General features: G+C 40.1%; 10 protein-coding genes and 4 non-coding genes across 15 annotated transcripts; 6 read left to right on the top strand and 8 right to left on the bottom strand.

Moving 5' to 3' along the window:
- The first annotated feature begins 1294 nt into the window (after positions 1 to 1294).
- Positions 1295 to 6120, top strand: b3gnt5b (UDP-GlcNAc:betaGal beta-1,3-N-acetylglucosaminyltransferase 5b). Its single transcript, XM_062429115.1, has 2 exons — positions 1295 to 1561; positions 3830 to 6120. Exon 2 carries the CDS (start codon positions 4147 to 4149, stop codon positions 5305 to 5307), a length of 1161 nt encoding a protein of 386 aa, XP_062285099.1. The 5' UTR covers positions 1295 to 1561; positions 3830 to 4146; the 3' UTR covers positions 5308 to 6120.
- A 15190-nt stretch (positions 6121 to 21310) lies between these two features.
- Positions 21311 to 26441, bottom strand: eif4a2 (eukaryotic translation initiation factor 4A2). Its single transcript, XM_062428759.1, has 11 exons — positions 26376 to 26441; positions 25165 to 25222; positions 24931 to 25063; positions 24558 to 24697; positions 23981 to 24149; positions 23779 to 23888; positions 23315 to 23458; positions 22791 to 22928; positions 22590 to 22679; positions 22197 to 22276; positions 21311 to 22110 (listed from the first exon to the last, which is right to left on the bottom strand). The coding sequence occupies exons 1-11, from the start codon at positions 26402 to 26404 to the stop codon at positions 21966 to 21968; spliced, it is 1236 nt and encodes a 411-aa protein (XP_062284743.1). The 5' UTR covers positions 26405 to 26441; the 3' UTR covers positions 21311 to 21965.
- On the bottom strand, positions 23037 to 23220 carry LOC133991288 (small nucleolar RNA SNORA81). The gene has a single exon (XR_009926992.1). It is a non-coding gene; the product is annotated as a small nucleolar RNA SNORA81 (small nucleolar RNA).
- Positions 23534 to 23711, bottom strand: LOC133991289 (small nucleolar RNA SNORA81). The gene has a single exon (XR_009926993.1). It is a non-coding gene; the product is annotated as a small nucleolar RNA SNORA81 (small nucleolar RNA).
- On the bottom strand, positions 24248 to 24323 carry LOC133991290 (small nucleolar RNA SNORD2). The gene has a single exon (XR_009926994.1). It is a non-coding gene; the product is annotated as a small nucleolar RNA SNORD2 (small nucleolar RNA).
- LOC133991291 (small nucleolar RNA SNORD2) lies at positions 24818 to 24891 on the bottom strand. The gene has a single exon (XR_009926995.1). It is a non-coding gene; the product is annotated as a small nucleolar RNA SNORD2 (small nucleolar RNA).
- Positions 26442 to 28379: 1938 nt separating the features above from the next.
- On the bottom strand, positions 28380 to 29340 carry setd9 (SET domain containing 9). The gene is made up of 2 exons (XM_062428760.1): positions 29161 to 29340; positions 28380 to 29074 (listed from the first exon to the last, which is right to left on the bottom strand). Exons 1-2 carry the CDS (start codon positions 29214 to 29216, stop codon positions 28552 to 28554), a joined length of 579 nt encoding a protein of 192 aa, XP_062284744.1. The 5' UTR covers positions 29217 to 29340; the 3' UTR covers positions 28380 to 28551.
- Positions 29341 to 29752: 412 nt separating this feature from the next.
- On the top strand, positions 29753 to 32902 carry dcun1d1 (DCN1, defective in cullin neddylation 1, domain containing 1 (S. cerevisiae)). Of its 2 annotated transcripts, XM_062428753.1 has the most exons (8): positions 29753 to 29788; positions 30440 to 30653; positions 30844 to 31012; positions 31507 to 31637; positions 31716 to 31798; positions 31913 to 32009; positions 32108 to 32145; positions 32245 to 32902. In XM_062428753.1, exons 1-8 carry the CDS (start codon positions 29786 to 29788, stop codon positions 32347 to 32349), a joined length of 840 nt encoding a protein of 279 aa, XP_062284737.1. In that variant the 5' UTR covers positions 29753 to 29785; the 3' UTR covers positions 32350 to 32902. The 2 variants fall into 2 exon arrangements, with proteins under 2 accessions (XP_062284737.1, XP_062284738.1); XM_062428754.1 differs by lacking the exon at positions 32108 to 32145.
- A 1968-nt stretch (positions 32903 to 34870) lies between these two features.
- Positions 34871 to 44706, top strand: ccdc39 (coiled-coil domain 39 molecular ruler complex subunit). Its single transcript, XM_062429374.1, has 20 exons — positions 34871 to 34957; positions 35712 to 35831; positions 35982 to 36128; positions 36229 to 36387; positions 36500 to 36592; positions 37057 to 37185; positions 37350 to 37541; positions 37711 to 37814; positions 37941 to 38073; positions 39441 to 39635; positions 39751 to 39915; positions 39996 to 40133; positions 40821 to 41029; positions 41191 to 41314; positions 41434 to 41593; positions 41776 to 41882; positions 43367 to 43507; positions 43643 to 43822; positions 43948 to 44036; positions 44303 to 44706. The coding sequence occupies exons 1-20, from the start codon at positions 34871 to 34873 to the stop codon at positions 44478 to 44480; spliced, it is 2850 nt and encodes a 949-aa protein (XP_062285358.1). The 3' UTR covers positions 44481 to 44706.
- A 12285-nt stretch (positions 44707 to 56991) lies between these two features.
- LOC133990365 (Y+L amino acid transporter 2) lies at positions 56992 to 66038 on the bottom strand. Its single transcript, XM_062428650.1, has 10 exons — positions 65973 to 66038; positions 64271 to 64372; positions 63950 to 64046; positions 63657 to 63860; positions 63201 to 63535; positions 59210 to 59642; positions 58382 to 58507; positions 58158 to 58302; positions 57293 to 57416; positions 56992 to 57099 (listed from the first exon to the last, which is right to left on the bottom strand). The coding sequence occupies exons 1-10, from the start codon at positions 66033 to 66035 to the stop codon at positions 56992 to 56994; spliced, it is 1737 nt and encodes a 578-aa protein (XP_062284634.1). The 5' UTR covers positions 66036 to 66038.
- A 1435-nt stretch (positions 66039 to 67473) lies between these two features.
- Positions 67474 to 72606, bottom strand: ripk2 (receptor-interacting serine-threonine kinase 2). Its single transcript, XM_062429182.1, has 6 exons — positions 72323 to 72606; positions 70168 to 70321; positions 69364 to 69519; positions 68596 to 68753; positions 67857 to 67906; positions 67474 to 67718 (listed from the first exon to the last, which is right to left on the bottom strand). Exons 1-6 carry the CDS (start codon positions 72520 to 72522, stop codon positions 67474 to 67476), a joined length of 963 nt encoding a protein of 320 aa, XP_062285166.1. The 5' UTR covers positions 72523 to 72606.
- Positions 72607 to 74363: 1757 nt separating this feature from the next.
- On the top strand, positions 74364 to 76608 carry LOC133990779 (sorting nexin-16-like). The gene is given in 6 exon segments (XM_062429184.1): positions 74364 to 74486; positions 75055 to 75141; positions 75512 to 75838; positions 76002 to 76138; positions 76236 to 76421; positions 76605 to 76608. Coding segments are annotated over 6 exon segments (864 nt in total).
- Positions 76609 to 84004: 7396 nt separating this feature from the next.
- On the top strand, positions 84005 to 91089 carry asip2b (agouti signaling protein, nonagouti homolog (mouse) 2b). The gene is made up of 3 exons (XM_062429410.1): positions 84005 to 84205; positions 90052 to 90125; positions 90922 to 91089. The coding sequence occupies exons 1-3, from the start codon at positions 84073 to 84075 to the stop codon at positions 91087 to 91089; spliced, it is 375 nt and encodes a 124-aa protein (XP_062285394.1). The 5' UTR covers positions 84005 to 84072.
- Positions 91090 to 93076: 1987 nt separating this feature from the next.
- Positions 93077 to 96422, top strand: LOC133990781 (V-type proton ATPase subunit d 1-like). The gene is made up of 8 exons (XM_062429185.1): positions 93077 to 93226; positions 93885 to 94056; positions 94483 to 94661; positions 95291 to 95370; positions 95463 to 95540; positions 95636 to 95812; positions 95907 to 95984; positions 96249 to 96422. Exons 1-8 carry the CDS (start codon positions 93097 to 93099, stop codon positions 96420 to 96422), a joined length of 1068 nt encoding a protein of 355 aa, XP_062285169.1. The 5' UTR covers positions 93077 to 93096.
- Positions 96423 to 130461: the final 34039 nt, after the last annotated feature.

Consider the following 130461-nt stretch of genomic DNA (forward strand, 5'->3'; position numbering starts at 1 on the left):
GGGTCTAATTTGACCCATTTTTGCATTTGAGAGAAGAAAAAACACCTTAAAAAATGCAATTTTAGCCAGAAATTTGATGACTTATCCTAATGTGATCCAGAATATACAAAATAAGAATAATATAAAAAATGTTGAGCAGCTGATACACATTTTTTGTTGAGTGTTTGACTAATATATATTAAAAATTCTAAAATACTGTTTATTCACCATTCATCATCATTTATTGAAGGCGTTATGTTCTCCAGTGTTTTATAGCATTGGACCATTATATAGAATAACTGTAAATATTTTTTAAGCTTCATTAAGGATTAATCACCAATTTATTAATGATTAATGAGGTATACATGAATGATTTGTGTTTCCAAAATTATGTATAGAGACTCATTATGGGGGGATACTTTGAAATGCCTGAATATGAACAGTATGTAAGGGTTAACTTGTGAATGGATCATCTATTGCAGGTAAAAATGCTGACCGCTTTATGGGGGCAATTTCTTTATGCAAATAAATCAGCGGTAAAGAGATGTGTTTGCAGAGTATTTTATCATAGTTGATCTGATATATGTATATTTCCGTATTTTTACAGTTGTCCCCTCACAAACCAGGAAATTCAAAGTAGTTCAATTGTGCGTGCTATGAATATATTTGCTTCCACCTACAGTAAGTAAGCAAATATATTCAAATATCAAATAAGTGGTTAACTTGTACTTAAAGGTTGGAAAAACTTTTACTTGATATGAAAAGAAACCAATGTTGCAACAGGAGCATGAAACCATCAGCACTCTTTCACAAGCTGACTCAAAACTGAACAAAGGAAGGGAAACTACACAAGAGTTGCAACCAAAAACAACTAAAAAATGAAATGAAACTGAACACAATCAATATCAAAATGGTGTAAGTGTGAGGAGACAGGGCCAGTGAGTGACTGTCATCAAAAGCAAGTCAGTCCAGGTGAGCTGAATCTCCCTAATGACCCAACTCCGCCCACCAGGCTCCTACAGGTGGAGAACAAGGAGTTTGTCCAAGGGGTGTCGTCACACCTCTGACGTGGCAGATATTTATGTTTTGTAGATAATTTTTTTAAAATAACAATTCATGTCAGACAATGATTTGAGTAAGCTATACTGACTCAGTTGTCCTGTCATCCTGCTTTATGATGTGCAGAGTAAAAAGATGAGACAGAGGGCACCACCCACACTGACTACAGGCCACCCCCACACAGAGAGGGAGAGAGAGAAGAACCAAGGCACCCAGCACATTTACAAGCAACTTACTGTCTACACACTCAGGGCAGAGGAAGGATCAGATTAAAAAAACGCAGACAATCCATCACAGATATCTTCACACAGATACTCCACGCAGAGGCTTTGAGTGTTTAATTAAGTGTGATGATACCTGCTTCTGACAAGTCTTTCACCTCCTGTCCCCTGAAGGGAAAGTAAACGGGTATTCCAAGTAGAGAAGAGGATCTGTGCAGCAGAAGAAGACAACTCAGAGACAAAAGAAGACTGTTGCTGTTTCTCTGTGCCTTGGATTCACACACAGATATTTTATTTTGCCGGTGAGTGTTGCTTCTCAGTCGAGTGATGTGTGCTTGCTCCTCCCTCCCTCCCTCCTTGCCTCTGGTTTCAAATCTATTTTTACAAACGTTGACTTTAGAAATATGCTAGTGGGGTAGTTCACTTTCAGAGTGCTTGTTTAAATGTAGGATCAACACTTGAAGGGTTGTTAAACAGAGAAGCACTCAGAGAATCACAAACGTCAGCAGCACAGAGAATGACGGTGACAACACCTTCAGTCAATAATCTAAAGAGAATTGAGTCTATAAGCAAATACAAGAACTCATCATGCGCTTCTCTTTGAAAAGAAACTGTAAACTGTAAGAGAAAAGTTAAATTAAAATAACAGGATACTTCTTGGATACAATACCCCAGGCTGGATACAAAGATCTTATGCATTAAGTATAGTCACATTGTTGAATGATGACATCGTACACCTGTCATATGAGTCCTGTCTCTATGGGGATCTGAATCAACCAGTTCAGATTGCAATCTATTGTCTTTTCTTTTTCTCATTGAGCAAATGAGTCCCACGTCAGTGTTGGCTTGTCAAATATATATTCCAAAAATGTATATATTAAAAAACATAGTCATTGTGGTAGTTTGTGTATTTAAGAGTGGGTGGAACATAAGAGATGTTCCACTGTACTATAATCTGATCTATATGTGTATATGTGAAGTCATGTTATGGCGCTGGAGTGGACAGCTGGTCATACCTCGTCCTTAAAGAGACAGTTCACCAAAAAAAAAAAAATTGTTCTCACTAACTTATGCTAACCTATACAGTATATCTGCACAACCAGATAGTTTGTACTGTTTTTTGGTTTTCTACTTCCCAGTACTATGGAGGCACTTAAAGCTAAGGTAAAAGGCAGATGTAAAAAAAAAAAAAAAGTCAATAGCAACTTGTTTTTCCTGATACAATGTCAATATTCCCAATATTTCCATGCTGAACATGTTTTAAACAACAAAAAACTGTTTCAAACGTGTAGTCTAGGTTATCCAGAGTAACAGTGACACTGTTCCTGGAAAGAGACATTGCTGTTGATTTTTAATGTAATTTTTACAATGCTGTGAGAACTGTGTTGTGTTCAGAGTAAAGGAAGAAACCTCTGCAAACTCACTACATTATTAGTTATCACCAGAGGTAAGTGTAAATTGAGTGAACCTGTTATTTTAAAATAAGGCGTGACCACTCACTTAGCAATGAAAAATAACTATAAATGCTGTACTAATATTCATATGTTACATCCATGGATCACAGTTCAGGTATGTGTTCTTTTTTCCTTTCTAACTTTTGAAACTTTATCATCCTCTGACAATAGTAGAACAGATCTTTGTAACAGACAGGCTGTACATTAATATACTTGTCCCAGCCTGGTAAAGTACTGTGTGTATACTGTAATTGAGCATGAGGCTGAAGTGAACCAGAGGTGAAGCAGTGTTTCTCATTATCAGGCCAAGAGAAAAGAGAGCCATTCTGAGCCAGTGACCCCATTAGGCATAGGCCATCCAATGATGTTTAAAAAGCTCTCGGGGTGCGGTGGGAGTCCCAGGCCCCGGGCCCATCATGATCCCCCCCCTAGGTTTTAGCCCAGGCCCGGGCGGAAGCAGGCTATTCTCGTCCCGCATTGTGCTGCATAGCTATTCTGGCGCTGTCCATTGTGTCCGAATGCTTTCCATGACTCTCAGCGATTTCAGTGGGTCCGCACCTTAAACCCCTCCATTATGGACCAGCTTGTATTGCAACATTTGCTGTGTTGGCTTTTGCATTCAGTACACCCCACCCCACCCCATCCCACCCCACCCCAACCCCAACCCCACCCACTCACTTTTTGACTTTTCAGCTAACATTACTACTCCTGTACATAAGCAAAAGTGCATGCTTTCTCTTTCTGACTGATAAACAAAGTTGTCGTCCTCTTTTACTGGGAAAAACATTTAATTGAATCAATAACAGCAATGACTTCCTAAGCTGATTTGGACTGCAGATATGGCAGATAGGTTTATGGTCATTATGGTCAAATGCTGTACTGGACAACACTTCTTGAGAATTATGTGCTCACAAAATCATGACACAAGAACGGAACAGACAAACTAAACCATATAAGGAGGAAATTGACTAAGCAGTCATTGAGAAAGTGTGGTTATTTTCTCACTTATTTCCACTTCCTCCTTTTGGACGCCAAATCTATACTCTGTTCCATATTTGTGTCTCACCAAAGTACATCATACCCTGTCGTCACAGTAAATGTGTTCTGTTTCCTCAGAGCTTCACAGCAGCAGTCTCATGGGTGAAAAATGAATGTGCATCCGCTGCGAGACAGTGAGCGTGTGAGGAATTCTGCTGTAATGGAGGATATTTCCCAGCAGACCCAGTGACTCTCACCACCACCTTATGCCTCCTGCTGAATGTGGAAAGCCTAGGATGGAAGACCCACCAAGTGCTGCACTGAGGCACTGGAACAACACTCTGAACGTCCACCTCTGCTGCATTGCCTCCTGCTCACACACTTACAAGAACAGTTGCTTCATCACCATCACCAACCAGACAGGGACCACCGCCACCGGGTGACAAGATTCCAGGATGTTTGTGAATTTCCGCCGGATACGAAAATGCCAGTGTGTGCAGCTGATGACCACCTGCTTGGTGCTGTCAGTGGTGATGGTTTGCTGGGAGCAGCTGGACAATAGTGTTGTCAGCCATGTCAAATCCTACTCATACCGCTACCTGGTCAACCGCTTCGCCTACATCAACAAGAGCCTCACCATCCCACGTGAGCAGGCCCGCAGCTTCAGCAACTTCCGTTACCTGCTGGACCACCCAGATAAGTGTGCCGGCAAGGACGTCCTCCTGCTCCTCTTTGTCAAAACGTCCCCAGAGAACATTGAGAGGCGTAATGCCATCAGATCCACCTGGGGTAATGAGACCTACATCCAAAACACCCTGGGAGTAACAGTGAAGGTGGTGTTCGCCTTGGGAGCACCTCCGACCAAAAAGGACGAGCCCTCCTCGAGTAAGAGAGAGGTTGATTTTCAGGAGCAGCTCATCCAGGAAGATCGTCTCCATTGTGACTTAATCCAACAAGACTTTTTAGACTCCTTCCACAACCTGACACTGAAGCTGATCATGCAGTTCCACTGGATGCACAACCGCTGCCCCCACGCCCGATTCCTCATGACCGCTGATGATGACATCTTTGTTCATATGCCCAACCTGGTGAGCTACCTGCAGGATATGAGCAGCAGGGGCGTCACAGACTTTTGGATTGGTCGAGTGCACAGAGGGGCACCGCCAATCCGCAGCAAAGACAGCAAGTACTTTGTGAGCTTTGAGATGTACCAGTGGATGTCTTACCCTGACTACACAGCTGGGGCGGGGTACGTGGTCTCCAGGGATGTAGCGGACAAAATCTACCAAGCCACGCTGACCCTGAACGCCTCTCTTTACATAGATGATGTGTTCATGGGGATCTGTGCCAACGCCATTGGTGTGTCACCACAAGAACACCTCTATTTCTCAGGGGAGGGCAAGGCGCCGTACCACCTGTGTATTTATGACCAGATGATGACATCACATGGTCACGTGGATGATATCTATGATCTGTGGAAGGCCGCGACACACCCACAGGTGAAACAGAGGACCTCTGGACTCATAGGGAGGCTGTACTGTACAGCTGTGAAAATGGCTCTTCTTTGTAAACCGTACTATTTCAACACCTACCCCTGCAAGGCAGCCTTCTTGTAGTATTATTCAGGTTTGTGTGTGTCAGTGTGTGAAAGAAAGTGAGAGCATGCGTCATCGATCATAATAAAGTGAGGATCATCGCTGCAAATATTACCTCAGTCCTTTCAGTTGGACACCCGTGTATGTCAAAACACTGGAGTGTATGTTGGGTGTTTCAAGAGACAAAGAGACCAGACGATTGATGTCTGATACTGTTATTGTGAGATCACCAACGCATCACTGACCTCTAGCCTAGGGTGTTTAGTAATGTGACAACACTGGCTTTGCAATGACAGCAGAATGTGTTGTAATAGGTCCTGAAAAGATATTGTCCCAGCCTCACTCACAAATGGGATTTTAAATCAACTAACAATATTTCCTCCTTGTTTTGGATTTCCACTGCTGTGATACACAAAAGGGTTGCAAATACATTTTAACATGAATGCCAACTGAATCACTTCAGGAAATACTGAATACTTATCTTATCATATCTATTGGGTGGTTCTAAAAGGACAACACAAAGCCGAAGTGACACACTTTGACCTTATGTGTGAGTCAAAATATATAGTCAGTCAGTGATGTGTCAGATCTAAAAATGTCTACGTCATGAAGTGTAAAATTCCACACAGTGAGGTAAACTGTAAGATAGATGTGTAATTGAACAGGCTTTACAAACAGCTCCTGTGTTGAAAATAATAACATGTATTGATGATCAACAAAGTGTGGGTTCAAAATAGAAATTCATTCATTCATAAAATTCATATTTTTTATGTAACTGAAATTGTGAAACTTTTTTTTTAATGAAATAAAATCTCCACTCTGTTCTCAGTGGTGTAAAAGAGTAGTCAAATATTGTCTTTGTTGTTGTTAGTAGTCATCAGTCAAGTCATGTTTGTTGGCTGAAGCTGTGTTTGTTGTCCAGGAAACATAAGCTCAGGAAACCTCTGTTTGACTGCACAACTTGTAGCTGTTTCAATATGACTTCTGCACTCGAGTACATGTCAGGATAATATACTTGTGACTGAGATAATTGGCTCCGTGGCATGGAAAGATTTGATTCTGCACCCTGCCATTTCTGTGAACATTTTTAGACAAAAGATAGTCAAGTCAGGTGGTTTGGACATTCTAATCTGCCAGTAGGTGAGAAAGGGGAAGGCTGTGCAGTCTGTTGCATCACTACCTGAGATGCCTCTCAGTTAGAAGGGGGGACACACTGATTTTCCACATTTAAGTATTATCACAGGTCTTGGGGAGTGTTACTCCACAGCTGAGAAAATGGTAGCTGCGGTTTAGTAAATTTCTCCACGTGGTGTAACTTGAAGCAAATTACAAGTTTGAAAATGAAACAAATCTGTGGGTGGGGAGTTAGAAAGAAGTGAACTTACAAGACCTCTGTAGCCCACTCCTCATCTCCACTTGAGGCTAGCAGCTCAAGGCTGAAATTGAAATTGATCTGATAAATAGAACTTAACCCAGCTTAATGTAGTTTTTAGCCAATAAAATGTTCCAGTCTCTGTAATTGGGTGTCAATGGTGTCAAATGCAGCACTAAGATCTAACAAGACAAGCACAGAGAGAAGTCATTGGTTAGATGCAATTAGGTCATTTGCACTCCAAATCCTGACTTGAAAGTAAAAAATAAACTATTGTTGTATAGAAAGTCACACAAAGTGATTGGCAACTGCTTTCTCAATGGAAATAGAGAGAAAGAGAAGGTTAGATATAGATCTATAGTTGACTAAAATGCCTGAATCAAGAGTAGGCTTTTAAAGAAGAGATTTTATGACAACTACCTGTTATTTAAGACAAATTAATCATATTTTGTAAAGACGTGCTAATTAAGGGTAAACGTTCCTTAAGCTGCCTAGTTGTGATGAGGTCTAAAAAACAAAATGATGGTTTAGATGATCGGGTTTTAAAGCTGTTTCTAAGGTTCCTGTGCTTGTGGATGAATCTGTGCCTGTTGGAGGAGATGATGAATTTTGTCTTTAATAGAATTATATCATTAAAGAAGCTCATGAAGTCATTACCACTGAGTGCTGTAGGAATACATGGATCAATAGAGTTATTACTCTGTCAGCCTGGCAAAAGTGCTGAAAGGAACCTCAGGCTGTTTTTCTTCTCCTCTATTAATGATGAGGAATAGGAAGCGCTTACATTAGCGTGGGCCTTCCTGTAAGTTTTAAGACTGTCCTCCCAGACAAAATGAGATTCTTCCAGTTTGATGGAACGCCATGTTCTTTTACATTTTTGCAGTGTTTGCTTTAATTTGTGTCGTTGGGAGTTATACCATGGAGCCAACCTCTTTTGTTTATTATCATCTTTTTTTAAAGAGGTGATGAAGTCAAGTGTCAGTTGCCATGAGACTGTGGCATTATCAACAAGATCTGGGAGCGACTAAAGTTAGAGTAAGAGCCCTCTGTTGTACTGAGACATGGCATTGAATTAATTCTGATGGACTTGCTTCCTTAAATTTAGCTACACCATTGTAAAAGCCAGGAGGACGGTACACTATAACAAATAGAACTGGCCATTAAGTTTTCCAGGCTAGGTGTGAAAGACTAACAACAAGACTTTTGAAGTTTAGATCTAAGGTTGATTCTTAGGCTTGAGTGCACCACCTCAGCCAGTGTCTCCTCAGCCAGTGTCTCCAGTAATGTGACCATTAATATGAATGGGGAGAGTGGATGCATAGGCTAACATAATCTTACAGCCAGGTTTCAGTAATACAAAATAAATCAATACGATAATCTGATACAAGACTATTTATTAAAACAGCTTTAGATGATAGATATGTAATGTGTGAGGGTCCACGTTTAATTATTCTATTTTTATAGTATTGCAGTGGTGGTGTTCATTTTCATTATGTTTAATTTAGTTTTAATTGAAGTGGATGGGGGGCATGCAGAGTTTCTATGGGGATTTGGGTGGCTAATTGTCCTGATGGAAATGTAGAGAAGCATGTAGGACTGCAACTCCTTTTTGACACCTGTGTTTAAAGGCTTTACACTTGTGATCGGATCACCCAAGATGCAATTAAATGTCAGGTGACAGCAGGGCTGGAGACTCAATGAAGATGCAACGGTAAAAAGTAAGCAATTAAGCGTATTTCCCTGAATGTCACACAGTTCCCTTAATCTGGATTTTCCAGAGAGGGTACGTTTGTTTTCAAGTACAAACTTTGAAATACAATACAGACACACAGAGACCGATATAATATTATCATAAAAAGTGTTCTTTCAATATGTCTAAAAAGAAACACCCAGACCACAAAACTTAAATGTGACAAGCCCCATTCAGTTTATGCCGGAAAAAATCAACCGCTGTGCTTGCAGATGCAGATGCACATGCATTCAGATAAAACCTGAACTGAACCTGAAACTGAAACCGTTTGGCTGTAAGAAGCCAATTACTACACAAATCAGCCTGAAGCCTGGATCCCTCCATGTGTTTTCCCTTCCTCGCCATAGCAACAGTTTGCTGAGCAGCAGGGTGGGTGTATAGGTGATACACAAGCCTCATTAAAGTGAAAGTGCAAACATCTTGTATGAAAGCACACCACAATTTACTCCAAAAATCAAATCCATTTAAGAGAAGGAATGGACTTTGTGTACAGGAGTGTGTGTACTGGAATGCTGCTCACTTTTTGTTGTAGCTGTTTACCATCTGACATGTGCTGAGCCAAAAATACCCCCAGAGTGTCTGTTCCACAGAGGCATCTGGCACACAGTACTAACTGAGGCTGATCCTGTGTCACTGTTCAACAGACATGAGTTAAATAATGTCATAAACCTTCACAGACAAACAGAAATTGTGGTAATGTTTCAGTTGTGTGACTGATTTAATCAGATTTGGGGAAAACACAGTTCATGAAAACAATATCCTGCAACAATAGACTGTGTTTTTTAAATAAACCAACACAGAATTTAGATTATTACACTCACAGATCACTGAACCTGTGAGAATATGTAGTTATTTATCTGCTGTGTTAGGAAGTGCTACTTATTTTTATCTGCGTTGTTCATTCCCTACAATATGGTATATTAATCTCTGCTGCAGCAACAGCCAATATTTCTCAATGAGAATTTTCAACAAATTTAATCTCAGTAAGTATCCATATATCTTAAATAATATATAATGTCTCAGCGTCTGCCAGTTTAAGGTCATGAAATGTCGGCCTCTTCTCACTTCATCATGACTCGCTGTGAATTGTCTATATGTTTATTTACAGCACCTCATCCAGAAATGTGATGTTGCCTGGATTAACTGTTCTCCAAACAGCTGCTCTGTTTCCAAGCAATGTATAACGGAGAAAATGTACACAAAGGATTTAGAGGGGTGTAAAAACACAAACAGCTGCCTACATGTGTTACTAAATTGCAGTAACTGACTGTTTTTAAAATTTGCACAAGGTTCGATATTAGGTTGTCCACTTAAAGGTAGATAAATATTCCAAATATGTTCATTTAAATGAGGAAATCTGATAATGCCATGTACAATGTACCAGCTGTTTGGTCTCATTTCTGTGGGAGATGGGAAGTGGTTTGTTATTTTTAGATTTACTCAAATGATTGTGACAGAGAATCAGTCCATGAGGAGTCAGCTACGGACTGCAGAACTATGAACCTAATCTCTAGTTGCCTCCCAGGTGGTGCTTTAGCAAAATAATTGTGTTGACAACGTTGACCTGCTATATATAGGTGCACACTATGTTCATCAATGCACCATCTGAATATAGTCCCCCACAGGGAGGCTATAACAAGCAAAAATTAATTATTATAAGAGGTAATCTATGTTAGAATAAGAATTGGCGCCTCTCTGTGGAAATTGGCGACAACTACTAAAGATTATTTACACAGGTGGAGTGTTGCTTTGTCAAGCAGAATAACTAAATACATATCATAAAGGCTTCATACTTCATATTTTACTTCATATTTACTATACATACATTAGTGTATCAATCTTCTCCTCTAACTCTTACTAAGAAAGCAAATTGGTGCATTTCCCATAATGTGAAACTAATTCTTGAAGGAACAAGGTGATGTAAGAGTACCAGAAATACAGTACAGTTTAATTATTCAGGGAGCCTATACGTATGAGGTTAAACACATAGATTGACATGGAAATGTTGCACAGGGCCCCCATATGGACATCTTAAATATTTATCAGCTAGCAACTGGTTAGCTTAGTTTAAGTAGGTAACCCTAACGACTGGAAACAGCAGGAAACAGCTAATATGGCTCTCTGTCCAAAAGTAACACAATCCGCCTGCCAGCACCTCTACAGTTCACCAACAGATTTCCCTCCTTTGTGTCAGAATTTGGTGTCACTGACAGGAACATGGTTTGGACCAGCTTTCTAAAGTCTGTGGAGGATTAATTTGGTAGCCTTTTGGGGACTTGAAGACAGAACAGATTCTCTATTATTTACAAATATGACATTATTTTTTTTTTAAACAAACAAACATACAGGCCCCAAAATGTCTGTCTATTCTTATACAGCCTGTGCCAAAATTATGCCTTTCTTCTGTTTTTGGTACATTTAGTTTAAATGTTAAGTATTCTAAAATGAATAATTGAAATATTGGTATATTTAGCAAGAAAGACCATCATTCCATTTTGGTTTTGTTACATTATTAAGCTTGGAGGAAAAATGTTCTTTCTGTGCATATGTATATTATATTTTCTGTATATTTCTGCAAAAGTGTAACGAGGGCACACTATGCAGAAGTAAAACCATATGGAGTTAGATTTGTGTCTTTATTACATGCGAGAAAATAAATGATCTGAGAGGGAAAAAAATGTTTGAGAGAAAAAGTTATCACACTGATAGCAAAAAAGCATTTTATGAGAGAAAAAAAATATTTGAGAGAAAAAGTTTTCATACCAATAGCAACAAATAATATTTGAGACAAAAAAAGTTTTGAGAGAAAGTATTTTCTCATAGAACATAAAAAATATAAATTTGAAAATTATTTATGAGAAAAAAAAAACTTTCTCAAAATACTTTTTTTAACTCTCAAATATATATTTTTTTGCTATCAGTGTGAAAACATTTTCTCTCAAAAAAAATGTGTTTCTCTCAAAACGTTTTTCTTCTCTCTCTCGACACCTAAGTCTTTGCTCTCGATGCAATTTCTTTGCTCTTGTGTCAGGATTTTGCTCTCGCTGCGAAAATAATGTCATGGGCGGGGCCAAGTTCCTATTGGCCAGTCGGGTGAGAATCGTCTTGGGAGTCGAACTGAATCATTACATCATTGTGGATTCACCGGCATAGAATGCGCTACCTTAGTTGAGCGTGGAGACTCCAATATTTGGGTAAGATGATGACACACACAACTCGATGGGTAGCTAGCTGAGCAAGTTGGTAATCAAAATCATTCCCATCATAGTACTGACTGTCTAACCCTAACAGGTTAGAGAGTAACAGATCAGAGGTATTAAGATGGCTAGTCATATCAAAACAGACCACAAAACAGTATTTTTGAAGATTTTAAGTTAAAAATAGGCACAATTCATGTATTTTATTGTGCCTATGCTCATGATGAAAAGAACTGGCAATTATATTATAGAAGAATAAGAATCTGCAAAAGGCAGAAAACGGCGCTCCACTGCCATCTTCACAGACACACCTGTGAAGAAAGCATTAGAGGAAGAAAAAAACAAAACTGTACAGAGGAAGGCAAAAAAAGGATAGAAGTAAAGCAAACCACAAAGAAAAGTGTAAAGAAAACCCCAAAAAAGAAGAGAGAAGAATCCGACTCTGAAGAAGAAGAAGATGTCTGCATCGTCTGCCTGGAAAGTTTCTCCAAATCCAGGGAAGTGTGGCTCCAGTGCTGGATGTGCAAGTCCTGGGCACATAAAGATTGCACACCTGGGGTTGATGTTTTCATATGTCACAACTGTGACTCTGAATGGTCTCCTTCCTTGTTGATTCTTTCTGGAAGCCAGCAGAATTGTTCTGGAGTCTGCAGAATTTTTATTTATGTTTATTTTATTTATATTTTTTTATATTTTTTAAAAACTTATACAACGTTCATATTTACTGGAGTTTTCAAACTATTTTGCTTTTGTTCACTAAATACATGTTCAATAAATGTTTTTTGTATTGCAAATTATTCCATTCTTCTTGTCTCACACTGAAATATTGAGTTTTAATAGCTTCAGTTACATCTGCACATTGACACAAGGTAGGCCTATGATAAATATTACTAAATAAAGAATAATGAATTAGGGAAATTTAATATGTTTTTAATATGTTGCAACCGTCCCTGGTCCGTGTTGCAACTGTCCCCAGGTTTGGGGTCAGTTGCAACATCTGAATTTTTCTATTCAAATCAATATTGTGATTGATATGTTATATGTAACCATCTTTAAATGGTATGGGTAATTAGCAGACATGTGTAAGTTTAATATGTAAAGGTTTGGTGGGCCTAGTCCAAAGAAAGATTTCAGTCAAGATGCCCTGTATGACCAATAAAGTCAGGAGAGCATCACGTACCTATTTGAACATTTGATAACTTAATATCATACTATTCCCTGGTGAACCATCTTATGCTATGCTCCCTTTCAAACTGAATATCAACAATGGACCCTTAAATTCATTGTCATTTATGTGTCAAGGCATAGACCACCCAAAAAATCAGAATTTGCGAATGACTATCTCACCTGTATATTACTCTAATTATGAAATGAATCCATATGTCACAGCCTACACATGGATTCATCTATTTCTATACTTCCGTTTTTATTATCTTCTAATATGTGATCTCTGGATGTAATTATAAAATATACCCATCATTTTTCTCACAGTAGATACCCATCATTTTTCTCACAGTATAGTCAGATCAAAGTGTCAAAACACCTGTTAAAAGGCACCAGAATGCAGGAAATGACATCTACTCGGTTAAAAATGTTCTGGGGGAGGACACCCAGACCTCCCCCATTAGATTGTCCCACCCACATTTCAAATGTTTCCTATGCCCATGCTGTACATAGTCAAGTTTCTTTACTTGAAGTACAAATTGAATAAAATGTCTTTGACGTATGGTGGCGACTATGAAAGGGCCCAAAAAAGATTGGGGGCCCACCCAACTTCCTTCAAATCTCACTCCAAGGTTTTCTGAAAAGTTGACAGCTCTGAGATAACGTACGAAAATAGTACATTTAAAGGCAAATTGTGTACTTCCTGTTGGGTTTAGGTCGGGGTGTCAGCGCCTTATTTGTAGGTCTTGATAAGACAAACAATTGAGTTTTGGTTTGATCTTTCTACGACATTCCTCTCAGCGTAGTGGCCGTTTTAGTGTTTCTAGGTGGCGCTTTGACCCCTTAAACATGCTCGAGTTTTCGAGCATGTTTAAGGGGTCAAATTGAGGCTAAAAGAGGCGGTAGAAAAAACAAACAAAAAATGACACAAATACAATAGGGTCCTTGCCTCCAGGCTCGGTCCCTTGTGACAAGATAAAAATCCATTTTTGTGCCAGAATATGATTGCATTCATGACTTGAGGTCTTGCAGAGTAAATATTTCTGCATATACTGAAACTTGCTGGGTAGAGTAAAGAGAATCGGGCTGAAAATATCTCTCAGGATGAGCTCTGGAAACACACAGCTGTTCCGGTCAAATATAGAAAATGATTCTGCCGAAGGCTTGAATGTCCTCATTTTCTGACCCCCACAGACATAATAAATTAGACTAAAAAAAACACCCACCAAAATAAATAAATTAGAAAAAGCAACAAAGAAAAGTTAAGCTATTTGGTGATCCAGGTTTTCTACTTAACAAACATAGCTGTTAACTTGCTGTTTATTACTTTAATGCATACTATGCAGGATTTTCCTAATATAAAATGTATAGACTCATACAGGAGTAATCCCTCTCAACCATCACTTATGACTCACTAGAGGTGTATGGTGGGGTATTTATCTGCAGAGACCCTGCTCTCTGGAACACAGCTATCTTTCTTTACTACAGGTATCCAGTCTTCACAATATCTAAAGCAGTGGTCTCCAACCCTGCTCCTGGAGAGCTACTGCCCTGCATGTTTTAGGTATCTCCTCACTCTAACACACCTGATTCTAATAATTAACTCGTTATCAAGCAGCTGAGGCTCGTCAAAGGGCTTGATAACGAGTTAATGATTAGAATCAGGTTTGTTAGAGTGAGGAGATACCTAAAACATGCAGGGCAGTAGCTCTCCAGGAGCAGGGTTGGAGACCACTGATCTAAAGTATCGCCCAGTATCCAATATCCTTTAGTCAGGGCATTTTCTTGCCAATAGGTCATTGGTGCTTCAGGCATTAACACAACACAGCAATATTAAATGGAGTGTGTCGGTGGGTTTTACTTCACCAGCAATTACTCTGACATTGTATAGCAATCTTCTAGCAGTTTTAGATCACATGGGGTACAGCTCAAGTCTCTTTAAGGACCAGAGTGTAGGATTTAGTGGCATCTAGTGGTGAGGTTTGCGGCTTGCAAATAACTGAATACTCCCCTCTCCCCTTCCAAGCATGTAGGAGAACCTGTGGTGTCCACAAAAAATGTGAAAGTCCATCCTTTGAGCCACTGTTTGGTCGGTCTGTTCTGGGCTACTGTAGAAACATGGGGCTCCATTTATATCCATTTATATCTGTGTAGATATAAAGGGCTCATTCTGAGGTAACTAAAACACAACAATTCTTATTTTCAGGTTATTAGTTCAGTGTGACGGCCCTGGGCCTCTATGGTAGAGGGGATGGTCTGCCTTGCCTTCTACTCCTGTGTTTCTCTCTTCCCCTAGATGGTCTGGTCCCTCCCTCCTCATGAAGTGATTGAGATCACCTGTTGGGAGCCTTTTTAAATCCTGGAGTGCCAAGATGTCTCTCTCTCACTCTCTGGCCCTCCTGGAAGGCTGGTGCCTTTCAGGCTCCTTATGTTTAGTTTTGTTTGTTTGATTGTGTTAGGAAGTAGCCTTGGTTCATGTTATTTTTGATGTTACAACTATTGTTTGATTCATTTTTGTTAACTTTAATAAATTACTTTCATTTGAGCTCTTGCCGTGTGGTCCTCCCTGCTTTGTTGTGCTCTTAAACGAGCTGGGCATAACAAGTGGGGGCTCGTCTAGTTAGAACCTGGGAATTGTTATAGTTTCTGATAAGTTTGAGCATTTGGCTTTGGTTAGGGAGGCCCACCGGAGTAGTTCTTTTGTTTAGATGGAACAGGTAGAGTTTGAGACTTTGCTTTAGTTTTTCATGGTGTTAAACTGCACGTGATCGGTGTAGCCAAGAGACTGGTAAGTTTGGGTTATGCGGTGCATAGCTGTGGGATGGTTGTAGCTGAGTAGCTGGGCTATTTTTCTGTCTGGCAGGAGCATTTTCTTGTGTCCCCCAGGTAGGCTGTAGCAGCAGTTATCTCACAAGGAGAAGCTGTTGGTTTGTTGTTTTCAGGGCTGTTTGTTATTTTTGTGTGTTGTCCGCGCGGCTGGCAGCATTTGGCTCGGGAGCACCCCTAAGTATTGGCTGGGGGCAATCTGCCTTCCCCAATACAGACGGTTTGTAGGTGCATAAATACCCACCGCCAGTACACACATGAAGACTAGGGAGCAGTTAGTAAGTTTGGGCTAGGCAGTTAGGAGGGGGCGCTCCTATCACTCATCATCCCTGCGGTTGTGTGCTGTGTGACTCAGGCTGCCTTGTGGTTGCTTTTTGAATAGGTCCAGGTATTTAACTCGGTTGGATGTATTTTTGATAGGGTTAATGATGGACACTGACCATAGTAATCCGTTGGTCTCTGAGTTTTTGGAAAGACCAGCTCGCAGTACATTAGCTCAGTTTAGAAAGGCAGATTTACTTGAGTTGGCTACATTGTTGGGATGGTCAAAAACTGATCAGGTGCCACGGAAGGTAGCGCTAAGGGACATCGTGGAAGGGTTAGCGGTGTCGGCCAAGCTTTTGGAGGTGGTTCAGGTTCCATTGGCTCCATCAGTTTCTGAGCTTTTTGGTGGGACTTTGTCTTTTGACCAGTATATGCAGTTGGAGAGAGAAAAGGCAAACAGGGAGAAAGAGAGACTACAGTTTGAGTTGGAACATGAGAGGATCAGATCTGAAGTGGCCTTGGAAAGGGAGAGATTGCAGGTTGAGCAATTGAAGCTAGCGCTGATAAGAGACGGTAAAGCACAGGAATCGTTGTGGACTGGAGGAAGAAGTGAGTCTGCAGGGGGGCGTAGTGGTTTGGATATTGCTGAGAGCTTGCGTATTCTCCCGAAGTTCGATGAGAAAGACCCAGATACATTTTTTGCATTGTTTGAGCGGGTGGCAGATGGTAGAGGATGGCCAGATAGTCACAGGACTCTTATGTTGCAGTGTGTTTTCACTGGCAAGGCCCAGAGTTTTTTCTGCCCTTAGTTCGGCTGAAGGTGGCGATTATGCTACAGTTAAAGGGTCGGTTCTGAAGGCATATGAATTAGTTCCTGAGGTGTATAGGCAGAGATTTCGAAACTGGAAAAAAGGGGACAAGCAAACACACATTGAATTTGTGCAGGATATTTTGGCCCATTTCTCTCGCTGCTGTTCTGCCTCTGGGGTGGACAATTATGTGTATCTCTGTGACTTGATTGTGTTGGAACAATTTAAGAGTTCTTTGCCGGCTCATCTTGCTACATACATCAATGAAAGGAAGGTCAAAACAGCATCGGCAGCGGCAGTTCTTGCTGACGAGTATGTTTTAACACATACTGGTGGCTCAGGGTTTGGTCGGGCCCACAGAAATGAGCAGCAGAGGGATGATTTCAGGGGTAGGCCTAGTAGGAATCTAGGGGTCGCCCAAGAACCAGTTCATCCATCAGTGAGGCATGTTCCAGGGACAAATGGGAGGTTTGATCCAGCTAGGGTTTGCCATGTATGTAAAAACAAGGGACACTGGAAAGGGGAGTGTCCAATCAGTAAGACAGGACAGACATCAGCAGATTCTAGTGTATATGTTAAGTCTGCTGGACTTGTGTCCTCTGCACGAAATATTGAGTCTGAGTCGGGTCTTCCTGGAGCAAATTCTTCATCTAAAAGTGTTGATAAGATGTATGCACCATTTGTTTCAGAGGGCTTTGTGTCCTTGGATGGGAAAGACAAGACCCCTGTTAAGATTCTGCGAGACACTGGGGCTACTGAGAGTCTCATTGTGGAGGGCATTTTGCCTTTTTCAACCGTTACTGCTACGGGAAGTAAAGCTCCGGTAGTTGGGGTGGGGTTGATTCCACTGTTGGTTCCGGTGCATCATTTTCATTTTTTCTCAGATCTTGTTTGTGGAGAGGTAGATATGGGTGTGCGTCCCCAGTTGCCAATCCAAGGCATAGACATTATTCTGGGGAATGACTTGGCTGGTGCAAGGGTCTGGAAAGATGGTCCGCCCCTAGTGTATGTGCGTTCACCCTCTCAGGTGTCTGGACAGCCGGATGATTGTGCTAGGCAGTATCCTAAGGTTTTTTCTCCCTGTGCAGTGACACGGGCAAGAAGTAAAGCTACGCTAGCGCAGACACAAGGGTCTGAACAGATTCAGTTTTCTCAGGCAGGGGATTCTGAGAAAAAGGGAGTCTTGCCTTCTGTCAGCAGTCACAAATTGGGGTCTGTGAGGCCATTAGCCACATTTGAGGTGGTGCCTGCAGAGGATTTTGATGTTCCATCAGAGCCTATTCTTACAGGGAGACTCAACAATTCTGCGTATTTGAACTGTTTGGACAGTCAGTTGAGTTATTTGTCGGATACTCAGCAGTTAGATGTGGTGCAGTTGTTGCATTCTCACTTGTCTCTCTTCTCAGATACTCCCTCAGTTACCAACCTGATTGAGCATGACATAGAAGTAGGGGATGCTCGACCTGTTAGCCAACGTCCTTACCGGATGCCTGTAGGGAAGCGTCAGCGGATGGAGAAGGAGGTAGAGTACATGTTACAACATGGAATAGCTGAGCCAGCATGCTCCAGCTGGGCTTCTCCATGCCTGTTGGCAGATAAGGCAGATGGGTCTGATAGATTTTGCACAGATTTCAGAAAGGTAAATGCTGTCACCAAACCTGATGTCTATCCAATGCCTCGTATGGAGGACTGCATCGATCAGGTGGGGGGTGCAAAATTTGTGACTAAGCTGGACCTTTTGAAGGGGTATTGGCAGGTCCCATTGACAGCTAGGGCTAAGGAAATTTCATCGTTCATCACACCCTGGGGGTTGTTCTCATATTCTGTAATGCCTTTTGGGCTGAGAAATGCCCCAGCAACATATCAGCGCCTTATGAACAGGGTTTTGGCTGGTTTGTCTGGGTGTGCAGCATATTTGGATGATGTGGTGGTGTTCAGTGACACCTGGGAGGCCCATGTTCAACGTTTGCAGGCAGTGTTTGACAGGTTGGTTGAAGCAAATTTGACTGTGAACTTGACAAAGTGTGAATTTGCAAAAGCGACAGTGACATATCTGGGTAAGGTGGTAGGCCAAGGGGTAGTTCGTCCTGTGCAGGCTAAGGTGGAGGCGATCGCTAAATATCCTGCACCAACATCCAAAAAGGAACTGATGCGGTTCCTAGGGCTGGTAGGGTATTATCGCAGTTTTTGCTGCAATTTCTCCACTGTAGTGGCTCCAATGACGAACCTCTTCAGAAAAAATACTCCATTTATCTGGTCTCCATACTGTCAAGTGGCTTTCACGGGTGTGAAGAAACTGATTTGTTCTGCTCCTGTCCTTACAGCTCCAGTGTTTGACAGACCTTTTAAGGTACAGGTGGATGCAAGCAACATTGGTGCTGGGGCTGTTCTCCTGCAGGAAGGGGTGGGGGGAATTGAACATCCAGTTTGCTTCTTTTCACGTAAGTTTAATCGTCACCAGTTGAATTATTCAGTTATTGAAAAGGAGACATTGGCATTGATTTGGGCACTAAAATTTTTTGAAGTTTATGTTGGTCCATCATTGCCGGTGACAGTTTATACAGATCATAACCCTTTGACTTTTCTGTCTACTATGCAGAATGGTAACCAGAGGCTTATGCGCTGGTTGCTATTTCTCCAGCCATATACATTGCAGGTATGTCATGTGAAAGGTCGGGATAATGTGATGGCTGACGCATTGTCTCGAGCTCCCGTTTGATGTACCGAAGACCTTTTTCAGTAGGGGTCTTCGTTTTATGGGGGGGAATGTGACGGCCCTGGGCCTCTATGGTAGAGGGGATGGTCTGCCTTGCCTTCTACTCCTGTGTTTCTCTCTTCCCCTAGATGGTCTGGTCCCTCCCTCCTCATGAAGTGATTGAGATCACCTGTTGGGAGCCTTTTTAAATCCTGGAGTGCCAAGATGTCTCTCTCTCACTCTCTGGCCCTCCTGGAAGGCTGGTGCCTTTCAGGCTCCTTATGTTTAGTTTTGTTTGTTTGATTGTGTTAGGAAGTAGCCTTGGTTCATGTTATTTTTGATGTTACAACTATTGTTTGATTCATTTTTGTTAACTTTAATAAATTACTTTCATTTGAGCTCTTGCCGTGTGGTCCTCCCTGCTTTGTTGTGCTCTTAAACGAGCTGGGCATAACATCAGCTATAAGCCACTAAATCTTACACACTGGTCCTTTAAAGAGAGTATGTATGAGACATCCTCTACTGTGAAGCGTCACGTGAAGTGATGTCCGTTTCTGATTATGGCAGCAAGTGGACAGCTGTCAGCTTTAACAGCTGGAGCGACTTTTGACGGTTTGTGTCTGCACACACCCGTTCTGTACTAATAAAGGTGCACTGTTATCACTGCCAGAGCAGCAGTGTTTTCTCTCTGCAGCCGGTTAACTGTTCAACAAACACCTGGACCTGCAGTCTGAATCCTGTTCGGAGCCACAGGAACAGTTTCTACAAGCAGAATGCATTTATGTTATTTATTAATTATTTGCGTCTGTATTTACTGATACGCTGATTGTGAAAGCATTGTTTAATAACCCATAATATGATCGGAGTGTCTTTTGAGTACTGGAAATTATGTAATGGCTAAATGTTTCTGGGAAAAGTAAAATGACTTAACTCCCATTAAACCCGACGCTCAGGGATTTTTTAGCCTCATAGGTGACTAATTGAAGATTACGATGAGTGATGAAATGTCTTTCTTGCTGACAGACTTTTCGTGACTTTATTATCCACAATAAAAGTTTATGGGGGAAATAGAAAATTGTTGTTCATGGTTATTTGTTGTTCAGACTCAACAGGTTTTTAATTAGATAGTGAATTAGAAAACACAAAAGGGCGTGATACACTTCGAGTTTAATGTGTCCCCACTGGCGGATTGTCCCAAAACGTGCTAAAATGAGCCAGGCTAAATGAAAAATTAAGCAGTGGGGGTGTTATCCAAAAATTGGGTAAACCGCCACAACCACCGGCCTTGTAGCCAATTTTCCACTAACACTCCCACTCTTCATTGTTTTGCCCCTTTTTTGCCCTAATGTATGAGATCAACATGATCAGCTGCAGCGTCCAACCCATAGCCGACACCCAGTAACGGGACGTGTTGACCGGTACAACACTTCAGGGAAGGAAGCCCTCGTGTTTCCTGGCACATGGCTCCTCTGAGGTTTGGAGCGGCCTTCAAGATAGCAGATCAGGAGCACTTCCGCTTCGAGAATCAAATACTAGGGCGCTTTCAAACCAACAGCAGTTGGTGCGCACTAAACAGCTTTTGGTCCATTCTGACCATTCTGATTCGGTTCGTTTTCGCACCAACCGCACTCGGGTGCGTACTAAATCAAGCAGACCAAGACCTCCAAAAGAGGTTGTCTCGGTCTGCTTCACTCCGCACCAAATGCCGACCTATCGGAAGATGAGGGATCGTCAATCGGACCAATTTTGATTCGTTTGCAGGTGTGAACGCGGACCACACCGCAGTCTATATGCTACATAGTAACCATTTTACTGCCTGGTGCGGACACAATAATCAAACTAGTGGTGTGAAAGCGCTCTTAAAGACAGTTTATAACTCCATCTACCATTAAGTATCAACTAAAGCGTGTACGTTAGTTTTACATGACAGACAAACACAAGTCCAGGTTATTTAACAGCAATTTTTGTTTATTAAGACATTCAAACAATTCTGGGGAGGAGGAAATCTGAAAAGAGGTCAAGGGGGGGGGGGGGGGACATAGCAATATAATATGGTAGGGTAAAATCACAGGTCAGCATACATGGCCAACCAGTGAGGAATTCGGATAGAGCAAGTGGGATTAAAAAAAAGGTACATTTAAATAAACACATTCACAAAAAGATAAGCAAGTGAATTTACAGTATAACATGACAAGTGCCTCTATTAAGCAGGCCCACAATACATTGCACATATGTTAGCATAACATAATTTGCAGACTTTATACAGCACTTATACCTTTTAGTCCACAAGAAAGTTACTAAATGGTGGAGAACATCGAATATACGCATTTTAATTGAAGATGGAAAGAAATACCTGATAAGGACCTTAATGTTTACCGACCCCATGGCTTTGTAGCTCCAACCGGCCGACTGTAAAGGTCAGAATCTACAACTGTCAGAGAGAGGGACCACCATAGAAGTCACCTCGCTTTCAACACATACCAAAATTCTGATCCAAGGTTTAGCATTGAAGTTTTTTTTTCTCCCCCTCGAATAATATAAGCACAATGCAAGTGGACGATCGCTATCACTGCATTAAAAAAAAAAGGAAAAATCTCAAGGCTCAAATCAGATCAGCCACATTCATAGGCATCTCCTCCACGGTTGTATTGTAAAACGTCTCGATGTCCCGAAGAATCCTCTTGTCCTCTTCAGTGACGAAGTTGATGGCAACTCCTTTTCTGCCAAAACGGCCGCCGCGGCCAATCCTGGAGAGAGCAAAAGATGAGCAATGTTAGACTCGTGCAGGAGAGCTTCGTGAGCAGATATGACTGCAATTCATGATTCAACTCGCCTGTGAATGTAGTTCTCTCGGTTTGTGGGCAGGTCATAGTTAATGACCAGGGAAACCTGCTGAACATCAATCCCACGAGCCTGAGGGGAAAGACAAAAAAAAAATAAAAAATTAAAGACATCTATTATATTTCAAGTCTAAAAGAGATGGCTAGAACAATAATGTCGCTCGTTAATAAGTAACAGAATCCTACGTAGGAACCATTGTGGAGAACGAGCCCTTTATATCCCCAAAAGATTAGACTGCTTGGTCATTTCAGGACTTTTGCAGTTTTGACAATTTGGGTTTTAATTTAACAACTTCAGGTGATGATGTCATAACACATCCGTTGCATATTTAATCACATTGTTTACATTCCCCCTCCACACACAGCACATTGTATCTCATACTAACCAGAAGATCCGTAGTGATCAACACTCTGCTTGAGCCAGACCTAAACTCCCTCATAATCACATCACGCTCTTTCTGGTCCATATCACCATGCTGCAAATAGAGAATACTTTGTTAAGAAAACAGGAAGTATTAACGCTGATCAGACTTGAAAAGCAAAACATCGCAGCTGTAGAGCCAAGCGGGGCAGAGAACAGATCCTACCAGAGCAGAGACTGTGAAGTCTCTAGCGTGCATCTTCTCAGTCAACCAGTCGACTTTTCTCCTGGTGTTGAGGAAGATGACAGCCTGGGTGATGGTCAGAGTTTCATAGAGATCACACAGGGTGTCCAGCTTCCACTCCTAGAAACATGAAAAAGAAAAAAAAAGTCAAGTAACATTGTCAACTGAACTAAGTTGTCATGCAAGCCTCCAAGAACACCAATATTTAACATCTATTAGGAACAGCTGACATGTGACACAGGATCTTGAGACCAAGGACAATGGACATTAAGAAAGAGGTCCCTCCAAGTCTCATTTTCGACACTGTGCCTTTAATCTCCTTCCCTGGTGTACCCATGCTTACACGGCCACATGAGCTAAACCTGTAAGGTCTGGCTCCTGCAGTTTTAGCAGGGTGCTTTAAAGAGAAGTGGAGTCTATGCTTCTATCGTATTTCTACACTAACACCAAGCTTCCTAAAATGTCATTGAACAGAGCATTAATTCAAGTTACATAAGTAAACTCACCTCTCGCTCTACATTTATGTAGAATTGCTTAATACCCTCGAGGGTAAGCTCTTCTTTCTTCACCAAGATGCGAATGGGGTCACGCATGAACTTCTTGGTCACCTCCAACACGTCTGCTGGCATGGTGGCAGAGAGCAGAACCACCTGAAGAAGACATCACATATTCAGGATACTTCACCAACCTTAAGGTTACCATCGAAAGGTAATGTTAATGCAGACAATTGTTGCACTGAGCCTTGAGATGGAGGCCAACGAACATTAAGAAAGAGGTTCGACCACATCTCATTTCCAACACAGAGCACAATCTCCTTCCACGCAATACTCTGCTAGCATTATTGCATGAAACAGATCAATCTGAATCACACAATTATAGCAGATTTCTGTTAATGCAGAAGAACATTATAGTCTACTTTTCTACCGTGAATGTAAATCCTCAAACATTTTGCCTACAAAAAGATACTTACTTGAATGTTTGTGCTCAGTTTCTGGAAGATCTCGTAGATCTGATCTTTGAAACCACGACTCAACATTTCATCAGCTTCATCCAGAACAAACATCTTGATCCATTTTGGGGCTGCGCAGAAATGTTAAGTATTAAATTAGAACATTCTGAGAGAATTCATTTCACAAGTGAGCTTTCCTGTTGACTGGACACGTGATACTTACATAGATGTCTCCTGTTCAGCATGTCGTAAACGCGTCCTGGTGTCCCCACCACTATGTGAGGGGCCTCAGCCTGGAGCTTCTGTATTTCGCTACGGAGATTGGTCCCTCCGATGCAGGCATGGCAGGCTGCCCCCATGTAGTCACCCAGTGCCAGAATTACTTTCTGGATCTAATGAGGAGACCAGGCACCAAACAAGAAGTGCACTTAGTGTGGTACAGATGACGTGGCACGACATCCAAAATACAAGAATGTAGAATTACTGGTCAGTGTGATCAGTGTGCAATATTAGAACTCTCCATTTCAAGAGTCAGTCCCGAAAGATGGTATGCCATCATATCACCCAGTTTTCTACAGAAACATGAATATTTCAAGCACAATGAATTCAATTAAGCCAGATCACCTTTTAGACCAATGCAGCCATGGACAGGGACTACACCAATCGTAAGAGGATGTTTTGTTTCACATTTCAGAATTTTGACAAATTTAGAAAAAGGGTACCTTAATACTCGAATCAGTGTCCTCAATATGCTGCCTAGGTCTGAGACTGAGGTAATCGTGACCTCAGGAACAGCATACCTGCTGAGCCAGCTCTCTGGTAGGAGCCAACACCAGAGCCTGAGTCTCCTTCTGCTCTATGTCCAGCTGCTGCAAGATAGAGATGGCAAATGTGGCCGTCTTGCCAGTGCCTGACTGGGCTTGGGCAATGACATCATATCCTGATGACAAGGGAACATTACATGGTCATTGCATAAATCTAAGTATCATACGAATTAATGCCTCACTGGTGTTAACATGGAACATCAGTAACATAAGTTACTGATGATGGCAACAGTGTTGAGTGATCAGTTAGAAAAAAAGTTATCCCCATTATTGGGTAAGTCCCGAAAGATGGTAAAGCATCACTTCACTCAATGATAGATACATTTTACTGTACATGTAATTTCCTTACCTTTGATGCAAGGAATAATTGCCCTCTGTTGAATGGCAGATGGCTTTTCAAAACCATATGCATATATTCCCCTGAGAAGAGTTTCCTTCAGGTTCATATCATCAAAGTTGTCCGTAATCTCATTCCAGTTGCTCTGGATTTAGAAAAGGAAAAAAAAGTGTATGTAAGTACACAACTTTCATTCTTGAGTGATATTGTCAGAAGTAATAAGAAATGTCATTTCTTCATGTTTACCTCGATGACACCATCAGGCTCCATTCCATCGGGCCCCCCATGGTCTCTATCTCTTGAGCTGTTGAGAAAAAAGACAGGGGATCAAAGTTAACTGGGAATCAATTTAGCCTATTAGTCATTTTTAAAAAAAAGTAAGGACTGATATAGTTGAACTATTAGATTATAATTGTTTATGACTACAGATAGGAAACCTTTGTGTACATTATATACATCCACACAATGTAAAGTATGTGCTGTATTTGTGGCATAAAACTGGTTCTTTGGTCATGACATGCAGCGTTTAGACCTGCAGTCAAGGGATGGTTTTTGCGACATTATATGATCCCCAGATAAATGAGTGTAGGTATGTACAGTGTGTTGTCTCATTATTATTCATTAAGAAATAAAGTAAATCAATGGGAAAAAAATGTAAAAAAGATGGAGGTCATTCCACGTGATACCACGTGTCATACCGTAAGGAGGCTACTACTATAGCTGGACAGCATGTTAAGATGCTCATTAAAAACTTGCCCATTTTATATGTAATTTAAGCAATTCAAATTGTACAAGCTACGAGAGACGTGTAGCATTAGTGGTGGGTCTATAGATGGTCCGGGTTACGCCCTGAATATCTCGTTACATAGTCCGGGACTCGTGTCAAACTCCACACGCAGGGCTCAATTCACTACCCCTCACACTCCCCCCGATTATGTAATGTTAAAGGGTAGCACAGCAGCTCATTCGTGTGTTTCATATTAGCCTGTGTATCAAAAGCAATTAAAAAAGGTCACATCTGCACACTTTTTGGCGTTTCTCAACATGGAGCTGCGCCTCTCTCACGGCTAGCAAACATGTCGGACAGTCGGGCCTGTGCTGCCTGAGGCCGAGCTAAGGCCTGGCCCAAAAGCTGTTTAGATTCAAACCAACACCCGTTACCAACAACAAAACAGTTGTGAAATAGTATATATCAGGTTTGATAACGTTAACGTGTGATTTTATTACCAGGTTAAACATATACAATCTGATCTGCAGTAACAGCTATTAGTAACTGCGGTTTAGCAGCATAGCTAACGTTACAAAGCTAACTAACTGCCCTGGATACGGCTGGGCCTCGGTAACCAATGTAATAATAACTAATGCACCAATCAGCGTCAACACCAGTATAAGACGATTTTACCAGACCAAAACATTGCGTATTGTTGTAATAAAGTGACTAAAATGTGTAAGTTTACCTGTTGTAATCAGCAGAATCGCTAGACATGATCTGTACCCAACTTCAGCATGCGACTGGAAAGACCGCTGATGGCGACGCCAACTGCCTTTATGTGGCCGGACTACTTTCACTGATGAACTTAAATTCTCGATTTTGTTGACAATACAGTCTACGTTGACCGGCGTAATATTTGGATCACACTACATTTATCTACTATCTGATGTAAGTATTGGTATATTTCGGTAACCGTTAAAAATATGACTATTGTTCCACACTATATTTCTCAGCGGAAGGATATTGCAGTAACAGAGCGTGCTTCGGCTGCTACAGTGGCTCGGACGGGTCAAAACTCAAAAATGACAAGGTTGTGCAACATTTTTGCAGGGTGGAAGTGCCAATGCAGGTATAATTAAAGGCCCCTCCAGGCATAAGTTAAGATGCATTTTAAATAAGTATATCTTGTTAAAAATTCTTAAAATTACATCTCCTTCTCCCTCATTAGGAATTCAAGAATCTATAAACATGCAAATGTTGTTTCTTTTTTTAAAGTTTTGCTGAACACATAATCTCTCTTCACTGTCTATTCTTTGTTTGTGCACAGGAGGCTTCAAGTTTCCACATTACACTTTCGTTAGTTGATTATACGATCAGAATTGGCTTCAAACTAGTTGTGATGTTACAAATCATGCTCATGGGCCTAACCCTGAAAATCAGACTTTCTATGAGCACAGAGGAACGTTTCACTCCCAGCAGATTAATGTAAAAACAGACTTCCAGTTTCAAACTTTGCACATACATCGTTCTCTGGAGTGCAGGTCAAACATCAAAATGCAAAAGCAACAAGAAAAACATATTTTTGAGTGGATGGGGGACTTTATGGATATAAAATTGTAAATTGAGCTAACGGTTGTAGTACAGTGAGAACAAAATTTATATACTGAGGGATATGTACAGCCACATCATTATTTAACAGTTTTAACTGGCAGGGAGTTTAGAAGAGGGATTTCTGCCAGCAGAGCATTTGTATTTAACTTCTCTTCCTTGCATTGATGAGTGAGCTGTGGTATATTAGGGAGCAGAGGGCAGTACTGCTACATTTCCACCACAGACTGGAGTGATCCTTATTACACTAATAACCAACATGTTGTCTTGTATCTGTGTCCTGGCATCTGTAGACCTTCCTTATGTATTCCTATCATGTGAAGGGTGGACAGGCCTTTTATTGGATTGCATTGTTTTCTATGGTCCAACCTTCAGTGCCTCTTTGCTCTGCAATCTATGTTGCTTGTTTGTGTACTTCCACCCATTACTATGAAATGCTCCCATTTCTTTAGAGCCTTTTTAACCATGGGTGTCTATAGATTGTCCCCTCTACTGCATATGCCTCGATGTACTCCATCTTCACTTTGATTCTTTTAAACACATAAATCAGATTGATTATACATTTGTCAGACCCTGATGAAGACTTATAGTTGATACGCTTTGGTATGTTTGGTTGCCTGTATGCTCGAAGAATAACATGTCACAACATTATTTCATTTGAAGACGGAGTGCATTGGTTTGTTTCAATGCTTGTCTGCATCACTAAAGGACAAATATCAAGTGAAATATCCTGGATTTTGCTTTTTGTATTTTCACCTGCCCCACTAAAGAGTACCTGTCATATAACCCATCAGAACCAGGCAACGCCTCAGTACAACAGACAACTATTGAAATTACTATTCTGACTAATTAATATTTTTTAATTTTGATACTGTGGTACATTTGGTTGGCAACATTTTTTTTCTGGTAACTTTGACTTCAGGAATTGTTATGGAGTATTTTTACATTGCATTATTGAAGGTTTCACTTGACTACAGGATCTAAATACTACTTGCAACAACAACTTTGGTCTTGGACATGCAGGTCCAACAGTTGCCCATCTTGCATCCATCTTTATACACTATTTCTACAATGCATACCTGTAAATGTGATGTGAAATGAGACCAGTTGTTTCTTGTGTATATAATTTATTGTTTATTAAATCATTCTAGCCAATTTTAGCCTTTATTCCAATGCTCACTATACAAATAGAGGTGTAATTTTTCCCCAGCCTAAGTCAGATGATCATGATTAAAATAGAGTTTGAATTTAGAAAAAAGTGTTTTATCTATTGTGCTGCCATCCACAGCAGAACACTGGAGTGTACTTTGACTCTAACGCACAATGGTGAAGTAGTTGGAGAACAGTTCCTCCCCGGCTTTAATGTCTCTGAGTGACACCAGGACAACACAGCGCAGAGGTCTCTGTATGTCCAGGCTGTAGTTGATATTAGGAAGACACTGGCGGAGCTCGATGGGAAACTTGTCAGGCACGTCATACTCCTGGTAACACACGTTGGCAGGCCAGTCGTTGGAGCAGTTGTTCACATACTGACCCACAGCAAGTGGGTTTTGTGGGGTGGCAGTCAGCCAGCTGGTGTCACTCATCATGAAGGGGCCTATACGGTCCCTTCCACTGCATGACTTGAACACCATTTTGGATATGCCTTTGTCATTTCCATCAAGCAAGACGCCATCGATACATCTGAAGACAAAGGGGTTTCCGATGGACTGGAGAAGAATGGGCTCATAGGCCTGGTAGACTGTGCCAGGATACATGGCAACTGTAGCTCCCTTGGGTACAAATCCCCTGGTGACAAAGACTCCAGTTCCTGCAAAGTGCAACGTGCTAGGCTTCCTGTCAATACAAAATCCCAGAGATTGTAACATGGCATCATGTGCACAGACTGGGTTTCCTCCACACTGCTCTTCATCACCTGTTACCTGCCTGAGGAAGTGACTTTGAACTGCTCGGAGCTGCTGCCCATGATCAGCCCCATGACTCCTGCGCAGAACTCTGAAGAGCTTCAGCAGGCTCCCTGAAACCTCTTCATCTGAGAGCAGCTTGTCCTTGGAGCGCCCCCTCACTTGCCGAAGAGTTTTTTCATTTTTAGAAAGGTTCAGTACGACCCAGGGCACAAATCTGTGTCGGTATGACTTCCATTTGCTCTGAAATCTTTTAAGAGCTGCTCTAAACATTCAGAGCGGTGTTTGAAAGCTCTGACATGAAGGAATTAGCTTATTCTCATCAATCCTTTAGTCACTTCCGACAAGTCGCTTCAAAATAAAGAGGACCCTTATGGATATTTCCAAATGAGTAGCCGAACCCTCAAAATTTCATGAGATATACTTTACCATACATGTGTGTCTTATGTAATGAATAAAAATCGAATCATTTGACACTTTTCGGGACATAATAAATAATAATAATAAAACAGGAGCGAGTATATGTGTACTTTTATTCTGAAGAACGATGGCTCAACCGGAAAGATGTCTTGCTTGACTCGTGAAAACTTTACACGTAGTTAGCCAGCTGGATGGGAGGAAGGGGAGTCGGGCGAAGACAAACATGGTAAGAAATGTCTCTTTTTGTTCTTGTGCGGCGATGCAAATGTAAACGGTGCTTACATACATACACTGTTACGTTGGGTGTGATTAATATATCCAACATCCTGTGTTAATAGCTTTAATTACCTTTATAAAATACAAACAAACGTAGCTCTTAACGTTAGCTTGAGCTAACTAGCTCAGGGTAACAGTACGTTAGCCTGCTAAGCTTACTAGCTAGCTTTTCAGACCAACTGACCAACAAAATGACACGCTCTATAGCAACATTAGCTATGAATTAGTGTTAAGAGAATTTAAGACTATACTGCTTGTTCGGTGTTATCATAAATGTCACTATATTAGCCAAATGACAGTCAATACCTTGTAAGTCGGTCAGAGCTGTCAGGATAGCATGTTATTGCTAGTTCTCTTATGGCTGGTATACAGATGTGTTTCTCCCTGGTTCAGTGTTGATACAGCTAACAGCTAGCCTATCCTTCGTGGCTTTTGTGTGGAATTTTGAATGGGAAGAGTCCTGCTGTGGTATACAGGTTGTTGTTGAAATGTTCCGGTTTGACCATTGACAGATGCACTTATTGCATCAAATAAATGTGTTTAATGGTTGCCAGTGCTGTTCCTGACATTAGTCCATCTGTGTATTCTTATATTTCTGCAGAACAAGCTGAAGTCCTCACAGAAGGATAAAGTTCGTCAGTTCATGATTTTCACTCAATCCAATGAGAAGACTGCACTGAGCTGCCTGGCACAGAATGACTGGAAACTAGATGTTGCGACCGACAAGTTTTTCCAAAATCCAGAGCTCTATGTTCCAAATCTAAAAGGGGCCTTAGACAAGAAGAAGCTTGAACAGCTGTACAACAGATACAGAGGTATGGACAGTCATTTAATTAATTAGAGTTAAGGACCACTACACTTACAGATGTTATGGACAGTAGATGAATATAGCACATAGTTCAATACTGCATAAAATGAGTGATATTGATTGATTTGACTTTTCACTTTTCTTGTTGCACATTACTAATCAATGAAATCACTCTTCACACACACTGTTACATTTAGATCCTCACGATGACAACAAGATCGGCATCGACGGGATCCAGCAGTTCTGTGATGACCTGGGTCTGGACCCAGCCAGTATAAGTGTTCTCCTCATAGCCTGGAAGTTCAGGGCAGCAACACAATGCGAGTTCTCAAAACAGGAGTTCATGGATGGCATGTCAGAGCAAGGGTGAGATTGTCTTTAAAAACAAACAAACAGACAAACCAAAAAAAAGAGAACAAACTGTGTTGACATCCAGAAGAGAAATCCTGAAATTGTTCCTCCACGCAGTGAATGGAACCTGGATTATGGTGCAAGTCTAAAATAAAATACTTAGACTTATATTTTATTCATTATATTGATTTATCTTACAATACATACTGCATGATTTTATTTGAGCTTGTATCTAGAGTATTAACTTTATTATAACTATCTATTTTTATTGTAAATTGATTCATACCATTTGCTGCCAAAACTACATACAAGTTTAGATGTTTTAGGTTTTGTCTTGATGACACCACAAATAAGCCAATATTATCTTTGGAATTGTATTTATAGAAATACATATTGTGTAATTATTAGAACTAATTATGTTTTTAAAAAATCCATATTTAATGTAATGCACTGGAAAAACTGTTTTTTTGTGGTCCATTAGACCGTAAAAGTCTGCTTTGTTTCCCCAGGTGTGACAGTATAGACAAGCTAAAAGCTCAGCTGCCAAAGATGGAGCAAGAGTTAAAGGACCAAGGGAGATTTAAGGACTTTTACCAGTTTACATTTAATTTTGCAAAGAATCCTGGCCAGAAAGGCTTGGGTAAGGATCTTTTCTGGGTCATCATTTTAAATCAAAAAGGTTTTGGTGTACATTTAATGCCATTTTTTTCTTTTTTAGATTTAGAAATGGCAATTGCATATTGGAATTTAGTACTGGCTGGAAGATTCAAGTTCCTGGACTTGTGGAACACATTTTTAGTTGTAAGTTAATAACAGCACACCGTGTGTACATTTGGATAAACGTACTGTCAAGATTCAACGATCATCATTTCTCTGTTAAGTTGCCTGAGCTTTACCCTGTGCCTTGTATTGCAGGAGCACCACAAAAGATCGATTCCTAAGGACACTTGGAACCTCTTACTAGATTTCAGCACAATGATCACAGATGACATGTCGAATTATGATGAGGAAGGTTTGTACAGAGTTTTGCTCATTTGAAAATGTGCACGCTGTGTAGACACATGACGAGACACATCTGTGACCCGTAATTATTCCCCCATAATGTTATAGATGTGGTTGATGCTGCTACCCTGCGTCACACAGGCCTAGTATGGTTTAACAATATTAAAATATCACTGTTAGCAATCATCATGTCTTCATACATGTTGTTTAAAGTCAAATTATTTAACACTTTGTTTGTTCAACAGGAGCATGGCCTGTCCTTATTGACGACTTTGTGGAGTTTGCACGGCCACACATCGGGACCAAAAGCACGGCAGTTTAAGGGCTCCGCTGAAGGAACATCCATGTGAGGTTTCCACAAAAACAAGAGAGCGCAGTGAATGGAGAAAGTGGACCGCACTGAGCTGAGAACTATGTTGCCTTTTCAACCCTCAGGACTGAAATATTTTACACAGCAGAGACTTTATATATGTGTGTATGTGTATGTACATATATATATAAAAAAAAAAAGGCATATCACTTTGTTGGTCAACTTGTGGTGGTTTGGAACTTTTAACTAAAGTATTGGGCTTTTTTGTGTGCGCTCAAGCCAACTAGAGAGGAGTCACCATCTTGGCCCACCTGGTTCATTGATGTGGTTGGGCTCTGCTCAAAAGCAGGTAGATAGACACACTTTTGAATTGTAATCTAAACACGAGGGTTTACCAGGGGATGTTGTTCTTTAAATATTGAATTGAATTTTAATACTCTTGTGTGCATTCCTAATTTTGATTTGTTTTATGATACATTTGTGTGACAAGTCAGTATAAAACATTGATTGTAATTTTTTAAGCATAATGCTGTTTCTTCAAACACAAATGTATAAAGTAAAATAAATGTTTCAATTTGGTATCTTTAAAGCTGCTGGACCTCAGTGTGCTTATGTGTAAATAGAAGTGATTCTCAGTAGCCCCTGGTTAAGGAATGGGTTGTTTTAATTTAGGGCTTGTATGAGTTCTTTTATAAATCAGGAGGATGTTTTGAGTTAAATAAGGTCAAATGTGAGCTAAAATAGAGGAGGTCTTTGTTCCTCTAGTTGGAGGTGATTTATTTTTAACTTTTAATATTTTCTTTTCAACTTAGGGGAATGTAGACAGTGCTGTATTACAAACAAAACCAAAGTACCTCATGATATGCACAAAACACATTATGTTCTTTGAGTAATACACTAAATAGTCCATGTGGACTATGTTATAGTTGATCACAGTATTTGTTAAATACCGTTAAAGTACAGATATCCCCTAAGGTGGCCCTTTAAGGTGCCGACACAATGGATCAAATATGCCAACGTTCTGTATTTGCGGTCTTAGTTAATGGTAAATCAGGAAGAAGTACCATACAGAGTGACAATCATTTCAGTGGAAGAAAATGTGTTAGCACCCTTAAAGTACCCCCACAAGATGTAATACAGTTCCCTATGAGTTGCCATTGTATGGGGATGAGCTGGAGGGTGTGTGTGGGTGTCCTTGTAGTAAACTAAACAAACAAAAACCTATTTAGGGTTCCTTTAAGTGCAGAATTTGATGTAGTTTCAAAGAAAAAACATTGTCCTTCCAGTGAAGAACATAAGAGACTTTTCCATGCAAGATGCCCTTACAATGGAGTACACTGGCTATTATGATAGAAATAACATGCACATTTAGGCTGGCCATTAAGAAAAATAAAGCACCATCAAAAACATATACGTAGCTGTTGAAGCAGTCATTATTCCACTCAGTTGATTTTGACACAGTACTGCTCACTGGTTTGCCCTAACCTTGATCTTACTTTCTATTTCTATCTACTATCCTAATTTTTGACATATGTCACATAGCAAAGCTTTTTTGCGATTAAAACAAGTGTATGGATTAAATATTATTAAGGATGCATTAATAATATATGTAGACTGTATTTATAAAGTTGGTTTTAAGTTAAGGCCTGTCCAAAGCTCTAAAACATGCAAAAAAATATGCTGGATAAGATATTTTCCATGTTTATACTACATATTTGGTAAACTGGTAAGACTTGTGGTGTAGGAAAACCTTTAAACTTCAAGGTAAAATATCTTTAAGTGCAGAATACCTGTGCATGATTCTGTTTTATTTTTACTGTCATACATTTTTCCACCAAAAAAACTGAGATCTTCACACTCTCAAAAAGCTAAAAGGAAGAACTGAGGTCATTAAAAGGAAAACAATATTCTTTTCTAAAAAGGTGTTTCCAAACTTTTAGCTTGGATTAACTTGCACTTGTAGCGATGGAGATTGGGTTTCTTTATGATTACAGAATCCCAAGTAGGGACAGGAAATTGAAGACATTACAAAGAGAGAAGATGAGAGATAGAAAATGCAATTAGATGGGAAGACCAGTAGAACTTAAACCTCTGCCTAGGCATGTTAAAAAGTTTAAAAAGATGTAAGCCTCTCCTGTCATAAAATCTGGAAGTCCACCGATCATTCTCTGGTCGGTGAACTCATGAAGCTGATAAAGACCCAGCTGAGAAGCTCTTAGAACTGCTGTTATCCTCTGTCATTAACATCTACAAACTCATGGCCAAAAGATTTCTCCTTTGATTTCACCAATCTTTAACATGCTTGTCTTTAGTTTGGTTGAATACTGTTTGAATGTTTTGAAGCTGACTCGAGCCTCGCGCTGCCTCCCACCGGTGACAACGATCTAAGGCGCGTGTGGTTGCTAAGGGCGACTGACAACAGACACAGCGGTTACAGCAGTTACCGCAAACTAGAGAAAGAAACCGTGATAGCTGGTCAAATTGAATTTAGTGGGACAAAATATCACGTCAGAACTGTTTTCCTGTTTGTTTCTTGAGGCGCAGTTAAGCGGTGGTGAAACATGTCTGGAGATGTATTTGACGGTGGCTGGGATGAGCGCTTTGCTGTCCCAGAGCTGAACGCTGAAAACAAGGCTCTGCTAGAAGAGGTGAGTGTAGGGTAGTTAACCTAAACTACTTGTTCATGACACTGATGATCAAATAGTTCATTCTTGTAGCCTAGAGTACTCTTATCAATGCTAACTGTTCAATTAAATTACCTACATTTGAATAGTATGTAACAGCTACTTTTAAAAGTCCTAATCAGTAGCTTTAAGGTCATGTGACCTAAGGGCTCCAACTTAATTAGGTTCATGTTACTGCATAGATACCAGTGGTGGAAGAAGTACACAGATCCCTCACTTAAGTACAAGTACCAATTCAGCAACAAACATCATTTCATAAGCACATATTATAAGCTTGATATAGAAGTAGTAGCTAGGTCCCTCTGACTAACATATTATATAAGTCAAGTCAAATCAAGTATATTCTCATGTAACACTAAAGAGTAAAAAGTATAATATTTACCTCTGAAATGTAGTGGAGTGGAACTGTTTACTCATGTAAAATACAAGTACCTCAAAATTGTGATGAATATGATTCAGAGATTGAATGGCAACAGTTGGATATTTTGTTAATTTCTAATTATTGGGTGATTCTCTCTTTATTTCTAGCGGTCATGTGTCTCCGTTATTATAGTGAACTAATGCAATGTACAGTTATGACAACGTTACTGATAAAGTGTCCATATCTGATCCATATTTCATCACAAAATATTTGTAACTGCACGTAGTGACGTCTGACAAGGACAAACATGCTGTGGATTGTCTGTCACATATGGTCAGCTTTTTATTTCATCTACAGATCAGTAAGAAAGAGAAGGAGCTTGTGCAACTGGAAATCAAAGTGGAGAAAAACAAAGATCAAAAGCAGTTCTTCAGTGAATTCCTCAAAAATGCCAAACAGGAGCTGGAAAATACTGAGGTACAGTACAAAACTTTATTTTTATTCACTCTATGTGTCGGAAAATGTTAATTAGCTTGCAGAGTTTACACTTGAATAATGGATAGTAGAAACTAAATTACAGTGTCAGGGTGTGCTGTTCATTTGTCATTTTGATTTTTCTGCACATAGGCTCTGTGCAAGGCCAAGGAAAGAGAAGAAGAGTCGGAAATGCACCTCACAGCCCTCGCTGAGAGAGAGACAGGTCGCCTGGTGCAGGAGACTGCTAAGATGGACAACGCGCTTAGATCTTTAGCAGAGAGGAGAAACATGCTAGAGGTCTATAACATCCACAGCGTGTATACCTCAACTGTAGAATTGGCTATACAGTTGCTGTTGGTGCCATAATGTGCTACTTAACATTTGTTCATATCCTCAGAACCACATCTTCAAGGCTAAACAGAAGCTAGAGGAGTTTAGGAACCAGATGAACTGGGACCAGCAGACTATGAATGCCTTTTTGGATGAGTCAGCACGCAAAGATGTGGACACGATGGCCATCATCAAGTACGCCCAACAAGATGAGCAGAGGATCAAGGTAATGAGAAAAGGCCTGTCTGTAGATTTGCAGCAGCCATTACTTACAAACTTAACTGCTGTTACTTGCTCTGTCTGACTCATACTGAGCTTTATAATCTGTCTTGATGCAGTCACTAACTCTGGCTATAGAGAAGAAGACACTGGAGGCCAGTGAAAAGCACAAAGCACTCGACAAGGAATTGACTGAGACTATTACTGCACAGGTACTGTAAGAAAACACACATTCTTGCTGTTAATATGGCTGATTCTTGCTGAGCACGGATATTTAAAAAAACAATTTTTTTATTAGTGGAGGAAGGAAGATGACAAGGTTGTCTTTATATCCCCTTAATAGATAAAACATACAAAAATACTCCCTTGTCAGGCAGAAAAGGGAATTGAAATTTGAAATTTATGTCTGCTGACCAACATGGGACCCATTGCACTGATATATACATTAATCCCCATGCCACTGGCACCTGGCGGATTATCGTGTAAGAACAATTTATGTTGTTTTGACATCAAAACATTTGGCTTTGCAATGTTTATGTCTCTCAGCCTGTTAGATGACATTTAATTGCAAGTATAAATTTGGCTTTACATCATATTCTTCATATCACTCCTCCGGGAGCTATCTTTAAATCTATTAACCACAGACAACAACATTTTTCTCCTGCTTTTCCATTAGATTGCTTTGGACAAGACTACAGAGAATCTGCAGCAGGCCCATGTGGAAACACAGCAGCTGATCCACCAGTGGGAAAACACCATCAAGCAGATGAAGCAACGAGACACTGAGATGCAGCAGTGTGCTCTGGTAAATGTTACAGGTCTGCCTGTGACAGCAGACATGCTGATGCAAACCAAGGCACATTAACTGCTGAACAATAAAAGACACCAAAACGTGAAAACACACACAAAACTGAACAGTTGAGTAACACCAAAAGTTTGTACTCCTCTCTCATTCCTTTGTCATTTCAGCAACTTGCCCAAGCCAATCAGAATATCAGAGAAAAGAATGCAACCATTACAGAGAAGAAGAACTTGCTTGACACTCAGAGGAACAACAATAAGGAAACCGAGAGGAAGACAAGCATTGCCAACCGGCAGGCTGCAAAACTGCGGCAAGATCTGAAGGAGCAGGAGAATAACTGCAGCAGGCTGAAGGATGAGGTCAGCATCTCTGAGCAGCTCAACATGAAAAACTAATTACCAGAGACTCCTCTTAACAAATATTTTTAATCATGGGTATATTTGAATGTGTGCTCATAGAATGTTACAATTAATCAGAAATCTGGCTTTATCTTGTAAGAGTGATTGATTTATTCTCATGTGTCCACAGCTGGATAGTTGTAAAGGCACACTGGACAGAGCGACCTCTGATGTGGACTCTGTGACGTCCCGCATGACCAGGATGAAGAAAGACATCCAAGATAACAATGACAAGTCAGATCTCACGTCTTAATCTTAATCTTTACAGTGATATAATCTTAAATCTAAATCAGTACAAAACTCCAAACTATCTGACTCTTTTTTACTGAGTTTGCCTGTGTGTATGTTTGTGTGTTGTAGACTTAAGCAGGCCAAGACTTACAATGTTGCGCTGGAGGAGAAGCTGGAAGTTGTGACACAGACTGCCCTCAGTGAGGAGGAGCGAGCTGCCCAGATGGACCAGTTTCTCAAGGAGGAGGAGCAGGACATCAAGGTGAGCAGCCACACAAACTGTTTTTCTCCGATACGAAGAGAACTTACAATACATGTCCCAACTTAACCTTTATTTTCAGGTGTTCACCTCAGGAAACTCTTTCATTATCATTTTTGATTTATAGCTTGGCTGGTTTTTGAATTTAAAGACATCAATACACCTGCAAAATCAAATTTGGGTAATTAGTGTGTCTTTACATCTTAGTTGTGGGTGGCTGCCACACTTTCATTTGTTAATTAAAATAAAGGTGCCTACTGCATGTTTAAAATGAAATAAACTTTTAATCTTATTTTGCAACCTGATAGGGTAAATCATGCAGAGGGAAGACATACAAACTTCAAATGCAGTTTTAGCATTAGAGTTGTTCAATTATAGACATGAAATAGAGTAAAAATGGCCTTTTTTACCCTGAAGTGTGAAGGGTGTAATTTCCACTGGCAATAGGTAGGGGGTGGCATTCAATTATTACCATGAATTCACTGCAATAAGCTTAACATGCAGTGTGGATGATTTAGTGGCATCTAGTGGTGGCACAGTGATTCTTATTTTCAGGTGATTATACTTGAATTCAAACATATTTATTTATTTCAGCAAAGTTTGTTCCACTATAAACCACTACATTCTACACACTGCACCTCTAGCATGTGTTTTTGTGTGTTTAGCTTTGTTTTGCCCTGGGTTTTGCCTTAGAGGCTACAGGTGGAGGTTGTTGGTTCTGTGCAGTCCACTTTTCAGGGTAAAACAGACAATGAAATTTACAGTTAGTGTTCTCTACAAAAACAAGAGAAAAGTCTGCACACTGCAGCTCCCACTGCAGGTATTTATTTGGATATCACCAATGTGATGTTTCGAGCACAGTGCTCTTCTTCAGACTGAAGTCTGGAGCCTGCATTGGGAGCTGCAGTGTGCAGGCTTTTCTCTTGTTGTTGTTTGGTCCAGCACCTGCTTTATTCGTCTTCTGAATGTGCCACCACAAACTTTTTTTTATTCTCCACAAAAATAAATTAAAAAAACTAGAATTAAACATAAAAAATTAGAGCAAATGTGAAAAAAAATCTACCAGTGAAATCTAAACTAGTGCATTACTCATACAGCAAGTGTCATTACATTTTTTCCATCGGATTATCATGTGATAATGTAATATTTAATTGATTGAATAAATATTGATATAAATGCAGGAAATGGAAGATTTTTTTTTGAACACATTCAACTTCATTGTGTGTCCCACACTTATGTCCTTGATAGATAATTCTGGAGGCTGTTATTCATTTGCCGTATCAATGCAGTTTGAGCTCAAAATGTCATGGCCCTGTGCTGTGTCACTGTAAACTTTATACTGTGTAACCCTGTTTTGTGCCTTACAACAGGAGCTGGATGTCCAGCTGCGTGACTGCAGGGAGGAGCTGTATCGTCACAAAGAGCATTTACATGCCGTCAAGACGAAGGAGAAGGATTCTATTGCTCATGTTTCCAGAAGCAAATCCACCATCACCGGTCTGGACGGTCAGCTCAGGAAACTGGAGAAGGAATTAATAAGACAGCAGAAGACCATGAGTGGACAGGCATGCTTAACAGAAAAAACACACACACACAAAAATGTGCAGATTTACACTACACAGCTTTCTTATATGCATACTTATATACAGATATTTCCTTTCACTTCCCTGCCTTGTGTAGGACACCCAGATTGTGTGCCTGGGTAGAAAACTGGCACGACTGCAAGGTGACATTCACTCCGATGAAAAAGTAGTGATAGAAACAAAGATTGCTGAGCTGACCAAAACCCTGGATGAGAAGAAGAAGACAGCCAATATGCTTACCAACACACTCAAGGAGTCTGAGGTCAGACTACATGCTTGTTACCTCACCATCTTATTCTGTATTTTTTCACAAATAATCCCATATCACATGTATCTTTGCAGGATGATATTCGCTATTTGAGGAAAGAGATGGATAAGTCAGAAGCTCAGAAGAAAGATCTGACCGGCAAAGTGAAAGAGCTAATTGTGCTTCAAAATACCAATGAAAAGGAGCTGACGATAGTCAGGGCTAGGAAGCAGGTAACTAACTGATGTCCTGGCAGGTATCATGAATTCAGAATGAAAATCTGAAGGTTTTCCTGTGTTCAAATTGTGTTTAGGGGTTTAAGTGCTTCTTGGAAAATGATACTCTATCCACAGAAAACATTAAGTATTTACATCCTCTAAAAAATTTTTATCATTTGACTAGCCGCTTCAACACTGGAGATTAACTGACATTATTTTTTCACATTTTATAGACTAAATGAATTTAAAAAAAATTACTAGATAATTGAGTAATAGGAATAGACTTTAATTGTAATTCTAATTCTCACCTTTTGACAAGATAATGCAAACATAGCAACAATCATCCACCAGCAATCAGCTGCACGTACAGTAAAGGCACCACAGTGGTTTTGTCTTCCTCTACAATGACTTGCATCCATTGTACTCATTACTTTCATACAAAGTTAAAAGATCTGCTTCTAACGAATCTAAAAAAGTTGTGATGAAAACTTTCCTTTTCCTTTCAGCACTTTGAAATAGATTCAGAAATAAATGTACCTAAATGTTCATGGTAATATCTGGAATACCTGATGGATGTTAGAAGGTTATCACATAAAAAAAATAAAACAAGGATCTATTTTGTATCTGAAAATAATTACCATCTACATGCAAAACAAACGCCTGCAAACACACGTGTTGCTGACCTCACCTGTCCCTCTTTAGGACAACATGGTGGAGCACAACATCCTGAAGATAGAGGTCAAGCGTGTGAGGGATCTGCTGTACAACAAGACGGACAGCATGCTGACGTTGGAGAAGAGGAAACTGGAGCTGCAGAGAGCCATAAAGGAGCGGGAGGATGAGATCAAGGTTTACAGAGAAATGCTCAACCAGCAGCTCAAGATCAGCGAACAGGAGAGGCAGAAACTAAGGTAAAGAACTCAGCTGTGACCCCAAATCTCACTTTCCTGGGGCCTTTGCTCATCAGGCTGACTACTGACGAAATGATCAAACAGTTCTAACTTTTCTTTTAGTTGTGTTTCATTTGATTTGGAAAAAAATATGATTTCATTTAACTTTGATTCTCTGTCAGTGCTGAGCTGAATGAGAAACTATACAAGATTGACATGATGAAAAAACGTTTCGAGGTTGTGACCCTGTCAATGGCTCCTCCTGAGGGGGAAGAGGAGAAATCGCAAGCTTACTACATCACAAAGGTGAGAGGACAAACGCACCATCATGTCGCAATACAGAGACTGTTAAGCTGAACGTGGTTGCATTTATTCGTCTGCTGCGCACCAGCATTTTAAATTCCCCGCTGTGTGCTTTTCACCAGGCTGCACAAGAGAGAGAGGAGCTCAAGCAGAAGGGAGACGGTCTGGATTCCCGAATTCGCAAGATGGAGCTGGAAAATAGAGCTCTGGAGAACACTATTCAACTGTTCAACAACAGTAACTCTGTCTTTCGGAAATCCCTCAACAGAGTCAATGAGTCCAGTACGTATGGTGTGGTAGACTGAATAAAACAACCCAGCTGGCTTCCTGTCCCTTTGAGGAACAAAAAAGAAATCTCTCCAACTAGTTATTAATTCATTTATTTTTCATTTAAGTATTTTGAAAGATAGCACAACATTTCAAATAGGAACTGATTATTCATTCTTAATATCTGTTCGTTTCAGGTCCAGAGTACCAGGAAAAGCAGAAGCTGGAAGAGCAGCTCAAAGTCGCTGAAGAGACATTCAAGTACAAGAAAAAACTGGTCCAAGAGCTCCAACAGGACTTACAGGTTATTTCTATTTATAGACCTATTGATGAGAAGAATACTAGATATGTTATCCTAAATCAGTATGTCCATGTCCAAGTGCCAAATGTCAACATTTTTTTATGTTGTATTTGTTTCTCTTTCCATTTACTGTTGCCAATCATTAGTGTAATAATCGACATACTATATAAAATGACACTCAGTCAAAAATCTTAATTCAGCTCATATAAAAACAAAAAAACTCAGCTTATATAATAGATTCTTACCTGCACTGGCGGCACTATAGTTGGTGATATTGATCTGGGTGGATTGGCACAAACCTCTGACTTTTCCTCTGGTGCCACCATGAAGTCGATATCTGTGGTTCCGAATGAAATATCTCAACAACTATTCAACAGATTGCTATGAAATCTGGTACAGACATTTCCCCCTCAGGATGAATTGTAATAACTTCACTTTTCACTACCACCATCAAGTCAAAATTGTAAATGTTCTCATATCTATTTATAAATGACAGGAATGTCTGTCTGTGTGTTATTCGCATATCTCTCGAACCGTTCATCCGATTGATTTCAAAATTGACAGGTGTCTTGCTACGGGCACGAGTAAGTGCAGTGCCAAGTTTGGATAAGAAATGTAAAAGATATATATAAATATATCGGTAAAAGAAGCACACATTTGCTGTTGCCGCTCTATCCGCTGGCCACTCCCCCTCTCACACAGCACACTGAGCACAGCGCAGGACCAGAGAGGGTATAAGGCAGCGGAGCTTTGGCAGCTAAAATGTGAAATACACTTCAGACCCTCAAAAAAATGGATGAAACTGAAAACACTTCGAATAGCCCAGGCTACTTTGTAGTAAAAACACACCGCAAAAACAGATTTTGCAAGGGCAGTGCGCTAGTTTAGTTAAATGACCAAACACCTACAAAGCTAATGTACTCAGTTGTACTTTGTGTGCTAATTAGCACATTTCAGCATGCTAATAAAACATTTAACCATTGTTTTTTTAACCAGCACACACTTATGTTTTCAGAAGTTGGTGAAAGTTTTTTTATAGAAATACTCACACAGACACCTGTTGTATTATTATCCCAGTTATCTGATCTGTTATGTTACTTATCTGATACATGCAGGAGGAAGTGTGCTCATGCTGGTTTTAAAAACAAATCACGTTTACAGCATGACTGTTTTTGTCTCTTCATAGCTCTCTTAATATAGCAGGAAATACTAGGAATGATAATTTCTTGCATTTTGTAATTTGTGTACTTTATACTATTTTTTTTGCTTTTGTCAGACACTCTGTCTTCATTCCTGCGTTCTTATTAGACTAACTTTAATATTTGTTGTGTTCCTCATAGAATATTTGGTTACAAAAAACTCGCTGGACTGCTCTTGTCTCTCTGTGTCATCCAGGCAGACTAATCTTACATGCTTTGGCATGGGTGTGTGTGTCTCTGTGCCTTGCCTTTGTGTACTCTGTTGTTGTTTCTGCTCTCCGTTTCCAGGACATGAACAATACATTGGAGAATCTGCTGCAAGATGAGCAGATGGAGAAAGATAAGATAGAGCACAAGCAGATCCTCATCACTAAACTGAACAAAGAAATCTCTTCTCAGCAAGAGAAAATCGATAGAGCCACAAAACAGGTTTGACGTTCATCTCTACCACTACTAAACATATTTGATACTTTCCTCTGTTACTAAAATAGGATTATTATTGTTATACACACATCTGTGGCCCTAATCATATTTTATATTTTGCATTATTCTACTATTTCTTAGTGCTCCAAACTCACCAAAGAAATCCGCACAGCAAAACAAACCAAAACAGAGACTTTCGAAGAAAAGGACATCAAGCTGAGACAGTTGAAAGAATTCAACAAGAGTGTTGACAAGATGCTGAATGAGGCTATGGAAGACAAACCTGACGTCAGATCAGTGCTGGAGAAATACTTCCTGCAGGTATACAACAAGATTCATGATGCATTTATCCAGGACAGGCAGGGATTTACTCTCATTAGTGGAGTCATTTAGGTAAAAAAATGAACCATTTACACTGCTCAAGTCATTTGTGCTGTTTCTCTCAGGCCAATCTGTCTCTTCCGTCTCCGGCTTCCACTCCTACCAGCAGCCGAAGCTCTAAGTCAAGCTCTTCCCACAGCTCGGGCTCTCTCAGGTCAGGCTGCTCCTGGCTCACAATTCTAACAAACTGTATAATAAAGTATGTTAATAAAACTGATAACACGCTTGTATTAATAACCTGTCATCTGAGGAAGACGCTTTTATTGACGCTTTTATTGTCAAGCAGTGCATCAGACCTTTTCTTGTCATTTTCTTAATAAATAATACATTTACGTTTCTGTGTACCCTTTCCACAGAAAAGATAAGAGATTTTAGTTGTCTTTTTACAAATATATGAAGGTGTTGTTCTCTGTGCTGTAGGTGTCCCTCGTCCTCAGCCAGCAGCAGCCCCAGGTCCTCTACACTTCATTCCCCCGTACTGAAGACTGTGGAACTGGGCCTGGATCTGCCTGTAACTTCCCCTCCTCTCACCACCTCCAGACGCTCCAGCTCCGCAAGCAGCACCAGCAGCACCGGCAGCAAGTTAAAGAACCCTTGATGTGCTGCTCCGCTGACTGACGGCTGCTGAGCTTTTAGTTACTAACAGCTAGTTATAGTTAGCTATAGTTGCACAGAATCACTGTTTCGTCACATAATCGATAAAATGCTAAAATGTGTTAATAAAAGAGGTTCAGGACAATATGTGTGTTCTGTATTTTGACATTATGTATTTTGATTTGTGTTATTTGGAGACTTTGTTCACTTTACCCTGCAGTTATATGTATTTATGTAAATCTAATGGAGCCTGAAAGGAAGACTTGAGATTCTTTAGGAAAAGATTGGATGTGCCCTCACAGTGTAGATACTGTAGTTTGTGACAGTAACAATGTGAACAGACATTTTTCTTTTCCAATAAAAGTAAGATTCTAATTTACAAGACAGAAAATAGATTTGCTTTATTGTGTCATTGTGAGTACATTTTCTTTCTAGACTCCAAACATTTAACTATTGACACACTATCACTTCCATCATGGTTTATAATTAAGTAAATAAACTCAAGCTTAGAAACCATGCTCGACAGGCTGAAAAGATTTTGTTCCAACCTTTGATACTGACTTGACTTGCTGCATTCAAAGATACGATGTATTGTTGTTGACATGACACACCGTGTGAATAAGGTTTTGACTTCCTGATACGAGACAAAGTACCCTGAGGCTCAGTGAGAGCAGACGGAAGACTTTCTCACAACGGATTTCTCTCTTTTTCTGAAATACAGCTTCAACATAATGCTGCTAATCCTGTTTGCTGCATGTTTGGTCTCATGTGCTGCACAAACAAGTAAGTACACAGACAGAAATTTGTGGAAAAAGTAAAAGAAACTTTTTTTAAATAAATAAACAGACTGTGAGTAAATCTCCAGCTCAAGTTTGCAGTGAAATATCTGCAGTTGCCTTTTTGGTGATTTGATTTGTGAATATAGCTGAAAAGGAAAAAGGCAACAACTGCACTGTCTTCACTTGCTCAATAAAGATACCTTATTTTAGTTATTATTATATGTATTATATTTGTAAAAGTATCTTTATTTATAAGTGAAGACTGGAGGTGTTCCCTTTTTCCTTTTCAGTGTGTTTTAAGGATTTTTTTGATAATTGTAAATACAGCTGAAAGAAAGTTTGTCAAGGAGTAAAGATAGAAATAAAAATTTCTTTTAAAAAACTCTAGATTGTAAATGTTGTCTTATTCATTTTAAATATTTCCTCAGTGTCCATCGGGTGGACATCCACACAGCCATTCCAGGCAACAGCTGGCTCCCCCTCACCTGAACAAATGGAAAACAGTAAGTTCTACACTTTCACGCAGAATATTCAACTTGAAGTCGAGCAGGATTTTGATGGTTTTAAATGTATTTTCCGACAGTCTTGGCAATCCTTGAGACAGCTGTTCAGTCCAATCGTGAACTAAATGAAACAACACTTGCTCCATTTTTAAATGAGGTAACTCACTAGTCATTCATTTAAAACACAGTTCAGTTTTGATTCTTTTTCATCTAATGTAATATGTGCTGTTCACACTCACAGTCTAATATCAAACTGTTGAGCAGAACCTGAATATGATGAATATAAAATAATGTGTGTCTTACAGCTCACTGACATCATCCAGCACTTCCGACCAGATCTGGATTTCCGTCTCACTGTGAAGAAGGTCTCCAAAGTCTGAAAGCTCTGCAGCTCAAACTTCTCTGGGGTGTCTGGTCATTTATTGTGGTTGACTGGTAAAAGTTGATAAGCAGCACACTCAGTGGAGGTAATTTGTGTCTTTTTTTTTTTTTTTTTCATAGCTGGAGATGCCATGAAAATGTACCCTGTGTGATATTTGTTCATGATTATAATCTGTAAAATGGATTTGTATGAATGGAACAAAATTAAAGTGTCACCCAGGACAAAATATTGAGTTTTAATTGGTTTGATAGAGATAATTAAATAGAGGAAGTCTGACAGAATAACCATATAAATAATTCACTAGACTGAATTTAAAAAAAATGTATCTCTAATTTATCAGAAAGAGGTAAAAACTGTAAAATGATTTAAGCTCGAACCAAATTTGAAGTATCAAAACTGTGTAAAACAAGTGTACCAGCTGTGCCAATAAAGTACAAAAGACACAAAAGTAATGTATTCTTTTCTATGCTATATCTGTATTTGAAGATCAGCCCTTAAAATTTAACATTATTAACAGCTCTGTGTACATCTTGAAACTTTATTATATTTCCAGTCCGGACAGATTTAATTGCTAATGTTATGTTTTGTGTGACATTTTCACACCATGTGATTACTGGGTTTTAAAATAAAAGAGAAGATCAGGAAAGAGATGAATTAGCTGAAAAAAGGCAGAAAAAACAGTTATATCAAAGCAAACACATTTGTTTATACATGCATTATCCATCTCCTGCATGCCACGAGTTTTCATGAGTAACAACACAACCTGTTTTAAAGAATGGAGTATTAACCTAATACATCTACAGTATACTTGATCACATGTAAAAGCAGAAAAATAAAGTTAACATTGCACTCAGTGTATTGTGAAAAGGCAATTTTACACCAACAGTGGTTCAGATTTAAAACCAAGAAGTGAAACCAAAATTATTCACCAAGTATGACAGCAGTCTGAAGCAGACAGCAGAGGAGGAGAAACAGGAGAAACTGTCACAGCCTGCTAACAAGAGACTGTCCATCAGATTCAAAGGATGATTTTACAGTGGAGATGTTGGACAATGAAGAAAAACAGATCATCATCCTATGTGATAATAAAGAAAATGGACTGTGTGTATGTGTATGTGCATGTTGCTTAAAGTATGTAAATTAAATGAATAAAAGTGTTAATACAATGTAAAGGGAGTGGAGGATGTCAGGGTTAAAACACAGAACATTGTCTTGCAGGTTTTTGGTTAAGAAATGTAATTTTCCTACAAATGTCACGGTAATTACTAAACAATAAAGAATTACATTGTGTATTCAAAGGCATGTTATATCCCTTTTCTACAGTTACATTTTCAGCCAGTAGAGGGAGCCTGTTTGTCTAACACAGTACCCAACCTGCTCTCATGACTCCTCAATGCCTAAATGGGCCGTGTAAGGGCCGTTTTGTACTTTTTTTTTTCTTTGCCCCGAGCTTAAAATCAAAAGTATGAAAAACAAAGCATAAGTTCCTTTTTTGTATCATATTCATAAACAAATAATAAAATAACAAGCCATTTTTTAAATTTTTTATTTTGGATTCTCAAATGAATATCAACGAATGATACAGGTTTTTTTGTTTTTTGTTTTTTAAATCACTCATTTTATAGTATTAGTTTTTCCCCTTATTGATTTAATTTGTCACTGTTTTGTTTTTTGTATTTATGATTTAATTTATTTAAATGAATTACATTTGTCATCTCTGAAGCACTTTGAATTCCACTTACCTGTATGAAAGGGGCTGTACAAATAAAATTTGATTGATCAATTTAGAATAATTCATAAGTAAATTGATCATTCTCACAAGGCTGACAAGCATTACAGGATAATATTAGGATCATTATAAACGAACAAGCATATTTTAGACACATATCAGGTTAGTTCAAGACTTGTTTGAAGCAAGAAAGCAGTGGAGAGAAAGAGACAAAAGAAATATGAAATAAACAAAGGGATATAACACACTTTCATATTGCTGGGGGACCCGCAAGAGACAGATCTGAGAAAAATGTGTTCAACATCAAAGCTCCAAAATGCTGAATCCTACATTTCTCTTGATGCAACTTCTTAGCATCTTATAATTTGCCCACAGTGGTCAAAGCAACTTCTTTAAAATTAACAACGTCAACCTGATGTACCCCACCGTCATCCTCTGAGGGCTGCCTCCAACACAGGTCTCTTTTTTTTCTTGTGCATCTCTCCTCTGAGAAAGTTTCTCAGTAATAATTTCCCATGCAACGTGTGGAAATAGAGTTACTTTTGCATGAACATAACAAAAAGTGTGAAAATGGATAGCACAGAGCAGACTCTGTTTCTATATCTGGTATTTCTGGTCACTGAATTTAAGACTTTTTTGAATCAGTCCACAATCTTCAGTGTCTAACATGTATATGTCCATATAATCAGTAAAAGTGGAACTGATTGAATGTAGGTCACTGTCAGGAAGGCAGTACCAGCAACAAAAAAAAGATCATCTGAGGAAGAACAGAAACTATTCAATGCTGATTTTACAAATCAACCATGAAGCAGCTACAAGATTTAGATGCAAAAACTTTTAAAATTCAATTAATTCATTTTTCACAACTGCACCAAACTGACTGACACACACAGATACATTAAATATTCCTGCACTTTTCATCAGAACTTCTTTCTACCAAAAAAAATAAAATAAATATAAACAGTCCCAGCAAATAGTCGGTAGATTTTCCAGAGTTACAGGGAAACTAGTTGTAGAAAAGGCACTACTGTTGATTTTCCAAAATGTAATGTTTGATGCTGTGTGCACCACAAATAAAATCCTGCTCACTCCAAAGTAAGGGGCAGCTGCAGGAATCTCAGCAAAAAACTTAGACAAAATGTAATCAAAACTATCTTTGAGGGAAGATGCCACGAGAGATAGGTGAGTAAGAAAAATTGGAGCATTCAATGGAAAGAAATGGCTGCTTGGACGTGTTCAGCATCATTTTGAAGGATTTAAGGTTTCCAGTTCTTGTACAAATAACATTCTCTTAAAAATAACTTTCCCTATGTCTAATGTTTGCTGTAGAAAGTGTCAGTATTGAGATTTTCTGCCAGTGTCCTCTCATCTCTTCCTTTGCCATGCCATGGTCTGTGTTAATCAATGTTGCACTTCCCTCTTTTCCAGTTTTTCACATGACCCATGCGTCGCCCTTTTAAGCCCTTGGGGCCATTTGAGCCAACATTCAGAAGAAGTCTGCACACTTGAGTACATCCAGGATACACGCCTGAAACCCACCTGCCTTCAGTATGGACCTGAAAAGCCTTTTGATAGCTTCAGCTCTCATTGTGGGGGCCTCACTCACCATCTCACTGGCAGACTCCCATTGCAAAGTCAAATGGTAATGTAGATTCATTTTGTGCATCTATGTGTAGTCAGCAATGATACAGAGGTAGTTAAAGTACATTTATTTATTGATTTAATTAATTTGTATGGTTTATGTAATCTTTTTGTGACTTTTCTGTATTTTACTTAAATGTAAAACTATTTTATTTGACTGTTAATGTTGCTGCTGCAGCAGCTGGTGTTTCTACTATTAATGTTCACAGAGCAGATGCAGCATCATATGACCAGGAAAACGCTTTTTGATGGTGTTATCACTTTGTGAAATTCACTGCTGTCATGGCATAAAGGGGTCAAATGCATGTTAGATGAGGCAGATGACTTTGAAGTTCTGTGCAGTGTAATCTCTCACGCCTGTTATCTTGGATATGGGTAGACTACAGGACCCACAAGACGCACATTAGTTGTATCGGTGAAGAGAAACAAATAATGTTACACTAACACATCTTGAATGATATTACAGTAACACATCGTACACTCACTTCTCTGCTTTGCAGGTTGTTCGGTATCTCATGTGAAACTGTCCAAACAGAGCTGGTGAGCCAGATCAAGGCCTGGCAGATCAGGCAGAGCTGTCTGTATGCAGGAGAGAGGTGCTCATATGAGGTCAGAACATCTCATTTTCAGCATTCATTTAAAGGTGCAGTGTGAAGAATTTATTGGCATCTAGCGAAATAGACCTGGCAGAAACTGAATATAATATTCACAAGTATTTTTTAATTAGTATATTATCGCCTGAAAATAAGAAATGTTATGTTTTCTTTACCTTAAAATGAGTGTTTTATATCTATATGTTTCTACAATAGCCCAGAATGGACAAACCAAACACTGGTTGATGCTTTTTGCGAGTTTTGTTGCCACTGGTTCTCCTACAATCTGCAATCTCACTGCTGGATGCCAATAAATCCTACACACTGTTTTTTTTGAAAGAAACATTAGTGCAAACAGTTACTTGCTATCCATAGAGTTTACAGCAGGTAAAGAAAAAACTGAAAACACCTTTTATCTGTTCATACACTGATGATGTGTTTATGAGAATTAAACAGTTTCCAGTTTTTCACAGTGAACATACCCTTCTCTTATACCTCAGTACTTACTGATACCAGTCCTCCTTGGTACCTTTCCTCTTGGTTTGTTGTTCTTACTTTTATTTTATTTGTATGTGCTCATGCTGCCTAAAGAAGGATCCTTGCCAGCTTCTTTTGCCCCTTAAATGACAGGTTTTTCCTGAATTGAGTGGTGGTCCTGTTGTGAAACGGTTGTCATTTTGAAAAACATTTTAACAATTTTGGCTTAGATCTAAATTGGAACCCAATATAACCCCTAATCTGTAATTGTTTCCAGTATTGATAGAGAGAGCTTGAAAGGTTTAATATGCTGTGTTTCTGTCAGCCTTTTCTAAATCTGAAATGTGCTGCAGCTTGTGTCGACAATTCCTTACCTGATCAAAGCCACACACACGTCTCCAAGTACAAGGAAAGTGAGCGACCTTCAGTTTCTTCTGGAGCAGTCCACCATCTGCAAAGTGACTGTAAGTGTGACCCTCCTAAAAAACCTACATTTTTTGTACTCCTGCTCAACTCTGCTGGACTCACAACAAGCTTTGTTAAAGACCAAAAGACTTAATTTAAGTGAATACCAAATTTAAATCTTGAAATTTATAAAAACTACAAATGAGTCCAGCTGATATCAGAAATACATCAGTTTTATTCATCATAAACACACCGAATTTGGGGTTTGAATATCTACTTAACTCAGTGTCATATCTTTGATAAAATGATTAAACAAGTAGGCATGCATGTGTGATGTGATACAACACGGAAAGATGTTATGACTAAAAGCAATTTAAAGTGTAAAATCAGAGTTCAGTCAGCTTTGGTCACAGACATTCCTCTATGACATACTGTTTTCCTTTTGGTGCCTCATGAAAAAAATCGGCCTCTTCTAATGTTACTAATGTGCAGGGAGATGCCGTGTCTGACTTCTCCAAAGATCCTACTGATAACAGCACCAACTTCTGCAGCCTCCAGAACCTGATGGATGGTGAGTATCATCTCTCTTTAGATAAGAACCGGATGCTTGCGTCAGATTTTCTAACCATGATATTGTGATAACGGTATGTGTGTGCTTTTCCCTCTTCAGGAAGTAAGCTGACCGAAGCTGAGGGATACAAGCAGTTTAGCAACAAGTATATCTGTCCTGGGTTTGATATGGTAAACTGCTCCTTATCTTAAGAGGAGTATACGTCTTCCTGAATCCAAATGTCACTTCAGGATTGGATGATTGGTTCTTAAGAGTGTATTTTGCTCTCCATTTCATTCCAATGTGAATCATTGTATTATTGTTAATATTTCTGAAGTGTTGTCATCTTCTTTTAATATGCATTAAAAAAAATCCAATTCATCTTGTATTTTCTCTGAAACCAGCTCAAACTGGTGATGCTCACTAACTTTACTTGAACAGTATTTTAATATTGGTAAATGTGATGCTTAAAGACAGGTACTTTGACAAAAGATGATGCAATGCAATGAAAAAGGAAAAAACTGCAGTTTATGTAAGACAAAATGATAAAGAAACAAAATACATTCATAACAGATACACTTACTCCACTAAAGACAAACTATGGGTCTACTAAATGTAAGATGTAAGATTATATATGGATTAAATGTAAATTAAAAAAGGAAAATACAAGCTTTTGAAAGAAGACAAAGCAAACATGCTGATCAAAAAGGCAGAAAATAAGTCATGAGCAAGGAGCAAAGGAAACAGTTTCTTAAATCTAAAGAGTATTCTTATCTGGATTTTGGTCAGGTCCGTACTTAAAAATATTTTAAAAAGTCATTTGATAAAGATGAAATCTAGTTTGAAAGCATCTAAAGTGCTGTAAATCAGAGCTACTCTTTATATGCTGAAATTAGGAGAAGGTTGTTTTTATCAAATGCTGCCCGGTCCAAGTTGGATTGGTTTACACGAGGCACAAAAACACAGAGTAGTAGCTACCTGCTATAGAGAGCCAAAGTGAAACACAAACCCGAAATCCACACATCCCGTTGACATTTGTAACGATGCCTTGGAACAAACCCTTACTCATCAGTATGTCATGTTTACTTCATGTTTAGATACGGATGGTCATTTTTAACGAGCAGAGATTGAAGCTAAAAAGTTGGAACATTTGTCCAAAGTTATACAAAGTAAGAACAAGCTTTACAGTTTCAGAAAAACCAATGGCTGGCATGTGCACTGACAATGGTGAAACAGCTCCCTCTTGTGGAGAGGCTGAAGCTTGCTAAAGGTGAATGAGTGATAACAGCTTGCATGACTCAGTACATGCAGACCAGACAGCTCATATTTGTCAGATAATCCAGTGTAATGTCTGTGGGTTGTGTGTTGTTGTAAGATTAGGATAAAAATACAAAAGGTGTCATAAAAACTGTCAAAATAGAAGATGATGTACTTTATTGATCCCCATGGAGAAATTGATCCTCTGCATTTGACCCTTTTTTTACACACAGCAGCTTTTTATGCAGCACCCACAGAGCAGAGCACAGGAACCAACTCCAGTTCTTTCGTTGTGGGCACTGACAAGAGCATTAACCCTAACATGTCTTTGATGGTGGGAGGAAGCTGGAGCACCCAGCAGAAACCCACACAAAACATAAGGAGAACATGCAAACTCCTCACAGAGAAACCTCTGGGGTTCGAACATAGGACCTTCTTTCTGTGAGGCAGCAATGCTAATCACTGAGCCATTATGCTGCACTTACCTAAAACAGAAACACTAAAATACACTCAAGTCAATTTCAAACTTATATTATGAAACACAATATGTCAAACTATTGAGATCTGGTCATTTTTGTGTTACCTTATACTCGAATTATAAAATCCCCCCCAACCCCCCCACAGATGTATAACATTAGACCCGCTGTTGCTTAATAATGACGATCACAGGATATGACTGTAACTACACAAGATATGTTTCATCAAACATGTCTGATAAAAAGTAATCAGTCTATTTCATCTCACAAGTCTTGAAACAGGTTACATATCTGTCATCATCTTTCAGCTGTTTATTTCAATCCTCATAGAAGATACTCCTTGATGTTTGTAGAAAATGACATCACATTTACAGACGAAAGCGACAGTTTGTCAAGTGTCTGCTTCTTCGTATTGAGTCATTTGAGATGACAGGCCTTTTTTTAACTTGACCTGGCAGAAGGTATCCTCACAAATCTTGTGAGCGTGTGCTTGGCCACTCTGTCCATGCAAGGCCTTGTTTTCTCCATTCAGGGAGCAAGATCGTTGGCACACCAGTCAGGACTGAGGCTTCTGGCAAAAAGCTGGCGAGTAGAGGACGGGGTATGTCTGCAGCTCATTGTGTTTTACCACTTTCTTGCGTTTCCGTATCAAAGTCAAATTCAGTCACACAGCAGTAGAGCAGCTTCTGGGTGCATCTAGTGGCAAAGACTGAAAGAGGAGCAAAGATGTGGGAGGGATGGGAAAAAACAAAAGGAGTGGAGAGATCAGATACAGCTGACTCTGATAACAGCTGGTGATTAATGCTGTAATAGGAAAGTTATTAAAAATCATGAGGGACACTTGACAAGCTGGATGAAGACTGCGGAATGATGAGCATAGTAATTTCATGCTTCATGAACTCTCCAATTTTGGAGTAGAGATCAGTATCTTACAAATCTCTACAATCTCTTCCTATTCTAATGTTTGAACATGGCTCATGAAACACAGGACAGTATTTTACAGATTTATTACACATTCTAATGCACAGAATTATTAAATTGTGATCTGTGAGACATTAAAGCCTAAATCTTACCGTTTAACTTGCGGATGAATTTGGGTCTCCTATCTTCTGGCAGGTAGATTGCCACATAATAGACTGGCACACCAGAAAGTGAAATGCCGATTCCTATGAGAGAGTTGATCGTGTCTCCGTAGAGAGGGACGATGACTAAGAACAGGCTGCACACACAGTAGATGAAGGGGAAGACTAAGGTCAGCTGTGGAGAGAAGAAGACATACGTCTGGTTAGCTTGTAAAATGGTGGAGAAAAAAAGGTGGCTGATGTTGGGATGTACACAAAAGTCTAACAAGCAAAGTCAATTGAAGAGGATTTTTTCCCTCAGATCATCAAGATGGTGAACTCTGACCTTTGTCTACTATTTATTTTACTCTTATTGTAATTATTATTAAACTCGCCATTAAAGTAGAACCGTACCACTATATTGCCCTGCATTTCACTAAAAACACTGTATGTACATGTCACAAATGAAACCTTTTTAACTTTAGTATTTAATCTAATTGTAAATGTAAATATGTTTGCAAGAGACAAAAATCGGGCTCAAACTGCACTCTTGAGATTGTTGCAGATATTCCCTTCAAACCACACCAGCATTTAAAACGCTTTTTAGGAACTGCAATATTGCATATATATAGTATATGTATGCACACACACACACACACACACACACACACACACACACACACACACACACACACACACACACACACACACACACACACACACACACACACACACACACACACACACACATATATATATACACACCATATGCATGTAAATATACTGAATAAGAATGTGAACAGTGAATAAAGCAGCACCTTCACAGGCCTGTGTCTGTCTGGCTGAGTGATGCGCAGGTAGATGAGGCCAGCCACAGATAGACCCACATAGAGCCAGTAGCTGAAGCTGAAATAGTTGATGAGCTGGAACACGTCCTCCACGCACAGAAAGATCAGACCCATTACACCCTGCAGCCACAAAGCAGGATCAACAGTTATTTATTATTCTAAGAGAACATTCAATTAAACATCTTTGTGTTTCATTGTGGCAGCCTTTAAAGTAATACAGATGTGTATGCATTTCAAAATATTTGATGTTGATTTGTATTGAAGAGTGAAGGAAATGCTTCTCACGTTGAACAGCAGTGCAGGTACTGGTGTGTAGCGCTCTAGGTGGATCAGACTGAGACTGTCAGGGAGGTGGCCCTCTCTGGCCCCGACAAAAAACAACCTGCATGATGGGTACAATATGGTAATAAAGAGAGGCTGGTTGGAAAAATTCTCTCTACAGTTTCATCATAATATTGTTTAATCATGATATGATCATGTTCCTGTCACAGCCTGGTTCGATGTTCCTTAGTTGTCATTTTCCACCAGACACCCTCTGACTTTTCTCCCAGTCACGTGGGTTGTTGCCCTTATTAGTTGGTCTGTTTTTGATGCACACCCACATCTTATACTCAACTATGAGGGTTTTTTTCCTGTTTATTATGGGTAAGAGACATTGTGTTCTTTCTTGTGTATTTGAGTTGTATTCATGTGTATTCTGTGGTGGTTTTATGCATGTTGCTTTATAATGAACAGGATTATGTTTCTGGGTTTTTGTTTTTCTGTTGCTCTGTTTTTCCTCTGGTGTTCCTTTGCTTCTCCCCTACCTACTTATCAACACACCTGCTCTGTATCAGCTTCATCGGCTTCTCCCTGTGCCTTCCCCAGCCAATCAGCTCCTTTCCTGTTCTCCTGTTCCACCCACACCTCATCCCCTCGTCAGTTTAGTTTGTAGTTAAGTCCTGGTTTTCAGCTCCGTCTTGTTGGATCCTTTGTTCGGCTTTGCTGTGCCTGCACATCTGCATTCTGATTAAAACAATATTCTTCAGTTCGTACTGCCTGCTTTGTCACGCATATGGGTCCTGTCATGAACTAACTAGTCCACTACTGTCTGTTCTGAGCTGGTTAGTTCACTCCTTTGTGCTGCAGACTCTTCACTTCCCAGTGCCACCACTGAGGCTCAGCCTGTTCCCAAGTCATCGGCTGCACCTGCTGATGCTATAACCCCAGCCAGCAGCTACACTTGCCAACAACCAGCCAGATCCCAAGCTGTAAGCCACGCCTGTTGATGTCCTGCCATGCCCCAAGTTCTTGGTTGTCTCTGCTGACCTGCTGCCAGACCTTCAGCAGTCGGCCACCTCTGCTGATGCCCTACCAGGCCTAAAGTCGACAGTCCCTACCAACAACACGCCTACCCATCTATCCTGCCTTCTGGCTGACCTCCACAGAGTATTTCTGTTTATTTCGCTGGCCTCTGCGCCTTCATTCACAGGAGTGCTGCATGTCTGGTTGTCCTCTTGGTCCCCATTCCCAGCGACTATGTCTCTGTGCTCTGCCCTTGGTCAGCCCCTAGGCCACTTGCCCTTGAATCCTTCCTCCAGACCCCCTCAACCCATCCTGCTCGGTGTTTCTGATGGGTCTCTCGGCACATATTATTTAATTTGCCGTTATTAATAAGTCTCTCTGTTTTCAATCCGGTATGTACTCGCACGTTTTATACTCATCTCAGTTCTTAACAGGGTTTTGGTTTTTCTGTTTATTACTGATAAGAGACGTTGCAGTGTTGCTTGTGTATTTGAGTTATATTGATCTGTATGAATACAGAATTTTTGTGATTACCGTGAGGCAGCAATGATGGAAGCATTAAGTCCTCCGTAGCAAGACATGGCCACTGACACAGGGATGATCCATTTGAATGGGCCCAGGACTGCATTCCCAAATGTCTTAGGGATCAGATTCACATGGTTAATTACAAATTTAATGAGAACATTTAAAGCACATTAACGCCTCACATCACAAAAGCAGCTTCCAATTAAGTCTTGTTTTCAGCTCAGGGTGAAAAACATCTTGGGTAAACAACATTTATATTTAGCAGCAGAGTGAAACATCTCACTCATTTGACTGTTGGGGCCTTACCACAGCAACGGCGTCACTGGCTAGCAGAGATGGCATGTCCAGAACCACATAGTACGCTACATTGGTCAACAGATAAATGATGGTCACTATGGGCATGGAAACGGCAATGGCCAGGGGCAGATTTCTAAAAAAGTAGTATGGACAAACACACAGAGAGGTTTAAAATGTGCAGTAGAGGGATTACAGTCAGTTAAACAAACAAGATCATTTTCAACAAAAATTAAAAGTCGTAAAATGATTATTTTATGAAAGTAACCTTCCCATTGTGGCAATGTGTTTCTTTTAAAACCGCACGAGTCATGTCATCTACACCTGAGCAATACAAACAATTACAAGGATGAAATTCAATAAGCTGAATCTGGCCGTGGTGCTAGAAGTCTTATAGAAGAGATATTTCACCTCAAGACACTTCCTGGTTAGATAAAGGATAAATAAATGTCTAACTGTAATTTCGGGGAAAAAAGATACTATCCCATACCATCAATCATCCCAACAGTGCTCATTAATGAATGTCTCAAACTTTCACCTTTTAATTTGACATCCTTTGAGTCTGTGTTGTATCTGCTCAGAAGCTTGTTATCCATTAAACTCAAACTTATCACTGATTTGAGTGACAAATCAGTGGATTTCACGTCAGTGAGCAAAAAGCAGGAAGCAGGACATTTTGGCCAGTCTTCACAACTTATGACTTAGTTGTAAGGGTAAGGTTAGAATTAGGTTTAGGTTCAGTTTAGGATAAAGGTTGGATTTAGACATTTAGTTGTCATAGTTAAGGTTAGGGTAAGGGGCTAAAGAATGCAGTATGTCAGTGAGTGTCCTCACAAGAATATTAAGACAAACGTGTGTGTGTGTGTTTGTGCGTTACCTCTCTGGATTCTTAATCTCCTCTGTGACAAAGTTGAGCGTGTCCCAGCCGGAGTAGGAGAACAGAGCTGAGTAAAGTGCCAAAGCAATGGCTCCGGGATCTGTGGAGGACCCCTCAAACGGATTGTCAAAACTCTTTGTTTCTCCTTTGGAGAGAGATGTTAAGGTTTAACACATTTTATTTTGTTTCCTCTGATGCATTTATACATGTTGTTGTGAACTTACCACTAGCTATTTTCAGGATTCCCACAACAATGATGAGGATGAGTGCCATGAGTTTGGCATAAGTGAAGATGTCCTGGACCAGAGTCCCCCATTTCACATAGGCACAGTTGATGAAAATGAGTATACCTGGATAAACCAGAGGAACAAGACAATGTGAGGCCTGACAAAGCGTCTTATACAGCTTCTGCTTTCATGTTTAGTTGTATTTGGACAACCGCAGACCACTGACTAACTTCTTTCTGTGTCACATGGGTCACGTGTTTCATGTGGGTACAGAAAGAGAAACTGAGTTCTTGGTAGACCATTACTGGCATTGCTGCTCTCTCACCTAAATACCACCCCTGTGAACTGCATTCTCCACAGCACAAAGCCAGACTGTGATATTCCTACAGGACAGACAGTCTAACTATAGCTGATTCCAGTCCCACGCAGGGTCACTGAGGCTGTAAATGGGGTGAACAGATAACTGATTATGTGCATGAACGATGATATCACCCTACTGCTTGTTTTAGCTGATGTCATCCTACATAGTCCTTAGTATTATTAAAGCTCTTTAAAAAAAGGTATACACTAACAAGTACACTGCAGTGTAAAACAACAGTTGAATGGTGGTAATGTGAAGCAGCAGCAACAGCAGGAGATGTTGGGTTACGAGAGTGAACAGTAAACAACAAGGCTAGTATCAGGGAGATAATATTACACACAGTAGCTGGATTACATGATGCATCTTTTGCCTAGTGCTGAGAAGGCCATTTTAATCCAGTGTGGGTATGGTGGACATTGCCACTTACAATCAAAACTACGCATTCAAACACAGGTATTTCTTACAGAGACAGGCCGCAGCAAGGAGGCGGACAGCATCGTACGGCGGCTGGCAGGTTGGGTAGAAAGACTCCAGCAGGTAGTAGGCAAAGGTCAGTGAAATCACAGCCTGGCTGGCTGGCTCGATCAGCAGGATGGACGTCCACAGACGGATGAAAGCCAGAAAGCCACCAAACGACTCCAGGATGTAGGCGTAACTGGCTCCAGACTTGGTGATGGTGGTGCCAAGCTCTGCGTAGCACAAAGCCCCAAACACGGAGAAGATGCCTCCAAGAGCCCAAATGACCAAGGACAGACCGTAAGAGGCGCTGTGCATCAGTACACCCTTTGGTGAGATAAAGATCCCAGAGCCAATCATGTTGCCCACGATGAGACAGATCCCATTGATGAGAGAGATTTCCCTCTTCATCCGAATTTTCTCTGCTCCACCATTTGGAGCCTTCAAGTCTTCGTTAGATGGAGCCCGTGGTCTTGGGCATATGGTGTCTGACATGACCCCCATCTTCTGCTGCAGATCCCCTATTAGTCCAGCAGTGCTGAAGAGATCATAAAAGAAGATCATTTCGAATTTGTTTAATTCCAGACAAATAGGATTCTTCTACTTTATGAAGTAACTACACGACTCCAAAGATCTCACACACACGGATCCACATAGTCCACTATTATATGCCTCCATACATGAACAAACACATTGATCAGATGCAGTAGTTAATGACAAGAATTTAAAAGTGAGATCACCTTATTTCAAAGAAGATCAGCAGGTTTGTTTGTCCCTCTGAACATGTAGAGTCTCTCTCAGGTCACTGTGGCTCCTCTGAACCAGGCAAGCAGTGAGACATTGAGCGAGATCACGTCTGAGAAGTAGCAACAGGACGGTCGATGTTGCAATCCCTGCTGCCCAGTACAACCACAACCAGTGTTTTTCCAGCGCCAGGCCAATCGTACTCTCGTGTTCCCCCTCTGAGCTATTTTCAGAGGCAAGCAGACCTCGTCCCAGCCCCCCGGGAGCCCTCAACGGTTAAGACAGAGGGGGCAGAGCTGCTTCTGGGTCAACATACTATAGTCAGATTGTGATCAGCCCTATAGCTGCTGATCTACCACCAGTCACTCAGCTGCTATATGTTACTGATCTTTGTTTTTTGTGTCCCAATCAGCAGCTTTAGATGGATGAAAACATTACATGAGCTAACCATGCTTACAGTGCTAACTAAGCACTGTATGAAATGCTCTTGGATTACTGTTACATAAAAATAAATTTAGAATAAAGCAGCCAGAAGTAAAAACAGTGAACCCATTTTATTGAAGACTTTGATACACCATTTGAAAAAAAATCCTTTGTTTGTTAAAACCACAGTTACACATCAACTGAACTTTATGCCATACTTTATATAACTGTTTGATGAACTGACACCGATAATGATAACGGGCACTATATTAGGCAGGTATTTTTCAGAAGGCATTTCTACAAATACAACAAACAAGAGATCACAGAAAAAAATTATATATATATATATAAAAAAGATGAAACTATCATCTACAGTACAAAATATGTTACAACATATTTAGGCTATCAAATTTGTAACATTTTTTTCACTCAGCTTTGCTTGATAAGTGTGTAAAAATGCTTTTGCATGTTGACTATAGTTGAGGCCGAAAGCAGAATATGAGGCACAGTTGTCAACTGCAAGGCAATACAAGTCCAAGATTATGGAAGCATATTGACCTCGCTCGGCCTTCCTCTGGGCCGCTGCTAAGCGACATTATATAATTATGTTTGACTTCTTGAAACAATGTATTTTTACTAAGAACCGCCTGCTCTGTCTCACTTCCTGTGGATTTGCGATTTAACTGAAATTTACTCTGGATCTTTTGCACATCCTTACAATGAGATTTATGTGAGTAAATGAGAGGAAATGAGAACAAAACACATCTTCATCTGTGGTCAATTTATAGATGTGCAGACTGCAATACAATATTCATTTGAGCACTTACTTCGAGGAAGTGAAGGCAGTGTTCATGAGAAACTGTCCACACATACACACACACACCATACACACTAGAGCTGCAAGGGTCAGCTGATTATTCAGCGGTCAATCAACAACTGCTACAATTTCAATAAACAACTGCTTAAGTTAGTTTTAAGCAAACAATAAAAAATAAATAAATCTGGTTCCAGGTTTTAAAATAAAAATATGTTTTCTTAGTTTTCTACAATAGTAAATTTGATCTCTTTGGTTTTTTAAAATGTTAGTTGGACAATTTAAACAATCTGAAGATGTCACCTTCAAGTCTGGGAAGCTGAGAACTGAATTTTTTCACTGTTTTCAGACATTTTATAGGCCAAATGAATAACTCAGAACAATAACGCAGCCCCAATAACACACATACACGTAATATAAGGAAGATTGAAAGTAACAACAGTCTCATGGAAGCAGAAATCATGTTTTATTTTTGTTTTTCTATATATTATGTATGACTGAACTAACAGAACTCTGTGACTGACAAACAGGTATTACTCCCATTCATATAAATAAAATGGTGCTACTGTATAATGTGAACGTGTATCTTCTTGCTTGTAACAGGATTATGACTTTGCTGAATGCTACTGATGTACGAGGAACTGAGCAGCAAGGCAGCACAGCCACAGTAGAAAAAGTTAAATGAGTCATGTCATGTACTGTGTGGTGCAGGTACACAGAGGCACCGCTACAAGCAAGGCGGGTTTGAAGGCGGGCTGAAATCTATCTTTTAGTCTGTGCTCAGAGTCCATGGAAGAACTGTAACTCTGGAAGTTTCCAGGTTTTTTTTTTTTTTTTTAAATCAACAACTAAGAAGAGGACAGAACACTTTTGCCCACTTTTAATTCACACACACACACACACACACACACACACACACACACACACACACACACACACACACACACACACACACACACACACACACACACACACACACACACACACACACACACACACACACACACACACACACACACACACACACACACACACACCTCTCATTCTGGGTTTTATGTTACAGTCTCTACTTCCTCTTTACTCCGAGCCCGTCCGACTCCTTAACTCAGCAGTTAACGTCTGAGTAGGAAAAGGAGCCCAAGCTTTCCATACAGGCATGTAAACACAGCTTTCCAAAATCACAAATAATTTCAGCAATTCAGAGTTATTTGAACTTGTTAACGTTCAAGACAACACGTTTAGATTGCTCTTAAGTCTCTCCTGCTCCCTTTACTGTGCATTTTCTCACTGATCTAATGTACACAGGTCACTCTATGTGCTTCAACACAAAGACAGACACTCTTTGTCGCAGAGAGGGTCACATTCTCAATTCATTTTGTGGTAAACATTATCCGGATAATGAATCTAAAGACAATTCAAAAATTACTGTAAACCCTATTTGTTTGCTATAGGTTTTCCAGCATCTAACAGTCCTTCTGTAACTTACTCAGATCAACTGAGCGAAGCTACACACACACACACACACACACACACACTAAAAATAAAAATACTGGGCTACATAAATATGCTTTCACTTAATACTAACTGTTCTGGAAACAAAAAGTGTAACGCACTAAAAGGAGTGAAACCCTGCAAATGAAAGACTATAAATCAATCGCCTCATTAAATCCAAAACTTAGTAAATAAAATCACTGATTCAGTCGAAATCTTTTGATTCTGATTATACAGAATAAAACTTTGGGTTTTTGACTCTAGCTAACGAGTGGATAAATTGAAGCCAATACCTTAGTTTTTGCACCTGCAACTCTTTTAACTCAGCCAGCTCTTCCTCTGTCTTTCTGAGGGACTGACTTACATGAACCGTGATGACAATCTCAATGACAACGGAAACCACCAAAAGTTAAGTGTAGTGTAAAGTTGGCACGGTCTATAATCTGGACAGTTTCCATTGCTTCTGAGTGTTGCTACATGTTCCTGATGATATTGTAGGACACAGACAGCGGTGGTGCACTGGCGACCAGGTTTGTGGTTGGTGAGCTGATTTCAGCTGGGTACGGCTGCAAGCCCATCTGCTTATTGTCGTGCAGCTTGCGGACGACAATGCGGCAGAAGTCTTCGCTGTGCCGGTGACAGTCGTCCAAGAGCTTGCGTACCTTGGCTGTGCGAGTGGGCTGGTTCACCACCAGTTCGTAATCCTCACGCATCAGCATAGAGCGTGAAAGCAGGGCGTCCAAGCTCTGGTTCAGGCAGGCCTCGGTCATCTGTGAGACGATCTCCTCGCGCCGTGTCTCGATCCATTGGGTGATGGGGCCTTGTGATGGAGGCGAGTTGCACAATGGGGCGGAGTAATCAGCTGCTTGGGTGGAGAGAGAGGGAGAGTTCAGATATCTGGGGTAAAACAGTTTTGAACAGACTGAACTTTCCAGAATTTCCAGTATCTTTCATTTCATCCATTATGTTTCATCTGCTCGTACCTGGCTGCTGAGGCTTTGGATTGAGAGTGAGGTTATCCAGTCGTGTCTCATACTCAGTGACGGGCGGGCCAGGTTTGACGGGTATGTTCAATTCATTCATGGGCCTGGCACTCTGGTGGCCGTTTAGATTATTGGTTGCAGAGTGGTCCTTCAGAGACTCGGGAGCCTCAAGAGGATGAGCTATGAATGACAACGGAAGCCCCTCTACAACAGAAAAAGTAGAAGAAGAGGCATAATGTACCGAGCCGTAGAAAGAAACTTAAAACATAAACAGTCAGTCCTGCTTTTATTACCTTTAGAGGGTGCTGTATTGCAGCTGGTGAGGGGGCCTGGTAGAGATACATCTGTTTCCTGGGAGGAACAAGACCCTGAGCCCGAGTTGGTGGTCTCCTGTTGGAGAACACACAGATGATGAATTGAAATTTCCATGCACACACTATTACCATACATCTAAAAGTACAGAGAGCTCAAATGTTGAAGTGCATCCCCAAGTACCCCTGTCTATTATTAGTCAGGGAAATGAAGTTATTTCCACATTTCCAGTAAGTACATTGTTCTACGCTTGACTACTTCCACTTGGGATTAAACGGAGAGGAGAATCTTTAGATACTGACCGGCCAGGGGTTGGACCTGTCCTTCAGCATATTCAAGGATCCCTCCTCACCCCTCTTCTCACTTTCTGGCTGGGCTGAACAGCAGCCTGATCTTCGCATCAACTGTGGAAGATAAAAAGGAAGAGGTGAGTCATACTGAGTCAGACTGAGTCAGACTGGGTCATACTGGGTCATACTGGGTCATACTGGTAAAGCATGACTTAGCAAAGAACAACCAAATGTTACTATGTTCTATCAAATGAACCAAAATTTAAGCTAGTAAGTACATTGTTAGCCCAAAAACAAGATATCTTTTCTCACTAACTCTCATGTAAGTAAAAACAAAGAACACACAATTTAAAAAGGAGAAAAAAGTCCATAAACTTGCTTGTCTTGCCGACTTGTTTTGATACATCTGATCAAACATGCAAATATTCACCTCACTAGTTCTGATATTTTCTTCTGCTGCTTGTACTGAACCATTCCTCTGTATATCTGAATTTAAAAGCTGAACACCAAATACCACTTATCCTGTATTCCAGTTCTTATCAGGTAAAAATTACAAACCACAGAGTCGATTATTCAAATAATTGTTATACTTGATTGACTTTAGTATATTTAAATACAAATGTATATGAATATATGCATCTTTTAAAAAAAAATAGGAGATAAAAATGCCTATATTTTCAGCTGAGAAACAAGTATTAAAAGTTGTCATTATATATATGTGAATATAGTGTACTTATGACATAAATTGTAGCAAAATGTAGCAAAAAAAGATTGAGCTGACAACATTCTTTTTTCAGGATAGATAATTATATCTATTCTATTCTACACAGCAAATATTTGTCCTCTTCTTTATAACCCAATCACCTGAATAACCCCAGTTGGGCCCGATCCAACTTCAACTTTCACACAAACGTTTTATAGTAACCTATCGTGTTGACGGGAAACAATAATCACTCTCATGTGTGCACACACAACTTAAAAGAGGAAGGATACGTTAAAAGAAAATTAGGAAGTACATTTTTGAGTCATGATTCAACTCAAATTGCCCAAAATTACACACAGGTCCTCATACATGTGTGAAGAAACTATATATTCAGCAATTATTTGTGTCCCTGAAACACTGCCTCACAGTACTTAAACTAGTAACATTTCAAATCACTGAAACATGATAGAAAAAACAAACAGGTGTTTAGATTATGTGATAATTATTCTTAAATTATAATCAAATCATTTAATCGTGTATCTAGGAAAAAACAACCAAGACCACAGTTCTGCTTCTCTCTTTAACTTATCCCACACATCACAACACTGCACACACTCGTCCGAGTACAAAAATGCTACGGAGCAGCTCGCTGTGACAGATAAGGAAACACCTACAGTAAAAATTGAGTGATAAACTTCTTCCCCGTAACACAAAAACAATAAGTTTATTAATTAACTAATTGAAGCAATTGACCCAGCCATCCTCTCTAGAGGATAAGCTGTTAAGAAAATGAATGAATGAAACAATTGAGAAAAATGTGGCTGTTGCTCAAACTAAGTAATCTTATCACTTTACGCTCTGATAACTTGGGAAAATATGTAAAGTATTGAAAAACACAATTTTAATTCAATGGTTTTATTTCCCAATTCAAAGTGGTAAAACGTGAGTCATAATTTATTTACGGTCTCAATTTTCATATTCATCAGAATTGTGAGAAGACTCCTGACTGACCTTTGACCTCTTGATCTCCAACACAGCCTCCAGGAAGTCAATTTCATCGAACCTCCTCACCATGGGCTCCAGCTCAATCAAACACTCTGAAATGGCAGTAAACACATCACAGCCTTACTATTTATGACATATATAAATCGTTTTTTTTACCACAGTGCCCTTAGCTGGGTTATCATTGTCACAAACTTGCCAACATTCACTGGTGGTGAAAGTCTAAAACAAAAGATATTTAGTTAACATTAGCATTGCAAGACCAAGAAAAGCATAAATTCTTACATTTAAGAACCTGGGCCTAAAATGTTTGGTATTTTTGCCTGAAATAATTATGATTAATTGGTTATTAAAATAGTAGCAGATTAAATGTCCGTAGCATTAAAGTAGAATGGAAACATACTGAACCGCAGTTCAGGGTTTCAGTTTCAGCAGAGTACACTTCACTTCATTTTTTCCGAGCAACAGTCTGTGACTCTGCTGTCTGTGTGTTTAAGGATGATAAGTTGCATTCGATTTTTGTTCTGCGCTGGAGACTGTTTTCCAAACATATGTCAGTGCTACTGTAGCTACTGTCAGTGAGTTTAGGGAACAATTACATAGATCTGCTCCATGGTCTGACCAATAAGTAAGTGGTTGTTCTGAAGTTAAAGTAACATGAGGATATTTGGCCAGAATTATTTGTTTCCTTCAGTTTGTAAATTGATTTTATTTGACCTAAAATGTTTGTTTTAGATTTTTAAATGCTTAAAAATGGTGTAAATAATGCTTTCACTGATCTGCTGTTTTAGGACAAACTTTAAAAATGTGAACCTGTCCTTTAAGCCTTGATGAAGCACGTTTCTGAGATTCACAGCCTTTGATAAATCCTGATAGATTTGTACACTCAGGTGCCCAAATGAACACTGACACACATTTTTCTTACTGTAATCATTCCTCCCGTTCATATTTACCATTAAGAGATCCCTTCATAATTTGCTTTCCAAAATCCACAAGCCTCCTTCTGAGTCAAAGTCTTTTTAATACCAAATTCCCTCTTTTTGTTGTAGATATACATTTTATTTGACTAACTCAAACGGTTGAAGCCTCACATTGACATCTGATAAAATCTTTAATACATTTTGGTCCAAAATGAGGAGGGTGGATTTTGTCTCCCATCACTATATTATCAGGGTGTTTGAAGAGATCTTCTAATGGCCTGTGTGAAGAGAATGAATGATTACAGCGAGCAAAACCTGTTTCAATGTTGATTTTGACTTAAAAATTGTTAGCCTATACTTTAAAATATAGAGATTTTTTTTTTCAGCCATAACAGTCAGCTTTATCAGTTTAATCAATAGAGCTTAAAATAAACCTGGGATGTGACAGAGAGAAGTCAAATTTCAGTAACATGACAGGAAGATGATAGTCACTGCTCAGTCAGGGTAAAATTTAGCTCAAACAAGCAGGATTTGCCTGTTGCTCAACATGAGGGGAGATGTCGTCCCAAACTAAGGGAAAGGTCAAATGTTTATGGCAGTGTGCACAGTAACTTTGAACCCTCTGTCAGAGATGAGGTGACCCTCTGCAGCACAGTTAGCGATGTGTGCTTACTGAGGAAGGAAGGTCGCTCATCGGGGTTAGTGGTCCAGCCGCAGGTCATTAGGCTAATGAGGGTCCCTCTGCTGGGGATCTCAGCAGGCAGGCTGTCCAAGCTGGTGTCAGGACGCATCCCGCGCAGCACGCTGAACATAATCTGCATGGGGTTGGTCACCTCTGACACACACAAACACACACACTGATGAAAACTCAGAGAACATGTGAACAAAATAGGACAACAACAGATCAATCTTGGTATGAATTAATTTTAAAAAAAGCTGCAGTACAAAATGCATATACTAAAAAATCTGTTACCTTCATATGGAATCTGTCTGGACAGCACCTCCCACATGATGATGGCATAGCTATGATGTAAAAAGCAAAAAGAGAAATAGTTAAAGGAAATTAGCATTACATCTTCCCTTTCAGTCGGCATTCCCCTTCAGAGCTCAGGGACTTTACAAATAGTTACTCTTTAAACTAGACAGGCCACTTTGAGGAAGAGCGGTGACTGATTGACTTGTTGCAGCATTCCAAATATTTGGCCCCAAAGCGTCAGAGTCGCATTAGCTGCAGGAGCCAGAATCATAATCAGCTACAGAGTAAAGAGGATTACTTAAACTGCTGTTATAGTGACCATTCCTTGTTCCTGACAGATTCCTGAAATAAGGAAATTTTCTCTGGCAAAGATCTCTCCACACTGTGCTCTTTTGGTGTGCTGACAATCTGAATCCACGCTCATTATCTTCCCTGTCCCGCTGGGAAAAACTCCCTTCCCTGAAATGCTGGTTGTGCTGGACAAACATTTACTCAGAGGCTAAAAACTGTCCATAATAAGTCATCAAGACTAACCCTAACCCATTCACAAATTTTGCCTAAAACGTCGACCATCATGTACATAGATCACAGAAATATGAAAACAGTGTTGGCATTTCAAATGATAAATTGTCAACATGAGTGCCATCCAGAATAACTCATTATGAATGTCACTGCAGTAACAGTCAAACCTTTTCTAATAATTATACAGTCATATTATTGAGATTTGTTGTCCCACCTGTACATGTCGTGTTTCACATCAGCCCGGCGGCTCTTGGATGGTTCGTACTCTTCGGGGGGCATGTAGATCACCGTGCCCCCCATCTCTGTGGGCTTCGACCCCGAGCCTTTACTGACAGACAGCTGCCGCCACTTCGAAAGACCAAAGTCTGCGATCTAGAGTGAAGATTAGCAGAATGTTAAAAAGGAAAATTTTTTTTACTATTCTGTTTTTATTTTATCAATTGAAAATGACTGGTGCTCAAAGAAAATTAGCTACGAGCTACCCAAAACTTTCTGTTAATCATCAACAGCACGTGAGTGAGTAGCGTAGGCCTACAGCTTGGTGGAGCTAAAATTGGGACTGGAAGGGAGAAGATTCGCCAACTTGGAAGAAATCCATGAAGGATTGCAGGAAGCTCTGGACACAGTGACAAAAGATGACTACAGGAAATGTGTCCAGGAAAGGAACAAGTGATGGGACAAGTGTATCACATCTCATGAAGGGTTAGAAAGATACTACTGAAAGACTAATAGTGACAGTTTGTTTTAAGAATTTGGGGAATTTTTGGGTCCCTCCTTATATGTTGTGGGAAAACTTCTGTATGACATAAAAGTGTGATCTCACATTGTTCAAAGAAATAATAAGTTGCTTTTTTTTGTCAAACCAGCTTAAACAATATGTCTCTAATATATTCAGTAAAAACTGTATAAAACAGAGATAGATTTTTGAAGGTTGTTTTGACTAGTTGTGCTCATGTCTTACTATTATGTTAGTAACACACACCTTAACATGAAATTCACTATCCAGCAGTATATTCTGTGTCTTTAGATCGTGGTGTAAGAGGGGCGGGTTCATGTTGTGAAGGAAGTTGACACCCAGAGCGATCTCATACAGGATCCTCAGTCGCAAAGGCCAGGCAAGCATAGGGTACATGTCCTTCTGTAGGCAGAGGTACAAAAACAGAGTCAGAACATGTGTGTGATCATGTGAGTGCTGAGAGAGAGAGAGAGAGAGAGACAGAGACAGAGACAGAGAGAGAGAGAGAGAGAGAGAGAGAGAGAGAGAGAGAGAGAGAGAGAGAGAGAGAGAGAGAGAGAGAGATAGAGAGAGAGAGAGTCATAAGAAAAAAATGAGGTGACAGGAATTGTACTACAGTGGGTCAAGTGGGAATTTCCCCCAAACTGTATTTAACAGCTTTCCTCACTGTTCAGCATCTCTTCCCCTGATTTACTCAACGTTACATCAGAGAAAGTCCAAGTTTCACTTTTGCTTACTGTCTGACAGGCACGAATGCTATGGCATACACTACGAGTGATTCATTTAAGAAGAGAAAAACACAAGATAAAGTTTCTCGACAAGAAAAACAAGGATATGCTTTCACTTCAACCGTTCTGACAACACAAGTGAACAAACCAGAAATACGGAATGTTAAAAAAAAGTCTTCAATATTTAGTTCCTGGCTGTGACTCTGTCAAACTTTAATAAAACAAGTATATGTGCTAAAAAGTCTTATCAGGAGCTGAAGTACCAGATCTTGTGCCAAATAAACAGCTGTTTGGATGTTTTAGTGATGACATATATGGCTACCTCGTGGAGCAGCAGGTCCAGGGAGCCATTACTCATGAACTCTGTGACTATGCAGAAAAACTCCGGCTCATTGCAGATGCCGAAGATCTGGATGATGTAGTTGAATCTGGCTTTGTGGAGCACCTCTGCCTCCTTAAGTAGGGAGTTCCTCTCTCTGAAACACATCAAGCGACACGGATCAGTCTTCACCCTCGGACCAAGTGATGAAAAATGCCAAAACACTGAAGAAGAATGCCAAAGAAATGAGGCAAGGAAGTGAACTGTAATTAGAGTGGGGCGACATGATTGAAATCATTATCACGATATTGATCAGAATATATATATTCTGATAGAAAAAATTAATGAAAAATCACAGAAAGTAACCAAGCTGACGTTCAAAATAAAGACTTGGATCCCATTGTTATTAAGAGTCAAACAAAACACTTAAATAACTCATTTAGTTTAAGCCAATCCAACATTAAATGTTCAAAGATATCTCTGTGTCGGCGTATGTGGCCATCAAAGAGTAACAAGAAATTTCAACGATATCAGTTTTTTAATGTTAACATTTCTGTACCAAAAATGTGAATGTTCCGTTTATGTAAAAACAAAAAACAATTTTGTATAGATCGTCAGATTTATTAAACCTAATATGTATTGAGTAAGTCTCAAATCCACATCCAGTACACAGCGTTGAGACACTTACACCTCACAGTGGACTGTTATCAATCATTAGACAGGACCCCTGGGGGGGTCACAGTACTCTTATGATAAAAATGTGCCTTGAATGAAAAACCATTTCTTTGCTGCTCAGTTTTAAATGTGTGGATCACGTGAGTGCAGTGAGAGAGCATCAAGAAAACCCTGCAGATAGTCAACAGAGAGGAAACGACTGCTGGGACATGGTTATATTTATTTTAAAATCCTCTCCAGAAATGTTTTATGACATATATAAACACTCTTGCTTTGAATAATATTGTGTCTAATATGGTTTTTCCACAAAAAAGTTCAGTTAACTAGTTATAAATTATTAAAATGACATCCACTCCTTCATCTTTATTAACCGTTACATACTGTTCAGGGCCAAATTTGACCTATTTTTACATTTGAGAGCAGGAAAAACACCCTATACACATTTCTTTTAGCCAGACTTTTCCTAATGTGACCCACAGTATACAAAAATGGAAATAAAATGCTTTTTTTTCTCTATTTTTGTGCAGCTGATACACATTTTTATATATTCAAATGTACAACATTTTGAAAAACATCATTCAAACATGTTTTATTCTTTATATTCTATAAAATGTCCACCTGGACCATAAAATAGTGATTGTGAATGTATTTTTTTTCCATAAACATATAGGATACACTTCTCTGACAGATTCATTAAGGATTAATCAAAAATGTATTAATGACTGATGGGGAATTTATGAATGTTAATTGGTGTAGAGACTAATTATGAGTCAGAATATGAACAGTATGGAAGAGTTAAATCTCCTGAATCTATGAATATGCAAATACTTTTAATGTGACAATCTCTACTACTTTACTGAAAGTCCATCCTCAGTGTTTGTGCACTTAAGTCTTCTAAGTCAAGTCAAGTCAAGTTTCCACATCACATTTATAAGTTACTAATTGCATCAGGATCAGTATCCAAACTATTTGTAATGTCACAAATCCTGCTGGTGGGCTCGCTCCTTTAACTCAGATTGTCAATTAACTCAGAAACTTTCCTCTCAGCAGATCGATGTGACAACAGACTCCTAGTGTCAAACTCTGCACAGTGAAGCTCAAACATCCAACTGAAGTAACAACAGGTACAACACATTTCTGGTGATGAGGGACTTAAAACGTAACTGCATTATGGAAACTCTTCATATAGTTACTGACAGAGGAAACAACTGCGGTGACATTATGGCAGCACTCGTGGTATTGAGATATGGTTACACTAGATTCAAATGTACCTGCGAGTCTCAGCTTTCATTAAAATGTCAATGATCTAACACTGATTATAGGTTGTTTTTTTTCTGATGTCCAGCTTTAGATGTCTGCGACTGTAGATTTGAGATATTATAGGGTTTGTTTTTTGTTTTTATCTTAAAGCAGCAGTTAAGATCTCTGCCACACAATACTTTAAATTGACACAAAAACAAGTGGCGACAGGAACACACTGTACCTTTCACCGACAGGAGAGTCGAGCTTCAGGCACTTGATGGCCACGGTGGTCCTCCAGTCGGAGTGCTGCGCCTTGAACACGGTGCCGAAGCCCCCTCTGCTCAGGTAGTACAGGTCTGTCAGCTTCTGGTAGGGGATTACCGGCAAGGTGCTGGTCAGACTGCCTATGTTCACACAGCCCACAGCCGCCTGCGGCTCCATAGCAGTTTGGTCGTCTTTTTCGAGAAGTCTCCGAAGGTTATATCATCCACTAGGTCAGACACAGAAAGCAGAACTGCCCCTTTTTTGGTAAACGCAACGAGGCAGAGCTCTGGTAGTCACACGCCACATGCCATGAACTGTGTCGCTGAGTGTAGCAGGCTAAGCTAGCGGACGGCTGGATGAGAGCAACCGATAAACGGCTCTTCAGTTTGCTGAAACGCCGTGAGCCCTACTGTCACTGTTAAACGTATGAAGCGCTTTCACTTTCCCCCGTTTGCTCGTGTGTCATGTGCCGCTACCTCTTACCGGCTGTTCGGTCACAGAGGGAGTCAGAGGACAACAACAACAGGAGCCGCTGAGCTCAGTTTTTAAGGCAGGTGGGTTTGTTGTTGCTAATGACGACACGGAGGTGCGTTCAGGGCACGCAGGTTTCCAGAACTTCACACAGTATAAGCCAAACACATGATAGCCTTCATTTATCTGCCTTCAAGAGAGGGGCAGGTCCAAATATGAGGTTAGGGGATTTCATTCGCAATTTTACGACCGTTGCTTCCCCTTTATATTCGATCTGTCCTTTTTCTTAGTTATTTTATATCTGTACTAAATCAGCTTTGGGCTAAAATTTCCTGATTAATCAGGGAGACTCATGAGGTCCATGCTATAGAAAGTATGATGTTTTCTTTTTTTAATGTAAACTCCAACATAAATGAAGTTGATAACATAACATTTTTTTGGGCAAACATCATATTCATGAGTTCAGATTTCTTTCTTATTTGTCACTGTTGAATTTCACAGTCGGGTTCAGTTTGCAGAATATCTTAAAACAAAATCAAAAAAAGCTTTAAACTTTAAAACTGCGGACAACACCGGCAGATTATTTAAATTGGTTGGCAATATTGCTTATTTACTTTTTAAAGTTATATTTATTATTTTTCTCTCTTAATTTCTGTTTAATGTCTTTTTTTGTGTTTCTGCTATTTTATTTGGTCTCGAATACTCTCTACTGTTACTTGTATCGCAATGTTGCTCTGTTGTCAAAAAAGTTAGCAAAAAAAGAAAGTTTATGCATTTCTTCTCCTTTTATTTTGTAATATAAGTCATTTTTGTTTCACTTGGAAAAGAGAAACGCCTCCCACCACAGAAATAGCACCCTCCCTTTGCAAGGATTGAATTCTTTAGGAGGGTTTTAACCATGGTTTTAACATGATGGACTTTCCCCACATGCGGGATTTTCCCATAAACAAGTGCTGATTTGACGTGTGAATACATTAAAAAGAAATCCCAAGAAGGCTAAAATAAAGATTAAGTGTGACGTTTTGTAGAAGTTTTACTTTCTTTAGTGAAACAGGAAGAGCTCTTTGTTTGTTGGCTGAAACACACTGAGAAGCACATGACTGGGTTTGCTTAGTTCCTGTTGTAATCTGAAACCTCTGTGAAGCAAAGGGTGTCAACAAATAAGTTACCACGTTATAACTGCTGCTTACGTGGATTTCACACAATGTGCTCTGTGTTTCTGATGATGCAGCAAAACCTTTAGCAGGACAATCCCTGCATAGCTCACACAAGAAACAACTTGAATCAGAGAAACTACAGCACTGGCAGGCAGGCACAACTCATGTGACTGGGTGTTCCTGTGTTCATCTTCACAAACTCTCTGTGCTTTCAGCAGCAAAAGCTCACCCTAACCACCTCAGGTCTTGGATCAAGAGGGTGGTCTCCCATAGGTACTAGCACCTCATCCACTGACTGTGAGCCCTCACCTCCAGAGGGAATTCCCTCAGTTAGAGGAGTTGGACCCTGGGATTACTGCAGATAAATCCCAGAGTAGACCCCAAGGAGGTATGTTGGATGGGTCAATCTCACTGCTGGAGGGGGAAAGGGAATTCGGGGAAAGCTGGGTGGAGAGACCCATCACCCCGACGCTGCTGGGCTATGAGATCCGCGAGGACAGGGCAAAGTTCACGGTAAGGTGTGAGGGATTTGTGTCATGTGTTGTGTGTGTTTTTCTGCAGAAAGTAGAAGTCATACTATTATCATAATGCATTTTTAATGACAAATTTATCAGAACATGTAGCTTGACATACATCCAATATTTTGTGTAAAGTTACATAATTACTGTTATTGGTCAAAACTTTTAAAAAAAAACAACAGATTTTCAGATGGACTCTACAATGATGATGAGTGGATATATAATTTATAAAGTCACATGGACTTTGTCTGACAATGTATGTTGTGTCACACTGGCATCATATGACATCATATTACTCGTGCACGTGCATGTCTGTGTGTGTGTCTTTGTGTGTGTGTCGACAGTACGACTGCACAATAATGTTGAATCACATATTGACAGCCACATTTGTAACAGTAGTTTCCCTGAGAATTCCCCACTATTAAATACCACTCTCGGTGTGTGTGTGTGTGTGTGTGTGCGTGTGCGCGCAGTCACGCCCACTGGTAACTGTCACAACAGGTGATATAAAGATATTTACAGAATACAGATGACATAACATCATATTTGAGTCTGTGTCATAGGTTTATAAGATCCTGGTGACCGGGAGTGAAGCGGACAGCTGGGTGATTTTCAGAAGATACACAGACTTCTGCAGGCTCAACGATAAGGTGACGACCAACCAGTCATGTTTGTTAGTAATACTGATCTTATTGGGGTGTGAAATGAGAGCAGCTTAATGATGAGGATAAAAACACAGTCAACCCCAGTAAAATGTTGCAAAATGAGCACTTTTTGTGCTTCTCTACAATTTCAAAGCACACTGTTAGGTGCCTGGTAGGAACTGTCTGTGTTTGAGGACAGATCAGCAGGGTTACACCAGTCTGCTGACTTAAAACATACTGTATATATTTAGTTGAGTGCAGTCCATATTCTATCTTCAGTCTATTTTTATACGCTTCACAGTGGTGTTCTCTAACCATCAACACTTTCAGCTCTCTCACTTCTGATATCTTTCTGCTTTCTTACCCTTTCATTCAGCTTAAAGAGCTATTCCCTGGCTTTCGTTTAGGCCTTCCTCCGAAACGCTGGTTCAAAGACAACTACGAAGAGGAGTTTCTGGAGGAGAGGCAGATCGGGCTGCAGACATTTCTTCAGAACTTGATGTCACACAAAGATATCATTAGCAAGTGCGTGTCTGTGTTGTGCTGAAAAGAAGTAAGACTTATGTCAACACTTTTTCAGAGACTGCATTGAGCCTGGTTTGATTTTCGACTTTTCATCTTTGTATTTCCCAGTGAATCCGTCAAACGTTTTCTGTGTTTGGTTGAGCCACCGAGTCCATTTGACAGTCTGGAGGAAAGCAGAGTGAGTTTCTTTCTACATGTTACAAAATGGAAGAGTGCTTACAGCATGAGCAGAGATCAAAAGAGAGGCCTGAAAACACCAATCAGAACATCAACAGATCAATTTATAATTTTAACATCAATCTCAGCACTACACCTGTTGATTTAAGTCATCCTTTGTGCAGGCTTTCTGTGAGACTCTGGAGGAAACTAACCATCGTCTCCAGAGGGAGCTCTTGGAAAAACAGAGAGAAGTTGACACTTTAAAGATGACTCTAGAGGAGAGGGAGAATCACATCAACCTCCTGGCAAAGAAAGTCAAGTAGGGATTGTGACACTTGTAATCACAGACACTGTCAGTAGAGGTGTTGTATGTATTATACACTGTATTTAAGCAATTTACATTCCCTCTTACACAGAGCACTGCCACTCTCTTCGGACAGCTTTGAGCGTCTTTGTGATCTACCAGCTACTGTAGTCACAGACACGCACAGAGAAGGAGACACAGATGTGAATGGTTGTAACAATGATGTAACTGAAGAGGTGGATAATGGCAGAGGATACTCAATAACTAAGACTGACCAAGAAACAAGCCCAGAAACAAGGTAAACAGCCATGTCGTCTCTCTATATGTGCTTTATATTAATGTTACAGAAACAACAATTTAATAAAGATAGTTATGTGTATAAGATGGGAAAGAGTTTGAGTTTTTTTCACAGTTGCTGCAAAGTTTAATATTTATCTTCTGTGCTGGTGTTAATGATGTTCTTACCTTTGCTATACTCTAGGTGACAGTCTGATGCACTGATCTGAAAGGTCATGAAGCTCGCTGGAGTGCAGCTGTCGACAGTAATTCCTCTGGTGCATCTTAAAGTCAAATGATGGAGAAAAACCAAAACAGGAAATCCATGATGACATATATATGCAAATTTCACTCTGATGCATCAACTCTAAGAAGCACAAGCTCAGTGACAATTTATGGAGAATAATGGACGGACAGATTTGGTCTAGTGTGACACCGTACACATTTCTGCCTCATATTATGAGTCTGAATTTGATTTAGTGTTGAATTTCTGTATCTTCTTTCTATGTGTCTGTATGAAAGAAAAATCCAAAGTATTGGAGGATACTAACAGTAAATCCACTTTGGCATTGCCATGTTTTATTAATAGGTGTCTCTTATTAATGGTGTATCAACCAGAAATACCACAAACTATCCAGTATTATCTTGCTAATCTGATCCTCATCACAAATGTAAATTATGAACTATGTTATTAACTTATTGAGGTGATGTGTTTATTCAATCCTGTTTTATTGTTATTGAAGAGTTTTGAAGCCAAAGACAAATATGACCAGAAGAGGGCACTGTGATAGCAGTATCCAAAAGGAAAGCTGCTACACATGAATGAGAAGTGCACATTCAGAACTTGATGTTCTGTTCTCAGCACACTCGAGGGCTTTTCACTATACTGTACCTTGAACACACGGTGCACAGTGCTCCTGGGCAAAGGGCTCTCATGGATTTCTTGAAAGCAGAGGAGAGATGTTGCCCTCTCTAACAGTGAATATCAGTATAACAATCAATGAATGAAGTGTGTGTGTGTGTGTGTGTGTGTGTGTGTGTGTGTGTGTGTGTGTGTGTGTGTGTGTGTGTGTGTGCGTGCGTGCGTGTGTGTGTGTGTGTGTGTGTGTGTGTGTGTGTGTGTGTGTGTGTGTGTCAAAGCTTCAGAACACATTCATGCTAGCCAGAAAAATAAGACTGAATAGCTTTTTTTCACTTCATTGATTCTATTTGAGTCACTGAACAAATAGCAGATGTGGGCGGCGATTCAGAGGTCTGGAAACAGGCTTCTTCATGCTGTTATAATGAATGCATTTGTGCATAAGTTGATTTTATTTGTTGGCTATTGCACATAATAAAAACATGCAAGAACAAGACAAACAGAATGGCAGTTTTACATGTTATGCTTGCTTGTATAGCCATGATGTGAGAGATAAACAATAAATACAGAAGCAAGAATGAAAATCAACGTACAATGACAATATATTCACAGTGGCACAAAAAATTTCTATTTTAGTGTTCGAAACCATTTTTTAAAGCTGTACTCAAGCATCCACTAATGGTACCAAACTAGTGGAATATAAAGCAATGAACGACATACATAAAACTACAACTATAAAAGAGGAGACAAATTCTTTATCTGAAGCAATAAGATTGTTTGTGAATCAAAGGAAAGAAACAAAACTGTGGATATCACTTCAAGATTGTCCTCTCATATTGAATTGTGCCGTATCTGACAGGATGTGTATTAATAATCCTTTCCTAAAACACTATATATCAGTCTCTGTCTCTTCCATGCACCTCTTGTAGGTGTAGAAGTGATAAATCAATTGTGTTAATAAAAAAAATTTCTCCACTTCTCATAATTGTAATCTAAGACTACTTCACTCTTGTGTTTGCAAGTATTACTGATGTAAACAACAGAGGTGTGGATTTGAGTTACATTATGGACTCGAGTCAGACTCTGACTCATGAATCTGGTGACAAAAACAAAAAAGATTTGTATCCCAACTTTACAAGATTTCACTTGAACTCGAGCCTGGGGGGTGGCGCGATGTCCTCATCAAGGCCAAAGTAGAAAGATGATGTTTAGGTCAGTTCTGCAGCAGCCAGTGGCATTGCAAACTGCATACCACACAAAGGTTAGAGCTTGGACATCGCTTGAGACTTTAAAGCAAGACTTGAGACTTAAATGTGAGTTTAAAACACTGGCTTTGCCCCATCTCTTGTAGAAACCTTTAACCACATCATAAAATATAAAATAACAAATGTTGTTGTCCATCTAAAACCTGGAGATACATTCAGGACTGACAACAGAATTCATTTTGTTCAGGGTGGAGCTATCTTTCTGTTCACATCCAGATCACCATTTCTGCCTTTACCTGGATTTAGAGTATTAAAAATATGGCAACATATTGACAGTTCTAACCTTTGAGAAGCACCAACATGTGCTGCTGAAGAAGTGTGTGAAGGAAATCCTGCACTCAATGAGTGCCAGATTCTCAGAAACTCACTTTATCTCCCAGTTGTTGATTAGTGTATGAGGGAAAAGCAAGCTTCAAGATGTTGGAACACATGATGTCGATTTCAATTTTTCATCCTAAACCTCAATGTATCATCTCCAACAGTCAGTGTAAGTGGGATCAACAATTTAGCACGCACTGTGAGGACAAGAAAAATGGGCCATAAATACTGACTATGATGTCTGTGGGGAAACAAATACTTCATGTATCCCCACTGATTTTCCCACAAAGTGTCAGGATACCAAGATTTGTATCAAGTGAACAAAAACTTTGAAACATCCTACTTACAGATGACTCCACAGGGTTCCATCATTTAAGATTAACAGCAGGATGTGCAGCAAATGCTGCTCAAAAAACATTACTCTTCATCAATTTCTTCAGCTTGACTTGACATCAAAGACTCCCTGTCATATCAGCACTCTCATAAATAGGCCACTTCCGTAATCCATGTTCATATAGAAAGTGAGACATGTGTATGAGCTGTGCTGGAGCAGTTTTCAAGGTTTTTTTATGAGTTTTACCTTCATAAGCTTCGACTGCATCCTAATTCAACCTCCAAAATACATTTTGAGACACTCAAGTATCCCAACAAATGCAGACTTTGATGTTTTATCCCTGGAGCTGCATTCCTGGTGCTCCTCCTTTTAAGCAGGTGTTAATGCGAGATGGGTGAGCCCGTGGCTATTTATGAAGAGCACCTGTCATTTTTATGCCCCAGCTTATTAGCATTCGTTGTCGTCATCAAAGTAAAGCTAAAAGCAGTCATTAAAGTAAACCTCCAGATGCTCTTTTAACGTTCCCAGAGTCTTGCCTTGACAATAAGGCTGCACACATATGGAAACACCTCCACATCCTCCAAGAGGTCATCGTTAAGGGTGATAAATACTCCATTATGGTTGATTGATGTGTATTTGGTGCTGGAGCTGATGGTTTCAGCATAATGTTTGTTGCAGGTAGTCGTGTGTACTGCAAATAAATCACATAACCCATATGCATCCCCTGAATACCCCTTTATCTGTCTGATACTGACTGACAGTTCCACTGTTTCCATTGAAAATCATGCACGTGTGATGATGAGCCAAAAAGTATGAATGTTTTTCTGTGTTTGCGTCTTTCCAGACATTCACATCACTGTCTGGATGACACACATTTCCCATTAAGCTTAAACTGCACCTCTCAGTGCATCAGATTCATTGTTTGCTAAATGGCTGGGGTTTGGATGTTGGTGGAAACTTGTTAAAGAGAGAAGTTTCTATTTGGATGTAAGTCCCTGGAGCCACAGCAGGAAGGATTTATAGTGAGTCCACATAGTTTACTGACTTTGTACTGTCTGTGTTTCCACTATTGAATCATTAATTAAACATTTATTTTCCTGTACGGATCATTACCTCACTTGTAATGCTTTCTGTAATACTGCACAGCTCTCTGTGCTCTGCTCACATGATGTGAATTCAAATTGAATTTATTGGTCCTTGTCTTCACACTGCATTGTTTTTTGTGTGTGTGTATTTTTTTATTTTATTTTCGGGCTTTTTTACATATAGTAACTGGCAGAGAGGCCGACAGGAAGCAGGGAGATTCAAATCAGGGACGCTGCGACTTTGTGGCATGCGCTCTGACTACTCAACCACCACGGCACCTCACACTGCATTGTTGATTCTCACTTGAGGTGAAACAGACTGTGTCCAAGAGGTTTTTCTGCCTAAATAAAAAACAAGATTTATCAGCAATAGTTTTTTTTGTATAAAATACATTAAGCACACAAAATAGTCTGCCAACATTTAAAATGGATAAATGAAATTAGTTATGAAATTACAGTATATGTAAAAAAGAACAAGAAGCCATCTCTCAAAGCACAGTTCTGAAACCCGTCCTGATCCTAAATGATTTTCAAATTAAGAGTAATAAAGCATTTTACCTTTAAAACACACCTATGACATGTCTGACTCAGTACTTCTGTAAAAGCAGACATTGTTCTTTTAAAGGTAAATCAGTGAAGATACAATAAGTTTCCTTCATAACATTACAATAGGATCAAATGTTAAATTGTCTAATTTGACAGCTCCATGAGTCATTTTGTTAGATCATTTAGAATCATAATATCAGTATTAATCAGGTGCATGTTTTACACTTTGTATGACACTGTCCTGGTTTTGGTATCACTGTACAGTACATTTTAAATAGAGGAAACATTTGTCTCCTCTACAGGGAGGCCATCAGGCCTTCTTACCATCCCAAATTAACTGCAAGTCTTTCAGGTCTGAGCTCAAAACTAAATGTTTTAGAAAATCTTCTATCCAGTCCTCTAATTTCTATCTGGAACTGTTTGATACACCAGGCCAAAAACCTTTTTTTTGTTTTTGTTTGTTGTTGTTTTTGTTTTTCTTATTTCTGTTTTAGTTTTAGTAAGTCTGAAGCCATTTTCTTAGCAATTAATTTTCTGCCAAATAAATTCTACAGAGGAATGATATTAGAAGGCTCATTTTAGCTGCAATTGACACCTGGAGGAATGGTTTCTGAGTCACCGTAAATCAAACATCCTGCAGCAGGATCTTATATAACTACAACAGTTACCAGTTGTTTTTTCCCCCTAAATTTCATACAGTGAAATCACTCAGTGTAAGAATAAAGCTGGTATGTGCTAGAGTTCATAAATATTTTACTCCATCTGGGCAGATATGTCTCCAAATGTCTAGTGAGACAACGTATTCCATGAAATGAAAAACTGATTCTTGTATTTAGTGAGTTATTGTATCAAAGGGTCCACAGTGCATAAAACTCCCAGCTGTAATAGACTCACACGGAAGATCAGAAGATGTAAAATACAGGATAATTATTGCTTCGGCTATAAAATAAATCAGATTGTACATCATATATCTTTCATTTACATCTACAAACACACTCTATCTGTCTCTGCTTCTTTAATCTTTTTAATGATATCTCATGATAAAAAAGGTGTTTTCTTTAAAAAGAGCAAGCTGCTGGTTTTGATCCTGCCTATCATCATTTTCACATTTTACATTAAATAAATTACAAGCCGAATGATAAGCTCAGCGGAGTCCAGGACCATTGGACCATTAGTCCCTGCTGTGGCTGTAACTGATAGCATGTGAGGTGCTGTCAAACAGGCAATTTAGTACTTGCTCTATGCATTAAAATATAAGAATTTAATCATATAGCTGTAATGTAGCCTCATGTACTTGGTTGTCTTCCAAAGCTGCCCCCAGGAGTCCTGATTCTGAGTTTTCTAAGCCTTTATAACTTCTGATCATTTGGTCTGTGGCTGTGGCTGTGCATGTGAAGATTTAGAATTCTAGTTCAGCATTTTCAAAGACATAAACATTTTAACATTCCATAATAAACCCAAGACAAATAAACATATGGAAAGCTCAGTGTTTGTTTCTTCAGTATAAAATCAATTTGATCAATGTGTCAAATCAGCCTGGTTTTCATCCAGGTTGTACTGAATTCACCCTGACAAAAGACTTTTTTCACAGCACACATTTCGACTTGTCAAAGTAGGATAATAGCAGACAGGTGTTACTAATAACATCAACTGATGGCTCTATAAATGTCAACCTCATTTTAAAATGTTATCACCTACTTGCATTTTAGAGCTTTTTCAACAGCTCCAAGTCTGAGCAATCCCCTCCCATTCACACACACGCCTTTGTTTTTATGTTGTTGTGAGGACACTCAACACAATGCACTCCCTAGCCCCTCACCTTAAACGTAAATACTTATCATAACTAAATGCCTGGACCCAACCTGACCCTAAACTGAACCTAAACCCTATTCTTCCCTTAACCTTGAAAACAAGTCCAACACAAAAATGTCCTCACAACACTGGTTTTCAGCTGAAATTGTTTCACACATACACACACATGCACATGCACAAGGCAAACTATGGAAACTGCAGGTAACCATGGCAACAACACTGATTGGTCAAGCTACAGTACTAGTTTACTCCCTTTTGAGACAAACCTAGTGGAAAACTGTGAGTTGAGTCATTATTAAAAATAATTCAAGTTTGCAGTTACACATATTAATAAATCTGTAATAAATGGATTTTCATCTGGATGCCCTGCAGCTCTTTCTGTAGCATTTTAGGTGTCATACAGGATTAGATAAAGCAATGTTATGGAGATATAAAAAGGAAGGATTTTCCACAACCTACCCAAAAAGTATTCTTATTAATAGCTTATAAATATTTATAATGGTAAAGCATAAATAAATGATTCATTACCATTAATAAATGCTTACAAACCCTTTATAAAGGCAGTCTTATCATATAAAGTTATGTTAGGCTACTATTCTAGACTCTGCAATACAAAATGCTCTCAAAGTGTTTCTTTTATCTTAACCAAATACAATGACCTCAGAAGTACACTGCTTCGGTAATGTTTTTCTTTTCACCACTGGGTGGTCCAGTAAGATGTTAATGTCAAAGAAGCTCAGAAAAAAAGGTCATCTAAATAATCCATGAAAATAAATAACCAGTAAACTCCTCACAAGCCTCCAAAACATTGGTGGAAGTGCAAATGAAGCTGTCTTTATTATATTAGTTGGCACTGACTCATTTCCTACGCATACTTTGTTGTCTGTTGCTATGGCAACCGGGGTTCAGGGGATGCTAAATCCCCCTCTCATACATCACCCATAACTGGTTAAAAACTGCACTAAGCAATTATTACCGTTCTGCACAATGTATAATAACAACAATAATAATATAGGCTACTCTTTTAATGTCATATATTTAATTGTATATAATCATTGCACGCTGGATATAACTGTTAATCTAGCATATCTCATTTGATCTCATTTCATACACTATGTTTATGATTCCCGCACTAATTATAATAAAAACCTTTCTATTTCACTATTTTATTCTATTGTTGTGTGTGATGTTGCGACACTTGAATGTACCCTCGGGACTGAGTTTTGAAGTATTACTTCTTCCTCCCCTTCAAGCATCATCACCTCCTGCAGTGTCTCGAGCCTGTGACGTGGGGGCGGCGCGTGCTGGAGGCGCAGTTACCTCCCCACATCCAACAAAGCACCTGAGCGAACTGAAGTCAGCGTGCACAGAGGATAAGTAGCCTACGTCAGGCGCGGATAATATTTGTGTGTTTTTCTCCGTTGCTCCTGATAGTGCCGAGATCATTTTTCTGGATGTCATCCACAGGTCTCAACATCATGAAGAAGATCACAGGCAAACACTTGTTGTGCTTATTCCTTCTCGCCCTCCCGGTGTCCTGGGCAGAGGACATGAAGAAAGATGTGAGGAAGACTGAGAATAACACAGGTGAGGATTCTACCATTTTAAAATATTTATGAAGACATTTAGGCAGATTTTCTCTTTCTTTTTTCTTTCTTTCTTTCTTTTTGCTGTGATGTTAACCTGTAAAAGGTAACATCGTCACTGAGTATGCTGCAGCTTGAAGGAATGACTTGATTCAATCTACAAAAATATGTGGATATTACAGGCTGAGTATTGATTACCTAGTGCCCCTCAAAATTGCATTGTCAAACTCAAGTCAACAATCTTTTTTTTTAACAGTTTCTTTTAAAACATCAAATCAAACAATGGCTGTTGACATCTATTGGTTCACTGTCCTTAGCTTTCACTCCATGGTGTATAAAGTGGTTTGATCACAGCAGAAGGTAACAGAACCCCACTAATTAATTAAATTCATGAAGACATCTGCAGACACTGACATCTTTCATGTCGCTGTGTCAAAGCAATGTTCTGAGCAGCTTGCTGAGTTTGTTGTCTCCGAATTGCAACAGAATGTGAACAACATATACAGATTGTTAAGAGTCAAATCCATAACTTTTTCATTATACAAATTATAACTTGACTTAATGACAAAAATACATTGTTTTGTGTATTAAGCCTGTTTTTCTGCTGCAAACAATGCTGATGTAAAAAAAAAAAAAAAAAAAAAACCTTTAACAGAATTAGAGATACTGTATTAACCTTTTATATGTCCGGTTATTTGTTTTGTTAGTCTGTCTTGTTTGGGCTCACTGCCAGGGGCATAAACCTGCATTCATTTATCTTTTTTTGGCTACTTGGTGGAAACAGAGTAGGCTGTAAACACAACACTGGCATATTATCACCTTATAAAGTTTATATGGCAAACATGTTGCTTACTTAAACATTTAGTATGAGGTTGTATCTGGCCAGCTGACAAAATGTAAGTCCAATACTCACCCTCCGTCAAGATCTCTTTTAGTTGATTCAGCAACTCCTGAGGGAAATATCTGCTATCTCTTTGTCTTTGGCTGCTAAATGCTCCACTGGTTTGGTGCTAACTTTGTCTCTCAGCTGTTTGGTGCTGGACATGATATCATAAGTGTATCAGGGTTTTTTAAAATTGAAATATATAGAAAATGTTGTTCAATGCAGCTATATGTTCTTGCTTCAGGGCAGAAGGTGTGTTGGGTACATACCAGAGCACATTTCTGACCACACAGTGAAACCTGAAGTGGTCAATGAAACAAAGAGGTGTCACGTTACTCTTTGAAGTTTGAACTTTGGTCTGTGGGATTGATCTTGTGGTTTTCTGGTGGGGGCTTTAAAATATATCATATCGACAGAACTAAAGGAGAAGAAAAAGTGCACAAAACACAATTCAGTCAGGGATTTAAAAGTCAACAGGATGTGAGAACATGAGGGAAATAGTGTTTTATTGCTATTTGATTAAGTGATTCCCCACAATTATATTTTTTAAGTAGTTTAATAGAGATATCCATCAGGATGTCAAAGGAGAGGAGGCGTGTAACATCATCAAACTGAATAAAGGTATTCTCAGCACAATAATGCGTAAAGTCTTAATATCTGGTCAAAGATTAGAACCCAAGGTGTTGAGCTGGATTGGAAGGGAAAGTGCAACGGCCATCAATCACAAGGCAGGTTTTTTGATGTGGAAACTTTCTTTGCATCCAGGTTGTAAAAGACATTAGGATAAAAACACAATAGGGTGAGGGTGCTGAAGGTGCCAGTGTCTGAGGTGTGTAGACTTTGATGAAGGTTGTTTTGGTGATGGTCCAAAAGATTATGCAGGCCAGCAGAGAGGAGCTGCAGAGCCAAATAATTCTGATTTCCATTGGAACATCGACTTAGCTGCTATTTCAATTTCTGTCGATAATATATCTCCACAGCTTGCCAAAACTTTGAGATATAGATGCAGCTCCATATGTTTATGGGAACATATCAACACACTTCAAAGCAAATATTTTAGTAAATCATGTCATCCTGTACAGATGTAAATCTGGCTCAAAAGAAATTGGCACAAAAAAGAAACACGCTCTACTTATTGTACCTCACATACTGTTCTTAGTGCTATTTGGTACTGTTGATGTACAAAGAAAAAGCTTTGATAAGTCATGATCCATTTGTAATGTTTGGAGCTGTATTCAGCTCAAGCTGGAGACCCATTATGTAAATTCTCCTTCAGTTCAATCAAGTTAAATAAATCTGCAAGTTAACAACAACGTCTCAGCTGTCTGTCTGTAAGAATTATTTAAAAAGACAATGACCATGGCTGTTAGATAGAAAGTTAAGTCAATTATTATTTACACCTTGAATTTATGTTTACCTACATGAATTGTGGAAAACACTGTTTCACAACATAAAGAAAATGCACAGTGTTAAAACATTTTTATGAATGCAGTCATAAACCCCTTGCATAATAGAAAGACCAAAGTACTTTTACTAAATAAAATGTCATGAAAATCATAACAAAAAATGTCATGGCAGTCCATCTAATATTTAGTGAGATATATTAATCTTAAAAATTGTTGCACTGACAGATCAACGTTGCCATCCATAGAGACCCGCTTTTAGCATGGTGTGGTGGCTGCACCCACGGCCACACCCGCAATTTAATGTTTAACTTCTCTCTTTAGATTTACATTCAGTTACAGATCATTTCCAACATAAAAACAACCAACACAATTTGATTTTGCGTTTTAACTTTATTAGCATTTTTGACGTGCATAACTTCTCGATGAACATGTAGTTAATTTTATATTGTCAGCACTTTCTGTTATAGGTTGCATTAATATTTTGTGTTTTAGTTACCTTGCTGCTTGGACTGGAATGTGACCTCCTTTTCTTTAGATGTAAATGGCTGCAGATGGTCCCATGACTGAATCAAATTCCTGTCACTCTCAGGGGGGTTTGGACATAGACATTCTTTTTTTTATTTTTACATTTATTAGCCAATTTATTTCTTGTTAATGCAAGTTTGTGGTTGATTTACACAGTTGTATTGAGTTGTTTAGCAAACTGTCTGTTAAGTGCTTATTTGTAGTTCTTTTAGTCATCGTGATTAGTCCATCTAGTGTTTTACTCCTAGAGGCTTATTGTTCTTTGCCAGGGGGCCTAGCAACGGTTAAACCACTTGATGACTGAGTAATTGTTTACTCTTGCACAAATAATTTCATATCCAGACAATTCATTAAGCTGCATTATGAACTTCATGTGTCTAGCATCCACAGCTGAAAGCCTTTGGAGGAAGTATGCACTATTTGGTCCCACTCCCACTTTGATTAGAACACTGAACATTTTAGCCATCTTTTTAGTCTGCACCTAAGGATGCATAATTCGACTAGTGCCTCTAGACCTGGTTTTATTAGTTATTTTGATCCCTTCAGGGCCAAGTGGGGACTGTTTGAATATGATGGGTTGGATCCTACCAGGAAAGGGTTAGGAAAATTGATTTGTAATTGTATTAACTTCACTGCTTTTAGCTTTAATTGATGGTTTTCCCAGCAAGACTTTCCCCAGCATCCTGGCTGTGTGCCCTGTCCCAGGCAGTACGGGTCCTACTGGTGCTGGTTTTGTTTCCCTTACTAATTCATTCATTCCATTTAGGCTCACAGAAAGGCAATGTTCAATATCACAGTCCACTCAGGAACAATCTCATCACAGTTAAAACCACTTCTTAGATCCCTGCTGTTGAATCAGTTCATTTCTGTTTACTCAATGTAAGATCCCTGACAGTCTTTTTCAGGGATCCTACATTGATCTTTTACCTACCACGAATATCATGATCAACAATATTGAATGTTTATTTTCACAGAGTTAGAAATAACAATAAATCCTGGATGAATGTGCCACTCTCACTGACTCAACCCGTCCTCGACCCCCACAATATTTATCTTTCCACCAACCCAAAATGACAAGCCGAGGGGGAGGCCTTGCACTAATACACAGAAATTATGTTAATAGTTCTTAGTCTCACTTGGCTAAACTTATTTCTATTTTATTCAGGGATTTTCAGACCTTTTATCAGTCATCATGTTGCAATATGGGTGAGTGGGGGAGTTGTTACTCTTTGTGATTTTAATATCTGTTTTTTGCTTCTGATTTTTGTATCTCCTGTGAAACTCTCTGGATCAGTCATTTTGGACCCATCCATTTTTATCTAAGATTTTTGAAAGGATTATCTCTACTCAACTGACTTCTTTTATGAGCAACAATCAATCTGGTTTCCACTCCTGGCACAGCACTGAGACTGCTCTGGTCAAGTTCACAAATGACTTACTGCTTGCAGCCAACACAGGTCTGTACATTTTAATTTCTGTTGACCTCAGCTGAGCCTTTAACACAGTGGACCATTGTGTCTTAATCAGCTGTATGAAGAATTAGATTGGCATCAGTGAAGTGGCTCTGGATTGTTTCATCTCCTATTTGTCGAACAAGTCCTTCTCTGTAATGCTTGGAGATGCCTCCTCCTCTTCTGCTCATTTATTTTGTGGGGTCCTCCAGGGGTCTATTTTGGATCCCCTCCTATTCACTATACAGATGTTACCCCTACAGCAGATCAAAATGATTTTTTCCTTTACGATACAGGTGCAACCCAACTGTATGTCCTGTTAAAGTCTAGTACCACTGATGTTTCTCATATGTCCTGCTTTATTGAAATTAATAATTTGATGTCCAAAAAATTCCTGCACTTGAATTGCCCCCCTTTGGCCAAAGCACTAGCAGTGTTCACACTCTCTCCTCAAGTCTGGGCTCCATATCTATAATGTTCGAAATGAGGCCTACAACCTAGGTGTTATTTTTGACTCAGAGTTGCCTTTTGATGCTCAAGTGACCAAAGTGTTGCAGTCCTGCTTTGCTGAACTGAGACAGCTAACACAGATCACACCATTCCTTTCCTCTGCACACTTAGAAAAGGTCATCCATACTTTAACTTCTTCCAGACTTGACTTTATTCTAGTATCAGCAGGCAAAACATCCAACGACTGCAGTTGATACAAAACGCTGCTGCCAGGCTTTTAACACGCATGAAGAGAGCAACCGCATTACTGCTTTCACTGGTTATCCGTCAGGTTATTGGTTTTTGACTGCCTGTTTTTAAAGACTTGAATGGCCAGGCCTGCCTATATCTGTGATGGACATGGAGGGACGCCCAAATCGTCAAGTCAGAGCCTTTGTTTTTTTGCATGCTTATGGGAAAATGTTTGTGCATCTACTGTACAATGAATTCCACTGATGAAAACCAAGTTTTCATAAAAGGGGTTTAGCACGCCAAGTCCTCTGCCTTTGCTCACCACTAAGCTGGCAGTGGACTGAACTATTACGCCCCTTCCTCTGGGTGGTGTGCCCACCTGACGAAAAACCCAAGGGTTGTTTTTTTGGACTGGCCTGGGTATCACCAAAGTGAGGAGCTGCTCCTCATCATATAAAGGAATAAGTGTACATAGTTCTAACATTTGATCAGGATTATCCTGGACACCTACCTGAGTAGATATTCTAGGCAAGTCTGCCTGGAAGGAGACCCTGAAGAAGACCTAGAACATCCTGGAGAGACAATATATCCCACCTGCCTGGGAATACCTCATGTAAACACTCATTACTGGTGGATTTAATTCATGTTTACTTTCCTTCTCAGTCAAATCATGTTCATAATTAAGTGTCCTGACAGAACAAAGACAGGAAAATAAACAAGAAGCTGCATTGTTGCTTCCCTTCCATGCATGACAAGAATATAACTCTCAAGAGATTGTGGTGAGGTTTTCTTTTTGTTTTCTTGGTCATGGAAATTTAATTCACCTCCACTGAAAAAAAAACTACAGAAATTAATTTGAGAAAGATGTATTTATTTATACTTTTGTTTTGTCCAACCTTAGTTTGGAACCAAGGGAAGAACAGAAGACTGTTTGCAAGACGGAAGATTTCTACACCACAGGAAAGTCACATTCCTGTAAGTGTTTATAATTATTTTCAAACATCATCAAATCATTTTATGCCACTGCATGATAAAAACATATTCCCTGTCTTTTTCAATCTCTCATTGTCACTAACCTTTCAGTGCAGCATGTTCATAAATGCTTCAAGTGTTTGACTCAAGGCTACTTGAATATAAATTGTGAGCACAGCTGGCAGTGAAAATTTTGGATTTGTTGCACATGTGCATTGAAGAGTTTTAATCCAAATGTTTCCTCTACATTTCGTCTTGAAAAGCTTCAAGATGATCAATATGCATACCATACAGACCTAACAATGAGATGACAGCAACATACAGACTGTACCAATTTCCATCGTGATCATCTCATTTCTCAACAAACAAATACTAATACCATCGTAATGATTTGATAGATGTTATAAAATTCTACACAAAGCGGTGATGGCCAAGTGTCAACTACCACAACTTGAGGCTGAAGCCAATGTGGAAGCATCAAAGTGTCATCGTCTGAAATACTACATCAGGTGGTCATTAAGGAAATGATTGCTTCATTAATAAGATGTAAAGACTTATATTTGCTTTAATGTTTGACATGTAGGTGTTAATTCATGGTGTGTTCACCTGCTGCTATCCCCGGCTCCAGGACTCATGCAAAGTACTAGCCAATCAGAGACAGACCAGGACCTTAAATACAGTTCCCTGGGTTCAAACAATGGATTTCCACTCAACACAAAAATATCATGATGCATTAGTCAAAGGGTATTTTTATTTCATTTCTATTTAGTTGTGAGACACTTTTTTTGTGCTGTTTCAGAGACACAAGACAGAGCTCATGACCCCTGCACGCCGCTGTAGCCGCTTGATGGAAAGCTGCTCTTCTCACACACCATGCTGTGACCCCTGCGCCTCCTGCCGCTGTCGACTCTTCAACACCATATGCCATTGCTGGAGGATGAACCCCATGTGCTTAAAGAGGACATAGACACACACACACATGCACACATAGACACACACAGCATACTGAACATACAAAGCCACACACATATATACACAGAGGAATGCACAAACATGCACACACATACTCTGCCCTTTGGCCTGTGGGTTTGCCTCTGTTACAACGTAGGTGCAGTTCAGAGAATATTATGACAGTGCAGAGTAAAATAGAAACAGATCGAAAATATAAAACAGAATAAGAATAAAGTGAAGGTCTCAATTCTTTCTTTCATCGCTTTATCAGCTGAGTAATAGAGGTGGAGATGTTGGATGAAAGAGGGAAGCCATATCAAAAAAGTTTTACAGTCTTCTAAGGCATGAATGAAAAAAAAAAACATCAGAAATATCAGTATAGTATATATAGTATGTAGATGTAACAGAGGGGTGAGTGATATATGCTTTTTCATGTATGTAGTAGACAATCACATGTAAACTTTGTGTTGTGGCTTGGGCATTTCCTGCACCGTTGCCACTTGAATATGTGAATATGTTTGTCATTGCTGCTCTTCTGCCATGTTAAACTGACTTCTTATGGGAGCATTTCTTTTTCTTTTTTTAAACTCAAAATTAAATGATGAAAACACAACCATCTGTTTTGGATTGGATTTTTCTGCTCCTATATGTACCGGTAGATCATGCCTTGGAGAACAAATATAGAATTATCTGTTATTTGTGTGTGAATTTACAAGTAAAGTTAGTTTATATTTTTGCTATTGAATAAATATGTTGTAAGCCTTCTTGTGTTTTTGTTCTTGTACTCATGTTCACAGATTCTCTTAATGTGGAATCCTTTATGTCAACATGTATAAATGTTGTTTATGTGGGGATTTATGGGAGGATATTGCGTTTCATTTAAGAAATATGAGACAATGGATCAAGAGAAACCAAAAATATCAAAAAAGAAAAAACGAACGCCAAAACCCCACAAAATTGTTTTATTGCAACTGTTTGCTGGCAGCTATCTTGTGCATAAACAGAGACTAAACCTGCTTTTTATTCTTTTCCAAAGCGATTAAGTGGGCAACAGAGAAAATTAAAACAAGGGGGCCATGTGTGTATCCAGGAAGGACATGCATAGACACAATTGACTGGTTAAAAAAATCCAAAATAAAGCAGTTTTGCATCTTAAACCCCATTCAGGCAGTCTGTGGTATTGTATTATGGTGTGCCCCTCCCCTGATAGAAAATGAATAAAGGAAAGGGTATGTGGTGGCAAAAACATGCACATCTCATGTTATACAACAGTAGCTGTTATGTTTTGATTGATAATCCATTTAATATATTTTAGAGGAAATGATGACAGGAGAGTCATTGAAGAAGGTCTATGATGGAATAACTCATATAAGTTCATAGAGCTGAACACAGAGTGGGTCTTATACTAGTAACAAAATAGTCACATTCGTACAAGGAGGAAGACACAAGAAAAGGTCAGCGATTATCTGGGCGCATTAATGTGTCTCCAAGGAAACATGATAAATGGAAAACATGTTGTCGTCTTACTTCAATAAAACACCTGATCTATCCTGATTTTGATGGTGCATAAAAACTGTGTACATTGCATGATGGAAGAGCAGTGAAGCTGATTCTTACTGTTTGTTTTAAAACAGGGAAGTTATTTTTGTTGGCTTCATTCTTCCACTCATGCTTGATGCTCAGCCAAAGATCAACCTATTTTTTGATTTATATAGCTACACAGTTTCTTCAAAATACATTTATTTTGCCTGGGTGGTGATATTAGTCAAAAAATATGGGTGATTTACCTGTATAGTCAGACTAAATTTACTTGAGAGCAGAGCTTGAGACAGCAAACACTTTTAGGGCAGCTATGGAATTTATTGGTGTCAAGGAGGAAGGAAAAATAACTGCATGAATGTTAGTCAGAGACATGATAATAGAGAAGTTACTGTAAAAGAAAACCCAACAAAGAGAGGCACATTTTTAACAGGGAACCATCACTTCAACTGCAGCCAGGCTAGTTAACAACCCATTTACTGTCATGGCAGTGTCTCCAGAGCTCAGTTTTAATGTGGATCATGGCTATCTGGAGGGTCTGGTTCGAGGAATGAAGGCTGGGATTCTCACTGGCAATGACTATCACAATCTGGCCCAGTGTGACACACTTGAGGGTAAGAATAATATAACCCACTGCAAATTGTGTTGGTTTTAGTTTTGTGTAAGCTTTCCCAGAAATGTATTACGACTCCAGCTAAAGACTTGTAATTCTTGTGCACATTCATGTGTGTGCGTGAGTATGTGTGTGTGTGTGTTTTAAGTAGCTGCAGAGGAGTGCTGACAGGGATCATCTTATCTTACCAGTTCTTTCACCTGGATCCCATTTGACCAAGGAGATAATTTGAATTTTCATTCCAGGAACTAAACATTCCTTTCTGAGAAAGAAACAAAGGGCATGTCAGTGAGGATGAAGATCAATCAGATGTTTATTTTACTCACCAGTCATGTTAGTATGGAAGTTATTCTTGGAAAGAGTCTTTGAGACAATTCACAGAAAAACACAATCAAAAATTGTACAGTTTTAGTTGTGATAAACTGTTCATTGTTCCATAATCTAATGTTTAACGTGTTGAACAAGTTGGCCAGAGAGTCAGAAATAGCAACTCTGTCGCCAAATTACACATTGTATTATGATTCACCTCTTCCTGATTTCTGGTAACTGTGACCTAACAGGAAGCAAGTGTGGAAAACTCTGATTTAAGAGCAGAATTACACTGTGATGTGTGTTGGCTGCAGAACCTTTAGGTCTCTCCTCCTCTATCATTTCTTTAGACATGAAGCTGCACCTTCAGAGTACAGACTACGGTAAACTGCTGTCCTCGGCTGAAGATGACCTGACTGTGTCTCTGGTGGACAGCAAACTGAGGGAGAACCTGGTGACTGAATTCAGCTGCCTGCGCTCCAATGCTCTGCCACCACTCTCCACCTTTCTTGATTATATAACGTATGCTACAACATGACATTTGCTTTATCACAAATAATACCAATGGTGTGGGATGAGCAAATATGCACAATACTCATACACTGTAGTTCTCTATTCATTCAATATGTTTAATATGTAGAGATACATTTTGTGAGGATGCCCCCTTTTTATTTTTAACATGACTTGCTCTGATTGAAATATGTTATTGAAAAGGATTACCCTTACACAGCTAAAAGCACTACCCAAAGAAACCTTTGTTGTACCACAGCAAAGCCTATGATGCAATCTATTACTTTAAAAGAAAACTCCATTTATTCAACCTCCTCTATGTGCTTCCAGTTTCACAGTCTTTTAAAAAGAAAAGGATATTTATGGGCAAATATGTCCTTAATGAGAAGGATTTAACAGAAGAGACATCTATTCACTGTGTTATCCGTGTTGCCATAGCTACAGCTACATGATCGACAATGTGGTGATGCTGATCAACGGGGCCCTGAAACAGAGGGATGTGGCAGAGCTGCTGCCACGGTGTCACCCAATGGGAGCTTTCGACCAAATGGCAGCAGTGGGCATCGCTCGCACCCCGACTGAACTCTACTCAGCCATCCTGGTGGACACACCCCTAGGTAGATTCATCAAACAGCTGCAGAATCTGTTTTTCATTCCCAAAGACAAACAGTAGTAATTGCCTTTAAACTGTGTGAAATTGGCAATTTCCTTTGGGGCTGAAGACTGTTTGAGAAGGAAAACACATCTGGGCATGTGGGGTTACAAAAGAGTGAGGTAACCCTCTGTAGCCCACCTATCTCTGCTTGATTCTAGCTGCTTGAGGCCATATTAGTGAAACCTGAAGGCGCCAGGTTAAGGAATGTCAGAATATGAATGTCTGTCAAGGTAGAGAGGGTCTTCCAATAACTGCAGCATCTGTGGTTCAAATTCCAGCTCCATCCCAGTGTGCAGGTAGAAGTGTCCCTAGCCAAGAACCCTGAATTAAAAGAACTAGAAAGGCACTTTATATAAATGCAGTCCATAGTTGAGTCTGAGGAAAGTAGTGGACCAACATTACATATTATGACCTATTAAGTCATACATTTGAACTACCATGACTGCTTTTATCACTTTATCTATCTTGTTTCTTTTCCTGGCATAAAAAGGCTTCCATATTGAATTGATGAGGCAGCTTTATTAGATAAAAAGTGATATAAACTGCACATTAATGATGAAACTGATGCCCACTGTATTATCTGTGTTATAGCTCCATTTTTCCAGGATGCTGTATCTGACTCCAACTTGGATGAGATGGAAGCTGAGATCCTGAGAAACAAACTGCATAAGGTGACAGATGATGTCTGTTTTTACTACCTTGTCAAACATGTTAACTGCACATTTTATTTATTTTTAATGAGATTTGATGGGGGTTTTTCCAGGCATATTTAGAGTCTTTCCACTCTTTATGCAAGAACACTGGTGGTGCCACAAAGGATATAATGTGTCCTCTCCTGGAGGTACTGTGATTATTTCCACTGGTTCCATTGAAGCTTCACAAACTGTATGAAATCGGTTTTGCTGTAAATACTCCATGTATGTGTGTCTGCTGCAGTTCGAGGCAGACAGAAGAGCCTTCACAATCACAGTGAACTCCTTCGGGACAGATCTCAGCGGTGCAGACAGGAGCGAGCTGTATCCATCATGTGGCAAACTTTACCCTGAAGGGCTGCAATTGCTGGCAAAAGCAGAAGACCCCGAACATGTCAAAGCTGTGGCCGAGTGTTACCCGGTGAGTCTGACCTCCTTTGTACTGTTTAGGCTCCATTATGAAAGCTGCTGTATTGTTTGTGAACTATTTAACCTTGGCCTAAACCTACCTGCAGGAATATAAAATCATTTTTGATGACCCTGAGCCAGGATCAGATTTCAAGACTCTGGAGGACAGATTCTTTGAACAGGAGGTAATATAACTTTAATGCCCCTCAGAAAAAACGTAGTGCCCCATGGAGTGATGTTCGGAAATATTTGGATCAAACAACACATTTCACACTTGTGCTTCTCGACTTGATTCAAAGTTCAATTTATTAGTATAGGCAGTCAGTCTCAGTCTCAGAGAGGTAACAATCTGGGAACAAATCATATTCTCAGTGTGATTAATGTCTATATGTGTTCAATTAACTGCCTTTCTGCCTGTCTGAGTGGTTTCAACTCTTATCTTTTCTCAGGTGAATCTGAACACGCTTGCTTTCCTGCAGCAGTTCCACTTTGGAATATTTTACTCATACATCAAGCTGAAGGAGCAGGAGGGTCGCAACATCATCTGGATCGCTGAGTGTGTCACACAGAGACAGAAGTCCAAGATACACAATTACATACCCATCTTCCAGGGAACAAAGTAATCAAGCAAGAACCACATGAACATGTTCTGCATTTAACATACAATGGTACAATTTAATAAACGTACTTTATCAAACCGTAAAAAAAACATTTGTTGATCTCTTCATGGTAAAAGGTTGTCTGTGAGGAGTAGTTACTATAGTTGCACTAAAGTCAGTCACCGATAATCTTCAGTGTTTGTACTACACAGCACAGAAAATACAAAATGAAACTGCATGATTAATAATAAACTAGATGTTTAAGTTAGTAAGTTCCTATTCACATTATTGGCACAAGAACAGTGTATAGTACATTACAGGAGGTATAGTAACATGTGTAACTATACAGTTGGGTACAAAATGTCATATAAAATGTAATGATATAATTAATGTAGCACAACCAGTGGTATGAGAATGTAAATATGTCTGTTTTAGCAGCTATCAGAGGTCATAAGTCACTTATGTTTGCTCTTCACAAGCTTGTCCATCCTTCATACTTTCACTGAAAGAAAAAGAAAAACAATAGGGTAAAAAAAATGCATAAACTGTTTTTTAGATTTCAATTTAAAACATCTGCCACATCCAGACAACACAGTGTTATTGATTGGACACAGTGGGAGTCTAATCATGCACATCTTGGGTACATTACACTCCTACTTACAGCACTGGACAGGGACCTCCAGTGGTATGTAGTTCTGCTGGCAGAGATGAGTGAAGGCAGATGCTAATCTGCAAGGGGCTCTGGAGGAGCTTGACTCACACACTGATAAGAACTGACCAGGATCCACCTGATGGCACAGACACACTCTGTGAACATGCAGCTCACAATCCATCACAAACAGTGGCTAAAAATGAGCTACATTTGCACAGTTAGTGTCCAGTGAACTTAATTCATCAAATCCTGAGTTTGTTTTAATATACTTAGTCATGTCAGGCAGCAGTAGAAGTAAAAAAAAAAAAACCACAATCTGACGTTTTGCATTCTATCAAAAGTAAATTTAGTACAATTTCTTTTAGACAACAATATATACATTTATTTATTTTTTTGTACATTTTTCCATTGAATAATTATTCCTTCATCTGTGCAATGAGTGAAGAAGTGTATCATGTCTGTTTTACCATGTGGGAATTTTTGTCATAAAGCCAAGTTAATTAATGTGGGCTTGAAATCTATTAAAGGTTCATTAGATTTCAAAGGGGGGAGGAAGCTGTCTGGTAGGCACTGTGCTAGACACTTGTTTTCACAGCAATCTACCTCACACTCAATTAATCTTGTAATCTAAGATCATGCTGGGTAAGAAACTGCTCAAGTGTGTCAGCTTTCTCACTCACCACCCTGAAGCAGGAGCTCAGTGGAGAGTCAGGAGAAGAGAACAGAAAGTCACAGGACACTGGGCTCGCAGCTGCTTTAGAGAGGCGCTCTGCTGCCGTAGCTGGAGGTTTAATACACTCAGGTTTGATCTGAAGACACAGACAAATGGTCAAACTACAGGGGAGGACTGTCACGACACACGAATGTGCATTTATAGACTATAGGATTTTCCTTTGTGCTCAGTATACAAGTGTACCTTCCAACTAGAGAGAAAATCCTTCAAGTTTTCAGCTTGAGATCCATCAGGTAAAGGAAAATCATTCCCTGCTTCATTGTCATTAGACCCCAACAGACCAGTAGACGTACCTGTGTATAGAAAAACATTTATCTGTGGTAAAACACGGACATAAAATATTCTTTAAGATTATGAAGCTAACAATAGTTAAGATTAGGAATTCTGACCATGGATTGATTAATCATACTAACTCGTTAGTTTTCTTACCATGCAACCAACCATCAAGAGTCAAGCTGCACACCTCTAGTGTCAGGTCACATGACACAGATACACCATTCTGATTGGACACATGCACAGCGTTTGATCCTCTTCTGACAGCCACTCCACTGTCACTATGAAATGTGTGCATTACAGCGTTGTTGCAGTTGGCTTTCACCTGTGACACAAAGACAGTTTTTTCCCTTGAATCTTTTTTGTAATTTTTCAGATACCTCACCTAAAGGCACACAAACAAAACCGCTGAAATTGCTTTTCTCACACGTACAGGCATTCAGGGTCACCTTTTTTTTTTTTTTTTTTTAAACTAGACCGCTTTTCCTATTTACTGAGCAGCCTTTTGTTATCAGCAGTCACAGATACCTGTCCATTGTTCTGGATGTGGATGGTGCTGTTATTCATTCCCAGCAGGAGGAAGTTCTGTGAGTCCGAACTGAGCAGCAGCATGAATGAGGGGTCAGCGCTGACATCCTGGGCGAGAAGAAGTGGACATGAGGCTGGGAGCTCATACAGATTTCCATCAAACGTCACTACGAACTGATCTGCCACCAATAAAGCTTGGTCTTCAGGAGATGAATAGAACAAGAAAGACAGAAAAAAGGGTCAAACTGTAAAATTATTGCCCTTTATTATTGTTAATAGACTTAATGTGAGTCTTTCTCACGCATGAAGGGACTGTCCATGATCTTCTTCTTGAGGCGGTAAAATTCAGCAGTGGGTCTGATGGAGGTGAGGGTTTGCAAGGGCTTCAGCAGCCAATCTTCTAAAAGGACCTCCACCAGTCCCACTTCAGCCACCCTGGACCACGGGAGCGATGGCAGCGGCACCGACACAGTCACTGAACACTCACTGGAAAAACCAAAACCACTTGGTTTAAAATATCTTATTGGAATCATTTCCTTACACCTGTTTTGCTTGGGTCAGCATCTGGTGATCGGCAACTGGAAAACCTTGAAGCTTTTAGTCAGATGTGCTAAATTAATTTGTTAATGTTTATTTGGGAAATGTCAATGGTGTAGTTTGGAGCTGCTTCAAAAGGAAATTATATCACTTAAAAACCAGTCTGACAACAATTATATGTAACCTTAAAAAAACATGTTTTAACTTAGTTGTTACTGGGTGGGACCAGCATACTATAACATAATGAGGATTTTATCATAGACTGCATATAAAATTTTATCCACTCTTTGATGCCTTTAAGTGATTTTATGAAAGGAAGGGTGCAAAGAGAGGTGACTCCCCAAAAACTTGGTATTTCACCTGGTTGGGCATTGGTTTTACAGGATGTAGCAGTGCCTCTCAGTGAGCTCTGTGACTGTGCTCTGAGTGCATGTTTATGAGTTTTCCACAATGAGGGTAAGTTATGTTACTTTTGTACAAATAATGTAGGTTATTACTTTTAATTTGCAATATCCACTCATGCTAACATAAGAAGATCATATGTGCCATGAAAATATTGTATGAAATTTACTAAGGAGCTAAAGTTGGTTAACTGCTAAGAAAACATTGTACCAAGAAAACTAGGGTGTGAGCACAATGATCAGAACTAAAGTGTGCTGGTTTTAGGTTACATTTTGCTAGCTTATCCAAAAAGTGAAGACGAGACAAGAAAAATATTCTCTTTTTTAAATTACAATTAGGTGTGAGGTCAAACGGCAAATATCCGGTTAATAAACAATGTTTTAGGTAACGTTTTGTTAGCTTATCCAAAAAGTGAGGAGACGACCCCCCAGAGTGAAATACCAAGCTTTTATGGAGTCCTGCAGAGAGGTCTCAGACGTGCAGTACCTGGGGGAGAATTTGTAGACAGAGGCCAGTCGTTTCCTGACTCCTGAAAGAGCTACTGCCAACCTGCTTTCAACCCAGTGGTAAGTGTGCTGGCCTGCCTGATTACAAAAGAACATCAACCATTAATGCACTCTGATCATATACAATCACACTCATCTAAACACATCTACATCATGCTTTGAATGAGCTAAACTGGGAAACACTTTTCAGCTGATGAATATTAATGCAGATCAAAAACAAAAAAGAGAGAGCACAGGTTTCTCACCACATTCAGGGCGACACTGAGCGTGGCCACACTGGCCTGAGCCAGCGGCCTCAGCTGAGGGTTTTCTAACATAGTAGGCAGGACCTCCACCAGCTGCTCAGTCCACAACGACACAGCCTCCCTCCATAGAGTCTCCAGCTTCTGGCCCCTCACATCCTGGTACACACCTGCCAGTGTGGCCAGGGGCCCTGAGGAATGAGAAGAGAGAGCACTGAAGATGAAGGCAACAGCTATACATTTTCGTTTGTCACATCACTGAGGAAACAAAATGATGAGGAGTGCAGGGGTCAGAGTATCCTGACAAAACAACATTTCAGTGATCATGTACGAAAAAAAAACATAAATAATGATGGAAGACTTATTTTTATGCTTCAGATAATTAAGTAAAGGAAGAGATGATTAGTTTATGATTCAGGGTATCTCAAAGACATTAGATTTCTGCCTGTGAAGAAAGGCAGGGACAGACTGCTCTGTCCTAACTCAAGAACTAAATGGCATTAATACATTTACAGCGACTAAATCTGCTGTTTATATACAACCACAGTGCACCATTCTGTTCCCGTTATAGACTGTAGGTATGTATATTTTGTATAAGACAAAGAAAAATTTGATCAAAGGGGGACTGTGGTGTTGACCGGATTTGAGAGCAGGAAAAGGTGCTCCTTTAGTTTTTTGTTCTTTTTTCCAACAAAGCAAATCGTGAGCTGTCATTAAGTTGACATCACTGGTTAGAACTCACTCCTCAGCTCCTGTTGTCCCAGCAGCGAGGCATGCTGCAGCAGCCCGAGAAAGTGAGGCAGACTGTCAGTCCAGATGTGACGGAGCGGGCTGTTCTGCCACAGAGCCAACAAACCTCTGTCTCTCTGCCCCAAGAGAGCCTCCGCTCGCAGGGAAACATGAAGAGGCACAGCGCCTAGCTCCTGGAGCAACACACTGTCTCTGGACTGGAGGGAAAAGTGGAAAAGAGAAGCTGTCAGCTCCTTACAAACTGTGTAATGAAACCCAGCTTGATGCCCTATGTTTGCGGCTCAGACTACACCACTGCAGCATATGTTTACACTAAGTATCCTAGTGTGTGTGTGTGTGTGTGTGTGTGTGTGTGTGTGATGTGGTTACCTGTCGTCTGAATTCAGCGAGGAGATTCTGTATTGTCTTGACTCTCTCCAGCAGCCTCCTCTGTATCTGAGAGCTCAAATATTGAACACGTGCCTGTGAAAACAAAAACACACAGTACTTTAAAGTATTATATTATTTGGGAGTTCAAATACAGCTACTTTTTTGTGTTTGGTGATACCTCCACTGCTGTAAGACTCTCCAAACAGCCACTTGCTCTCAACATCAGTTTCTGATTGGCTGTTCCCACAGACAAACTGCCAAGAGTTTCAGGTTCAGTGCTGCCATCTCTTTTCTGCACATTCATCATTAAACCGTGATTTGTTCCCACACATGCCACCGCAGTGACGTCCTCGTTCAGGTCTGGGCCTGCACATAAACAGATAAGTAAAACATTTATTTTTTATCCTAGTTTAATCTTAGCTTTAATATTTTGGGCACTTTTGTGAGGGATGCAGAGATGAGCGAGGATTTACCGTTCTTGTAGCCTGCCGTGGTCTGAAGACATCTTCCCTTCACTGTGCCGTTCAGCCAAATCTTAACTCTGCGGTCCAGTCTGGCCTGCACCTGGAGACCAGACCCTCGGGGCCAAGACAGGGCACTGCCTCCCACCTCCACACTCCAGTTACCTATCCTAGACTGTCGAGTGTACACATACACATGATTGTACTTGTATATTTATGAGGACCCTCACTGATAAAAAGAATTTCCTAAACCCTAACTGAGGAGACTCAGGAATGCCAAGACAAATATTTGTCACGGCTTATATACTTTTTTTTTTTTTTTAAATTTTGTCTTTCTTTTCCTTTGTTTTTTCTTGAGGTTTTTTTTCTTTATGATATGAGTTAAAGGGTAAATGGGATCACTTCTACTAGCCAGCCAGATATAAGAGACTAATTCCAAGAGTGAAAACTGCTCAGAGGTGTATCTAGCGTTGCCAGATGATTTGTAATTGGAGCAGGGGTATATTGTCTCAGGGGAACAGACATATTAAGTGACTTCAGAGGTTTTGTTAAAGGTTATGTTCGTATTACATATTGAATTTATCTTTGTAATATGTTTCTCTCAAAATTAGAAATTCTCTATCTCAAGGTCATGGTCCTTCAGTTTTATTGATTATTATATGGCCAAAATTAAATTTCCATTCTTCAAAGTATTGTAGGGGTCTGAGGAATTTAACTGGGATGAATTTGATTATTAACATCTCAAAGCTACAATCAAAGATTGTCTTCCTACAGGAGACACATTTATTCCCTGGAGACATCTCTAATATAACTATGAGATAGCCAGGACAGGTTTTCTTCCCATCATTTTCCTCCCAGACAAGAGGGGTCATTATATATATTATGATTATAATCAAAGACTGAAGAGGTTGATTTTTGAAACAATTAAAGATAATAGCCTGAATCTGAAAAAAGCTTATGGCTAAAATAATTATGATCCTACATTTTACATGAATTTATTCCTTACAGTCTTCAGTCTTTCTGGACAGAATATTATTCCAGGAGACTTCAGTTGTACTTTAGACTCAGCTGCAGATTGTTTAACACAAGCTGATAATTCCCATATTATCGCAAGAAAGACCATTATTCAGTTTATGGAAGAACCCCATTTAAAAGATCTATGGAGGGTCTTAACATATTCCTGTTATTCAAGTAGATATCATACATACTGACTATTATTTAATCAGCTTATGTCTATAAAGTGCTACCTGTCATATAATAGAATATTTATATTGAATAACATAAAAACTGGATATGACTACATAACTTAATTAAACATGTACATCATCACTGACAGTCTGTGCCATGCTTCCTGTTTCACTGAATCTAGAGAGATTTTCTTTCTTCAGTTCTTAACTAAGACATACTGTTGAATTAACACCAACGGGTCTATCTCAATGTTTACCTCGGAGAAGAGAGACATGTTGGTGCCCTGAGCCGTGGAGGAGTTGGTCAGGGCGAGGGTGAGGCTGCACTGGTGGGGCCGCCCCGTCACTGACAGGCGAGACTGTGTGTAAAACAGCTCCTGTCCTAAGTTCAGTCTGTGGGATCCTGACCACGACAGAGTCTGAGGAGATCATCAGGAGAGTGACGGTTTTGTAACATACAGTGTCCGTTTATTTAAGTCAAGTTAAAAGAGAAACGTTTAAATCCTCTGTGTGTTACATATAATTAAAATATGTTTCTGACAGTAAGTAAATCAGTAATTTATTTTAAATGAATATTTCTACATCTGAGTTTTGTTTACAGTGATAAACAGTTTAGTTTAAAGCCTGTCAGATTAAAGCAGCCTGATTAGACATAACAAATATTTTAAAAATGCTGTTTCAGTGTACGCTCTGAGTCATGCCGAGCATTCCCCATAGACGCATAAGGCTAGACCAGCATGCAGAGCAACCACAGACAGACACAGCATCACTCATTTATAGTGACACATTTATGGGTGTATAAATTACCAGCTAAGAAATAAATCAGCATGTCACAGATTAAAGCAGAAAAAAGAAAAGAAAAACAACAGAAAAAGAGCTGTGGACTCACAGGCTGTGGTGGGCAGAGGCCCAGCAGCACTGTGTGCTCAAAGCGATCCCTGAGGTTGGTTTGGACCTTTGCCAGGAGTGTGTGTGAAGGACAGGGTGCAGGAGACACTTTGTCAAGCCCAATGTTAACTTGGAGGCTGTGCATTCCCCGTGGACCCCTCTGTGAGCAACAACACAAAAAAAAAACACATTTCAAAACTGCAGCCATCTGCACCACATGAAGAGAGAGTTTAATACGCAGAAATACAAACAAAAACAACACACTAATGTTGTGTGTACCTGGTACTTCATGCCTTGCCTGACACTCCTGTTGTCCCATCTTAACTCCGCATTCTGTAAATATGAGTTTCCCTCCTGGCCCACTGACACACAACCTTTAACAGAAGACACTGCCATCTACACACACACACACACACACACACACACACACACACACACACACACACACACACAAGTAATACATAATCAGGCACTCAATAAAGACTGATTAGACACAAATGTAGACATCCTGAAGGAGGATGCATTTACACTACCTGCTGGCTTGAGAACAGAGCACACGCCTGCCCCCTGCTAGAGTTCATCTGCCACTGCTTGGTCAGGCTGAGGGAGACGTTGACAGGCACTGCACTGTCCCATGACAGATGGGTCTGAGTGCACAAAAGTTAAACATACGATTTACACACCTGTCTAAATTCTGCAATTGCAAAACTAACAGCACTATAACTGCTTTTTGCATTAATCAAAACCTTCACATTCACCATGGAGTGAATTCCCCGTAATGTAACCTATTTGAGTATTTTTCTCTCATTGTTGTTGTTGTTGTTCATTGTTCAAAAATTGAAAATGGTGGAGGGATGAGGCGATGCAACTCATATCTTGAGAATATCTTTTATTCCAAATGAAGCTAAATAACCTGAAAAATACTGAATGTTTAGTAAAATGTGTATGGAATCTATCTTTTTGTACTCGCACAATAATATAGTTTAATTTAATGTAAACTGTGCAAATGTAATGATACATAGATTTGGGGTCACAATTCACATTCTACAACATATGAGTCTGTACTGATGGTGATTGGTTGTTTCAATTGTTTTAGGGACATGAGCTTTAGTTTTGATAAATGTATCAAATCCACTGACATAAAGTGGTAAGCCTCATCTAGTGGCTGCTGAAATGGATATTTCAATAGTGTAAAAAGAGTGTGTGGTCTACTTGATGGCTGCTGCGTTTTTCCCTCTGTGAGCTGTGTGACAGTGCGTGAAGAGACAGCTGGCTGAGTGTGGAGGAGAAGGGCTGCTTCAGCTCCAACTTGGTCTCATTCATCTCCTCCGATCGACTCCACAAGCTGAGAGCTCTGACCTTGAGTTGAACAAACCACAGTTCATGACACAAAGAAGTAAGAATAGAAATCCTTACAGATGATCAGGCTTGACATGAACTCATTAAATGTTGCTTTGGCTACTCTTGAGCACTGCCAATTGAATATGACAGTTTCAAACTCCAAGAGACACAAAAGGAGACAAAAAGCTGAGTCACAGACAAAAGCAGATATCACAAAAGATCGCCTCATGTTGTCTGGGTCATGTCATACTCTATGTGTTCTGACCTGCTCCAGTCGGCCGTGCCTTGTCCAGCCCAGTAAAACACTGTCCAGCCGACCCAGTAAGGAACGCTCCAGTCTCATCTCCAAACTGGTCCAACGGGGAATGCAGGTGATATGAACTACAGTTGAGGACAAGAAACAACAATCTCTAGTGAGCTGCATTTGGATGATTAGAATAATTTTACTATCAAGGACTTTTTGTCATTTATAACTAGCTGCAGCATAGTACGGATTAATTGCTCTACATATACTTAAAGATGTAATATAAATGTGAGAGATGTGAGGCTCTGCAGAGCTGGAGTGTGACAGTTTACCCTGCAGGGTATGGTTCCCCATCTCCAGTGCTGGAGGTGCAGAGTATAGACCAGACAAGCTGAACTCCTGATTGCCCCACACAGCTCCATGTTGGACTTGGTAGATCCAGCTCCTGGATTCATATACTGTCCTCACTGCAACTGTCCTGGGCAGTGGCTTCAACTACAGAACAAAGACAGTCGCTGTACCATTTAGGATGTGTGTGCATCTTCATGTCATGTCAGGACTGATCCAAGGGCCCGAACCAGTGTCATCTTTTAAATTACTTCTTAAAACTTTGACTTTTCTTCTTTTAGCAGCATATTACTAACCAGCTAATTTGATTTACTATAGTTCCAATATGTTTTATTTGTTCTATTTTATCATTTGCATAATTATCCCTGACAACAGAATTACATTGCTATTTTGTACAGTTGTAATTTGTGTCTGCACATAAAAAAGTGTAAAGTGTGATGCAAATGTTATGTACTTCATCATAGTCCATCCATTTCCTTTACCATTTATTCTCTAGAGGGTCGTGGGAAAGCTGGAGCCAATCTCAGCAAACATTGTGTGAGAGGCAAAGCACACCTGGACAGGTCGCCTAAAGGCTATTTTAGAGTCACCAATTAACCTAGCCTGCTTGATTTTGGTCTGTGGGAAGAAACCAGAGTACGCAGAAAGGACCCATGCAGGTATGAAGAGAACACAAAAACTCCACACAGAAGGGCCCCAGCCTGCCGGTGGGTTCAAACCCAGAACTCCCTTGCTCTGAGGTGACAGCACTAATCACGGCTAACCACCATGCTACTATTTATCATAGTCAAGATATGTTATATACCAGAAATACCTGTGGGTAAGAGTGTTTGAGCTCTAGAGCCTGTCTGTATCCACTCTCAATGGCTGCCACTTCCCCCAGAGCCCACAGCCTCCTTCTGCCTGACGACACCTCCACCAAACCTGCCACGCTGGACTGGGACTGGTTCAGCTGGAGAGAGGGAAACGAGAAAGGGTGACACTTGTTGTGACATGTCATACAAATAAAACTCTTCAATTATTCTTATGTCATGCAAGAACAATTTGTCAATATTACTGCTGCACAACAGACAAACAAACATAGGCAGGCAATTTTTCAGAACTTACCTGAGACCGGACATTGAGCTGAGGGGGCAGGTAGACCAACATCTTGGGGATATTCTGGACCACCTTCACCATCAGGTCCTTGCTGGTCAAAAGAACATCTGTCACTTGAAGAATGTGTGTGATTTACAGGACAAATGAATGTATATGTATATTTTCTAGAAGTGTTTTGTGTGTGTGTGTGTGTGTGTGTGTGTGTGTGTGTGTGTGTGTGTGTGTGTGTGTGTGTGTGTGTGTGGTTGTGTGTGTGTGTGTGTGTGGTTGTGTGTGTGTGTGTGTGTGTGTGTGTGTGTGTGTGTGTGTGTGTGTGTTGTGTGTGTGTGTGTGTGTGTGTGTGTGTGTGTGTGTGTGTGTGTGTGTGTGTGTGTGTGTACCTGTGAGGTAGATGGTGTCCCTGGATGATGAGGGCCAATGACGAGCTGAGTTCAGGGTTCACAGCCATTGAGCACCTTAGCTGTGACCCAGCAAGTCTTCCCCAGGCCTCCACCTACATAAACAGCACAGAGATGACCACAAAGCCAGAGGCAAAGCATAATGTATTCTGCCTCAACTCCAAATCCAGTTTTTAAGAGTTTGAGTTGGAGAAGTTCAAGGTACTGTGGGAATTTGAGTGCATGCTATCCGTACCTGCAAGGCGGGGCTGGTTTGACCCTGTATAGCGTGTTTAAGTGTAACTCTGGCCTCCTTTGACCCTCCATGCGGCCCCCAACCCCCGACGTCCCCCATAACTCGGACCCTCCAGTCCTCACAGTGAATGTCTACTGAGGCGCTCCGCAGAGGACCTGCAGTGTGGATCAGAGCACTGAGTTTTTACAACAATGTCTGCACTTTAAAGCTAAACTCAAAAATCAATGAATTTAATTAGTGAAGTGGAAACTAAGCTTTAAAAACACTGATCATAATCAGTTCTGCAGAAAAAGTCTTAAAGTGATCGATAAAGTTAATTTGTGACATCTGCTGGCCAACCCTTGGTATTACATTTATCACCTCAATGAAATAGAAAGGGAAAATACAGTGTAAACCAACTCACCACTCTCATCTTTGAAATGTTGCTTATGCATTGACACAAAAACAGTCACTGTGTCTATATCAGAATAAATATGATGATTATTCTTGGTTTGGTTTCACAGTTCAAGTAGCTGTTTAGTGCCTGCAGATAATCTGCTTTTAGAAAAAGTTGATATGTCTTTCCTCTAAAAACAGTTTTATTGGAGATTCAATGATGAGATGGTTGGTGTACAATTATCTTTTGTTAGAGTCTACTATGCAGCATGACACAATCATACATGACTGGGACAAGGGGCCTTGAATTATACAGAATTATATATTGTCTTGTTCTCTTTTTTATTTTTAAAGACACTAAGAAACAACCTCCTATTTTTAACCATCCCAAATTTCAGAAAACAAGATTAAAAGACGACTACGGCACACGAATACCACACCAAGCTGTTAATACAGTCTGACCTTTGAACTGAGCAGTCACCGCAGTGTCCAGACTGAACTGTGTCTCTGTCTGAGAAGCCAGGGGAGAATAGGAGAAAAGCCCAGCCAGATGTCCACCTGCCATGCTCACATTCAAGCCAGTGATGAGCAGCTTGTGTGTGTCCACAGTGAGCTGAGCCCTGGACCGAAGCTGAGAAAATGCTCCCTGGATGGAACATATGCCCTTCAAGAAAAATAAAATCAATTGCTTGTTTTTGTTACTACCCTAATAAATATCAATCTAATGTATCTCACCAGTTTAATGAATCGTTAATGTAAAGAACAAATTCATATTTGATAGTTATATAGGATGTTTAATGCCAGTGTACTATTACCTCTATATTACGTGGCACTCCTCTGTCCCGTAGCCAGGACCAGCTGTGCCACATGGTCCCTGTTATCTCTTTGGTCATGGGAAAACAATTCATCTTCAGTATCAGTCCCGCCTGCTGATCTCCAAACTGGGATTGTAAAGTCAACGCCCTCCCTTCAGCAGAACCGAGCTCCACCTGCCCACACAGTCACCGAGACATTAACTACATGTGGAGTGGATGCTGACAAGTTAACTGAAGCGTTCTCAGTCAGTCACAGGTGGTGATTGGTTAAATCGACACCACATTTTTCAATTTCTAACCTGGACGCTGCTGTTTCCAGGGACTCCCAGTTTCTTCAGGTAGTTCAGTGTGTGTCTGAAATGACTCTTCACTCTGACCGTCTCAGACATCTTTTCCACTGTCATCTCTTGACTTACCTGTTGCATTAAGAATATTAACAGTTGAACGGTGTTATGCTTCATTTTTGAGGATATACAAACATATTTAAATTTTTCTGGATATGACAAACCCTAAATCTGCCACAAAGTTGGAGTATTTTAAATATCCGAAATCAACCATCCTACCTTTTGATTTCCTGCATGGCTGTGCAACAGGTAATAGTAGGATTGATTGCTATGATGACCAGAATTCATTGTTAGTGCAGCATTTGCAGTGAGACCCAGCTTCTTCAACAGGGGCACTGTGTGGTTAAGATAAAGCGATGCTTCATTTGTATCCTAAAAAAATACAAAACAAAAGCAGGAAAACATGATACATGAGGGCTACATTTTTGTCTTACATACAATTAAGATAATTAATTAATTAATTGGAAAAAAGTTAAAAGTTGAAATGTAATTCATGTCCTTCCACACCTTGGTTTTCTTAAGAGCCACTAAAGCCTGCAACTCTGCATTGTCTATCGCCATGGAGACATGAGATTGAGCAAGAGTTGGGGAGACAACCAAGGACCCAGAGGCCTGCATCCTGTCTGGACTACCCCACTCCTAAAAAAATGACAACACAAGATGCAAGTGAAAATGTGACAGTTTGTGACAGGCCGCAGCTAATTAGTCTGCTGTCAAATATTCTGTGTGAATAATAATGGAATAAATGCTTTATCTGTGTACAATGTGTACTTCACCTGAAACACTGTGCAGTTGTTGTGATACACCAGTGACCCCTGCAGGCCTGGATGTGACTTCACAGCTCCACTGGCTCTGACACCACATTCGCCCATCTGAATGAGCGCTTCAGTGTCATAACGTTGTTTTCCAGCTTTGCTTGTCACCCTCAGTATGCTGCGTTCAGGTAAACTTCTGAGAGCAGGAAGGTTGTGATTGAGCTCAACTTCCAGACTTAACTCCGGCCAGGCGCTTGCATTAAGCATTAGAAAAACCCCTTTGCCCCCCAGATTAGTGTTCAGCACGGTTGCCCAGGTACCCTGAGCTTCCTGCCACACTGATCCATTCAAATTGGCCTGGGAAGAAACAACGAAAACTAGTGGCAGTTTCACATATGAACATAAAGTTTAAAATGGTTATTAGAGCACCTCAAGGAGGCCAGACAGTGTAATATTCAAAGTAAAAATAAAGGTGCTGAAAACCACTGCCACTGACATTTTAGAGCAGACTGAATATAACAAAAACAGTTCGATTTACATATAAAGTTAGTAATGCTTCTTTGTGTATTTGTAAGGGATGCGTTAGGTCAGGTATTGATTTGAAGATGTTCAGGTCACCCCAAACCCATTGCCCTCCAATATGATTATATAGAGATGCATTGTCTAAATAACCCCAGCAGTTTATAATACATTGTATTGAGAATTTAAAAAAATTAACTGTTATGGCTGTTTCTCACAGTAGACATTTTAACTTGCCATTGCAGGAAAAGCACAGGTGAAATGAAAAACATTAACATGGGCTCAATTCCACTGGATGTTCCAGTATGCGGTCTGAATTAATGTTATTAATGACACCTGTGCTATTCCGGATATGTCAATATGTCTGCATGCAAAGTGGTCTATTATAGTTCCTAATGCACAAAGGATAGTTTGTAAATGTAGTTTAATCTTTGCAACAAATTCAATTTTATTCACAGCACTGGCTCTATAATTAAAATGACCCTGTCAAGTCAACCAATTTGACTGGACCACAATTAAAAAATTGTATAGTTATTCATGTGATAAATAGACGTACAGCCTGCCGCAACTGTCAGCTACATCATTGATTTGGTTGTCCATAATGTCGTACCTGTAACATTGGGCACTTTGACTCCAGACCCCAGAGCCACTTTGTCCCTCCTCTGTCCTCTATCACTCTGTTGGCTCTAATGTGACATGTCCCCACTTTGATTAACAGAGCCCCAGCTTGCTCAGAGCCTCTTGGAGCAGTGGCCTCTACGGTGATAGTCTGGGGCAGACCTCGGCTTCTCAGCCCAGGGAAAGTGTGTGTGAGGTTCCCAGAGAGATGTGGAGACCTGCAGGACAGACCTAACTCCAGAGCTAAGTCCTGGTTGTCTGCCCTCAGAAAAGAGGTCAGAGTCAGCAGGCAGGGGTTGAATGACAGAAGGCCATGAAGCACCAGGGACACTGGGAGAACTGTTCCCTATGGAAGAAAAATATACGAGTCAAATAAATGTGTCTTCAGTGTTAAGATACTCAGACTGTTTCCTTGTAATTAACTCGTAAGTAAATCACATTCTCATTCGTCATGCATATCAACGCACTTTTCACTTTTCCACTTTTTTTTCTTTTTTCTTGTCTTACTTTGTTACGTCACACTTTTGTCACATTTAAAATAAAGACAAACAATTTCTATAATTTCTATTAATAATGCAAAATGTTAGTGCTGTTAAAAAAAAAATGTGTTAATAGCTGAAGCAAAGCTAATGCTGCCCCGATTAGTAACATCACTTCACGTACATTGAGGTAGTCTGACATAAATAAAGGTTTAGAGGGGTTCAGCTCTCTGTGTATCACTTTCTAGTGTTAGCAAACCAAATGGGGAGGCTAGTGATCTAGCAAGTATTTCATCTATTGTATGGTGTCGTTCTGCACTGTTGCCAGTAATAAATGAGCTGTAGCTTGACGTAGTAGGAGGCTGAAAAAAAGTATTTCAAACCAGGTTGTGTTAACATGAACTGGGGTGAGTTATGTAGGAAATCCCACTGCTTTTAACTGTGATAAAAGAAATTACAATGTATTGCCACAGTTAGAGGTAACAGCAATATTTACAACATCAACATGTTAGTTTATTCAGGTTTCCATATGCTTTGAAAACTGGCTTCCTTACCTGTAGAGCAGGACAGTAGTTCGTCACATTTACAGCGTAAGAAGACTGGCTCCTCTCTGTTTCTGTTTCTGAAGACTTGCTCTTTTCCAAATTTCCCCTAAAATAACAGTGTCCCAGCTCCAAGCCGACCTCCACCTCAGGCAGATGTGCAGCTGAGACATTAAGGATCAGCGCTCCATTTGTTGGAAATCCCAGCATCTGTATTGCCTCTATAGAATGCTGGACTGATGCTTTCAGACTAAGACTGGGGTGACACGTTACGAATAAAGTAAGGCCGACTTTTTGTTCATCATCGGCGTGGAGAACAGAGCTGAGATTTGTTGAGCAGCCAGAACGGATGATGGATATGTTGAATGAGTTCTGTGGGGGCAGGAGGGTCTATAGAAGAAACATTAAAAATTAAAATTAGAATCATGACTAACCTTTACTCCTTCAGCTTCATACAATATTAACTTATTTATATTGTAATTGAAAGAGAAGAGTCATCTCTAATGTAAAGATGTCTTTCTTGCTTTCCTTTCGCTGGGAAACAAGTTTTCTGACACTTTGTCTTGTTTCCTGTCTAACCTTCAAAAGGACACACCGCTGATGGACAAAAATATTCCAGCTCGTCCCCTTCTCCACTCCTCTCCTTTGTTGATTTGCCAGGAGAAGCATGGAGCATACTTCACTTTCCACCTTAACTTGTGCTTTACTAGCTGTGGACAAGATGCTAACAGTGACCACCCCTGGTATACTAGTAACGGCCATGTTTTGCTGAAGTGTGACCCTGAAGGAGGTGAAGGGTTCCCAAAAAGCAGTGATGTCTATCTGAGCAGAGTGGGCGTTGAAAGAGACACGCGCACTTCCAGAGAGAGAGGTGTCGTGGAGCTCGCATGAACCTTGGAGGTCCACTCTGTTAGGGATGATGGAAGCGACAGAGGCCCAGTGGTGCTGGAGAGACCAGCCCATTTCAGCCTTATGGTCCTTTCGTAGTATAGACAAGAGGCAGTGGAGGGAATCCTGCTGGTTGTCTAAAGCCAGAGATCCTCTGAGTCCATCTCTTCCTGCCTGGCCGTATATGGTTAGAAAGTTTTTATGCAGCATGCCTTCCTCAATTCTCCTAACCTGCTCCCAAACCAGCCTCCCTACCCCGTTACACCGGACAGACAGCAACAGACTGGAACTGACTGAGTCCCGTGCCACATTGACATCTGCCCAGATGTGACACATGCTTTCCAACCTCACCCGACCAGTCAACTCTGCCTTGTTTGTAACACTGCGGCTCCCATACTCAAGTAACCCATGCCAGCCATACAGCCCAGCCCTCTCCACCCTCAGTGCCACATTCAAGTCCATTCTCGATGGGCCAACCACTGACCCAATCCCCAGGGTCCACCTCTGAGGCCCAGGCCGAAGCAGAAACCTGAAACCAGATTTAGTGGGCACGCCCAGAGATGTCAGCAGCAGCAGAGATGAATGAGTGAGGTTTACTCTGAGCTCCCTCTGACCGTTAGGACTGTAACAGCCTTTAGCTTGAGCACTGAGGCTAAAGTGAGTGAGTGACAGGCCATAGCAGAGCCTGTTGTGTGGTCTATAGGAGCGAAAGGCTCGTACCTCCACAGGGCGGCCTGCCACATTTCCATAGCACTGGGCTGAGAGTCGGTCTGCGGTGGCGTCCCCTGTGCAGTTCATCTGTGAAAACAAAGCCCCCTGTTGGCAGAGTTTGTTTTTCAAAGGAAAAACTGAACAAGGAGATGGAAGACTTTCATAGGAATCCTGAGCTTTAAACCAGGCACATCAAATATTGTGGTATACCAACAGGCTAATCTGAGCCCTGATTATGAAAAAAGATTACAGCATGATTATAAAACATGTTGAAACAGTATTTCTGTTTTATTCCATCTCCTTCATTTGATACTTTGGATTGATTTGCGTCAACTTCAGATCCTACATGCAGGGTACAAATTTGTTTTAATTTTGGGATGTACAGTAACAAGGAAAAAATTAAGTTGCGGCGTCCCACAGGGGTCAATCCGTGGGCCCTTTTTATTAAATGTATATATTCTTTTATGTGGAATGTAAAACAGCAATTATCATTGCTATACTGACTACACACAACTTTACTGATCTTTTCACCATTGATGTAGGATGATTCAATTTACTGAAAAACGTTGTATAACTAAAGACAATAAAGTTTATAAAGACAAAAGCTAAGTGGAGATAAATTTACTAAATTTATATTTGAAGTTATAGCAGTCAGGAACAGAAACATGCAAGAACATGATGTAAAATATGCACAATTTACCTGTAAAGACGCAGGTATGAGTCCTTGGAACAACTTCATCTGTTGCCATAGAGACAATACTAATACAGCAGTGCTGTTTTTTGATCCAACAGTAAACAGGACGTCAGCCATTCTCTCATCTTCCATGTGGAGGACGAGTCCTGCGTCCAGTCCCTCTGTATCTAACTAACAAAGGGAAGATACACAAAAAATACAAATAATAACATGAGCATCCATAAACAATATTGAGATTCCTGATAAAAGAGAAAAAAATTGATTGTTATGATAGCCCAGCACCTGGTAATGTGTTTTGGCTTGTACTGAGCCTGATATGCCTCTTGTCAGCAGAGCTTTCACTTGGTGTTGCAGCCTTGAGGTGAACTCCCATCGTGCAATAAGCTGGTCTGTCCTGCCTCCATTAAACTCCGCTTTTAAATGTTCAAGTCCAGACTGCAGCTCTGCTAGGACTGACAGTCGACCACCATCCTGGAACCACCTCACCTGGGCACTACTGCTGACAGGTACACCTAATGGAGTAACACATATATGAGATGCTGTGACCTTTAGTAGCAAGCTTACATCTAGCAAGCATCTGAAGGAAGCAAAAGAAAAGAGACAGATAAAGAGAATAAAATGGAGAGACAAACAGATATAGAGAGTTTATTACGTCTAAATGAAGTGCAAATATTACCTGTGGCATTGAGCAGACGGACAGAGTGAGTCAGTTGGGTATAGAGCTCACCCCTCCCTTCAGCTCCCACTTGGCGGCTCACATTCACACACAAATTCTCCACCCCCGACCAAACACACAGCCAGTCATGGACCATGTGTGACTTCTTTCCCATCATGCCCTCATCATCTACTCTTCCCAGATGCTCTCCAGGATCCTTTTGATGCCTCAGCTCCACACTGTGCAGGGTCTCCATCACTCTAACTCTTAACTGTCCTGCATCGCACACACACACACACACACACACACACACACGAAATGTCATCTGGGGCAACTTTTCAAAATGTTATACTCAGTCATAAAAACAATAATCAACAACTATTAGTATAATTATAATGTAATTAACATTTCTACACTAATCTCTACCTTCAATGAGGGTGTCAGACTGTCCCAATGCCCCATCTAATCCCAAGGCTGAGGGCAGAAAAGCGAGGTTGGTCACGGAGTGCCTCAAGTCCCCTGACACAGCCAGCTGAGGACCCCTGGTATCTTTTAGAGACCCTTTCACCTGGGTCAGCAGAGCCTCATGTCCATGTGTATAGGAGCCATGTAGAGACACACTGGAGAAGCAAGAGCCAAGCAAAAAACAGAAGTGCAAGTATGAGTTCAGATTTGTCATTGTATTGCTGATAAAAACTCAATCAAAACTTGATGTTGGTACAGACCTGTCTGAGGAAATGTTAGCAGTCATGTTTACATGTATATCAGTGACCGCAGGCAGTAAACTCTGGGACACTTTCAGCCTCAGTCCCACGGATCTTTCTCCACGCTGGAAGGAGTGGGACATCTGGGAGTCCAGCATCAGCCTGTCCTTCCCATCAGCCCTCACAAGCACTGAGCTGCTCCCTATGCCAGCCCCTGTAGAAATGTCTGCAGTGGCTTTTGCCTTCACATGAAAAACATCAACATGACAAGATAGCTCAGATGCTATAATGCACAGTAAAATAAATGTTATGTATAACCTTAATTTTTACGACAAAAAAATACAGCATATTTTTGGGGGATTTTTTCATTTTTGTGAAAATTAAATGCAATAATTTGTTAAAATGTCAAAGCAGCCCACCTCTAGTGTCTTGGGAATCTTTGATTTGAAGGGGTGACTGACAAATGAATACAGTCCGACTCTACCTGATGTTCCATTGAGCTGTACAGAAAGCTAAAAAAAAAAACACCTTGTTACCAGACATTTATCAGAAACGCTACCTATAAAATAAGCAATAATTCAAATACAGAAATGCTTTACTCACTTGACACTCCTGTCTCTCTATTCTCAGTTTACCTCTGGCCGCATAATCAAAGTCCATGTTGTTTTTGGGGTTCCAACATATATCACCCTCCACTATAGCAGAGGAGGGGAGCTGCAGCTGTAACAGCAATGACAGTTGAACTGGTCACAAGTTTGGCCTTTTTAACAGTAAACTATACTGTACACTGTTGGATGGGGATTTACATCACTTACTACTCTACTGGCTGCCAACACCACACACAAAACAGCACTTTGCACAATTTAATTATATCAGCGAAACATTGTTTTCCAGGGAAGAGAGACTGATTTACCTTTAGCTGATGGGAGAGGTTGGCTTTAACTTTAATCTCTTGGTGACTTGAATGCAAAGGGTTCAACTGAACTTGTCCAAAGAAAGTCAGCTTCTCCTTGCTACCGACCTGTAACCTCCCGTGTATGTCTTTCTGGGTCTGTAGAAGCATATGGCAATACACTGTTTTTTGTACATGAATGTTCCCAGTATTCCTTTAAAATATCCACTTCACGGGTTACGGTAGATAAGTTAGATAACAATATGAAAATCCAACACATCATTTTGATGATTGTGGCATTAAATGACAGCAAATTCTATGCATATGTACTGTATATGTTTTATATTATTATATTATTTTATATTTTAAGTAATATTTCACCAACATTTCTTTGCAAATTCGACATATTTAGAAACATTTGAGACTTTCTTTTGTGTTCATTGATATTGCTGTCAAATTAAATTACCATCTTTTTTTGGTTAGTGTTAACATAGAGGAAAATTGATTACCTTGTTGCTGGATATGGTCACACAGATTTCTGAGTCTGATGGAATAGTGTCTGAGCTGAAAAAATGTATCAGTGCAGAGCAAACCTAAATATGAGAGAGGTAAAAAAACAAACATGAACATTACTTAATACAGTGATCAACCGCTTCCTCTTCTCAGCATGGGCTGAGTTAACAGTTCAACTTGCATTCAACTTACAAAAGGGCTTGGTGGTTGGTAGCCGAGAGTGAGGGTGTGAATGACTTCTCTGTTGCCGAGGAATCCAGCTCTGGACTCAAGGATGTAGAGGCCTTTGAGGAGGTCGACGGTGAAAGTCTCCCTAAGGAGGAGGCTCTGAGGAAAAGTCTGAAAAGGCTGTCTGTGCAAAATGGTGTCACTTTTAACGTCAGCAACAATGTCAAAATCATCACAAAATACACTGACAGATTAAGGGGCGAGTGAATCACACCAGGGAACAGACCTGAGCTGGAGCATTGCTGTTTTTTGATACATCTTCTTGTCCTTCCTCAGCTCCTCCACTGTTCCCTCCAGCTCCAGCTCTATGGACTGCCTCTTCGGCTCCGACACAGTCATCCTCACTATCACTTGCCTCTTTTTCAAATTCTTAGTTTGGAAATGTTAAACACAAGAACATAGGCAAGTAGTTTCATTTTATAATATGCAAAAAAAGTGCTGAACACATCTAGTCCACAGACACAGCCCAGCATCGCCACCCACCTTGTCCACGGTGTTCAGGGCAGCCATGAGACTGGCATTGTGCTTGCCGTAGCAGGAGCTCATCTGCAGGGTGTGGCTGAATTTCGATGCCTCCAGAGAGACGTCTCCTCTCAGCGGAGCGGTCCACAACGAGCTCAAGGAGCAGGAGGCCTTCACATTTCGCTTCCCCACCGTGCCCCACCCTCCTGCCTGGAGAGGGAGTTGGTGGGATAGAGGGCATGTGCATAGAGAAAGATCAAGTATTTCACTAAACCAAAAACTAAATTGTGATACTCTGAACTTTTAGATGCAGTAGCCTTTTCCGTCCTTACCTGTAGGTAGATGACAGACGGTGTGTAGAGCTCCAGACGGGCCTCCCTCTCCCTGCCCCTGTCCTTGTAGAAAGCCTCCAGGATGAGGTTACGGATGGTCAGCCACTTGCTGGCTGTCAGTTCTGAGGTGAGATGCAGAGTGTGGCGCTGCTGCTGGCTAAGCTTGTGGGAGGTGTAGATGTACAGCCACGGTGTGTCCATGTTAAACATCCCTGAGCCAAAAGACATGAGGCTGATCAGAGTCTCATTGCAGGTGTATACTCACGAAGCATTAGCTATGAAAAATCTAATAATATAAGATGTTTCTGGGAATTTGAGTTGTTTTTACCTTCCCATTTTTTCTGCAGGGCATTCTTAGGAGGACTTTTCCACTGTAATCCAGCCACAAGCGGCATCAAGTTGTTGTAGTTGATTTTGAGGTGTGTGCTGCTCTCAGACCCGAGCTGTCTCAGGTGGGAGTGCAGAAGCTGGGTGCGGTAGTTTAAATTTTTCTCTGGAACCTGAAGACTGAACTGCAATCACATAAGGGAAGAAAAAATGATGTAAGAGCAGTAATTTGCGCCATTCATAAGAGACTAAACTGTATATCTCCATGTGTGTTTACCTCCAGTGTATAGCTGGTGTGATTTTGTGTGGACTGGTTTTTGAAGGACTGGCTCAGGAGGAGTGTGCGTTTGTTGTTCATCTCATCCCAGTGTTTGCCGTAGCTCACATCCAGGGAGGATTTAACATGGCTGGGGCTTTCCTCGTGCCTGAGATGAATCTGAGAAGACACAAATAAAAGAGAAACTACAGACCTTTTAGTCACAGTAATGGTTACCATTTTTAAAATCTGGAAAGGAGAGGTACAAGAATATAAAAAATATACTGTGTCATACTGTGGACTTGTGTCTGCAGTTACCTTGTGGTTGATGGGAGCAGCGTTGGAGCAGTAGAACTCGTGATCGGCTCTCATGATGTAGGTGAGGTTTGCATCCCTCTCGCTCCGCAGTCTCTGAGATGTGTGGCACTCCTGACGCAAGTGCCGGGAATCACCTGTGCAGGGGTCAAAGGTCAAGATAATTTGATGATGCTGAAATTCTTATTGACTCACTACTGTTTTCTTCCCGAGGGTGCTGTGACTCTGGAAAGAAGGAACAATCTGAAGAAACAGAAAATATAATAATAAGGCTGCTCATATGGTTTTGTTTCTTTCAGGTGATTCAGGAGTTTATTCATACAGGCAGGACCTTAAACTGTTGGGTGCGATCAGAACTTCATACTTGATGTTTTTCAGTCACTCACCTCCCAGACCATATTTGAGCCGCAGTGCGGAGCTCCACAGTGAGCCCTTCTTCTCCATCAGACCCAGCAACCTGCTGCCGACCAGACCAGGTAAGAGGAGCTCCACCTCCACAGAGTACTGCCTGCTGCTGCCGTCCCGTCTGCGCTCCAGGGACACTGCAGACAGATGTCAATTATCTGTCTTTTTTGCCAAATGCTACATCAGTAACCTACATGCTAAAAACTGATGTGGGAGATTATGAATGCAGCAAAATTACAAGTAAAAGTTCAAAGTTGAGTGTTTAGTTTAAGTCTATAAATGCTACATTTGTATTATGTGGTTGGGTCAGTTGAATACCTGAAAGTGATGCAGTTTCTCTAAACACATTCTTTACAGTAGCAGAAAAGCTGGTCTTCCTGCCCAGTCCACGAGTAACATTAGCTGAGAGGATCATGGGATGTCCATCTGCAGCCATTTTGGCTTCAAAGTGGTATCGTGTCCTCTGCTCTGACACCAGGGTCTGTGTGTCAACCAAACCCTACAATGATAAGATAATTAACATCTGTTAAAACTGGTTAATTATTTAATATCAATATGACATATAATATAACTGTTATGGAATATTACAGCACTTACCATGATGTAATAAAGAGCATTATCAATCATGAGCTCCAGTTTTCCTGTCTTTATATTCCTCTCTTGTTCAAATTGTCCTGAAAAACACACACACAACATTTTTTTTTATTTGGGTCCCTAACACAAGTTCTTCTTACTTGTGGTGTTTTTGTGGGACAAACCTTGTATGAGGATGGTTTTCATTGGATGTGTGATCCTCAGCAGCAGTCTGTGAGGGTTGAAGGCCAGGTCAAGAGACATGTCCCTTGGGATGGAGGACTGAGGGGTGGCGAGGAGGAGGTGGATGGAGGCCTCTCTGGGAAGCCAGGTGCCTCTCTGACACAAGATGAGACATTGTGAAACTAGAGAACTCACACACGCAGGTCTATCATCTTTTATGCCCTTAAAGACCATTTAGATTATATTATGTTCATGGGGAGCTCACACAGAAACCTCTCAGTACAAAGAGAGAATACAAAACTCATTAGTAGATCTTAATATTTCTTGTACCTGTGGGAGCAGAGAGTAGGCAGCTTCCAGCAGGTAGTGATGGAGGCCTCTGTCCAGCTTCAGCAGCCTGAGGGAGAGGTGGACAGGTCCAGGGGGTGGTAGTGAAATACCAACAGTGGATAACGGGTAAGAGGCATTGGAGCACAGCTGCCAGCCGACCATCTTAGACCCTGCGAGGAAACATGGATCATATGTGTCAATGTTTTATAATGAAACCAACTCCTGCCATCACTCTAAGGGGAAAAAAAGCTTTTATAACATAAATCTATTACTGATCAAATACTAATGAGAAAGCTGAACAAAACGTACTTTGTTCATTACACATAAAACAACAGAGAAAAGAAGGAAAAAATGCTTTCATTTAACCTACACACACCAAAGCGTACACACAAATACCACAAGACCAACAACATCTACCAAAAAAGTTAGAAATTGTCCAAGTGTAGACTGGAAATAATGGCAACCAATACCATCTGATATTAATGCAACAAAACACATAAAGTGCTTCAATTTTCCTTTGAAAGACAGGACAGACATAAAGCAGTGATGTAATTTGACTGAACAGTTACAGCTACTCAGATACAAAGTATAAAGTAAGATGCAAGCCTAAAAATTACAATAATATTCAAATAATTAAGAGTACAGACACAGGTTTAGTAATGAAATACAACAGCTGTAAAAGACTGATAATTGTTTATATAAATCTAAAAAGTTGGTTCAACAGTCAGTAACAACTGAACAATCATTTCTGTGTATGACACAGATGACATATAGACAGTATGAAAACTTACAGGTCTTTGGTGTGCAGGTGGTCTTCTGGACTCGACTTTTTGGCCCTTTTATCTCCTCTCTGTGGTCACCACTGAGTTGAAATACTTGGGAGCTGTAAACATGAAAATGACACACTCCTTAAAAACATTTCACACTGCACTGCAAACACTAAACGAAAGAACTATTTTATTTCATTTTTTGCACATTTTTGTAATGATATACCAACTTGTTGGAGTGAACAGGAAGAAACACTGTCCATCCTTTTCACATTTTATTGTTTTGCCCATGTAACATATACTTGTTCACCAAAACAGATGATTTATTTACGGATGCTTTGTGATGATGCAATAAGTTCAAATGCTCACACTTACTTGATAGATATGATGTCCATGACGTCTTCCGGTGTGTTAAGTGTGACCCTGAGATCCTGCCCCTCCTGTAGTTGAATACTGCCATCCAGACTAGTGGAGCTCCTCAGCTCAGAGATCCAGTCCACTGCAGCCTGACCCAGGGGGCCATCCACCCCCATCCTGGCTGACAAGCCCACATAAGCACTGAGAACACAGAGACCAGTTACTCTCTACTGACACAGGAACAATGCTGGACACAGATTGTAATTAAATGTTAAAGCTGTAGCCGCTGTAGCCGCTGTTAAGCTGAGTTATATGGATGTACTTGGGTTTGATGTATCCAGTGAGGGAGAAGTGAGAAGTGTCCCTGTAGTTGGCGCTGCCCTTCAAACGCAGTGAAATGAGGGAAGTCATGTTGATGCCCAGTTTGATGGGCAAACCAGACAGAGACGGCAAAACTAGCTCCTCTGTCATCAGCACAGCCCTGTGGTTCAACTGTACCTCATGACCCTGGAGGACAAAGAGGGCGGAGGGGAGAGTGGTAGGAAAAAACAAGAGTGTGTTAGAAAAAGAAAGGAGGGTAAACACACAGAGAGGAGACAGTCAGAGTTTAGAGACTATGACAACAGTCTAGAGACAACCACCATGATACCTTGAGCAGTTTGACAGCCAGTCCTGCAGCGCTCAGCGACAGCTGGTTGATTTGATTGTAGATATCTTCACAGGTAAACACACTGAGCTCATTCCCAAACACCTTCACCCCAACCAAACACTTTGGCAGATTCTCCTCCATTTTCCTCCTCCCAAACAACTGGAAAAGACAAAGTAAAAACATGTGGTGCAGACTGATTATTGACTAAACTACCTTCTTTTAATGCAAAACTTAATTCATTATATTAATTAAAAATATTTTGCAATAGGTACATAATTGTGCAGGACTATCCAAAATGTTTATTAACCTCTTAGGTGAACCTTATCTGTCATTAATTAAGATTAAAACGTCATTATTTGTCAGTCTACTGGCCTACTCACACATTACCGCCTCCAGCACAGTTTTAAAACTTCAGAACATTTTTACTCTTATCTGACTTTTAAAAATCTTCTTTAGCTCAGATTTTGAATTTTATTTCATATCTTTGAAATGATCCGTCTTGTTGTTTTTATTGTCAAAGCACTGTATTTGACCTCTGCTGGCTATATAAGCATTTATTAAGTGTATGAGTAATTTACAAATACAATGATCATCATTTAAGATAAGAGTAGTGATCTAAAGGCTAAACGTTAAAATGCATTGCAAAGTCCATTGCTAACACCCCCCAACCTGACCCACAACAGAATTGTCTTTGTCTGGTCTTATCCCACATGACCAATCTTACATGTTACGGCTGCTGCCCTGTCAGTACACAACAGACACTCCTATGATAAGACAGCAGCCTAATACAGCTCACTGTCGTACAACCCTTGCAGCAACCTCACCATGGCCCTGGCCTGGTTCAGATAACTGTTGGTGGTGGATAAACACATTTCTTTTTCTCCTCTGCGGCCGTCATCTGTTTTTCTTCTTGTCCTCTTTGTCTCTTTGGACTGTGCATGTTTTTTACTTTGAGCAGTGGAGTCTGCATAAGAGTTGGGGGTGTGGTGACTGAAAATGCTCTTCAGCAGTGGTTCAGCATTTTCAACACGAAGGTCCACCTATAAATTGGGAATCAAAGAATGTGTATTGAATGGATTTGTAGTTTTTTTATTATTTTTTTTTTTTATAAGACATGGTAATAAAAACCAAAGAGACATCACACTCACTTCCAGAAGGTTGTGGGCTCGACCATGAAAATACGCTGTCAGGTTGGCAGTCACAGATCTCGGTAGAAATGATTTGGGTGAAAAAACCAAAGATGTTTCCACATTTGTTATTGCCATGCCTAAAACAGGAAAAAAACAGGAAAAGAAACAGGACTGTAGGCTTCTTTCAGTACATATACCGTACCTTTAAATGCATCAACATCATCATCATCATCAAGTCTATTGTATGTAATTACAGCAGTAGCACTAAAAATGTTTTATTTGATTGTAATTGCGTAAAATAAAGACATTAATCTTAATTACTACTAATTTAAAAAGTGAAACCATCACTACCTGTGGTGACGGTGTAGTCTGAATATGAGGAGTATTTCAAAAATTCTGCTTCAAAGTCTCTGCTGATAATGTCGTCAGGCAGCAACTCAATAAGGGTCTGTTTCATGGGGTCCTCGCTCCTCAGGACATTAGTCAGGTGACTCCACACAAACGAGCCCACTGGAGAAACAAAACAGCAAAGCACACAATATCAAACAGAACAAGAATACGATTTTTTTTAAAGGGTCTGAAAATGATCCTCTCATTTTCTTCTTATTTGTTATTACATCTATAGTGCTGAAACTATAAGACAGATAATCAGATACCAATAACTCAAGGCACTCTATTCATCCATACATTTTCAAGCTGATTCAAGAAACTATAAAAACCAAAAACTGCACAGGAGGCACACAAAATAACAATAACAATAATAATAATAATAATAATAATAATAATAATAATAATATCAGTTGCCAGCAAAAATGACCATTTAGCACTTTAATATGTGAGTTTTAAAGTGACACAAGACAACTAATAAAGCAGGTAGCAGGTAAAATCATTTGTGTCTAAGCTGCAGGTGTAGTGGTCAGAGATATGTTGAAGACAGACAAACTTCAATGATAAAAAGAGCATTTTGAAGTTGCTAATCAACAGAAATGCTCATTGCCTGAAATCTTTTTGGAGGTTTTTTCTTTATTATTTGTCAACCCACTGTAGAGTCTTCTCATTGCCAATGCTGAACATTTTCACGAAAAAGCTCATACAGAAAATTCTTCTACAAAACCAGAGCATCTCCTACAAACGCTGAGATTTAAATCAGACCTTGGCTGGAGCTCTCAATCTTCAGTGTCGTCTTTACTGCTTCAAATACATCCTGGTCAGGGCAATGCATGAGCTGCTGGTATGCAGCAATTCTGACCTCCGGATCCTCCTGGGAGGAGCGGTACAGCTGCAACAGCACAGACCTCTAAAGGGAAGGAAACTGCTGTCAGTCACTGATGTCAGACTCCCGCTCACCTTCTCACCTCTTCACCTCAACCTCAACCTCAACTCATCATGAATCAATTATCACTTCATTCAGACATTTAGCTTTTTTAAATATAAAAAGTACTTATGTCTAAAACAAAAAAAATGCATTATTTACTTGACACTAACCAAAGTTTATTTCACTCGTCATTCTTTCAACTCACATCAGCTGAGCAGGGAAAGCGTCTGAAGGCCTGAACGGCAGCGAGTCTCAGCTCCAGTGCAGTCGAGTGTCCGAGCACACAGTGGGTCAGCAGAGGAATGAAGGATGAAGCAGACAGACCAGTGTTTCCCACTGATTTCAGGACATGAACAAGCTGTGGAGCAACAACATAAATACATATCAGGATTGAATTTTTAAAAAATATGAAATTGTTCCAAAACATCCACGATTTAGCGAAGTATATTAAATGATCACTGACACTACATTTACTCTACCTTTCTCACTTGAGTGGGTTCTTCTTCTTCACAGCCATCCCTCAGGGTTTCTTCTAACATCTGTATGAAGGTCTGTACCTGAGGAAGGTCCCTGCAGGATGTAGGAGACCTCTGGCACAGTTGATAGACCAGAGATGATCCAGCCAGCAGGGCCTTGGACTGCAGCTCTGGGAATTCCAATACAGCCTAACACAAACAGCAGAAAGTTATGTGCTGTGCTTCTAAGCCTGTCCTACTTTTTCTTCCATAAAAACTAGAGGGAATTATTATATAACAGATAAGAGAACTCTGCCGACATCAATACCATTAATATATCCCATGAGGAACGACAGGATATAGTTTTTATGAGAAATTTCAAGTTATCGTTTATGTCAAAGCGGCGCAGAGGTTCCTACATTGATGGAGTCGATGATCTGTGGCGATGGATGAGGGATGAGGGAGATGGTGCTGAGGAAAGAATGAGCCTGCTCTTCCTCCAACTCTTTGTTCTTTATTAGGTCGGTCAGTAGTATGATGCAGTTTTCAGATCCACAGGCTGGTAATGCATCCAACAAAGGCTGCCTGTCCAAACATTTAATCAACATCAGCATCAACATCTGCTGTGAGTACATATATATAATGGGTATGTGGGTATGTGGGTGGGGGGGTATTATTATTATGTTGTTAAGATGAATGTAAAGCCTTGAAACGTGGGAAACCTGTCAGTGTTCACTGATTCTGTGGCAGTTCAATAAATACAGTATTTACTATAAACGTCTTTCACAGTGTAAAGTTGACTTTTTAATCATAAGGGTGACTAATAACATTAAAGGAAGAGTTTGACACTATGGGAAATATCGTTATTCCCTTTCTCCTTTGAGAAAATTAATACCACTCTCATGTCTGTAAGCTACATGAAACTACAGCCAGGAGACGACTACCTTAGCTTAGCATACAGCCTGGAAACAGGGGGAAGCCGTTAGCCTGGCTTTTTCTGAAGGCAACAAAATCTGCAAAATTACACCTGTGTTTGACAAGTCAAAATGTCCACTATGATAAAGGTGTATTTACTGGATTCTTTGGTAGACAACGCTTAAGGACTGAGCAGGGGACACAATCCTGCTCTGTTGGATCATCTATCTCTGTCTGATTAAGTTGGCTAGTATCCTACACAGACCTCCCTTTGTTTACTTGTTGATCTGGCCAGAGGCTGTATGTTTTTCTCATTTTAACCCATAAACAAGAGTCCCTCCAACTTTAATCCAATTTAATGGTAGCAAATCACAGGATATTTTATTAACTATAGCACAGAGTGTATAACTGTGGAGCTGAAACGGTTGGACACAGATTGAGGTACAATGAAGCCCAAAAATATTCCATGATAAAATACTGTGGACACACCGCTGAGGAGGAAACACTGACCAGTCATTGCGGCACTTGAAATTGGCTTCTTGCCACAATGTCTCGAGTTGAGAGAGCGTCAGATCTCTCAGCTGGAAAGCCAGTTGAAGGAACTGCTGTGATACCTAGGAGCGGATAAAAAACACAGACACACAGATTACCAGTGAACTCCAGCAGAGCTGTGAACACACATTCTCATCCTATAAATCATCTGATCCCCACATAGTAATTATATATCACAGACTGTGTCAGGGTTGTAGGTCTGACGGCTCCTTTTAAACCCCTCCCGCATAAACAGTCTGTGATGAAGGTTGCCAGATTAGGCTTGACTGAACTACTTTGTGAGAGAGACATTAAAATAATTGGCTCATACACAGCAAAGCCTCAGGGGAAGTCAAGCCCCGATTTACAAACACAAACAAGCCAACAGTGGTCTGGCAGAGACCGGGCTACTTTAAAGTGAATCATATTCATTGCTGAAACTTGGGACTGGGGGTTTTAACTTTGCAGCACCTTTAGTGTAGGGGAGGTAAACTGAAACATACATTGAATGCTTCTTACAGATACAAACAGTTAAAAGTCGATTGGAACCTGTTACATTTGAGGCCTACCAGTTGTGGGTCTGAGGTAAGGCCACATAACATCCTGACAGTTTGACTGGCTCGCTGAGGTGTCGACAGTTTGGCTTTTCCTGGCCGTGCCGCCCCCTCTTCCTCAAACTGCAGGTCAGTTTGTACACCAGGAACTAAAGACCCTACAGGATAAATAAGGAAAACAAACATAAAGGAGTCTACCGTAATTACCGTATAACATATGATACAGTGCAAACCTGCTCCTCACCTGCTCCCGGAGGCGTCCCTGGCTGGGCTCTAAGCAGCAGCAGGGTAGACACAGTTTGGGTCTTCACCAGCCCTGCAGTCCTGGACCACGTTGCCATGGAAACAGCTTCAGTACAGTTGACCTCTTCCAGAACTGTAGAGCCATGGCGCTGAACGCAGTGTAGCTCCGACTGCACCGACTGGACACAAGACAGATGAGAAACTGACTTCCAATCATAAAGCATTAATCAAATGTGAACTGTTTTACTGATGCCTTAAGTAGACATCATTTTTTAATTTTAGCTTACAGTTTTGATGGCAATCAACATCACTACATTGCTTACTTAATACAACATTACTTCTTTCTTTATCTAACTGACATACCAAGGAAATAAAAAAGGATTTCAGTACCAAGGAACCACATTTCAAGACATTTTTGAACAAAGCTGCCAGGGGGGTAAACTCACTGTATCATCAGTCAAAGCTACTGAATGGGGCCAGAAGTTTGCCAGCCGTGACTGCTGGCACTGTTTTAGATCCCTGATTTTCAGCAGTAGAAGTCCTCGTCTCTCATACCTGCTGGTGCACGTCCCATACACATCTGTCTAAAGAGGAGGCATTAAAGCAAAGTCAGATAATATCATATGAATACACTAAATTATGGCATGACAGTGTTAATGACGGTTATTATTAGTAGCAGAAGTAAAGGTGGTATCAGACATACTAAAGGAAGTGGTTGCAGTCGATTTGACTGTTGTTTTTCTGCCTAAACTTGCACAAAAGCTCCTCACGTGTATACATTGCATCAATCTAAAGATGCATTACAGGGAACATCAACCCTCACCTCCTTTTCTAATTCCTGTTTGGAGGCCGTGCGGGAGGTCTGGAGCATGCTCAGAAGAGCCCTTTTAATGTTGAGGGCCCACACCTGCTCCCCCTCCTGGAGACAGAGGGCTGTGACCTTTCCCCCTTGGAGGGAGAACTTGAGGCGTGTTCTCTCCAGTGACTCCCTGGGAAACAAAAACACCAGATGAGCCCCCCGAGACCATAGAACACAGACAAGTGAAGCATCTGAACAGAGTATCACATTCATAGAAAAAACACTTGTAGCATTCCAAAATGATCTGGACTGAACGCTTGGTTTGATCCTTATAGACAGGGACAACCATATGCACATATGCAAAATAACCGGGCATTCATTCATTCACTATACACTATGAAAAGACACCAAATTGTATGAAATCTGCTGTATATTACCTCAAGCTTTTTAAGCGCTGCACAGAGTGTTCCTTCTGAGGGGAAAGCCGTTTTATCTGTGGATTCCTAATCTGTTCAGCAAAGATGCAGATGAAACATTAATAGTGATATTATAATCTTTGCACTACTTTATTTGAAAGCTTTTTGTCTTTCAGAAACAGTTTCATGAAAGCTGACCTGCATCACGAGATGACACTTGGAAACCACGTCAATATCAACCACACAGTCCAAAGCCAGTCCATTCCTGCCAGCACTGGAGCCATGCAGGGTTGTGGTAATTGTTGTGCTATACCTATAAGTGTACCTCACCCCTCTTTGATAGGACAAGTCAGAGGTAGGAAACTCTACAGACATAAAAAAAAAGAAAAAAGTGTTTCAGTGCGGCAGTTCTCATTATGTAGTAGGGTGCTGTTTTGCATGGAAAAATCATCATTATTAAAGTTTGTCAGTGAGCATTCATTAAAGTTGGTGTTGCACAATAATGAACAAACTGAATTCTCACCAGCACAACTTGAATCACAGAGATTAGACTCTGTCTGAAAGCAATCACCTACTGCATAGAAAGACAAAGAATGAATTTCACAGATAATGACAAAAAAGAGCAACTTTTCTCAAAGAAAACCTGTTATACTTTCACACTGAACACCCGCAGTTGTGGATGTCAGCTTGACTCTTAGTAAGCCAACTTTTCTTCAAATGGCAAATGAAATGACACATAAAGAATGAATAGTACTCACAACAAAAGTCATAAAACTCACCATGTAGCAGGAGAAAAAAGAGTGTAACATGAAGACAATTAAGCAGGGACATAGCTATAGCAACCCCTAGTCACTGCAGATATGTCTGCCTCCGAGCTTCCACATGTAAGCGAGATGAAAACCAAGCACTGTTCACAGCCACTGAATGACCACGCTTGTATGGGGGCTTCCACAGTGACCCATACTGCTCACAGCGACCAATCAGGAAATACCTTCCAAGCTGGAGCTACAAACATACACTGGGCCAATCACTTGACACAACACCGGCCCCCACAAAAAGTTAGGTTTCCTTAAGCCTAACCCCATTCACTTGGAGAGGCATTAGACACAAGCCACACATGGACAGATTATTCAGTTTAGTATACAAAACTGAAATGACAGGTCTGATCTTATCTGACAGGTTCTCTGCAGAGATACCTACTTGTCTCAAGGGGTGGACAAAATAGCAAGAAAACTTACAATGTAATAAAATAGAACAGCATATTAAACCGAGCCTGTAATGAGTGTTTCTGCTATTGTAACCTTCCTTTAAAGACATATATTTGCTTGGAGATTATTTGAGGATACAAACTTACATACACACTTCCAATCTATAAACCACATAACCAGTGTGAGCTTCAATCTGTTGGAAGCTGGTTCATACATTTCTCTGAGAAGGACCAACTACATTTAACAGAGGTAAAGAGAAGAGAGACATCTAGTGTCTGTGTCTTAGATAGAAATAGATGAAAAAGTAGTGATTAAAGGGGGGCTATGGTGGCCATTTATAGAACTTTAATGGTCTAAATTGTGAAAAGAAAAGCCCTCCACCACTCAGCCACGTTCAGTCTGGAAATGGGCCGAGACTAAATTACCCAACACGCCTTTCATCCCCATCTCCTTCCCCCATCATTACCCAAACTGCCTGCCACCTACTTTCCACGATGCACCCGCCGCCGCGGTCCACGCCCGTGCTGCGACGTCAGTCACTGCTTGCTGCTAGTTGGAGGTGCGTTCAAAGCCTAAAAAAAACACGGTATTTATGTACTTTGTCTGAAAAAACCGTT

This window comes from Scomber scombrus, chromosome 11 (genome assembly GCF_963691925.1).
Source record: "Scomber scombrus chromosome 11, fScoSco1.1, whole genome shotgun sequence".
Classification (NCBI taxonomy): Eukaryota; Metazoa; Chordata; class Actinopteri; order Scombriformes; family Scombridae; genus Scomber; species Scomber scombrus.

Excerpts from the sequence above, each read along its gene's own strand:
- asip2b (XM_062429410.1), top strand. The coding sequence starts at position 84,073 with ATGTCATCCACAGGTCTCAACATCATGAAGAAGATCACAGGCAAACAC. Across the intron at positions 84,206-90,051 it reads GAAGACTGAGAATAACACAG|TTTGGAACCAAGGGAAGAAC; the intron begins GTGAGGATTCTA and ends GTCCAACCTTAG. Across the intron at positions 90,126-90,921 it reads CACAGGAAAGTCACATTCCT|AGACACAAGACAGAGCTCAT; the intron begins GTAAGTGTTTAT and ends GTGCTGTTTCAG.
- LOC133990365 (XM_062428650.1), bottom strand. The coding sequence starts at position 66,035 with ATGGTGAGGAGGTTCGATGAAATTGACTTCCTGGAGGCTGTGTTGGAG. Across the intron at positions 64,373-65,972 it reads TGGAGATCAAGAGGTCAAAG|TTGATGCGAAGATCAGGCTG; the intron begins GTCAGTCAGGAG and ends TATCTTCCACAG. Across the intron at positions 63,861-63,949 it reads CAATACAGCACCCTCTAAAG|AGGGGCTTCCGTTGTCATTC; the intron begins GTAATAAAAGCA and ends TTTCTGTTGTAG.
- dcun1d1 (XM_062428753.1), top strand. Across the intron at positions 30,654-30,843 it reads GCTGTACAACAGATACAGAG|ATCCTCACGATGACAACAAG; the intron begins GTATGGACAGTC and ends TGTTACATTTAG. Across the intron at positions 32,010-32,107 it reads GTCGAATTATGATGAGGAAG|ATGTGGTTGATGCTGCTACC; the intron begins GTTTGTACAGAG and ends ATAATGTTATAG.
- LOC133990781 (XM_062429185.1), top strand. The coding sequence starts at position 93,097 with ATGGCAGTGTCTCCAGAGCTCAGTTTTAATGTGGATCATGGCTATCTG. Across the intron at positions 95,541-95,635 it reads TAATGTGTCCTCTCCTGGAG|TTCGAGGCAGACAGAAGAGC; the intron begins GTACTGTGATTA and ends TGTCTGCTGCAG. Across the intron at positions 95,813-95,906 it reads CTGTGGCCGAGTGTTACCCG|GAATATAAAATCATTTTTGA; the intron begins GTGAGTCTGACC and ends ACCTACCTGCAG.
- setd9 (XM_062428760.1), bottom strand. The coding sequence starts at position 29,216 with ATGGGGCTGATCATGGGCAGCAGCTCCGAGCAGTTCAAAGTCACTTCC. Across the intron at positions 29,075-29,160 it reads AAAGTCACTTCCTCAGGCAG|GAAGCCTAGCACGTTGCACT; the intron begins GTAACAGGTGAT and ends TTGTATTGACAG.
- ripk2 (XM_062429182.1), bottom strand. The coding sequence starts at position 72,522 with ATGGAGCCGCAGGCGGCTGTGGGCTGTGTGAACATAGGCAGTCTGACC. Across the intron at positions 69,520-70,167 it reads TGGACCTGCTGCTCCACGAG|AAGGACATGTACCCTATGCT; the intron begins GTAGCCATATAT and ends CTCTGCCTACAG. Across the intron at positions 67,719-67,856 it reads CAGACAGATTCCATATGAAG|AGGTGACCAACCCCATGCAG; the intron begins GTAACAGATTTT and ends TGTGTGTGTCAG.
- ccdc39 (XM_062429374.1), top strand. The coding sequence starts at position 34,871 with ATGTCTGGAGATGTATTTGACGGTGGCTGGGATGAGCGCTTTGCTGTC. Across the intron at positions 37,815-37,940 it reads ATCCAAGATAACAATGACAA|ACTTAAGCAGGCCAAGACTT; the intron begins GTCAGATCTCAC and ends TGTGTGTTGTAG. Across the intron at positions 39,636-39,750 it reads AGAAGACCATGAGTGGACAG|GACACCCAGATTGTGTGCCT; the intron begins GCATGCTTAACA and ends TGCCTTGTGTAG.
- b3gnt5b (XM_062429115.1), top strand. The coding sequence starts at position 4,147 with ATGTTTGTGAATTTCCGCCGGATACGAAAATGCCAGTGTGTGCAGCTG.
- eif4a2 (XM_062428759.1), bottom strand. The coding sequence starts at position 26,404 with ATGTCTAGCGATTCTGCTGATTACAACAG. Across the intron at positions 23,889-23,980 it reads GCTGAACAGGAGACATCTAT|CCCCAAAATGGATCAAGATG; the intron begins GTAAGTATCACG and ends ATTTCTGCGCAG. Across the intron at positions 22,111-22,196 it reads CGAGAGAACTACATTCACAG|GATTGGCCGCGGCGGCCGTT; the intron begins GCGAGTTGAATC and ends TGCTCTCTCCAG.